Consider the following 144,179-nt stretch of genomic DNA (forward strand, 5'->3'; position numbering starts at 1 on the left):
CTCCCATTCCTCTTGGCTTAATGGCTCAATAGATGCGTTGATGAGGGCCAGGGTGGAGATGATGGCATCTTTTATTTCAAGCATTCGTTTCAACATATCAAATGTTGAGTTCCACCTGGTGGCACACTCTTGTTTGGGCCTCAGTTCAGGAATCCCCATTTGGCGCTGTGTGGACTTTAGCTTCTGTGCTGCTACTGTGCTTTTGTGGAAAAACTCCACAACAGCCTTCACCTTATCCACGGTTGTTTTGATCACCTTCAGAGCATCTCTAACCACCAGGTTTAGTGTATGCGCCAGACATGGGTGATGGGTCCACTTCAAAACTTTTATGGCTTTGGTGATGTTTGCAGCATTATCACTCACACAGCACACCACTTTGTCCTCTACTTGCCACTATTTTGCCACTCTTAGTAGCTCCACTGCCAAGTTTTCTGCAGTGTGTCTGTCGGTGAACTCGAAGCAGTCCAGAAGGCAAGATGTCATCTTGTAATCTTCAATAAAGTGGCAAGTGACAGACATGAAAGAGCAGGTTGTTCTGGAGGTCCAGCAGTCAGTTGTCAGGCAAACTGATGGAGCTTTTGTCACCCTTTCTTGCCATAATGCACGTTCTGTGTCATATAGTTTTGGGATCATTGTTTGGGAAAGTGTTTTTCTACTGGGTAGAGTGTATGTGGGATTTAGGGCTTTGACAAAGTTTTTCATTCCTTTGTCCTCCACAATGGAAAAGGGTTGAAAATCAGAAGCTACCATTTTAGCCAACTCATCATCAATACTGTGCTGTTTGGCTGGGGTCATCAGTTTAGGTAAAAGTTTAGGTAAAAACTGACTTATTTTGCTTTGAGTTGCAGTAGGAGAGGTTATACTTGCACGCATGGGGATGGCAGTAGACGTTACAGCAGCTGTTGTTCTGGTATGAGACACACCAGGATCAGTAGATGGTGAGCTGGCTTGCCCTCTCTCCTCTAACTGCACTGTAGGATGGACAGTTATTGTATGTCTATGCAGGTTTGTGGTGGAACCTGCTCTTATAGTGACCTTCGTTTTGCAGTGAAGGCACTCTGCTTTCTTGTTCCCAATATCTTTAAACTGCAGCCAGATGCTGCTTCGCTTTCTAGTGTCACTCATAGTTAAACGACACGACAATGCAAGACGCACACACGCTCCTCAGTCCGCTCTGTCTCTCTCTTCACTTGCAGTGGAGTCAAGTGGTGTGTCTGCCCCGCCCCCTCTCTGTTTACACATCCTTAATTCTCACGTGAATGCCGCATGCTGGTCGCCATGCTGGCCAATCATAACAGACCTCTGTGAAAGTGAAACCTAAGCAGCGAATGGGCAAAAAACTGGGAGCCGGCTCTCACTCGATGCGAGCCGGCTCTTCTGATTCACTACAAAGAGCCGGCTCTCAGAGCCGATGCTTGTGCGCATGACCCATCACTAAGCGGTAGGGGGGCGGAGAGAGAGGTTGAATATAACACCCTTCTGTAGCGTTCCCTCTCTTCTCCTAATCTCGGATTTCGTTTTTTTTTCTTCCGTTTATTACTTTTCAGGCAGTTTATTACTTTTCAGGCAGCAGAGCATCGCATGCAGGCAGACGGAGTGGCTGAGTCCTGCGCTGTCAGAGGGGAAGACTGGAGTGGTTGTCTCTCGCTACTACGCTCTCTCTATTTCTCTCTCTTGCCTGTGTTCTGCCTGCTTCCATCAGAATAACAGTCCTGCAGCTCTGGATTATCTGTCTAAAACACAGAATTACACTTTCACACACACACACACACACACACACCTGGGAAATCTCTGGACACCGTAAACAGAAGGAGAGAGGCTTCTGTTTCCCTTCGCGGACGACCTCTTCTCTCCTGTAAGTACAACTGCAGCTGCTGTCTCTCTTTTTTTCCATCTCTCACTCTGCATCTCTCATTATGTATCTCTCACGTTCTCTGTATCTCTTTCTCTCTGTATCTTTCATACATATCTGTTTTACCGTTTGCAAATGAAAGCACTTTGTATCTAGTCCCCACATTTGAAGGTGTCATAGGTATTTGGACAGATTCACTTATGTATTAAAGTAGTCAAAGGTTTTGTTGTATTAGTTCCCATATTCCTAGCACGCAATGACTACATCAAGCTTGTGACTCTACAAAGTTGTTGGATGCATTTTCAGTTTGTTTTGGCTGTGTTTCAGATTATGTTGTGCCCAACAGAAGTGAATGGTAAATTGTTTCATTTTGGAGTAACTTTGATTGTTAATAAGAAAATAATATGTTTCTGAACACCTCTGCGTTAATGTGGATGCTACCATGATTATGGATAATCATGAATGAATCGTGAATATTGATGAGTGAGAAAATGACACAGGCACAAAGATCATGGTGTGCTAACCCCCCCCCCCCCCCCCACCCGATTATGGATAATCATGAATGAATCGTGAATATTGATGAGTGAGAAAATGACACAGGCACAAAGATCATGGTGTGCTAACCCCCCCCCCCCCCCCCCCCCCCCCCCCCACCCCCCCTACTGCTGCTGTGTGTCATGTGCTCCTCTGAGGCCCTGGAAGAGACAGCAGATCAGATGTGCTGCTGATAACATCAGGCATCTAAATTCACAAAACCCTCACATGGGGTCCACTTTACTCCAGTAGGACAATCACTCAGTCATTTATTCCTGAAAGCTACAGTGTTTTCACAGAAACCATCCGCCTAATGTCTTCTACCATGAGAAAAGTGTCTTATTCCGCTGAGGTGTTTTTCCTCTAAATCCAGACACATAGTTGTTGATAGTCAGAGCTTCTAGCCTTCTATCTTTCTAGTCTTGTTCAGCGACTTCTAATGAATTCTGAGGCGACAAATTGTCGACAATGATCTTTGCAGTGACACATCTTCATCTCTGGCACTCTTGTACAATAACAATGTTTGAAAATAAGGATTTATTTCCGCTAATTGTCTCTTTGTCTTGTTCTGGTGTTTTTCCTCTGAGTTTGAGACCTCTGCCTGCTGGTCTGGTAGACTCTGTATTCTGATCTGTCTGGCTGTTCTGAGGCAGTCTGATGAGGTGATTTTAGATAATTGCCAGCTTGTTTCTCCAGAGACACTAGGCTAAAGCTAGCTGTTTAATAGCTAATTAAAGACACTGTCTCACTCTGAGAGTGAAGATGGAATCACTGAGAAAGAAACAGAGAGCTTAAAGGTGTGTGTGTGAGTGTGTACAGATGTAGAATCTTAATTTGATCACCCTGTTGCAGAACTTTCATGCAATACAGGAAATGTTAAACATGTAGTGTATTTGAGCTTTAAAAAGGCTTCTGAAGTTTGACATTTCAGACTTGATTTTCCCTTACGAAAAATGTATCAACCCCTAAAAAAATATCCATCTACACTGAGTGTACAAAATATTAAGAACACTTCCTTGACGTGTCAAGTTGGCTGGATGTCCTTTGGGTGGGGGACCATTCTTGATACACATGGGAAACTATTGAGCATGAAAAACCCAGCAGCGTTGCAGTTCTTGACACTCAAACCGGTGAGACTGGCAGCTACTACCATACCCCGTTCAAAGGCACTTAAATATTTTGTCTTGCCCATTCTCCCTCTGAATGGCACACATACACAATCCATGTCTCAATTGTCTCAAGGCTTAACAATGATTATTTAACCTGTCTCCTCCCCTTCATGTACACTGATTGAAGTGGATTTAACAAGTGACATCAATAAGGGATAATAGCTTTCACCTTGATTCACCTGGTCAGTTTATGTCATGGAAAGTGTTGCCAGTTATTCTGCGCTCTGGCACACTCAGACTAGAGTGCTCTGAAATCGGAGTAGATAGCCAGAGTGAATTTACGAACACACCCTTAGATTGACGCACGGGTGCGTTAATAGACTCTTAAGGATTAGACATGTTGTACTTTTCTTAAATGTAGTTATGTAATTGACTAAAACAAGCAGACAACAAGAAAATTGCATTTGAAAAACGTCAAGTATTTGTTGTGAGCCAATGGGGTAACCTAGGTAACCACAGGTTGTTTTCCCCACAGGTGGGTGTGGCCGCGATGTTCTATCAAATACCGACTGGGACTATCGCAATTATGCATCACCTAATCAACATAGAACCTCCCTTTTTTTTCAGACCTTCATCAGTGTGTTGTGTGGAAGCTCTGTGGCAGCAGACTGTCAGCAGGGCAGAGGGAGACAGACAGACAACTATTAATAACTCTATAAAGAGAACTGCCTTTATCAGGACTATGTATGTATCATGTCGTTACATTACCATAAAATAAAGGTTAAATAAAATAATATAAATTACACTGCCATGACGTCTGAAGGACTAGACTAGTGCACATGTTATTTCCTCAAGTTTCGAATTGTAGTTATATCATCAAAAAATAAATAGTAAGCTTATACAAATGTAAATGCATTTTTTAAATGAAATTAATTACATATTAAATTACATATTTACACTTGTGTTAATCCCTTTGTGGCCTTGTCTTCATTCAGCTTTGACTTAACTATACTGAACAAAAATATAAACGCAACATGCAACAATTTCAAAGATATTACTTACTGTAGTTCCAGTTCTTATAAGGAAATCAGTCAATTTAAATAAATAAATTAGGCCCTAATCTATGGATTTCACATGACTGGGCAGGGGTGCCTTGGAGGGCATAGGCCCACCCACTTGGCAGCGAGGCCCACCCACTGGGGAGCCAGGCCCAGCCAATCAGAATGAGTTCTTCCCCCAAAAAGGGCTTTATTACAGACAAAAATACTACTCAGCACCCATGGGATCTTTTATTTCAGCTCATGAAACATTGGACCAACACTTTACATGTTGCGTTTATATTTTGTTCAGTAAATATTCAGATCCTCTTTTTTGTTGCAGCCACATTTCTCCACCACATAACTTTTTAGAAAACAAAGACAAGCACAAGAGACAACCAATTATAAGCCATTATCAATCATCTGCTAACAGAGGTCACATACACAGAAAAAACATTTGATAAACAATGTTAATCTTACCAAAAATGGCCTCCAGTCTTATGTCGAGGGCCTCCTTGGTAACAGGTCAAAATAGGTAAGTAGAATAGATAAGTATACCAATATGAACATACTGTACATTTGCATACAAACACACATACTTATTAGCTAGCATGACAAAAACATAGGCTACAAAGCTACATTTCAATGGGGATAGCAAACAGCTAGGCTAAACACTAGACTGTTTTGGTTAGCAATCTTTTTGATCTGATAAAAAGTTATTTAAACAGGTTAACAACGACATGATAGTATTGGGAAAACATAAAGGAAAGTTAAGCTTACAGATGGTGCCAGCAAAAGGGCTATGGAAGAGAGGATGACAAACGACGGAAGATGATTTCATTCGGTATTGTCAAAAACAGTAGCTAGCTAACAACAACTATCTACTTCCTGTTTTGTCTTCTTCTGCTGTAGTGACTACTTATTTACTACCAACATCAAGTATTAAAATCAATACCTGATTACTATTGACAAGCCTGTGTGTAGTAAAGCTGTAGTGTTTTTACTACTTATTTACAACCAACATCAAGTAGTTAAAATCTCTACCTGATTACTACTGGAAACACTACTGTTTTCCTACTGAGCACAAAACTATATTTGTGTATCCTGAGTAGTGCACTACACAATCCCTACAAGTCTCTACATAGTCACTACTGCACAAATATGTTTTGTGTAGTAATTCAGTAGTACTTTTTCACGAGGTAGGAGAGAGATACAACACTGTGGAAGGGAGAGCGAGAAGACATCTGTTCTTGAGAAAATACTTTTGTTTTAGGCTGAGGAGACTTTGAGAGTCTTTGATAGTTTGGCAGTAGCTTCTGTTTGTGTCTTTAGTTGACACAATGTAAAAGCCCTTGTTCCTTGGTAAAGATACACTGTCTCACAGAGACGATAAGACACATTCCTCTGTGCCTCATGTCGAAGGGGTCTGCTTGTTGCTGACAGCTTACTATTAGTCGTCTTAGCCTTAGCCCTGAGACCTGTAGTGGCGGTCACTCCTCAACCATGATATGAGTAGTGGTGATTTTCTGCTCTCTGAGGCACGGACGTATGGGCGAAAGGTCAGCAGTCAGCGTCAACCTTCTCTGGCCTCTATACACGCAGGCACACACCCACACACACCCACACACACACACACACACACACACACACACACACACACACACACACACACACACACACACACACACACACACACACACACACACACACACACACACACACACACACACACACACACACACACACACACACACACACAGTGTGAGGGTATTGATTGTGATAGAGCTGGGGGACAGACAGCAATGAGTAATTTGAGAGTACTCTGAAATCAGGGCCAGATGAAGCCGTCAATAGAGCCAATACATCACCACTCAGATGTCCGGGACATCATGATATCACTGCAACCACTCAACAAGTCAGGCTGGTGACATCATCAATGACATCATCAGTACTATTTAGAGGGCCTGGCTCATGAATACTTTATGAAATATAATAATTCAGCTTGCTTAAGGCATTCCCAGCCCATTGTTATATTTTGGTCATTCTTGAATTGCAGTGGCATGTGGGCATAGTTCATTTTTCTTGATTAAAAAAATGTGTTTCTCATTGTAAATCAACTAATATGGCTGCTTAATGACTTTAAATACTTTTTACCATTATGATAACATTGTGCCACCAGTAGGAGTAGTAACACCAATGACATATTTAAGGTAATTGAGGAACGTCAAAACTCAAGTTTAAGTTTAGGCATTAATTCCAACTGGTTAAGGAACGGGTTAAAGAGATTCTCTGGTACTGTTCTATACTTTTTAGCCAGTAGTTCTGAAAGTAGCACTAACGAGCCAAACGTGGTCCCTGAAAATTGCGTAATATGTCATATATGTGTATATATGTGCATCATGTCATTGTTCTCTCTCTTGCTCTGCTGTGTGTGCATCTTGCTAGCTATCACTCAAATGGCGAGGGTCTGAAGCTCTTGGCTAGAAATCGAATCGCTAGGGGGCAGGCCCACATGGGGGAATATTTAGGGATAATGGCAAAACCAAACAAAAAACGAGGGATTTCGTGGCTAATTGAGGTAAGATAGTAATTCTGATCATGTATGAACTACACATTGACACATCCAGCCCAAAGCGGGAGGTTTCAAAAATACTTTGTATTCACCAAAGTTCCAGAGCATGTCTTTAAGGTTTGGGATAGGGTTCAAACAGAAAAAATGTAAATGAGCGCCTAGCACTGGGATTGAACCCGCGATCCTCGGAGCTGTAGCTCGCGGTTTAAGCCACTCCTCTGTTCCCATCCACAACATCCTAGCAAGCGGCGAGTCTACTACATGGCAATAAGCGCTCACGTTGCCCCTAGTGGACAGTATTGAAGGCATCTCCCGACATACTGGGGACCTGGACAAATATTTAATACTGGCTGACAAATATTTAATACTGGCTGATTTAATACTGGCTGATAAAACATATATTTATTAAAACAAGGTATTTTAATAGCCCTCTTTGTTTAAATGGATCTATATAATATATTAAATAATTTTGTTTACTTTCTTGCATTGAAAAGAATAGATAGATATATCTAAATTACAAAAACATGTCACGAGAACTCTAATCATCACTCCTGGGACAAGCCAATTTGCTTGCCCTAATTACTTTAAACAATGCATAGACATACAGTTTTGTAGTATAAATGACTTATATTATGTTTTATCATTGATAAACAGTTCAATATAAACAAAACATGTATTATGTGTAACTATTTGCCACCACATTTCAAGAATTACCCATTTACAAGGCTCTGACTTGTTATAACTGAAATCCTGCCTTGAATTAAAACGTTCTGTATTTGACGGGCTAAGCAACTAATCTCGATTGTGAAGCTCCTTTCACTTGAACTAATAGTGATTTGTATTGTATGGGGGAACTTGCTGATGTGTAGCACCCAGTTTTGTGCAGTTCAGGAGAACGAAGAGAAAAATGATATTATGCGGAATATGATGGAGACCTCAGACCTAGGAGGAAACTGACTTAGAGTAATAGCAGTGATTGCTGTAGTTGGAATTCAAGCACACTGCTGAACACACGCACATACGTACACACACACGTACAAACACACACACCACAACATCGTACCCAAGGTTTAACTAGGCAGTACCCTTTAAGACCTGGTAGAGTAATTTAATTCATTCCATCTACACAAACAGCCTTCAGCTAGGCCTAATCTAGCCTTTCTGTGTGTGTGTGTGTGTGTGTGTGTGTGTGTGTGCAGTGGCGTAGGACGCATGGCAAAATGTTTAGAAAGATAGGAAATTAGCTTTAAAACTGCAAACCTTTCTCTCAGCCTCATGGCAAAATGTGTAGAATAGCATGAAATTATTTCATGCTATCATGTGTTGAGTGATTGGATTTACCTGTGTTATCCTGTTATTGCATTAGTGTGTGTACTTACTCTATGTTAGTGAGTTAGTGTAGTGACTTAGGGTGTATGATGGTAGGGCTGTAGGGTTAAGTGTAATTTTTAAACAGTATACACTGAGTGTACAAAACATTAAGAACACCTTCCTAATATTGAGTTGCATCCCCCCCTTTTGCCCTCAGAACAGCCTCAATTCATCAGGGCATGGACTCTACAAGGTGTCGAAAGTGTTCCACAGGGAACCTGGCCCATGTTGACTCCAATGCTTCCTACATAGACACATGCATACAAACACACGATAACATACGCACTATACACACATGTACACATGGATTTTGTGTTATAGATATGCGGTAGTAGAGTAGAGGCCTGAGGGCACACACTTAATATGTTGTGAAATCTGTTATGGATGTATTGTAATGTTTTTAAAATGTATAACTACCTTAATTTTGCTGGACCCCAGGAAGAGTAGCTGCTGCCTTGGCAGCCTTGGCAGCAGCTAATGGGGATCCATAATAAATACAAATACAAATACAGTTGTGTCAAGTTGGCTGTATGTCCTTTGGGTGGTGGACCATTCTTGATACAAACGGGAAACTGTTGAGTGTGAAAAACCCAGCAGAGTTGCAGTTCTTGACACAAACCGGTGTGCCTGGCACCTACTACCATAGCCCGTTCAAAGGCACTTAAATATTTTGTCTTGCCCATTCTTTTGAATGGCACACATACACAATCCATGCCTCAATTGTCTCAATGCTTAAAAATCAGTGCATCAGGATACAGAGTGAGATATTGTTTTTCCTTTTCCAGCTCAGTATATACAGTATTTTTTCAGTTTCATAATCACTGTGCAATTTAAAGGCATGTGCTGTTTAATTTTTAAGACATTGAGCCCAAGTCTTTCATGAATATATCAGAAATATATACTTTTTTTCCTCTCCAACTACTTTTTCAATATTTTTATACCCATAAACTCAGTCCATTTTCTAACTAAGAATGAGGGATGAGTCTGAAGATGGAGATGAGGCTGGGGAGCCTAAGTTCATGTGAGTCTGCTCTGCCTAACCTCACTTATCAAGGTGCTGCAGCTGGTCCCTTTCTCAGTGGGGCCCCATCAAACACATCACCCTTTGCAGCAGAACTTCATGTCATTGACCAGTATGCCCACAGCACAAGTCCCCTCATCCCGGTTATAGGCTTGTACAGAATCCTCCCATGGCCTTCAAACACAACATAGCTGGACACGTCCCTGAAAGTGCCCATAGGCCCACATCCAGATCTTCCGTGGCCAGTCAGCAGGTAGGGGAAGGAAACACAGAGGAGAGGCGCAGGCCCGTGCACCCCCATGAGTACTGACTTCAATAGGGAGGGCCGCTTCTATGAAGGTGATGGTTCGAAGACCAAGCTGGCTACGTTCGAGGGGAAGGAGGATTGGGGGTCGTTCATAATTCATTTTGAACGTCTAGCACGGAAATACTACTGGAACTCAGAAGAGAAACATGACAGGCTGAGTGGTCATGCCATCCGTTTTGTGTGCTCCCTCCCAGAGTACGTTAGGGAGGACTACGACCAGCTGGTCGCACACCTGCTGACCAGGTTTGGTCAGAAGGAACCACCAACGACTGTGAGGAGGAAGCTGGGGGAGTTTAGGCAGGGGATGGAAACATCTGCTGAGTTTGCGGAGGAGGTCAACCGCCTGGTTTCTCTTGCCTATCCTGAGGTTGGCTTGGTGCTTCAGGTTCAGCTTGCCACTGACGCTTTCCTTAAAGGACTTAAAAACCAAAAGGTGGCATACGAGGTGATAAACCGTGACCCTGGGACCCTGGCTCAAGCGCAGCAACTTGTGGAGGTGCATGAGCACAACTTCAAGGCAACTGTTGGCCGTGACAGCGACTCAAGGCACAGGGCTTAATGCCTATCGTGGTCCAACTCAGAAGAACAACCAGTGACATACAGGGTTCAAGGGCCCACATATGTCACACAGGAACAGTTTGATCCTAAGTTTGAGTCTCTACTGGAATAAATGAAACAGCTGCGGGTGGACCTGAGAAGCCTCAAACAACAACCTGCACCCCCTAAGTTTGTCATGTCCGGCCCCAACAGCTACCCAGAGCTGTCTACATGTCCGGTCCCCAAGCCCCAAAAAAGATGCCAATGCCACCTGCTTCCAGTGTGGGGAGGAGGGGCATTTCAGAAGACAATGCTCAAGGTCTCCTAGCCCCAATCCATCCAGAACTCCAGACAGCCACCCAACTCCAGACCTCACCACCATGAACAAGTCCCAAGTCTAGGGTGAGCTGCTAGCCGAGGCCCAAGCCTTCAGATCCCAGTCTAAGTACAGTTGAAGTCGGAAGTTTACATACACCTTAGCCAAATACATTTAAAACTCAGTTTTTCACAATTCCTGACATTTAATCCTGGTAAAAATTCCCGTCTTTGGTCAGTTAGGATCACCACTTTATTTTAAGAATGTGAAATGTCAGAATAATAATAGAGAGAATGATTTATTTAAGCTTTTATTTCTTTCATCACATTCCCAGCGGGTCAGAAGTTTACATACACTCAGTTAGTATTTGGTAGCATTGCCTTTAAATTGTTTAACTTGGGTCAAACGCTTCGGGTAGCCTTCCACAAGCTGGGTGAAGTTGGGTGAATTTTGGCCCATTCCTCCTGACAGAGCTGGTGTAACTGAGTCAGGTCTATAGGCCTCCTTGCTCGCACACGCTTTTTCAGTTCTGCCCACACATTTTCTATAGGATTGAGGTCAGGGCATTGTGATGGCCACTCCAATACCTTTACTTTGTTGTCCTTAAGCCATTTTGCCACAACTTTGGAAGTATGCTTGGGGTCGTTGTCCATTTGGAAGACCCATTTGCGACCAAGCTTTAACTTCCTGACTGATGTCTTGAGATGTTGCTTCAATATATCCACATAATTTTCCTTCCTCATAATGCCATCTATTTTGTGAAGTGCACCAGTCCCTCCTGCAGCAAAGCACCCCCACAGCATGATGCTGCCAACCCCGTGCTTCACGGTTGTGATGGTGTTCTTCGGCTTGCAAGCACCCCCTTTTTCCTCCAAACATAACGATGGTCATTACGGCCAAACAGTTCTATTTTTGTTTCATCAGACCAGAGGACATTTCTCCAAAAAGTACGATCTTTGCCCACATGTGCAGTTGCAAACCGTAGTCTGGCTTTTTTATGGCGGTTTTGGAGCAGTGGCTTCTTCCTTGCTGAGCGGCCTTTCAGGTTATGTCGATATAGGACTTGTTTTACTGTGGATATAGATACTTTTGTACCTGTTTCCTCCAGCATCTTCACAAGGTCCTTTGCTGTTGTTCTGAGATTGATTTGCACTTTTCGCACCAAAGTACGTTCATCTCTAGGAGACAGAACGCATCTCCTTCCTGAGCGGTATGACGGCCGCGTGGTCCCAGGGTGTTTATACTTGCGTACTATTGTTTGTACAGATGAACATGTTACCTTCATGTGTTTGGAAATTGCTCCCAAGGATGAACCAGACTTGTGGAGGTCTACAATTGTTTTTCTGAGGTCTTGGCTGATTTCTTTTGATTTTCCCATGATGTCAAGCAAAGAGGCACCGAGTTTGATGGTAGGCCTTGAAATACATCCACAGGTACACCTCAAATGGACTCAAATGATGTCAATTAGCCTATCAGAAGCTTCTAAAGCCATGACATAATTTTCTGGAATTTTCCAAGCTGTTTAAAGGCACAGTCAATTTAGTGTATGTAAACTTCTGACCCACTGGAATTGTGATACAGCGAATTATAAGTGAAATAATCTGTCTGTAAACAATTGTTGGAAAAATTACTTGTGTCATGCACAAAGTAGATGTCCTAACCGACTTGCCAAAACGATAGTTTGTTAACAAGAAATTTGTGGAGTGGTTGAAAAACGAGTTTTAATGACTCCAACCTAAGTGTATGTAAACTTCCAACTTCAACTGTAAATTGGGTCACTATAAACGCCATCGTGGACATCGGTGCAGTAGCCACCTTCATCTCGAAGCAAACCTGCAAGCTGCTCCCCATCCAAAGCAATGCATGTCTCTCCAAAGCCAGCCTTTGCAATGCAGAGTCAGGAAAAGAGATGTCAGCCATCAGTGGGCTCAAGGTGAGGTTCAATATTGGGCTCAAAGAAATGGACTGGGATGTGTACGTGGCCCCAATCAACGGAGCCTGACTTGTCTTCATTGATGGAGAGGCAGTCCCGGTGCAGATCGTGGGGGGAGCAGGCCCAGACTACAGTCGTGGTCAAAAGTTTTGAGAATGACACAAGTATTGGTCTTCACAAAGTTTGCTGCTTCAGTGTTTTTAGATATTTTTGTCAGATGTTATTATGGTATACTGAAGTACAATTACAAGCATTCCATAAGTGTCAAAGGCTTTTATTGACAATTACATTAAGTTTATGCAAAGAGTCAATATTTGCAGTGTTGACCCTTCTTTTTCAAGACCTCTGCAATCCGCCCTGGCATGCTGTCAATTAACTTCTGGCCCACATCCTGACTGATGGCAGCCCATTCTTGCATAATCAATGCTTGGAGTTTGTCAGAAGTTGTGGGTTTTTGTTTGTCCACCCACCTCTTGAGGATTGACCACAAGTTCTCAATGGGATTAAGGTCTGGGGAGTTTCCTGGTCATGGACCCAAAATGTCGATGTTTTGTTCCCCGAGCCACTTAGTTATCACTTTTGCCTTATGGCAAGGTGCTCCATCATGCAGGAAAATGCATTGTTCGTCACCAAACTGTTCTTGGATGGTTGGGAGTAGTTGCTCTCGGAGGATGTGTTGGTACCATTCTTTATTTATGGCTGTGTTCTTAGGCAAAATTGTGAGTGAGCCCACTCCCTTGGCTGAGAAGCAACCCCACACATGAATGGTCTCAGGATGCTTTACTGTTGGCATGACACAGGACTGATGGTAGCGCTCACCTTGTCTTCTCTGGACAAGCTTTTTTCCAGATGCCCCAAACAATCGTAAAGGGGATTCATCAGAGAAAATGACTTTACCCCAGTCCTCAGCAGTCCAATCCCTGTACCTTTTGCAGAATATCAGTCTGTCCCTGATGTTTTTCCTGGAGAGAAGTGGCTTCCTTGCTGCCCTTCTTGACACCAGGCCATCCTACAAAAGTATTTGCCTCACTGGGCGTGCAGATGCACTCACACCTGCCTGCTGCCATTCCTGAGCAAGCTCTGCACTGGTGGTGCCCCGATCCCGCAGCTGAATCAACTTTAGGAGACAGTCCTGGTGCTTGTTGGACTTTCTTGGGCGCCCTGAAGCCTTCTTCACAACAATTGAACCTCTCTCCTTGAAGTTCTTGTTGATCCGATAAATGGTTGATTTAGGTGCAATCTTAGTAGCAGCAATATCCTTGCCTTGTGAATCCCTTTTTGTGCAAAGCAATGATGACGGCACGTGTTTCCTTGCAGGTAACCATGGTTAATAGAGGAATAACAATGATTTCAAGCACCACCCTCCTTTTAAAGCTTCCAGTCTGTTATTCTACCTCAATCAGCATGACAGAGTGATCTCCAGCCTTGTCCTCGTCAACACTCTCACCTGTGTTAACGAGAGAATCACTGACATGATGTCAGCTGGTCGTTTTGTGGCAGGGCTGAAATGCAGTGGAAATGTTTTTGGGGGATTAAGTTCATTTTCATGGCAAAGAGGGACTTGCAATTAATGGCAATTCATCTGATCACTCTTCATAACATTCTGGAGTATATGCAAATTGCCATCATAAAAACTGAGGCAGCAGACTTTGTGAAAATTAATATTTGCGTCATTCTCAAAACTTTTGACCACGACTGTACTCTGTCGCTAGAGTCACACTGGAGACAGACACCATCATCCCTTCTGAGTATGAGTGCTTAATCTGGGGAACGGTTGACTCTCCCAAGCCTGGTGTTCCCGCCATCTGAGAGCCAGTGAACATTGCAGAGGATGTCTCATCTGGAACCACAAGTTCCTATGAGAGTTTGCAACCTCAGCAACAAAAACTGCACTTCCTAAAGGCGTGTGTCTTGGAATTCTGATTGAGGTCTATCCTGAACCCCCCAAACTCCAGCCTCAGACCAGCTTAACATGCCGTGAAACATACATGGAGTAAGGAGGAAAGAACTCCCCCTCACAAACAGAAACAGAGCCCATCCCCCAGGCCAGCATCGGGAGAGTGCAAACCCTCAGTGTACTGGACCTTCCAGAGCATCTTCAATCCCTCTACGCCTCCTCCAATGAGGGCCTGAGCACAGAGCAACAGGAATGGCTTACTACTTTGTTGATGCAGTTTAAAAGCCTATTTGCCTCCAGTGACACAGATCTGGGCCATTCTCTGCAGTCACCCACGCCACTGACACAGGCACCAGCTGACCTGTATGTCAACCTGCCCACCGGACACTGTTGGGGTTCCAAGGAGAAGAGGAGAAACACCTTCAAGCTGCAATCTAGGGTGATCTCACGTTCAACCTGTGGTGTTGGTGTGCAAAAAATATGTAGGGATGAGGTGGTGCATGGACTATAGGCAGATGAACAGTCTGACAGTAAAGGATGCCTACCCCCTACCTAAAATTGAGGAGTGCTTGGACATTCTCGGAGGCACCAAGGTCTTCACAACGTTAGACCTTCAGTGTGGATACTGGCAGATCGAGGTTGATGAAAAGGATCACCCCAAAATTGTATTCGTCACCAAGTGTGGACTGTTTCGAGTACTCTAGAATGACTTTCAGATTGTGCAATGCTCCAAGCACTTTCCAGAAGGCAATGGATCTGGTGCTACATGGACTGCAGTGGTAGACACTCCTGATCTACCTCGACGACATCGTCATCTTGGGCCACAACATGCTATCTGCAAACTGGATGCAGCCCATGGACTTCGAGCAGCTAGCGAGGGAGCAAAGGGCAGACCCAGATCTTGCAGTGTTGCATCGCTGGAAAAAGACAGACATCCTACCTACCAAAGAACAAGTCATCCTTGAGAGCCCAGCATTGAAAAGTACTAGCTATGCTGGACACAAATAGAGTGATGCAATGGAGTCCTACTACAGATGGGAAGGATGGGTCAGAACCCTTCTTAGTGCTGCTGGTCCCTGTATCGCTACAAAAACAGACAATACAGGCATGTCATGACCCTCCTCAAAGTGGCCACCTAGGAGAAAGAAAAACTCTCCAGCGGCTCAGGCAACGATATCACTGGCATGGAATGGGTGGAGATGCCGCCTCTTCATCCAGAAATACTCCACCTGTCAAGCAAAGAAAACAACTAGTAATTCAACAAAGGCAAAACTACAGAACTAACAGGCAGGATCAACCATGGAGCGCTTACAGCTGGACGTCCTTGGCCCCCTTCCTGTATCTCAAGATGGAAACAAGTACATCATGGTAATCATTGATCACTTCACACACTTGGCCAGGTCGCAGTTGTAAATGAGAACTTGTTCTCAACTGGCTTACCTGGTTAAATAAAGGTGAAATAAAAATAAATAAAAAGTGTCGTGGCCTACCAACTCCCAGACAACAGTAGAGAGAGCACAGCAAAAGCCCTGGTCATGGAGTTCATTGCTCGCTTCGGAAGTCCCCTCGAACTCCACACAGATCAAGGAAGAAACTTCCAAAGCTTTCTGTTCCAGAAAGTGTGCTGCCTACTGCAGATAACAAAAACAAGAACCACACCTTACCATCCATCCTCAAATGGTAGAGCGCTTTAATTCACGCTCTTGCAGATGATCCGCTGCTATGTCGATGAGACTCAAAAGAGCTGGGACCAGCACTTACCCCTACTCACTGCTGTCTACCGCAGCGTCCCACGCTCTACAACGGGGTTCACACCCAACAAAATGATGCTGGGCAGAGAGGTGTATCAACTGCAGGACATCTGGCTTCACACAGCAGAACTGCAAAACAAGCAAAGAGACATAAAATAAAATCAAATCAAACTTTATTTGTCACATGCGCCGAATACAACAGGTGTAGAACTTTCTGTGAAATGCTTACTTACAAGCCCTTAACCAACAATGCATTTCAAGAAAGAGTTAAGAAAATATTTACCAAATAAACTAAAGTAAAAAATAATAAAAAGTAACACAATAAAATAACAATAACAAGGCTATATACAGGGGGTACCGATACCGAGTCAATGTGCGGGGGTACAGGTTAGTCTAGGTAATTTCTACATGTAGGTAGGGGTAAAGTGAGTATACATAGATAATAGACAGCGGGTAGCAGCAGTGTAAAAACAAATGGGGGGGTCAATATAAATAGTCCGGGTGACCATTTTATTAATTGTTCAGCAGTCTTATGGCTTGGGGATAGAAGCTGTTAAGGAGCCTTCTGGTCCTAGACTTGGCGCTCTGGTACCCCTTGCCGTGCAGTAGCAGAGAGAACAGTCTATGACTTGGGTGACTGGAGTCTTTCACAATTTTTTGGGCTTTCCTCTGACACTGCCTAGTATATACAGTGGGGAGAACAAGTATTTGATACACTGCCGATTTTGCAGGTTTTCCTACTTACAAAGCATGTAGAGGTCTGTAATTGTTATCATAGGTACACTTCAACTGTGAGAGACGGAATCTAAAACAAAAATCCAGAAAATCACATTGTATAATTTTTAAGTAATTAATTTGCATTTTATTGCATGACATAAGTATTTGATCACCTACCAACCAGTAAGAATTCCGGCTCTCACAGACCTGTTAGTTTTTCTTTAAGAAGCCCTCCTGTTCTCCACTCATTACCTGTATTAACTGCACCTGTTTGAACTCGTTACCTGTATAAAAGACACCTGTCCACACACTCAATAAAACAGACTCCAACCTCTCCACAATGGCCAAGACCAGAGAGCTGTGTAAGGACATCAAGGATAAAATTGTAGACCTGCACAAGGCTGGGATGGGCTACAGGACAATAGGCAAGCAGCTTGGTGAGAAGGCAACAACTGTTGGCACAATTATTAGAAAATGGAAGAAGTTCAAGATGACGGTCAATCACCCTCGGTCTGGGGCTCCATGCAAGATCTCATGTCGTGGGGCATCAATGATCATGAGGAAGGTGAGGGATCAGCCCAGAACTACACGACAGGACCTGGTCAATGACCTGAAGAGAGCTGGGATCACAGTCTCAAAGAAAACCATTAGTAACACACTACGCCGTCATGGATTAAAATCCTGCAGCGCACGCAAGGTCCCCCTGCTCAAGCCAGCGCATGTCCAGGCCTGTCTGAAGTTTGCCAATGACCATCTGGATGATCCAGAGGAGGAATGGGAGAAGGTCATGTGGTCTGATGAGACAGAAATATAGCTTTTTGGTCTAAACTCCACTCGCCGTGTTTGGAGGAAGAAGAAGGATGAGTACAACCCCAAGAACACCATCCCAACCGTGAAGCATGGAGGTGGAAACATCATTCTTTGGGGATGCTTTTCTGCAAAGGGGACAGGACGACTGCACCGTATTGAGGGGAGGATGGATGGGGCCATGTATCGCGAGATCTTGGCCAACAACCTCCTTCCCTCAGTAAGAGCATTGAAGATGGGTCGTGGCTGGGTCTTCCAGCATGACAACGACCCGAAACACACAGCCAGGGCAACTAAGGAGTGGCTCCGTAAGAAGCATCTCAAGGTCCTGGAGTGGCCTAGCCAGTCTCCAGACCTGAACCCAATAGAAAAGCTTTGGAGGGAGCTGAAAGTCTGTATTGCCCAGCGACAGCCCCGAAAACTGAAGGATCTGGAGAAGGTCTGTATGGAGGAGTGGGCCAAAATCCCTGCTGCAGTGTGTGCAAACCTGGTCAAGACCTACAGGAAATGTATGATCTCTGTAATTGCAAACAAAGGTTTCTGTACCAAATATTCAGTTCTGCTTTTCTGATGTATCAAATACTTAAGTCATGCAATAAAATGCAAATTAATTACTTAAAAATCATACAATGTGATTTTCTGGATTTTTGTTTTAGATTCCGTCTCTTACAGTTGAAGTGTACCTATGATACAAATTACAGACCTCTACATGCTTTGTAAGTAAGAAAACCTGCAAAATCGGCAGTGTATCAAATACTTGTTCTCCCCACTGTAGGTCCTGGATGGCAGGAAGCTTGGCCCCAGTGATGTACTGGGCCGTACGCGCTACCCTCTCTAGTGCCTTACGGTCAGATGCCAAGCATTTGCCAGACAAGGCGTTGATGCAACCGGTCAGAATGCTCTCAATGGTGCAGCTGTATAACTTTTTGAGGATCTGGGGACCCATGCCAAATCTTTTCAGTCTCCTGAGGGGGAAAAGGTGTTGCCATGCCCTCTTCACGACTGTCTTGGTGTGTTTGGACCATGATAGTTCGTTGGTGATGTGGACACCAAGGAACTTGAAACTCTCGACCCGCTCCACTACAGCCCAGTCGATGTTAATGGGGGATTGTTCGGCACGCCTTTTCCTGTAGTCTACGATCAGCTCCTTTGTCTTGCTCACATTGAGGGAGAGGTTGTTGTCCTGGCACCACACTGCCAGGTCTCTGACCTCCTCCCTATAGGCTGTCTCATCGTTGTCGGTGATCAGGCCTACCACTGTTGTGTCATCAGCAAACTTAATGATGGTGTTGGAGTCGTGTTTGGCCACACAGTCGTAGGTGAACAGGGAGTACAGGAGGGGACTAAGCATGCACCCCTGAGGGGCCCCAGTGTTGAGGATCAGCGTGGCAGACGTGTTGTTGCCTACCCTTACCACCTGGGGGCGGCCTGTCAGGAAGTCCAGGATCCAGTTGCAGAGGGTGTTGTTTAGTCCCAGGGTCCTTAGCTTAGTGATGAGCTTTGTGGGCACTATGGTGTTGATCGCTGAGCTGTAGTCAATGAACAGCATTCTCACATAGGTGTTCCTTTTGTCCAGGTGGGAAAGGTCAGTGTGGAGTGCGACTGAGATTGCGTAATCTGTGGAGCTGTTGGGGCGGTATGCGAATTGGAGTGGGTCTAGGGTATCCGGGATGATGCTGTTGATGTGAGCCATGACCAGCCTTTCAAAGCACTTCATGGCTACTGATGTGAGTGCTACAGGGCGGTAATCATTTAGGCAGGTTACCTTCGCTTTATTGGGCACAGGGACCATGGTGGTCTGATTGAAAGATGTAGGTTTAAAGGTCTTGCTCACATCGGCTACCGAGAGCGTTATCACACAGTCGTCCGGAACAGCTGGTGCTCTCATGCATGCTTCAGTGTTGCTTGCCTCGAAGCGAGCATAAAAGGCATTTAGCTCGTCTGGTAGGCTCGCGTCACTGGGCAGCTTGTGGCTGGGTTTCCCTTTGTAGTCCGTAATAGTTTTCAAGCCCTGCCACATCCGACAAGCGTCAGAGCCGGTGTAGTAGGATTCAATCTTAATCCTGTATTGACGCTTTGCCTGTTTGATGGTTCGTCTGAGGTTATAGCGGAATTTCTTATAAGCGTCCGGATTAGTGTCCTGCTCCTTGAAAGCGGCACCTCTAGCCTTTAGCTCGATGCGGATGTTGCCTGTAATCCATGGCTTCTACAGTGAGGGAAAAAAGTATTTGATCCCCTGCTGATTTTGTACGTTTTCCCACTGACAAAGAAATGATCAGTCTATAATTTTAATGGTAGGTTTATTTGAACAGTGAGAGACAGAATAACAACAACAAAATCCAGAAAAACACATGTATAAAATGTTATAAATTGATTTGCATTTTAATGAGGGAAATAAGTATTTGACCCCCTCTCAATCAGAAAGATTTCTGGCTCCCAGGTGTCTTTTATACAGGTAACAAGCTGAGATTAGGAGCACACTCTTAAAGGGAGTGTTCCTAATCTCAGCTTGTTACCTGTATAAAAGACACCTGTCCACAGAAGCAATCAATCAATCAGATTCCAAACTCTCCACCATGGCCAAGACCAAAGAGCTCTCCAAGGATGTCAGGGACAAGATTGTAGACCTACACAAGGTATGAATGGGCTACAAGACCATCGCCAAGCAGCTTGGTGAGAAGGTGACAACAGTTGGTGCGATCATTCGCAAATGGAAGAAACACAAAATAACTGTCAATCTCCCTCGGCCTGGGGCTCCATGCAAGATCTCACCTTGTGGAGTTGCAATGATCATGAGAACGGTGAGGAATCAGCCCAGAACTACACGGGAGGATCTTGTCAATGATCTCAAGGCAGCTGGGACCATAGTCACCAAGAAAACAATTGGTAACACACTACGCCGTGAAGGACTGAAATCCTGCAGCGCCGGCAAGGTCCCCCTGCTCAAGAAAGCACATATACAGGGCCGTCTGAAGTTTGCCAATGAACATCTGAATGATTCAGAGGAGAACTGGGTGAAAGTGTTGTGGTCAGATGAGACCAAAATGGAGCTCTTTGGCATCAACTCAACTCGCCGTGTTTGGAGGAGGAGGAATGCTGCCTATGAACCCAAGAACACCATCCCCACGTCAAACATGGAGGTGGTAACATTATGCTTTGGAGGTGTTTTTCTGCTAAGGGGACAGGACAACTTCACCGCATCAAAGGGACGATGGACGGGGCTATGTACCGTCAAATCTTGGGTGAGTACCTCCTTCCCTCAGCCAGGGCATTGAAAATGGGTTGTGGATGGGTATTCCAGCATGACAATGACCCAAAACACACGGCCAAGGCAACAAAGGAGTGGGTCAAGAAGAAGCACATTAAGGTCCTGGAGTGGCCTAGCCAGTCTCCAGACCTTAATACCATAGCAAATCTGTGGAGGGAGCTGAAGGTTCGAGTTGCCAAACGTCAGCCTCGAAACATTAATGACTTGGAGAGATCTGCAAAGAGGAGTGGAACAAAATCCCTGAGATGTGTGCAAACCTGGTGGCCAACTACAAGAAACGTCTGACCTCTGTGATTGCCAACAAGGGTTTTGCCACCAAGTACTAAGTCATGTTTTGCAGAGGGGTCAAATACTTATTTCCCTCATTAAAATGCAAATCAATTCATAAAATATTTGACTTGCATTTTTCTGGATTTTGTTGTTTTTATTCTGTCTCTCACTGTTCAAATAAACCTACCATTAAAATTATAGACTGATCATGTCTTTGTCAGTGGGCAAACGTACAAAATCAGCAGGTGATCAAAAACTTTTTTCCCCTCACTGTAGTTGGGATATGTACGTACGGTCACTGTGGGGACGACGTTGTCGATGCACTTATTGATGAAGCCGATGACTGAGGTGGTATACTCCTCAATGCCATTGGATGAATCCCGGAACATATTCCAGTCTGTGATAGCAAAACAGTCCTGTAGTGTAGCTTCTGCGTCATCTGACCACTTCCATATTGAGCGAGTCACTGGTAATTCCTGCTTTAGTTTTTGCTTGTAAGCAGGAATCAGGAGGATAGAATTATGGTCAGATTTGCCAAATGGAGGACGAGGGAGAGGTTTGTATGCGTCTCTGTGTGGAGTAAAGGTGGTCTTGAGTTTTTTTCCCTCTGGTTGCACATGTGACATGCTGGTAGAAATTAGGTCAAACGGATTTAAGTTTGCCTGCATACCTACCTTTGTGGACGACCTTCCAACACAGCTGAAGGAGACCCATCAAGCTGCCCGGCTGCATCTTCACGCAGCACAGGTCCGGCAGAAGAAAGCGTATGACCTACGTGCTAAGGAGAAAACCTACCAACTGGGGGACTTGGTGTACATGTGGGACAGCACCTAAATGAAAGGACTAAGCCCTATGCTGCAAGCACCATGGAAAGGCCCCTTTGTCATCAGTGCATGTTTTGGACCAGTCCTGTACGAGATCAGTGACTCCAACATGACCGCCTGTCTCCATACAATGGGTAGGTGATCCCAGGATGGATTAAATGACTCAGACATCAGGTCACCATACAACAGCGGAGTAACTCAACTGAACCTATACAAAGCCTGGACACCCCTGACAACCAAGGCCCAAGTACCACAGCTGTGGAACAGAGTGAAAATGACTGTGAGGAGGGACAAGTTTCAAAAGGAAAAAAGCTCTGACTGGCTGCACGCCGTCGCCGCATGCTGAAGAAAACACAAACACCATCAGCCAGGAAGAAAACACAAAGAGGGCGAGTAGTGCACTTGCCAGCTCGTTATCAGGACTGACACATTGAAAAAAACGAGCAAACAAGCAAATATGGACTGTAGTTGCTCACGTTTTCCAGTGAAAGGGAACTGTTACTGTCATTCTTAAAAGTGAAGTTGTGAAAAGGACATTAACACTCACCTTCAGTTAAGGTACTTACTTGTTCAGTTAAAAAAATACAAAAAAATAAAGAGAAAATATATACTTACCTTGTTTGCTGTTACTACTGATGACACTCAAATGTTTTAAATGCATTTAACTTTGCATTTAACTTTTACCAGTATGTTTGTTCAGAGTGGAGAAAATTGTTTTTTATTGTGGGTGCCCAAGGGACTCGGCACTGTTGGAGGGGGGTGGTGTTGTAAGTGGAGATCCCGCCTACATAGTTACTGTATGAGTGATTACCAGCCAATCACGTGAGAGTTATTCAGTTATATTTGTTGCGCGCTGGTTTAAGCGTCGGAATTTCACTTGACGTATTACCCCAGCACGGAACCAAGCTAGTTCTCGTGTTGGAGCTAGTCGGTCTAGTGCATTGTATTATTTACAAGTTGGTAATAAAACGCCCAAAGAGAGAAGGTTGTTGTGGCCTTCTTTCCACGCCTCCAAGCAACAAGGAGTTGACAGGGGTCCAGGATCATTGATCGAACTACAGTACAGTAGCTAGCTACCATTAGCCAACAACTGTGGTAAAGCAACAGGAGACGGCTGGTCAACACCACGGAGCACACACAACAATATATAGGCTATGCGCAGCACATTCAATTAAATGAATCATTTATTGTTTTGTCGACGGGGGGATCCGCTAATACATGACTATTAAAGGCCCAGTGATTCTTTCCCCCTACTTCCTGCGGCTATGACAGTACATGATGTAAATAACATTTATCTTAACCATAACATGACCTCAGCAGTGGATTAAATATGTCCTGATTCTCCACTCTTCCTTTAGATATCTAGCTCACTGAGACACCTTCCAAAGGTTATGTGTAGAGACAAAACAGACATTATCCTTCAATAACTGTTATAGTTTCAGTCAACTCGTCTTCTGGGTAGGTGTGTTTACTGTAAGTACAGACAGAGGGAAATGGCCAGCCTGCTCTGCTTTCTGTATATATCCCAAAAACACCTGCGTGAGTGAGTACAGTACATAGTAATTGCCACTGCAGTCATACACTCTGCAGCACACTTAGTTCAACACAGCCAAGGTCGACATCTGATGTTCCAGGTACAATCACATCACATGCACCTGCATAAGCACATTAACAAGCATACACACACACACTCATGCTAACACACACTTCTACAATATACACTTGCAAACACTGAGTGCACACAAAGACTTTGTAATTACAAGCACAATATGACTATAACCAAAAAGAAAATGACAAACAAGATAAGAATGTGTAACATAAATGTCCTATTACATAAAGCTGCATGGCCAAGCCTGGAACACAATGGAGCACTCTAATGTTGACCCAGCAGAGTGAAATATTTGTTTTTCACTTAGGCCCATGGTGTACAGTCAGCCTTCTGTTCAGAGAGAGCGACGGCGAGACAGATGCACACACCAGACACACACACACACACACACACACACCAGACACACACACACACACACACCAGACACACACACACACACCAGACACACACACACACACCAGAGAGAGAGAGGGGGAGACAGAGAGGGGGGACAAGAGAGAGACCAAAGAAAGGAGCATTTGTTGTCTTACGAAGCATCTCTCTGCTGCTGGCGAGAAAAATACAAAAGGTTATCTTTATTATTGTCTCACCACAGATGAGGAGAGAGGGATGGATGGAGGAGGGGAGGAGGAAGAGAGCGGGGGGAAATTCCCACCATGCATGGTGCGTCTCTTGAGTCCATGAGACGTGTGATTGTAATGTTGAACACATGACAACAGTCCCTATGGAACATGACCGGAGGAGAAGTCCTTCACCACTGTACTGTACTGATATTATCTGCAGTCACTCACACACAATTACCACAAAAAATGTCACTGAAGAAAATCAGTGCTTCCAATTCTATCTGTTTTCTTTGTGCATAATGGATTGTTTTGTGTCTTGAGAGTAGGTTGTCTTTTATTCTCTTGCACCTGGAAATAACAAACTTTGCACTGGACCGGTCAACAGCTGTATGTGTGTTTGGATGTGAGTTTGCTCGTGCGTGTACGTGCTTGTGTGCATTGGTGCATATGTGCTTCTTTTCTCTGGTACAAGGGGGACAGATGTTCAATGTTCCTGTGTGTGCCGTCTGTCTGCAGTCCTGTGGGGACATTCTCTGTAGGAGAATGTTGCGTATGTGTGTAGAGACAGAGAGTGTATGTGTTGTTAAGTGTGTATTTGTAGACAACGAGTTTGTGTGGATGAAAGAGCGTGTATGTGCAATGTGTGTGTGTGTGTGTTTATTTGTGTGTGTTTTGGAGAGCTACCGCTGGTTACACAGGCAGCGCTTGAATGAGCAGTCTTTCGGTGCATGTGAACTGTTGGGGCGAGAGGTAATGTGACCACAGGCCCAGAGTTGGCCTCACTACTGAGCAGTAACAAAGTCTGCACAGTACAAAGACACACACTCATTCATTGTTCTTCCTTAAATCCATTTATAAAAAATAAACCAGTGCTCAATCTTTCTTTCTCTTCCTCTCACATCCCCCTCTCCTCACATCAAGTTACATTCTTACTGCATGCTCATCTGCTTTCCACATCTTCTTTTTAAAGTCCTCTTTCTCATCGTTGAATTCCTAGAATGGACAAAATCCATCAAACCATGTGAATGGCAACCCAAAATGTATTCAGGATTGTGATGCATATTTGCCATGGTACTTTGAACGTCTATTTCAATGTTCTCATCCTTTCTTTTTCCATTGAAATCTCTGTGTATCTGTCTGTTTGTGACTGCTGTCTCCTCTCTGGTGACCTGCCAGGTTCAGAGGTCTGATTGGAAAATCACACTGGTCAGATTAGACTGCTTCCCACTGTAATGGCTTTTCCTACCACTGAGCCCAGACACACATTTCAGCCTATTCCAGGCTATTTCAGGTGGCTTCGGGATATTTTTGTGGGCTGGAGAGTGTGTGTGTGTGTGTCATGTTCCTGATGTGCACTGACCTGCATAAACCCATGAAGCCAAAGTGAACAACCAACACATCATCTACCTCAGTAGGCCGTATTCTAGAGAGAAGCTTAGTCCAGGACATTGGTTGATTTATACAGACATTTGGGTTGTGGATTTACAGTATGTGACAGGAGTTATTATGGAAGTCCTTTTTGCTAGAAATACTATTTGAACAATAGTAAGATGGATCATTATGATTAATTCAATCAATTTAAGACAGAAGTGATAAAAAACACAACAAGCAGCTAATAGCCTCGACTTTCCCTTTCTAACTCTTCTAATGCCTCCTAAGAACTTTACAGGAGAGAGTACTGCTGGAACGGATCAGAGACATTATTGAGACAGTTAACAACTATTAGTGCTCTCTTGTGTGTGTGTGTGTGTGTGTGTGTGTGTGTGTGTGTGTGTGTGTGTGTGTGTGTGTGTGTGTGTGTTTGTGTGTGTGAGAGTGAGTGAGTGAGTGAGTGAGTGAGTGAGTGAGTGAGTGAGTGAGTGAGTGAGTGAGTGAGTGAGTGAGTGAGTGAGTGAGAGAGAGATCAGGGTAGCACCATTAAGGCAGGACTGAGCCTTGCTGGCACCCCTACATGACCAGATGCCCTTTGATAGTGTGTGTGTTAATCGTCTCATTATCTCTCGCTGTGTGTGTGTGTGTGTGGGGGGGGGGATTGTGTTCCCAATCAAACATAGAACACACTCATACCTTATTTTTCTTATCTTCTCTGCTCTCTGTATCTTCTGGTCTTCTGTAGTTGTGTAACCTGCATTGCCCCCCCCCCCCCCCCCCCATACACACACATACAGTCATTCTGTACATATACTGAGCCTGACGGCATGTTCTTTGACAGTGTTAACGCCATCCTATTGGCTGAGAGCATAGAGCTCCCAGAATGCACCCTGCTCCAAACAGAGGGATCTGTTGTCTGTAAACAAGATACATGGAGCACACCACCATCGGTAACACTTCCCTGACAAAACACACACACACTTACTCTGTGCTCAGGAACACTTCGTATGCTGATGACTCAACACTATACACGTCAGCTACCACAGCAAGTGAAATTACTGCATCATTTAACAAAGATAACAAAGAGCTGCAGTCAGTTTTAGAATGGCTGGCAAGAAATAAGCTAGTCCTAAATATTTCAAAAACCAAAAGCATTGTATTTGGGACATATCATTCACTAAACCCTAAACCTCAACTAAATCGTGTAATGACTAATATGGAAATTGAGCAAGTTGAGGAGACTAAACTGCTTGGTGTAACCCTGGATTGCAAACTGTCATAGTCAAAACATATTGATGCAACGGTAGCTAAGATGGGGAGAGGTCTCTCCGTAATAAAGCGCTGCTCAGCTTTCCTGACATCACTATCAACAAACAAGTTGACAGATTTGTCACACCTGGATTACTGCCCAGTCATATGGTCAAGTGCCACAAAAAGAGACATAAGCAAACTACAGTTGGCCCAGAACAGAGAAGCATGGCTGGCCCTTAAATGTACACGGAGAGCTAACATCAATAACATGCATGTCAATCTCTCCTGGGTCAAAGTAGAGGAGAGAATGACTGCATCGCTACTTGTCTTTCTGAGAGGTATTGACGTGTTGAAAGCACCAAGCTGTCTGTTTAAACGACTACAGCTCAGACACCCATGCATACCCCACAAGACATGCCACCAGGGGTCTCTTCACAGTCCCCAAGTCCAAAACAGACTATAGGAAACTCACAGTACTACATAGAGCCATGACTACATAGAACTCTATGCCACATCAAGTAACTCATGCAAGCAGTAAAATCAGATTTTAAAACATAAATATTAAACTACACTTTATGGAACAGCATAGACTGTGAAGAGACACACACACACACACACACAGGCACACACACACACACGCGTATACGCACACACATGCGAACACACGCACTCTACACACACATACATTGTAATATTGTTATATTGCTGTATTATGGATTTTGAATTGTAGATATGTTGTGGTAGAGTAGTGTGTAATAATGTGTTGTGTGATTTTGTATGTAATTGCCTTAATATTTTTTGGACCCCAGGAAGAGTAGCTGCTGCCTTGGCAGGAACTAATGGGGATCCGTAAAAAATACAAAATACTTCCTTTACGACACACACAATTAAGCTGCTTTTGAGAGTTGAAAAGAGAAAAAAAGGAGGAGAGCAGAGAGGAAAAGGCAAAGCGAGAGGTTTCACTCTCGCCCAAATCTTTCCAGAAAAAGCCAAATGCGTTTCTATGGGCTTATTTTGGATCTAAGTTTGTCGCCTGTCTTGCCGCCTTTGGTACAACGACTTCCATTGTTAGGGCGGAGACATGAGCATCTCGTCATTATATATAGATCTCTGAGGAGAGCAATGAATAGAAAGGACATGGAACTATCAATCTATTGTCTCTCCCATCCTTTGAGGGGAAAGATTTAATGCAACACCAAGTTTCCTGGTTGATATAACAACTTGTGATACAAGATTCATTAATGTATGTAAAACTCATAAGCTGCATGTGGGACAGAGAACAAGGACACGCCATGTGTTATTGGTGTCACGGGTTAGTGACAGAGGGTCGGTGTGCCAAGATAGATTGGGGGCCACTGTTGCTAATCTTAGGAGGGGTACGTGAGGGACTGGCCTGGATAGGGTGACACATGATACCAAGTATGTGGATGCTATTGTAGTGGATGAGTGACACTCAATAATGGTTGGCAACTGTGTGGGACAGAAGTAGATCAGAAGGGCATTATATAAACTGAGAGATTTTGTATGGAAATCATTCATATGACAAGAGGCTACGTCCATACCACCTGTCATTGAATCCAGTACTGAAATAAATATGAATCAAATCTCCAGCTGAGTGTCGACTGCTCTCTTGCATCCTGAACTTCTCAATACCAGAAACTCATCATAACAGATTGGCGTCTAAACGAACAGGATGCAGTTTATAGCCGAACTAACAGGTAAGCAGACTTTCATTTTTGGGATTATGTCAAATTCTGCTTATCTTTGGTAAAGCTAAGCTGTAACGAACGTTTAAAAAATCAATATTTTTAAGGGGGACGATGAGTGGTGTTGAGATATGCAAGGGATGTAAGGAGAAGGATAAAATTAGACAATAATAGGGTGCTATTATTCTAAGCAGGGTTTGTTCAGAGTAAAGACCAAAAACAACAGAGGAGAAGGAGAGTGGGTTTAACATGATTGGGTTTGAGGCCCTTAATGTTTAACAGCATTATGAATAATTGGGTTTGAGGCCCTTAATGTTTAACAGCATTATAAATGATTGGGTTTGAGGCCCTTAATGTTTAACAGCATTATAAATGATTGGGTTTGAGGCCCTTAACGTTTAACAGCATTATACATGATTGGGTTTGAGGCCCATAATGTTTGAAAGCATTATAAATGATTGGGTTTGAGGCCCTTAATGTTTAAAAGCATTATAAATTATTGGATTAAAGGCCCTTGATGTGTACAAATTAAGGAGGGTTAATCCTCTGAGAGGTAGAGTACTGTGGTGAAGAGAGAATTAGTCCTGTGTGAATTACTCCAAATGGTCAGGAAAGAGAGAGAGAACAATAAATCATACTGCATAAAGACTCAGAGCAGATACAAGTGAGCCTGTTGAATCATAGCACCAAAGACAAAATAGGCAAACAAAATTTTAAGGTTCACACCATTCTAGGCCAAACTGTTGTACCGGCGTACAACAGCCAATCTAAGTTATCAACTGATTTTCTCATGTTTTTATATCGAGAGAGTGGGACAAGAGTCCACCATTGAGTGAGAATGGAGAAAGATCGGTTCAAATACAACATTTCTCATGTTGTGGCTTCCCGTTGCGACGATCACAAAGATCCATCTGCTAGCCCCGGCCCGCTAGCACACGCAATTCAACAGCCGTGCTTCCTGATCGCCTGTGCTGTAGCACCAATTCGAACATTGCTGTTCACTGGACCTTATGATCACTCAGCTGCACAGCTGATGCCTGCTGGACTGTTCCTTTACACGGTACCCTGTCCTGTTTTATCTGTTTAGCCTCAGCCCAAACTTTCATCGCCATTGCCAGTTGTTGTCTTAGCTCTCTCGAATAACACCTGTGATTGCTTTATGCCTCTCTCCCATGTCAATATGCCTTGCCTATTGCTGTTCCAGTTAGTTCTTATTATACAATTTCACTGTAGAGCCCCAAGTCCCTCTCAAACTGCCTCAAATAGCTCCTTTGTTCCACCTCCATACACGTGGAGACCGGCTCAATCGGTGCTCATTGTTACCCAACGCTTAGGTTTACCTCCACTGTACTCATATCCTTCCATATCCTTGTCTGTACATAATGCCCTGAATCTATTCTACAATGCCCGGAAATCTGCACCTTTTCTTCTCTGTACCCAACGCACTAGAAGACCAGTTCTGCTCTTAAACACTAGTAAAACTAAATACATGCTCTTCAATCGAACGCTGCTGGTACCCGCAAACCCGACTAGAATTTATTACCTTACCTCCATAACTTGCTACATTTGCACACACTGTATATATATATTTTCTGTTGAATTTTTGACTTTATGTTTTGTTTTACCCCATATGTAACTCAGTGTTTTTTTTTTTATATCGCACTGCTTTGCTTTATCTTGGCCAGGTCGCAGTTGTAAATGAGAACTTGTTCTCAACTAGTTTGCCTGGTTAAATAAAGGTGAAATAAATAAAATTAAAAATTAAAATAATGGGGTGTAGAGATGGTGGTGACTCGATGAGACATTGAAGTTGGGACATTGTCATGGGCAATTCATTTTGAACTATGAAGCTGTCTGAAGAACATAATGAAGAGACACCAGAAGATTTACGTGCCGGAGAAAGAAGGGGTTGGATAAAAAATGTGGATTTATCTAAATTTGCTAATTTGGGTAGGAGGTATATACACTGCTAAATTAATAGTACTAGGAATGCATTGAGATGATGATCTGTAATTATTATCAGGATGAGGAAAGTCATAATAGAAGTATGGATATTTATACTGTATGTTAATATAAGTGTACATTCTGACAGTTGTAATGGGTGATAAAGTTGAGGGTTTTAACTTTGATTGATAAGGGCAAGTGAATCAATAAGAATTGTCATTCTAAATTTGGTTAAGTAATTTGGTTTTGGTTATAAGTGATAAGATGACTGAGTGATTAAGGTAAATCATTAGTATATATTAGTAACTAACTATTTTCAGCATGAAGGGTATTCCTTGTACAATTGAGATAACTGTCTTCTATAGATATTATGGTTAAAACAGCGATACATTATGGTAATGTCTTAGGATACACTTATATGATTTATTTCGAGTAGACATTTTTGAATCTTACTGTTTGAAATGTTAATGTGAGGATTGTGACTGAAATCAGGAATACAGTGGGGAAAAAAAGTATTTAGTCAGCCACCAATTGTGCAAGTTCTCCCACTTAAAAAGATGAGAGAGGCCTGTAATTTTCATCATAGGTACACGTCAACTATGAGAGACAAAAAGAGAAAAAAAAATCCAGAAAATCACATTGTAGGATTTTTAATGAATTTATTGGCAAATGATGGTGGAAAATAAGTATTTGGTCAATAACAAAAGTTTCTCAATACTTTGTTATATACCCTTTGTTGGCAATGACACAGGTCAAACGTTTCTGTAAGTCTTCACAAGGTTTTCACACACTGTTGCTGATATTTTGGCCCATTCCTCCATGCAGATCTCCTCTAGAGCAGTAATGTTTTGGGGCTGTCGCTGGGCAACACAGACTTTCAACTCCCTCCAAAGATTTTCTATGGGGTTGAGATCTGGAGACTGGCTAGGCCACTCCAGGACTTTGAAATGCTTCTTACGAAGCCACTCCTTCGTTGCCCGGGCGGTGTGTTTGGGATCATTGTCATGCTGAAAGACCCAGCCACGTTTCATCTTCAATGCCCTTGCTGATGGAAGGAGGTTTTCACTCAAAATCTCACGATACATGGCCCCATTCATTCTTTCCTTTACACGGATCAGTCGTCCTGGTCCCTTTGCAGAAAAACAGCCCCAAAGCATGATGTTTCCACCCCCATGCTTCACAGTAGGTATGGTGTTCTTTGGATGCAACTCAGCATTCTTTGTCCTCCAAACATGACGAGTTGAGTTTTTACCAAAAAAGATATATTTTGGTTTCATCTGACCATATGACATTCTCCCAATCCTCTTCTGGATCATCCAAATGCACTTCAGACGGGCCTGGACATGTACTGGCTTAAGCAGGGGGACACGTCTGGCACTGCAGGATTTGAGTCCCTGGCGGCGTAGTGTGTTACTGATGGTAGGCTTTGTTACTTTGGTCCCAGCTCTCTGCAGGTCATTCACTAGGTCCCCCCGTGTGGTTCTGGGATTTTTGCTCACCGTTCTTGTGATCATTTTGACCCCACGGGGTGAGATCTTGCATGGAGCCCCAGATCGAGGGAGATTATCAGTGGTCTTGTATGTCTTCCATTTCCTAATAATTGCTCCCACAGTTGATTTCTTCAAACCAAGCTGCTTACCTATTGCAGATTCAGTCTTCCCAGCCTGGTGCAGGTCTACAATTTTGTTTCTGGTGTCCTTTGACAGCTCTTTGGTCTTGGCCATTGTGGAGTTTGGAGTGTGACTGTTTGAGGTTGTGGACAGGTGTCTTTTATACTGATAACAAGTTCAAACAGGTGCCATTAATACAGGTAACGAGTGGAGGACAGAGGAGCCTCTTAAAGAAGAAGTTACAGGTCTGTGAGAGCCAGAAATCTTGCTTGTTTGTAGGTGACCAAATACTTATTTTCCACCATAATTTGCAAATAAATTCATTAAAAATCCTACAATGGGATTTTCTGGATTTTTCTTTCTCAATTTGTCTGTCATAGTTGACGTGTACCTATGATGAAAATAACAGGCCTCTCTCATCTTTTTAAGTGGGAGAACTTGCACAATTGGTGGCTGACTAAATACTTTTTTTCCCCACTGTATGTTGATTATTAAGTTACCGTATTCACATATTAGTCACTATATACATTTGAAGTATTGAGTGGTAGTGATAGGGATGTTTAGAGTGGTACATATCTCTGATGCTAGGAAAGAACTCAATTGGTTCCTATCATGGGGTTTGGTATTTGTGACATAGGAATGTTTATGCTATTTTCATCTGATCTGACCTTTGGTTGAATTCCTCAATCTTAACTAGTCCAAGACTGTACTGATTTAACAGGGACTGAAACCAGAGTGTTATCCTGGGTATCTCTCCTCAGACATATTATCAGAACAGAGTCAGGGTTGAACAGAGTTGAAGATGGTACCTATTAACAGTCTTGGATTTTCAAGCAATTGGGTCTGAGATGTCACTCATTGGACAATATGCAATTGAGAATTGCATAGCATTGGATGCTATTATAGTAGATAAAGGTGGAATGTATGCGATTATAGGGGGAGATGCATGTTGTACATAATTGCCATCAGAATGAGGAAGGTCTGTCACGATCGTCGATAAGAGATGAGGACCAAGGCGCAGCGTTGCAGACGAACATACTCTTTATTAGCGATAAAACGACAAACTAAACAAAACGATAACGTGACAGTTCACGGTCTAACACAAACCAACTAGAAACAAGATCCCACAACCACTGTGGGCAAACAGCCTGTTTAAATGTGGTTCCCAATCAGAGACAACCAGCCACAGCTGACACTCGTTGCCTCTGATTGAGAACCACACTGGCCAACATAGAAATGGAATACATAGATCTACACACCCTGGCTCAACATAACAGTGTCCCCAGAGCCAGGGCGTGACAGTACCCCCCCCTAAAGGCGCGGGCTCCGACCGCGCCAACTAAATACCACAGGGGAGGGACCGGGTGGGCACTCCGCCTTGGCGGCGGATCCGGCTCCGGGCCTGATCCCCACTCCCTCTCCAACCCCCCAAAGTACCCCTGGTCCGGTCTGGCCCCGCTGGCCGGAGCTGGACTGCACACTGATGGAGCGGATTGCTCTAGCTCCGGCGTAACGCATCTGACCGGTGCCGGACCAGGCACCAGTGGAACAGGCACGGGCCGTGCCGGACTGACGACACCCACCACTGGCTTGGTTTGGAGAACAGGCACGGGCCGTGCTGGACTGACGACGCACACCACTGGCTTGGTGTGAGGAACAGGAGCGGGCCGAACCGGGCTGGCGACGCGCACCATTGGCTTGGTGCAGGAAGCAGGAGCGGGCCGGACCGGGCTGACGATGCGCACCCCTGGCTTGGTGCGTGGAGCAGGAACGGACCGGACCGGGCTGACGATGCGCACCCCTGGCTTAGTGCGTGGAGCAGCAACGGGCCGGACCGGGCTAACGATACGCACCCCTGGCTTGGTGCGTGGAGCAGGAACGGGCTGGACCGGGCTGACGACTCGCACCCCTGGCTTGGTGCGAGTGGCAGGAACAGGCCGGACCGGGCTGGCGACGCGCACCATAGGCTTGGTGCGGGGAGCAGGAGCGGGCCGGACCGGGCTGGAGACTCGCACCATTGGCCTGGTGCGGGGAGCAGGAACAGGCCGGACCGTACTGGGGACACACACCACTGGCCCTACGCAGGGATCTAGAATGGGCCGGACCGGACTGGTAACACACCCCAGTACCTCTCGCCGTGCCTCTACACCTTCCATCCCCTCTTCGACCAGTGGCCCCCGTAACCTGGTGGCCTCCTCTGCCAACCCGCTGGGCCGCTCTGTCGCGGTCTCCTGCTGGCCCGTCGTCCACGGCGTTAGCCCCCCCCTAAAAATTTTCTGGGCGTCTCTCCTACCCGTGGACCAGGTCTCCATGTCCTTCGCCAGACTTTCGCCCTTCTGCTTCCAAGTCCGGCCCTTCTCTTCCTCACCCGGCTTGACCCAGTCGAGGTGGCGAAGGAGATCTGCTAGAGATCTCCCTGGCGATGGCTCCTGGACACGCTGCTTGGTCCAGTCTTGGTGGGATCTTCTGTCACGATCGTCGGTAAGAGATGAGGACCAAGGCGCAGCGTTGCAGACGAACATACTCTTTATTAGCGATAAAACGACAAACTAAACAAAACGATAACGTGACAGTTCACGGTCTAACACAAACCAACTAGAAACAAGATCCCACAACCACTGTGGGCAAACAGCCTGTTTAAATGTGGTTCCCAATCAGAGACAACCAGCCACAGCTGACACTCGTTGCCTCTGATTGAGAACCACACTGGCCAACATAGAAATGGAATACATAGATCTACACACCCTGGCTCAACATAACAGTGTCCCCAGAGCCAGGGCGTGACAGTACCCCCCCCTAAAGGCGCGGGCTCCGACCGCGCCAACTAAATACCACAGGGGAGGGACCGGGTGGGCACTCCGCCTTGGCGGCGGATCCGGCTCCGGGCCTGATCCCCACTCCCTCTCCAACCCCCCAAAGTACCCCTGGTCCGGTCTGGCCCCGCTGGCCGGAGCTGGACTGCACACTGATGGAGCGGATTGCTCTAGCTCCGGCGTAACGCATCTGACCGGTGCCGGACCAGGCACCAGTGGAACAGGCACGGGCCGTGCCGGACTGACGACACCCACCACTGGCTTGGTTTGGAGAACAGGCACGGGCCGTGCTGGACTGACGACGCACACCACTGGCTTGGTGTGAGGAACAGGAGCGGGCCGAACCGGGCTGGCGACGCGCACCATTGGCTTGGTGCGGGAAGCAGGAGCGGGCCGGACCGGGCTGACGATGCGCACCCCTGGCTTGGTGCGTGGAGCAGGAACGGACCGGACCGGGCTGACGATGCGCACCCCTGGCTTAGTGCGTGGAGCAGCAACGGGCCGGACCGGGCTAACGATACGCACCCCTGGCTTGGTGCGTGGAGCAGGAACGGGCTGGACCGGGCTGACGACTCGCACCCCTGGCTTGGTGCGAGTGGCAGGAACAGGCCGGACCGGGCTGGCGACGCGCACCATAGGCTTGGTGCGGGGAGCAGGAGCGGGCCGGACCGGGCTGGAGACTCGCACCATTGGCCTGGTGCGGGGAGCAGGAACAGGCCGGACCGTACTGGGGACACACACCACTGGCCCTACGCAGGGATCTGGAATGGGCCGGACCGGACTGGTAACACACCCCAGTACCTCTCGCCGTGCCTCTACACCTTCCATCCCCTCTTCGACCAGTGGCCCCCGTAACCTGGCGGCCTCCTCTGCCAACCCGCTGGGCCGCTCTGTCGCGGTCTCCTGCTGGCCCGTCGTCCACGGCGTTAGCCCCCCCCTAAAAATTTTCTGGGCGTCTCTCCTACCCGTGGACCAGGTCTCCATGTCCTTCGCCAGACTTTCGCCCTTCTGCTTCCAAGTCCGGCCCTTCTCTTCCTCACCCGGCTTGACCCAGTCGAGGAGGCGAAGGAGATCTGCTAGAGATCTCCCTGGCGATGGCTCCTGGACACGCTGCTTGGTCCAGTCTTGGTGGGATCTTCTGTCACGATCGTCGGTAAGAGATGAGGACCAAGGCGCAGCGTTGCAGACGAACATACTCTTTATTAGCGATAAAACGACAAACTAAACAAAACGATAACGTGACAGTTCACGGTCTAACACAAACCAACTAGAAACAAGATCCCACAACCACTGTGGGCAAACAGCCTGTTTAAATGTGGTTCCCAATCAGAGACAACCAGCCACAGCTGACACTCGTTGCCTCTGATTGAGAACCACACTGGAACCACACTGGCCAACATAGAAATGGAATACATAGATCTACACACCCTGGCTGGTTGAAGTCTTTTCAAGGTTTTTAGTGATATTTCAATAGGAACATGGATGGCAAGACTGAAGTTATTTTTATTGGGATATATTCATTTGAATATATTATAATTTCCATTTCCATTCCATTCTATTGTAACTTACAAATTGTCATGAATCAAGGTATTTTCTGGAATGATGTCAAGAGGTTAGGAATTAATTTGTATGTTTTGTTTGTTTGGTTCAATTAATGTTATATTAATGGAATTCTCCTTGCAACAACAAATAGAAAGAAAATGAGGAATTGATATAACGACTTGTGATACAAGATTAATTAATGTATGTAAAACTCATAAGCTGCAGGTGGGACAGAGGACAAGGACACGCCATGTGTTATTGATGTTGCGGGTTAGTGTCAGAGAGTCGGTGTGCCAAGATAGATTGGGGGCCACTGTTGCTAATCTTAGGAGGGGTACGTGAGGGACTGTCCTGGATAGGGTGACACATGATACCAAGTATGTGGATGCTATTGTAGTGGATGAGTGACACTCAATAATGGTTGGCAACTGTGTGAGACAGAAGTAGATCGGAAGGGCATTATATAAATTGAGAGATTTTGTATGGAAGTCATTCATATGACAAGAGGCTACATCCGTACCACCTGTCATTGAATCCAGTACTGAAATAAATATGAATCAAATCTCCAGCTGAGTGTCGACTGCTCTCTTGCATCCTGAACTTCTCAGTACCAGAAACTCATCATAACACTGGTCATCTGCCTAACAGATGTTGCTTTTAAAGGGGAAATCACCAGTTGCTACATCAATTTTTATAAATTAATGGCATGTACCCATTGATTCTTAAAGAATATAACTTATAAATGCCTCATGAGCTTAGTTAAACTGTTGTACCCCATCAGAACCCAAAATATAAGCTTGTTTTAATCCAATGTTTGTAAACAAAGTAAATGTAAACAAATACTATATAGCCTCAAAACATGGTCAAAACTATAATGTTGATATCATGGATGGTCAGTCCTTGCATCCATTGCTCTGTATGAGAGTGGTTACATTTCTCCAGGCCCATCCCTCAGCTTTTTACCAAAACAGGGGCAGGGAGAATACTATATTGTTTCTACTGCTGATTGTCACTTTAAAGGGAAGTGTGCGTCTTCAGGTTCCAATAACAGAAATATTGAATAAGCAATGACTCAGACGAATTGTACATTTTTCAGTGGCGCCAACTGGTAAGATGCAGAGGTCCTGTGTTCAAGCCTCAGTGTGAGCCAAATTAGGAGGACACGGTACACCCTAAGCAAGCAGCGTGATGTCCGTTACACACACACAGGCACACACAAGCATGCATGGACATGTGTACGACTGCGGAACATAGTTCTGCCTACTCTCAGGTCTTACAATAATTACATCACACACACAGTCTGACAGGAGACTAATTAGAGAGTAGGAGACCATAGCAACCAACCTGCACTGCTGCTCGGTGAGAGAGAGTGAGAGAGAGAGAACGATGTAATGAGTGGGGGGAGAGGGTTATATGGTTATGTGATGTATTGACACTGCAGTGTCTGGGCCGTGCCAGAGAGGTGACTGTATTGATTAAATGCTCTCCTGCTGTTTCTCTGCTTCATTATTCCATCCATCAGTGATCCGAGGTTAGCATCATTAACAGCCAGGGAGCACCACACACAGAGACTGCCTCTCTGTCTCTCTGTTCCTGACCTCAACCAAAGACCACAACCCAATCACTAACTGGAGCTGTTCTGTTTGGTGTGCCATGGGAGGGCATGCCGTTAGGTTAGAGAACATTGGTTCAGCAGAGGGTAGTTACATATTCACTTTCCTCTGTTCAGACAGTCTGATCGTTATGCTCTTTCACCCCAGGTGTTATGGTTAGTGGTTCAAATTGTATAATGTGGTTGTAGCCTGTAGAGTGGGACATGGTGTTGTTTGAGTAACTTTGCCTTGGATCTGAAAACTTGTGTTAGCTCCCAGGGCTTTGACTTTTACCTCAGTGGGCTTGCATGGTCTGGAGTGATACACAGCAAAAAACAGGGTTCGATACCCAGTCATTTACATACATGTATGCCTTGTCTGACCGTCTCTCTCTCTCTCTCTCTCTCTCTCTCTCTCTCTCTCTCTCTCTCTCTCTCTCTCTCTCTCTCTCTCTCTCTCTCTCTCTCTCTCTCTCTCTCTCTCTCTCTCTCTCTCTCGCTCTCTCTTGCTCTCTCTTGCTCTCTCAGGTACTGGTCCTCAGCGCCATGAACAAGATGAAGAACTTTAAGCGACGTTTCTCTCTGTCCGTCCCTCGCACCGAGACCATCGAGGAGAACGAGTTCACTGAGCAAATCAACCAGCTGAACATCCAACACACTCAGGGTAAGACCTCTAACACTGCCTTGCACTGCCCAATACTGCCTTGCACTGCCCAACACTGCCTGTCCAACACTGTCCAATGATGCACAGCAAATCCTCTCCTCTATCCTCCTTGTCTCCAGTGGGTCTTGCTGTTATGAGCGTTGCTAATGAATGACAGCATATTGGGACTATATTTAGAAACAGGAAGCTCAAAGTCCTGATCCCAGATCTTACATTACATTATACTACTTCCTCCTCCATCCCTCCCTGCATTTATTTATTCATCCCTTTATTAATGGATCAGGCCATTCTTAAATCAGTTTGTAATCAAACAAACCACCAGCCCAGTCATCTCTGTACCAGCCCCACTCTGTCCCTACAGCCTGTACAGCACAAATTTCCAGCTAAGGGAAGGCTGCAGTTTGATGAGGTTATGACACACATTTACACAAGCTCTGAGTGGAGAGATAGAGGAGAGGAGGAGGAGAAAGAGAGGTGTGTGTGAGAGAGGACAGGAGAGTGAGAGAGAGAGAAAGAGAGGGAGAGAGAGAGAGAGACAAAGAGAGAGAGGGGCGGAATAGTGAGAGGGGGTGCTGGGAGCTGAGGCTGATGGGGATTAGCAGTGTTCAAGACACATTTATACAAGCCCATCTCCCTCGCTGTGGGCCACTGTGTCAGAGTAACAACCATCCTTTCATCTGGCACTAGTCTGCCCTGCAACGGTGAAAGAAAACCTTTTAACCATTGTGTTCTGGTGTTCATGGTGTTCTTTAGGCTCTCTGTCAATCCAGACATTCTACCCTTCACAACCCCTTCTTCCACCACGGCCTCTTTCAGACAATAACTGAACAAAGATTTCATGAAATAATCATTGATTTCCGCCACAGTGAATCAGGGCGATGCTGTCCAACTTTCTGTCCATGTTTGGAGAGTGACGGACTTGGCTGACATTTTTCCCAGGATTAACCACATTCCCTGGACATTACCTAACATTCCTTTCAACTCCTAATGAGGTTGGGATACAACATCAGCAACACAACCTTTCCTAGACTCTCAAAGAATGAATTGTATCTTGATGTGAAAAAAACAATCAAATTCCCTGACACTGAAATACCAGAACACACAACAAGCTTGTCACATGCATCAGAGCAGCTGTCTTTACAGTGGTCATGTATTTATTGTTTCTAATAGATATTTATTGCAAACAAAAAGAGAAACACAATCAGCTCACAGATCAGAATGACTATATATAGGTGTGTCACGGATCCCCCCGGTACTGCTGCTCATTCCGTTCACCAGCTCCGGAGGTCTACGTCACCGGCTTTCTAGGCGTCACTGACATGGATTATTACCACCAACCCCGGACTGTGTTGTCTCATTACGCACACTTGGTTCCCATTCCCCCTGATTAGTATGTGTATATATGTGCCCTCTGTTCCCCGTTGTTCTTGTCGATTATTGTCCCATGTCCGTTGGTCTCGTAAGTACCGGCGATAGTGCTCTTGTTGTTTACGGGTCTCGTCCCGTGTATTGTGTAGAGGTTACACCTCGCTCTTTGTTTGGGTTACATCCCGGTGTGATATATATATACTGTACGTGTTTGTGTTGGGTGGAGTAAATAAAATCCCTAATATGAATTCCTGCGCCTGTCTTCTATTCATTATACAACGTGACAAGGTGTATATCCTTAAGGCAGCTTTATCAACATAATATCCCCTTCAGTCGCCTGTCTCAGTAGGTAAGCAGCTGTGTCATACTTTAAAAAACGAAAAAGTCAATAAGTCACGCTTGAGTGAGGCTGATGAATTCATTATCATACCTTACAGGCTAACACACACTCACACGTGTGTATCAGGGAGGCCACCCGTCCGCCTGCCAGTCTAATCTTTAAGTCAATCTAATACAGCAACCTAGTTTATATCCAGCGCAGCTTCACTATATGAAATCATCATTTTGATACGCTAACAAGTGTACTGATGGAAAGATGAATGTAATTAAATAAGTTAGATCATCACATCAAACACTGTCATACTAAATTTGACCAGGGCCAGTGAGAGAAGAATGCATGCCCCATCGGTAGAAAACATCGTAGTAGCCTACAACCATAAGCTTCATTAGAAATGCCACTCTGAGAGGACAACAGTCAGCAGACAGCTCCTGTCTTGAGTTAGAGTTTCCTACCTGGCCATGTAAGAGCCTTTCAGTCTGCCCTTTAATACATTATTCACTTCATCATATGTCCTATATAATCTCCCATTTTAGATAGGATAGGACTAGAACACACATTATTTTAAAGATACACATAGGTTGATGTCTCTGTACCCTCTCATCATAAAGAACAATTTTATTGTGAACACTGCTTTCCTCCCCCTGAACCTGCACACAAACAAAAACACAACTACAAACAAACTGGCTCACACTCAATCTCTCTCCTTCTTTGGGGACATGGCCTTACATAAAGACAGGTATTGACATCTTGTGGTCCACTTATTGGATTGTCCTTTTCCAAACAAGCTGTCTTATATCTTTGTGTTTGTTTGTTTGTTTGTGTGTTTGTGTTTGTGTGTGTGTGTGTGTGTGTGTGTGTGTGTGTGTGTGTGTGTGTGTGTGTGTGTGTGTGCACGTGTCTCGCATGCCCTGACCCCAGTTACAAGCAGACAGATCAAAGGGTTGCTGTAACTGTGATATTTAAATGACGAGCCAGCTCCCTTTCTTTCTTCCCCTCTCTCTCTCTATCGTTCTGTGCCCACTCATAGCAGGAATATTAATCAAACTAAGATGTCATGATAGCTATCATTCTCACCATTCATCTATCACTGCTTCATTCCATCCAATTCCCTCTCTCTCGCCTTCATTGATCTCTCTATCTCTATTCCATCTCTCTATCGCTCTTTTGCCCTATTTATTTTTGTCACCTTATTTTTCTAACACTGTTAAGTGAGCTGGTTAGGTACTTGCCTCCTGCCTATGAATAATTACCTTTTAGTTAAACTCAAATCTACCATCTAAATCTCCATCATCATCATTTGTGTGTATGTACACCAGAAATGGTATCTGTGTTTGCAGACACAAGTGTGTGTGTGTGTGTCTGTGTGTAGGAGTAGCCAGGACTGTTGAATATCTACTAATAAAAGGAAGGCTGTGGGTGCAGGAATAAATATTAATGGCTGAGCTATCTGTCAGAGCGAGAAGGAGACAAGAGAAGGAAACAGAGAAAGAGAGGGGGGGGAGAGAGAGAAGGAGACAGAGAGAGAGGAGAGGGGGGCGGAGAGAGAGGATATTTCTCTCTGTTTAGCCCTATCCTCACATGCTTTTGTTAGCAATCAGTGTCCCCATGGAAACAAAGAGTTAAAGAGCTCACTGCAGACTACATCAAACAGGCCAGGAGGCAAACGGCTGAACACATACACACGAACGTGCAGAGGCACACACACACACACTAGCAACGGTCATCGAAATTGTTAAAAGATTTTTAAAACAATCCTAATAAATGCAACAGTTGGACAATGATACTCATTTGTACATTTTTATTTTTAGTCATTTAGCAGACACTCTTTTCCAGGCGACTTACAGTAGTGAATGCATACATTTTCATACCGTTTTCGTACTGGTCCCCCATGGGAATTGAACCCACAACCCTGGCATTGCAAACGCCATGCTCTACCGACTGAGCCACATGGGACTACATTTGTTTATGTTTATAATCCATCAGCTATTGACTGAAATATAGCACATAAGACATTTTACTGGCACAGACAAATAATGAATGGAGTTCAGGGATTTTAGTGAGAATTCAGGTATTCAATTTATTGTCAAATTGCACAATAAAAAAGTTTTGCACTTATATATTTGATGTTTTTTTTTTGTACGAGGTATTTTTTGATGTTTTGTGTTAAAATAAGGAAAATTATATGTGCCTCATTTGTATTGGCATATATGAAAACATTAACATAAAGGGGAGGAACAGAGCTACAACCACCAAACACTTGCTCTATCTAGGTTGCCTCATTAATTACTGTTGTTGTCATGTTCTCTTGCATAATTCAACAAGTGTGTCAATAGCAGGATACCCTCGGATTAAACATCAATACGCTTGGCTCTAGATTACACCTATCTATACAAACTTTACATTGTTTGCGAGATCAGACATAATATCACTATAATCCGAGTGTTGATTTTCGGAACTTGCTTTCATTTCAGCGCATCTAATTTGTAAACATTTCAACTGTATTAAATCATTACTTTTTTCAATTCCACAAAAAATGAACACCCATCAAAACAAAGGTATCTATCTTCTCTTTCTTGTGATGTAAGTGTCGAGACGGTGCGTTAAATCCCATACAAAGCATGAGCATTCTTATAGATTCAATGGAAAGCCAATGTATTCCATTGAGCCCATTTCAGCCATTACCGGGGGCTGTGTTTGACAGGTCATTACAAACATTTCTGCGGTCGTAACGTTAACGGGGAAAAAATACAGAGTCGCAGGAGTAAAATGAAAGCAATCAATCCAGCGAGATTTAAGTGACAAGTGGATTTTGCACCCCTCAAACACAGGAAATAAATGGCTGAAAAAGACAGATCCTCAAGTGGGCGGGGCATGCGCGTTGCTACACACACACACACATCAAATCACTATACACACATAGGCGCACACACGTATCCACATTCACACATATACACATAGGTGTCAGTCGGTGTGTGGTGGAAGAGACACATATCCACTCCAAACACACCCAACAGCAGCGAGACCAACAATCCATTCACACACAGGATCAAACCAGGGCTGAAACACTCCACCATGAGCTGTTCAAAGATCTGACACAGTTACACATGCACACACTTCCACACTGTATAGCTGATGCAGCCTTGTGTAGTGTCCAGACTGAAAGAGTGCTGTATTGTTGATTCGTAAAGAGTAATTGTCCACTCAATCTGCTGTGTACAACACTGAAGAGGATAGATTGTTAAAGCAAGCCTGTGTGTGTGTGTGTGTGTGTGTGTGTGTGTGTGTGTGTGTGTGTGTGTGTGTGTGTGTGAGGCTACAATAAGTATTTATCAGTATCTGTGTTACGTTTTCTATAACACTAAAGTGTATGTTGTCTATCTCTCTGTCTAACCTGCAGCACTGACTCCAGACAGCCTGACCCTGCCGTCGCTACACCCTGAGGCCAGTCCCAGTCCAGTGAGCCCTGAGCCAGCCACGCCCGGAGCACAGTCCCCCTCCCAGCTCCAGTACCGCAGCAAAGCACCACACCGACGCTTCTCTATGGAGGTGAAACAGGGAGGGAGAGTTAAGATTTTCATATTGACAGGCCAATTAGTATAGTATAGCTCAAAACACCAATCTGAAAGGAACTGCTATACTGAGAGAGACACTAAGTAAATATAGCCTCCTGTACAAATTAGATAACACTTTACTTGAAGGGGGTATACATAAGGCATTCATAAAACCATTATGAAACCAGTCATAACACCATTATGACATCATAAGAGCTACTGACTGGGTTCCTCTCCTCCCTCTCCAAGCTGAGTGGCCTTAACATCCTCTCAGCCTCAGAACAGCAGTAGCTGCTACACAGCCCACAGGGAATTACAAGCCATCGTCTGAATTTTCTTTCTTTACCGTCTCTCGCTTTCTTTCTTCTTCTTCTTCTTTTTTGGTTCCACTAAACCCAGCCATGCCAGATACCTTTAGTGAGAGAATTCAGCTGTCTTACTTTTCAACAAAAATAACTGCAAACACATATGTTTGTGCACGCAGAAATGAGCACACACACACACACCCTGGGGAAATTCACATACACACAAAAACTTTATTTTAGATAGTTCCAGACATGTATTACAGGGGGAAGTGTGAGATAGAAAGTCACTCACAGGAGAAACTGTGTCAGAGGGTGAGAGACTGGGAGAAGAGATTAATTTAAAAGAGGTTTGATAAATCTCGCCCTACATTCAAACAGGTCTCCATTCATACAGAATAGACCCACAGAGAGAAGATTACATTCTCAAACCAATGCTTGTCTAATCATCCCTAGCTTTAAATAGCCACAATCTCTCCTCACCTGTACACTGTGATAACCTTTGTCTGGCGATGAACGTTCTGGTGCAATGTGTCATTAATCATGTGAGAATATTGCCCATTTATGATGTGTGTATATTGACAAATAATGATTGATTATGTGTGAGTATTGCATATTGATGACTGATTATTGATTATCTGCAGGACGTGAGTAAGCGTATGTCTCTGCCCATGGACATCCGCCTGCCTCCAGAGTTCCTCAAGAAGCTGCAGATGGAGAGGGAGATGGAGAGTGAGAACAACTCTCCTCCCTGCAAACCCCTCAGCCGCATGTCCCGACGGGCTTCACTGGTTAGTACCCCATACCTCGTACCCCTATACCTCATACCCCTATACCCTAATACACCCATACCCTAAATCAAACCCCTCAGACGCATGTCCCTACGGGCTTCACTGGTCAGTATCACATACCCGTACCCCTATATACCGTAATACACCCATACATCAATACCCATGGACATCCGCCTGCCTCCAGAGTTCCTCAAGAAGCTGCAGATGGAGAGGGAGATGGCGAGTGAGAACAACTCTCCTCCCTGCAAACTCCTCAGACGCATGTCCTGACGGGCATCACTGGTCAGTACCCTGTACCCCCCATACCCCAATAGCCTAATATACCCATACCCCAATACCCAGTAGACTACCCCCTATACCCAATATCACAGTATCCCAATACCATGATCCCTAAACCATATGGTCATAACCATACATATATCAATTTACCAGTCATAACCCTACAGCACAGTTACCCTACACATAACTAACCAATATCCCAATACTGTAATAATACCCTATTGACCTAACTATAGTAGGCTACCTTATGTGTTTTTCCATGCAGTCTGACATTGGCTTTGGAAAGCTGGAGACGTACGTGAAACTTGGCAAACTGGGAGAGGTAAGTGTGTGTCGCTATGGTTATGCTCTTTCAGATGCAGTTCAAGGCACACATCCAGCTGATTTAATAGGTGCAGGATACAGAGAATAGCATGTGAAAAGAAAGGAGAAACTTGAAAGTAAAGGTGTGTGGGTATTCCCAGTGTGTGGGTATTCACCTTCCCTTTTACCTCATCTAGCTCCCTTAAGAAAGTCTAACAGGAGACAAGTGAGTCAACACAGTCTCTGGGGACCTACTGGGTTTCACCAATCTACAATAGCTGGATAGGTGTAAGCAATCCCCCTACTTAGTTTCCTTCATATTTCTTACACCTATTCAGTCCTGCCAGATCTGTGAAGGGGAGTGAACATGGGCAGCATCAGGGTGGGAGCAGTGTTCTGGAATGTTTTGCAGTCTAGGTCATCTCAAACCAGAGGGGGGAGTTAAGACATGTGTTTACAGTAAACTAACAGAACCAATGAATGGTCAACCATGACTGCTCCTCCACATAACAAGGTGGTCCTCTTTAAATACCTTACATCCTGCAATGAAACAAGCCAGTGTTTCAAGAGAGAGACAGCAATGACATAAAGCAAATTAACCTTATTCTTAATAGGTTAGGGTTTGGGTTATGGTTAGGGGTAAGGTTATGGGGAAGGGTTAGGCTCAGTAGTTAAAAGGGTCAGGGTTAGACATTTGGCATAGCCAGAAAGTGACGATCATTATATGTGAGAAAGAAAACTGACTGATGTGATTGACTATTCCTTCCTGTTTCCTATTTCCTGTTTCAATTACTTCCTGTTCCTGTGTAGGGTACGTATGCCACCGTTTTTAAGGGTCGGAGCAAACTGACAGAGAACCTGGTGGCGCTGAAAGAGATTAGGCTAGAACATGAGGAGGGAGCACCCTGTACAGCTATCAGAGAAGGTAACACACAGCACCCTATAGAACCATCAAACCTCTCTCCTAACCTCTGCTCACCCCTCCTCACACCACACATACCCAAAAAAGTGTTCCAACAGGGCTGAGATTTACTACAGTAGCTCAGTGGTCCCCCCAAATAAATACATACAAATGTAAGAAACTCAGTCCGGCTTTCTACTTACTCTAGAAAGTTGGAATAGTAGAATGCACAAGGTGCAATTTTTTAATTGGGTAGTGCATCATCATGTCAGTCACTGCATACTTTAGAGAGCTATTTATAACTTGTCAGAAATGTCCAGCTCAACTAGCCCATGTCAGCTAATGTTTTTTAGCTAGGTTTTTTAGCCCATAGAATTTGATATAATGTTTGAGTTACTCAAATATCACATGAACACACATAAGACATGGCAAAATGTGTAGAATTGCAGAAAATAAGCTTTAAACATGCAACATTTTCGCTCTGCCAACAAGAGGGGTGTGAACAGTTTGTGTCAGGAACAGTGCTTGTGCCCATAGAAATGGGCGTGACGCCACCCAGTGGAGCTAAAATGTCATTACCATGTCCTCCATGCAGCCAGAGCTGCATCCAACCATTTTCTCTGTGTCTCTGCAGTGTCTCTACTGAAGAACCTAAAACACAGCAACATTGTCACACTGCATGACATCATACACACAGAACGCTCCCTCACTCTGGTCTTTGAGTACCTGGTGAGTAGTTCAAACATCTTTCAAATACTTTATGAGCAGTTTAATAACCAGTGTTATATCTGCTTTTTTATATAGCTTCATGTTCATGTTAAAGTTCTGAAATAGTGTGTGTGTTTGTGTTTGTCTGTGTGTCTCTCAGGACAGTGATCTGAAACAGTACCTGGACAACTGTGGAAACCTGATGAGCATGAACAATGTCAAGGTTAGTCCCCCAGAGCCATACAGCAGGTTTTCCTACTTACAAAGCATGTAGAGGTCTGTAATTTTTATCATAGGTACACTTCAACTGTGAGAGACAGAATCTAAAACAAAAATCCAGAAAATCACATTGTATGATTTTTAAGTAATTAATTAGCATTTTATTGCATGACATAAGTATTTGATCACCTACCAACCAGTAAGAATTCCGGCTCTCACAGACCTGTTAGTTTTTCTTTAAGAAGCCCTCCTGTTCTCCACTCATTACCTGTATTAACTGCACCTGTTTGAACTCGTTACCTGTATAAAAGACATCTGTCCACACACTCAATCAAACAGACTCCAACCTCTCCACAATGGCCAAGACCAGAGAGCTGTGTAAGGACATCAGGGATAAAATTGTAGACCTGCACAAGGCTGGGATGAGCTACAGGACAATAGGCAAGCAGCTTGGTGAGAAGGCAACAATTGTTGGTGCAATTATTAGAAAATGGAAGAAGTTCAAGATGACGGTCAACCACCCTCGGTCTGGGGCTCCATGCAAGATCTCACCTCGTGGGGCATCAATGATCATGAGGAAGGTGAGGGATCAGCCCAGAACTACACGGCAGGACCTGGTCAATGACCTGAAGAGACCTGGGACCACAGTCTCAAAGAAAACCATTAGTAACACACTATGCCGTCATGGATTAAAATCCTGCAGCGCACGCAAGGTCCCCCTGCTCAAGCCAGCGCATGTCCAGGCCCGTCTGAAGTTTGCCAATGACCATCTGGATGATCCAGAGAAGGAATGGGAGAAGGTCATGTGGTCTGATGAGACAAAAATTGAGCTTTTTGGTCTAAACTCCACTCGCCGTGTTTGGAGGAAGAAGAAGGATGAGTACAACCCCAAGAACACCATCTCAACCGTGAAGCATGGAAGTGGAAACATCATTCTTTGGGGATGCTTTTCTGCAAAGGGGACAGGACGACTGCACCGTATTGAGGGGAGGATGGATGGGTCCATGTATTGCGAGATCTTGGCCAACAACCTCCTTCCCTCAGTAAGAGCATTGAAGATGGGTCGTGGCTGGGTCTTCCAGCATGACAACGACCCGAAACACACAGCCAGGGCAACTAAGGAGTGGCTCCGTAAGAAGCATCTCAAGGTCCTGGAGTGGCCTAGCCAGTCTCCAGACCTGAACCCAATAGAAAATCTTTGGAGGGAGCTGAAAGTCCGTTTTGCCCAGCGACAGCCCCGAAACCTGAAGGATCTGAAGAAGGTCTGTATGGAGGAGTGGGCCAAAATCCCTGCTGCAGTGTGTGCAAACCTGGTCAAGACCTACAGGAAACGTATGATCTCTGTAATTGCAAACAAAGGTTTCTGTACCAAATATTAAGTTCTGCTTTTCTGATGTATCAAATACTTATGTCATGCAATAAAATGCAAATTAATTACTTAAAAATCATACAATGTGATTTTCTGGATTTTTGTTTTAGATTCCGTCTCTCACAGTTGAAGTGTACCTATGATAACAATTACAGACCTCTACATGCTTTGTAAGTAGGAAAACCTGCAAAATCGGCAGTGTATCAAATACTTGTTCTCCCCACTGTATATATATAGAGTTCGGCCACCTTTTAGAATGGACGCCATGTTGCTGCCATTGAGCATTCCATTTATCCATTCATGACAAGTATTTGGATTCTAATTTTAGAAGTTCAGTAACATAGCATTGTTTAAAATTAAGAAAAAATCCATGAATTGCTATTGGTCAATACTGCCCATGGGGAGCTAACATGGTTGCCGTATGGAATTATTTGATTGTACTGTGTCATGTAAATGCATCATAATGCAGAACCCTCAATGTCCTAACTCTCGAAATATATGGCTCTGGTCACCCCTACTGAACACAGTTCATCATCATCATCTTCTCTTCTTCTCTCTCTCTCTGTCTCTGTAGATCTTTATGTTCCAGTTGTTACGTGGTCTGTCCTACTGCCATAAGAGGAAGATCCTTCACAGAGACCTCAAACCTCAGAACCTGCTCATCAACGACAAGGGAGAGCTCAAACTAGCTGACTTTGGTATGACATGCACACACGCACATACATCAGATAGTCTCCCCATAAAGATAGATACACAGACATTGGTAACTTAGCAACAGGTCTCCCTCTATATTATCCCTAACCTTTTCAACACCCATCCTGCATGTAGATAGTAGACCAGATCAGTAGATAATATTCCCTCTCGGAGATCCAGCTCATGACTGTTTGTTTGATTGGTCAGGTCTGGCACGGGCCAAGTCTGTGCCCACTAAGACCTACTCCAACGAGGTGGTGACTCTATGGTACCGCCCCCCTGAAGTACTTCTGGGTACCACAGAGTACTCTACACCCATCGACATGTGGTGAGTAGTACACTACACACACACACACACAGACACACACGCACACACCTCCATTCTGACTCACAGAGACAGAGGCATTTTAGCAAACCTCCTCTACGTGTCTGTCACATTGATTAACCTTCATTAACAACAGTGGAAACCTAAATGAGGGAAACCATGTTTTGATTAGATGTGTTGTCCACACTATACATCATCACAGCAACATACAGTGCCTTGCAAAAGTATTCTTCCCAGTTGGCATTTTTCCTATTTTGTTGCATTACAACCTGTAATTTAAATTTATTTTTATTTGGATAATGTACATACACAAAACAGTCCAAATTGGTGAAGTGAAATGAAAAAGATTACTTAACGGAAAAGTGGTGCGTGCATATGTATTCACCCCCTTTGCTATGAAGCCCCTAAATAAGATCTGGTGCAACCAATTACCTTCAGAAGTCACATAATTAGTTGTGTCCACCTGTGTGCAATCTAAGTGTCACATGATCTGTCACATGATCTCAGTATATATACACCTGTTCTGAAAGGCCCCAGAGTCTGCAACACCACTAAGCAAGGGGCACCACCAAGCAAGCGGCACCATGAAGACCAAGGAGCTCTCCAAACAGATCAGGGACAAAGTTGTAGGGGTTGGGTTATAAAAAAATATCTGAAACTTTGAACATCCCACGGAACACCACTAAATCCATTATTAAAAAATTGAAAGAATATGGCACCACAACAAAGCTGCCAAGAGAGGGCCGCCCACCAAAACTCACGGACCAGGCAAGGAGGGCATTAATCAGAGAGGCAACAAAGAGACCAAAGATAACCCTGAAGGAGCTGCAAAGCTCCACAGCGGAGATTGGAGTATCTGTCCATAGGACCACTTTAAGCCGTACACTCCACAGAGCTGGGCTTTACGGAAGAGTGGCCAGAAAAAAAGCCATTGCTTAAAGAAAAAAATAAGCAAACACGTTTGGTGTTCGCCAAAAGGCATGTGGGAGACTCCCCAAACATATGGAGGAAGGTACTCTGGTCAGATGAGACTAAAATTGAGCTTTTTGGCCATCAAGGAAAACGCTATGTCTGGCGCAAACCCAACACCTCTCATCACCCCGAGAACACCAAACGAGATGTTTTTCATCGGCAGGGACTGGGAAACTGGTCAGAATTGAAGGAATGATGGATGGCGCTAAATACAGGGACATTCTTGAGGGAAACCTGTTTCAGTCTTCCAGATATTTGAGACTGGGATGGAGGTTCACCTTCCAGCAGGACAATGACCCTAAGCATACTGCTAAAGCAACACTCGAGTGGTTTAAGGGGAAACATTTAAATGTCTTGGAATGGCCTAGTCAAAGCCCAGACCTCAATCCAATTGAGAATCTGTGGTATGACTTAAAAACTGCTGTACACCAGCGGAACCCATCCAACTTGAAGGAGCTGGAGCAGTTTTGCCTTGAAGAATGGGCAAAAATCCCAGTGGCTAGATGTGCCAAGCTTATAGAGACATACCCCCAAGAGACTTGCAGCTGTAATTGCTGCAAAAGGTGGCTGTACAAAGTATTGACTTTGGGGGGGGTGAATAGTTATGCATGCTCAAGTTTTCAATTTTTTGTCTTCTTTCTTGTTTGTTTCACAATAAAAAGTATTTTGCATCTTCAAAGTGGTAGGCATGTTGTGTAAATTAAATGATACAAACCCCCAAAAATCAATTTTAATTCCAGGTTGTAAGGCAACAAAATCGGAAAAATGCTAAGGGGGTGAATACTTTCGCAAGCCACTGTAGCTAAGCTGTTCCTTCACTTAACTCGCATGTAAGCCTTCACGCCTGATATAAGCAATCACCATGGTGATCATTTCTGCATCACATTCATTTACCTTGAATCTCCAAAGGCTGTTATCCAGCAACACAATACAGAAACTTTCAACTAATTTGCAACACATTATTTTCATCAGTGGATGGGTCTCCATCGGAGCAGAGACCCCTAGTGATAAACAAAGGAAATCATTGTACTCTATTACACCCTGGCTCGTACACAGGCCTGCTCTTTGATTTGTGTGTGTGTCTCTGTTCTACTGACAAACCTCCCGCTATATGTCAAATCAAATCAAATGTTATTTGTCACATGCTGTGTAGACTAAAAGTGAAATGTTTACCCGTGTGTGTGTGTGTGTGTGTGTGTGTGTGTGTGTGTGTGTGTGTGTGTGTGTGTGTGTGTGTGTGTGTGTGTGTGTGTGTGTGTGTGTGTGTGTGTGTGCATGATGGTCTGGACAATGTGATGTGAGTCCATAAGAGTGTGAGTGTGTGTGCGGCTCCAGGGGTTTGTTATTTCCATACACACTGTGAGGCATTACCACCTCCTTTCAGGCATTAGTCTCCAAAGATCACGTTGGACGTGTTCCAGAGCATCAATACTGTGATGTATCATGGGTCAATTGTGACTGACTGATCTACAAATAATCTGCTATGTCGAACACGCCCTTTCACTTTTCATTTCAATCCTGTGTGTCTGTGCTTCCTGTGTGTGTGGTAAAGGGGCGTGGGCTGTATTCTATTTGAGATGGCGACGGGTCGTCCCATGTTCCCCGGCTCCTCAGTGAAGGAGGAGCTGCACTTAGTCTTCAGACTCATTGGTAATTCTACTCTTTCATTTATAGCACAGGGGGCAATCTTGCTGGGGTAACTAGATACAACCCCCCATACAGACATAGAATATGAAGCATTTACATTAACCTCTCCCCTCTCTCTCTCTCTCTCTCTCTCTCTCTTTCTCAGGTACCCCAAAAGAGGACAGCTGGCCAGGTATCTCCAATAATGATGAGTTCAGATCCTACATGTTCCCTGAGTACAGACCTCAGCCACTCATCAACCACGTGCCTAGGTAACACAACCACAGCATTACTGCAATAAGACCACTCACCAACCACTAGCTCAGGTAACACAAACCACAACCCAGTAACATAACCACAGTCTACTGTCCTCTCCAGGCTGGATACTGAGGGGATTGACATGCTAACTGCTCTACTCCTGGTAAGAAACACATCCACACCAACCTGTAACCACTAGTGTTAACCTCTTAAGGATCTGACCCTTTTTTTTTCCATTTTAGCCTAAAATGACATACCCAAATCTAACTGCCTGTAGCTCAGGACCTGAAGCAAGGATATGCATATTCTTGATACCATTTTAAAGGAAACACTTTGAAGTTTGTGGAAATGTGAAATTAATGTAGGAGAATATAACACATTAGATCTTGTAAAAAATATATAAATGTTTTGTTTTTTTGTTCCATCATCTTTGAAATGCAAGCGAAAGGCCACAATATAATATAACAGTTTAGGTGCAATTTAGATTTTGGCCACTAGATGGTATTAGTGTGTGTGCAAAGTTTCAGATTGATCCAGTGAAGCGTTGCAATACTGGACTATTATGTATCAAGTCTGGCCAAATGTGCCGAATTCATCAATTGATACATTTTCAAGTACATAACTATAGAGAACATACAAAAATTATATGGTAATACCAAATGTAAGTTTACACACTCCCAGGAATGTCATACATGATGGATCATTAGCTTATACACTAACTTTCACACATCTAGATGGCCGGGCGGGGTGGGTGTGGAGCCAGAGACAGCAGGGGTTCAAACTGTAGAACCCAGTTCCTACATTTAAATATAAAAATTGATTTTATCAAACAAAACTATGCTACATTTTATCTCTGGGACCTTAGGATGACAACTCAGAGCAAGATTACTGAATATAAGTACATTATTTACCTTCAGAGGTGAATGTATCAAACCAGTTGCCGTGATAAGTTTTTTGTTGTTGTGCACTCTCCTCAAACAATAGCATGGTATGTTTCCACTGTAATAGCTACTGTAAATTGGACAGTGCAGTTAGATTAACAAGAATTTAAGCTTTCTGCCCATATAAGACATGTTTATGTCCTGGAAGGATTGCTGTTACTTACAACAGTCATGCTAATTACATTAGCGCACGTTAGCTCAACCGTCTCGTATATACGAGACACCGATCCCGTAGAGGTTAAATACCAAACCTTTATTCTGGTGTTGTGTGTATTTCCCTGTGTTATTTCAGTATGACACTAGGACCAGAGTCTCAGCTGAAGCATCTCTTAGACACCCCTACTTCCTCAGTCTGGGAGAGAACATCCACAGCCTCGCAGACAGTAAGACACACACGAAATGTATTTGACTTCAATCATGTGGTGAGGATGATGTATTAAGTGGCAATTTATGTGTTGTGCTTTATGCTCTCTCTCTCTCTCTCTCTCTCTCTCTCTCTCTCTCTCTCTCTGTCTCTCTCTGTTCTCTCTCACTCCCTCTCTCTCTCTCATTGTTCTCTCTCACTCCTTCTCACTTTCTTTCTCTCTCTCTCTCTCTCTCACCACCACCCCCCTCTCTAGCCTCATCAGTGTTTTCCCTCAGAGAAATTAAACTGCAGAAAGACCCAGGCCACCGCAGCTCAGTGTTCCAGCCTCCAGGTACAATACAACAAATACAGTGTATATATATATATATATATATATATATATATATATATATATATATATATATATATATATATATATATATATTTTTTTTTTTTTTTTTACCTTTATTTACTAATCCCATAAACCATCAAATAACACAAAAAACAACTACTGCAAATAAACCATGAAACATGTTCAGTTCATTCATGTGATCCAGGCTCTGTCGTAGCTGGCCGTGACCGGGAGACCCATGGGGCGGCGCACAATTGGCCCAGCGTCGTCCAGGGTAGGGGAGGGAATGGCCAGCAGGGATGTAGCTCAGTTGGTAGAGCATGGCGTTTGCAACGCCAGGGTTGTGGGTTCGATTCCCACGGGGGGCCAGTATGAAAAAAAAAAATATATATAAAAAAATAAAAATGTATGCACTCACTAACTGTAAGTCGCTCTGGATAAGAGCGTCTGCTAAATGACTAAAATGTAAATGTAAATGTAATCCTCCTGTTCTCTTTACCAAATCCAGGTCGGGGGAAGAACAGAAGGCAGAGCATATTCTAAAGGAAGACCAGCCGAAGGAGTGCAGACAGGGAGAGAAAGCCTCAAGGAGGAATCGGCTTTGAAGACAAACGCACTCCAATCCCTCATACAAACAGAAATACAAATGCAAACACAAACATCCAGGTTACATCAGTCTAACCTCAAAGGTCTTTCCTGGTTAAATAAAGGTTAAAGTTAAATTTACACAAACACACACACATCTAACCCTCTCCCTCCACACAACAGAGGATGGATACAGACAGGGTTTCTGAGAATGAACTAGCACTGCACCTCAAACGGCTTGGAGCCGAGGTCCTTCTATATGAGCATTCTACTCTCATGATTCTGGGGACTGACTAGGAACTATCTCCCATTCTCTTACCCAATCCCCTTCACACTCAGTCCCCTGCAGACACTCAAGCTAACCAATCACTCTGCATGTTTCACTGATCTCCACTTCTCGCTTTCCCTTCCTCCTCTCCTTCTGTTCATGTCCCCTTGTAATAAAATAACACAGAGTTAGCACCTTGCAACACAACCACCATCTGAGACCAAAACTCTAAATCCAAACTAAATCTGAACAGTTGGGGAAGAGTCCATTTCCGACAAACCTGCCTCTACATAACCACCCCATGATTTCACCTAGTGGGGATTTCATTAAAATCAGTATTACAGTACATTTCTCACGTTTTTGAAATTGCCTTAGTAAAATGTGCTAGAGATTTCTTTCTTCAAAATATGATATATAGAAACCTACAGTATGTGTTGTGGGCATTTACTTTGCATTAGTGAATAACACAAGTTTAGTGATCGTATCTCTGAGTCTCCTATTTGCACAAACCTGAAGTCACATCTGAAGAGTGTTCCTGGACTGGCCCTAGATTAAGATGAAGAATGATTAGACAAAGACCATTACATAATGAACCTGGAATTGCATATTGGAACCGACTATTCCAATTGGTTTATTCACTTCCATTCACTGGAACACAAATTCTGATTTCCCCCACTTCTCTCTGAAGTGTGCACTTGTTCCCTCCCCCTGGGAAATGGGCTTGGGAATTCCATTTTGCTCCCAGAGCAGATATAGGCTACTTCCTGAATAATCTGGACATGTACGACATCACTGTCTAATCTGTCCTCATCTCATGTCCTCTCCCCTACCTCTCACCTAACCTCCTCTCACCTACCTCTCTCCTAACCTAGGGTGCATCTAGTCTTGAGGGGCTTCCTCTTCTCCTCTCATTCATATAAACTGTTATAAAAAGACAGGGTCACTGAAAAGCAATTTTGGGTAAGCCTACTGGGAATCAAGCTGCTTACACCTCTGTGTGTCCAGCACATTCACATCTGATGAAGGAAAGGGAACAAGGAGAGGGAGCCACTATAGACTACTCAGATGCTGTTCTCTCTACCCCACACTGGAGACAAAGCCAATAATCTTATAGAGCTAACTTTCCTTGTCTCCTTTACTTCCTCACCACCAAACTGAAAAAATGGACAGGTAAAAGCAATATGGTGGACACTTATCCAGTCCTATCAGTGGCCATGACGGAAATAAGGTAAGGAAGGGAAGCCAAAAGCATTGGGACCCACTGGGAGAGATGGCGATCTGTGTGTTACACATTTAAACTTCCCCTCTGTTTATTTTAGCAACCTCTGGGGCAGAAGTATTAGCCTACTGTATATGTTTTGCTGTGGTAAATTAAGATATTTTAAATACTGTACTGTAATGAAAATAAATAATATATATGTACTTTAAAGGCCCAGTGCAGTCACATTTTTAAAAAAAAATTATGATAATGCCCTTTTAGTATAAGAGCTGTTTGAAAATACTACCTGTTTACTGTCCGGCGGTAAATAAGTTAATAGACCAATTAGAAAGAGCGTTCCAATCCTCTCTGCCAATAACAGCTAGTTTTCAGTTTTCCCCTCACTCAGACCACTCCCATACAGTCTTAGCAAAATTCTTGCTTGAGAAATTGCTCTTTGCTAAGAAGCTATCTGGTTATTTAGATATTTGTTTCTTTTTTACCATTTTAATTGACAACAATCACAGTAAAGTACTTAATTGTAACCCAGAAATGATTTGATATTGAGATAGAAACTGCTGCATTGGACCTTTAAGAGATGTTTTTCTTCTTTCTCAGTGAATTTTATGCCAGATGATACAAGACATGACTGTATTAAATGACTGTAGATGATGTCTAAATGTTTTATAAAAGATATAAAGTATATTTAGATTTTGTATAAAATGTGATATTCAATATTTTGTGTGATTTGTCTACTGCGCTATTATTAAAACTAGAAACTGAATGTATTGTGACTGCCAAGAAGCCAAAAGTGATCAAATAATAAATAACTGATAAATGAATAAATTACATCACTCTGTAGCACAATGACCGGCTCTCATTCAGTACTTATACTGAAATTAAATAGAAAGCAAGAAAATGTAAAGTGTTCAATAGGTGTCACACTTCCAAATCTGGCCTTTCATACTACCTTGGACATCTAATCATCCATATTTTGTCACTCATGATCCGCTGTATGATATTGACCATAACCTATTTATTAATATCATGAATCTCGTGCTCATAATGAGATTGAGGAAGACCGACAGGAGGCGCAACACAGACCAAATAGACCTATTCAATGGACAGATCCAGAAAATGGAAAACCCTCCATTAAAATGCATTACACGGAAAATAACGACAATGGCACTTCACATAACATAGATTATAGCTTAACAGGAAAATCTAGCCTTGGAAGATGCCCTTCTCTCCTACCGAGCAGCACTGTTGAGTTCAGTGATGGACATCAGTCTCCAGGGGAAAGGGGAGGGCACTGCGAGTTTGACAGGTCTATCAGTGTGACGTGACTGGGAGGCAAACAACAGTTTATTAACTCAACCTACCAACCATATGCAGGCATCCCAACTTCGCCAGCCAACTATAAATAACTTCAGGGGTTTTGTTGTCGGTGCACGTCGAGGTCTCCTTATAACCTTCGTCTCAATTAAATTAGATGGTTTCCCTCTCTTAAACAGCTCCAGTGCTTGTCACGGCGACTACGAGATGATGTTTGTAGATGATCTGGTCTGGGCTTTGTTCAAGCGCCACTGGCGGCACACACTGACCTACTGGAGCGTGTTCTTCAGTTTCGGGCTCTGTATCGCGTTCCTGGGGCCGACCATCCTGGACCTGAGGTGTCAGACCCAGTCCACTCTGCAGGAGATCACCTGGGTCTTCTTCGCCCAACAATTCTTCCTCATGCTGGGGAGCGCCCTAGGGGGACTCTTCAAGAAGACGTGAGTGTCAGATGTCTGGCTACTGGTGTGGCCAATGTGTGTCAGGGTTGGGGTAAATTTAGTTTCAAGTGATTTTGAAACTACAACCTGGGATTTGTTTTTCAGCAACAGCAATTAACAGCAGCCCCTCCACTTGTTTTGGTGTGCAGCTGAGGGATTGAGGAGATGTAACCTTTCTAATTCATTGACAGTGCCCTAGATGCAAAGGACTGACAGTCATAACATCCACATGGTAGACTAGTTTTAAACATCATAAGTTTTGAAACTATATATTTGTGTCCTTTAAGTTCCTGTTATTTGTGAACAAAGGATGGAGTAATAACGCTTTATATTGTGGTTTATGATATAGGGTAAGACAGTTGTGCTAAGCTCTTGAGGCATATTTTAGCAGGGGTGCAAATTTCACATGTCCCCCCCACATTCTGAAATTGCATTTTTGTCCCCACCAGTTTTGTCATTGGAATGGGATACAAAACGAGGCGACGGTGTGCTTTAGAACCATGCGGACGCCTCCGAGCGGTCGGATAGGCTGTTTGGAGTGTTTATCTGACTGAGAAAAAATAAAAATAATGATTGTCCCCCCACTTCTAAAGCCAAAGTTGCGCCCCTGTATATTAGCAATATTATTCAAGAACCAATGGGTATATCATGAATTGAAATGACAATGACCATAGTCGGGTTAGCTGACAGCGTCACTAAAACGACATGCACGTTTCAATAACCAGGTTTCCATCCAACATTTTTATGTGTGTAAAGTACCAACCTGGTTTCATATTATTCTGTACCTAAATCCGAGACACTGCATTAAGTATGATACAGTATCTTACATTTGGTATGGTTACATAAGACAGATGGCTACTTAAGGCAAAATCAAAAGTAGGGTGGTTGGGTAGGCGTATAACATGAAGGTCCAGCAACCCAAAGGTAGCAAGTTTAAATCTCATCACGGACAACTTTAGCATTTTAGCAACTTTTCAACTACTTACTACTTTTTAGCTACTTTGCAACTACTTAACATGTTAGATAACCCTTCTCCTAACCATTTAGCTAACTCTTCACCTAACCTTAACCCTTTTAGCTAACCTTTCACCTAACCTTAACCCTTTTAGCTAACCATTCCCCTAACCTCAACCCTTTTAGCTAACCTTTCCCCTAACCTTAACTCCTAACCCCTAGCCTAGCTAACGTTAGCGAGCTAGCTAACATTAGCCACCTAGCTAGAATTCCTAATATATCATACATTTTGCAAATTCGTAACATATCATACGGAATAGGTGATGGACAGCCATACATTTTTTAAAAAAACATACGAAATGTAATGTATCATACTTAATGGATTGTCTCAGATAGAAGTGCAGAATAATACAAAATGCTCGGAGACCAGGTTGTGCAACCAACCACATGTCTGATAAAAAATGTCATGACAGGCCTGATGCAAATTTGTCTGTAAACTTTCCAAATGTCAACAAAGCAAAATACGCTATAAAGGTGCTGGGATCTTTTGGGGTCTGTAAAAAAACTCATTTATGCACAAATATTGATATAATAACCATCATATCGAAGTAGACTTGGAGTCACGCAATGATATGGTGTGTGGTCCTCCCTCTACAACTCTGGAAACCAAGCAGTTTATTAGGCTACAGATGAAATATGTTATGATGAACTTCACAGGGTGGTGAACGTGCACAGTGATCTTGATGCTCCTTTCCAATAAATATCAAGGGTCTTATTCTGGTGACATGATGATCGATGCCTGACTGCCATTTGACAAATAAAAATATCCACAATAATCTCATCATGTAGACTAGCATACCTAGCACGTGCCAAGACCAGAGAAGGCACATTTGCTATTTAATGCAACATATTTGTGACAAAACTATCGGTAGAGTTGAAAATGTGATGGAAACACTTGAAAACTTAAGCGAAAAATAAAATGTTGTGTGCACTACATCATCACGCACAAATTTTTATCCGCAACAAGTCAGTTTGGTGGAAATGCACCACGGGTGGAAAAATTTGCATATTTTCTTTATGCAGATTTTCGAATATTTGCATGAAAATCTGTTGCCAATTGGATGGAAACCTAGCTAATGAGTAAGACATGAGGATTCCAAAGAAATTGACAAAAGTCACCCACGGACCCCCCACACCCCACGCCAATCCCAACAACGAGTATACATTATCAGTTCTCTATGTTTGACGAGTGGTATGGAGCTGCGGCTCGGACTATTGTTTCCTCATCCTATGTAATGCATTCCCAGTGAATTTGGTGATGGTTCTTTCCCGTGTTCAGAGAAATTAGTCATTGAAGTTGTTAGGTTTATGTCTTATCCTACATCCTGGTATTACCAGGTTCTGACCCCTAGATGGTGCTGTTCCTGCTCGTCTTTTTTTTTTAAGAACCCCCCCCCCCCCCCCCCTCAATGTTAAAGGGATAGTTCACCCAAATTATTAAATTACATTTTGGTTTCCTTACCCTGTAAGCAGTCTGTGGACAAGGTATGACAGCAACCTGTGCTTTGGTTTTGTTTACCTGGCCACTGTTTCAAATGCTAACTTTTTAGCATTTGTGGCGCAAGTCCAATGCAAGTCAGTGGTACCTATATTAGCATTTTGTGTTCAAATCATCCTAAAGTATCTTGTAACTCAATTATGTTACTTGAGATGATTTGGATATGAAGCGTGAAAATGCAAATCTAGGTACCATTGACTTGCATTGGATTTGTGTGACAAATGCAAAAAAGGTAACAGCAGCCAGGTAAACAAACCAAAGCATGGGTTGTTGTCATACCTTGTCCAATGAGATATAAATGTTTTTTATGTTGAATAAATGACTGTGAAAATGTGTATATCAGAATCTAGACATACTGCATATTTGAGAGAACACTATAAGGAGTATAATGACACCAACATATTATCTGTGTCATGTACAGTTCACAGATCATAGGGTCTTACAGGAGGCATGTATAGGTCTAAAAAGGGCCTAAAATTGCCAATTTCATCATGATTTTCTCAAAACAGGTTTGTGACACGTTAAAAGCATGTTAAACAACTTTCCTCCCAATTAAGTTTCTATGTGAGAATTGCCAGAGCAATCTGAGATAACAAAAAAATGTCTGCTGCTGTGGAATTGCCCAAGTCAAGAATATACAGTTATACCACAGACTTGACAGACCAGACAAGGCTTAAAGTGCTTTGCTTTTGTTTAAAACTGTGATACTCCTTGGCAGAAACAGGAAGGGAGAGAGAGTGAGAGCGATGGGAAGAGAGAGAGATTGAGAGGTAGGGAGAGTGAGAGAGAGAAAAAGAGAGATGGACGTATTCTGGTGTTATCTGCAACTTGCCGTGTTTATTAGGGACCCAGTCTAATGGAATGTTAGTTCTCAAACCAGCTCAGAGCGAGGGAGTGGGAAGTTGGCGGAATGGAGGTAGAGATAAGGCGGGGCTCGCTGTACACTAGGTGCCTCAGGGGGTCTGATAAACTCTGACAAACAGGGTAAATACGACCGTAGCACTAATCAATGGGGATTGGGTCAAGGTGACATTCCTGCTACAATACTGCCCATGCTAGTAGAGCTGGAGAAACAGCCCCTCAGCTACCCTACCTACCTGGAGCTGCCTCTAGCCATGGGTTAAGACCAGAGAGGGGAGAGCTAAGCAGGCCAGATGTGACTGGAAGTGGAGCGAGAGGGCCAGCAAGGGGGCTCAATTACCTTAAACAGAGGGAGCTATAAATTGTTGTTAACTGTTTTAATTTCTCTCTTTACCAAAGCCACTGTTACCCAAAAGAGTGCTCTAATATCTGTCCCCCTCCCTCCTCTTTCCAGGCTCCGCTGCGCCCTCTCAGCTCTCTTCGTCTCTAGTCTTGTCATCTCTGTGGTTTTTGCCATAATCCCACTATGCCACCATGTGCTGATGCTTGCCGTTGCCATGGCAATATCTGGCACGGCAATGGGGGTGATTGACACCATCGCCAACCAGCAGCTGGTGAAGCTCTACCAGAAAGATTCAGCAGTGTTCCTACAGGTCAGAGAGAGAGGGAGGGAGGAGGGAGTAAGGGAGGGGGAAGGAGGAGGGATGGAGGGGAGGAGAAAGTGAGAGGGGTCAGGGGTATTTTAATCACAAATTGCACAAAAATGATTCTCCCCTCCCATCTCCTCCTCAGGTCCTGCATTTATTCACAGGGCTCGGTGCGTTGGTGAGTCCCCTGGTAGCAGACCCGTTCCTGTCTGAGGAGAGTTGTGTTCTGGGGGGGAACATGACAGCCAACTCCTCCACTGACCTCCATCACCTTCGCAGCTCCCTGGCAGGCAAAGGGACAACCCCCCTGCACAACGTATCCAACCACTACCACCTCCACACAGAGGGCATCATCACCACCAACATCTCCTACGCATTCTGGATCATGTCTTTTATCAATGTAAGTGTATAAGCACTTTGTTAGCAGTTAGATTGTGGTGTTGTAGCTGTGGTTGATACAGTAGCTGCAGGTTAGCAGTAGTGGCTGGTTGATTTGAATAACAAAACAAAAGGGAGATTGTACCACAGGGCAAGCTTCCTCGAGATCACTGAGAAAGATGGCCCTTTTGCATAGACAGTAACCAGGGAGTCACAGAGAGATTTTGTATTTTATTTTTTCAATTGTGTATGTTCTTTCTCTAGCTGCCTGTGCCTTTAGCAGTGTATTTGTTGATGTACCGTGAGCGGCTGTTCCCCTGCTCCAACCAGAGCCCTCGTCTGCTGGACAAGGAGAAAAACTCAGAGAAGAACCAACAGGACCACAACATCCAGGGTAAGACACCTCTCACCCAACCCAGGGTAAGTCTAACAATAGTCCCCTCACACCTCACAGGGTAAGACACCTCACACATTCACCCAACCCAATGTAAGACCCCCCTAAAATATCCACAACAGCTGCCAGGGTGGAACCCCATAGACACTACAGCCCAAACTTCTCACCAACTAAAACATCACTAGTGCGGGGCTTGAATAAAAGCTTGAACACTCTGTAGCTGTCCAGGCCTGGGGTTGAAGAACCCTGAACTAAACATGTCATTCTGTACTATAAATCCAGGTCGCGGGGGTTTGCTTGGCTGCTGTAACTATGGTGATGTGAAGGATCGCCCCGCCTCCTACTTCCTCCTTTACATTCTGGGCGGAGCCGTGCTCTTCATCACCGATGGCATCATTGTGAGACTGAACTTTGCCACACACACACCCACATAGACACGACTGCTCACTGTCAACCTACTAATTCCTGTTGTTTGTTTAACCCAGGGTTCCTACACAGGATTCATCTACACCTACGCAGTGTCTCCTCCACTCTCTCTGCCTCACAAGATGGCTGGCTATCTGACCAGTGTGTTCTGGGCATCTGTTACTACGGGCAGACTGGCATCTATATATCTGTCATACAGATACACACAACAACGACTAATCAATGTCAGCCTGGTACAGACACACACTTGGTTTTTACATACTAGTAGCGTGTGAGTGTTGAAGTGAGAAGTGAAACTGCCTAAGATGACGCGTCTGAGAAACAGACATTATTGGAGATGATCAGATATTTGAGATTGGTGTGTTTTAAAACAGTCAGGTGGCTGCATGGATGTCTTTTGCACACTTGTACAACACACACACATACAATGTGAAGAGCACGAAACCCAGTTTGAATTCAAATAAAGAATTCAAATAAAGTTATAAATATATGCATTAGAATGTTACAGCAAAACCAAGCATTTACAGGTAGATTACAGGTGGTAAATATGCTGATGTCCTCCTTACAACTTTATTTAGTGAGAAGGGCATGGACATATGATAACTATGCCAAAATAAATAATCTTACCTCTCTCCTGCTCTCCCTCTCTTTCTCTCGGTCTCTCTGTGTTTCAGGTGGGGGTGATAGTGGTGCAGTGTCTGCTGTTGATCCTGTACTCCAGCCATGTGTTCATCTTCATGGGAACGTGTATGTTAGGCCTCTTCATCAGCAGTGTGTTCCCCTGCATGGTGGCCCTCACAGAAGATATGGTCAACTATAAAGGTACAAACACACACAGTAAGAATGCTTGTATTTGAGTTGATATAGATAGTCTCCTCTCCCTCCCTCAGGTTGTGTCACTACTGTCCTGGTGACCAGTGCTGGGACAGGAGAGATGGTGCTGCAGCTTCTCACAGGACAGGTAAGGAACACAGGAGGGTGTGTGTGTGTGTGTGTGTGTGTGTGTGTGTGTGTGTGTGTGACTGCTTTATATGAATAGACTGTGTTTACTGTAGGTGTAATGTGTTTCTCACTTCAGTTGATCCACAGTAAAGGCAGTTATAGTTTCCTGTTGGTTGGTATGATCTCATCCTGCATCGGATTCACTGTGTTCCTCGGCCTACTCTACATTCAACACCTACACAGGAGCTCCCAAGCAGGTAGACACACACACACAGGTTATGAGGAAACTATTTTAGTAAACTTAAACTGTCTTATTTATTTATCCACAGCCAAACGTGCTAGTAAGGAAATCGCCATGACGGAGAAGCCTTTGAGCGAGTGATGGAGAGAGGCCATGAGGATGAAACAAGGGACAGAGAGATGAAGACAGAGTAAAGGGAAAGCACAGCGATGACCCAACTGTTTAAAATGCCTGGAGGAGAGGCAGCAACTACTGGAATTCAACCAGACTTTCTCCTCAACACCCAGAGACAATCAAGTTCAACCCAAAGACAATCCCTTGTTACCCAGTATCCACCCTCAGATCAAACACAAACTTAGACGGATTATTCAGATTTAGCTGGCTATAGATACTTACAATAATCTATCCACTCAGAAATCGTCTGTTTGGAATTATGAATTTAAGATTTATTTTTGTATGTTAGAACTGGGAAATGTTATGTGTTATGCAGTAGCTGTCTGACTGACTGTGGCATTCATAAAGCAGGAGTTGGAGAGTAGATGTTAACTTTGCTTGTTTGTGTCTTGATAAAGCATTGCTTGTTCATGTCTTTGTCTTTCTAAATGCTGTCTGACCATGACAGTGTAAAGCCATGAACAGGCTGAGACTAAAGCCTCCTCCATTTACATTTTACATTACATTTTAGTCATTTAGCAGACGCTCTTATCCAGAGTGACTTACAGTTAGTGATTACATATTTTTTTTATACTGGCCCCCCGTGGGAATCGAACCCACAACCCTGGCGTTGCAAACGCCATGCTCTATCAACTGAGCTACATCCCTGCCGGCCATTCCCTCCCCTACCCTAGACGACGCTGGGCCAATTGTGCGCCGCCCATGAGTCTCCCGGTCGTGGCCGGCTGCGACAGAGCCTGGATTCGAACCAGGATCTCTAGTGGCACAGTTAGCACTGCGATGCAGTGCCTTAGACCACTGCGCCACTCAGGAGTCATGCTGCTTATATAAACTCACGTCAGCTGGTATCCTGCTGGATCCGTGACTGCTCCCAGTGTCTTATAAAGAGCTTTAATGTAGACAATGACCCGTGTGACTCAGGTGGAGCAATGACATGAGGACAGATGGTGTTGCTGTGTGAGCAAGGTGTGGGGGTTAGGTTACCTCACAGGGCTGGCCCTAGACAAAAACAAAAAGTGTATGAATTTTTTGGGGAACTCCATCAGGGTCTCAACGTACTGTTGAGTTAGATTAGTAGAATGGTGCACTTTTGAGATTTGGTTGTGCATCAGCAGTTTCTCTTATGTCAGTCACTCAATTAGCCAACCAAGTCTTGCTTAGGGCCCACAAAAGGCTAGGGCCGGCCCTGTTACCTCAAATACTAGTCTTGTGGCTGCATCCTTCCAAATCTCTTGTTGATTTATGAGAAGCTTAGCCTTCCAGGGCTAAGCAAACACAGACAGGGTGACTAGAGATATTTGTTTTATTTTATAGTCTCTTGTGTTATAAACACTTCCTACTTCTCAAACATACACACACGGCTGTGCCACTCCAAGACAAGTAGCTTGTAAACATATAAAAAGCATTTTGAACTAATACAATTTACAGAAGTGAACAAAACAAGAACAGAAGTGTAGAAGCAAACGGTCAGTTTGTGTCATTTAACCTATAAGGGGGGGGGGCCTCAATGTGAATGTGGGCGTGCTCGGCCCTCTGTTTCCTGTAGTCCACGATCAGCTAATTTGTCTTGCTCAGGTTGAGGGAGTGGTTGTGGTCTTGCCATCACACTGCCAGGTCTCTGACCTCCTCCCTATAGGCTGTCTCATCGTTGTCGGTGATCAAGCCTACCACCGTCGTGTCGTCTGCAAACTTAATGATGGTGTTGGAGGCTGGCGCGGCTACGCAGTTGTGGGTGAAGAGGGAGTACAGGAGGGGCCCCTGTGTTGAGGGTCAGCGAGGCGGATGTATTGTTGCCTACCCTCACCACCTGCGGGCAGCCCGTCAGGAAGTCCAAGATCTAGTTGCAGAGGGAGGTGTTCAGTCCCAGGGTCTTTAGCTCAGTGATGAGCTTGGAGGGCACTATGGTGTTAAACGCTGAGCTGTAATGAATGAACAGCATTCTTACATAGGTCTTTTGTCCAGGTGGGAAAGGGCAGTTGTGGAGTGCAAAAGATATTGCATCATATGTGGATCTGTTGGGGTAGTATGTGAATAGGAGTGGTCCAGGGTTTCTGGGATGATGGTGTTGATGTGAGCTATGACCAGCCTTTCAAAGCATTTCATGGCTACAGATGTGAGTGTGTAGTATCTGAGGAATTTATGACTTTGCAAATGGTTTCAAATTGTTTTAGAGGATGTTGACTCAGCTTAAAGGGAGCATCTGGGGAGTAGTTCTATAGGGGCACCATAAAGCTCAGGAAGTCTGTTAGGTGGCCTCCTGGGATTGGTTGGTAGGGAAAAACCACCCATATTATATTACATATGGCATAGGATATAAATACCATGTTTTGAACAAAGGAGGACAGAATAATCATATTTGAGATGGGGCGATTATTCTCCAGATATCTGCAGGTATCTGTAAATCGATGCTGTAACCCTTTGTTATGAATAAACCTTTATGATGAAAATACAGCGTCAGCGGTTCTCCTTGGTCTCACAGCATAATTAGCAACATTTTCTCGACACAACAAAATGGCGACGAGGAATTTGGGACGGTATTGCGTTTTTTTCTCAGCGTTTCATTCATGGGCGCCGAGCTGACTTTCGCTCCGGAGTCCGGCAGATAAGGGTGAGTTTTGTCACCACTTTGGGCTCTGGTTAGTTCGTGTGTCTGTGTGTGTACGTTGAATGAATGCACCGTTAAGAACTTGCGTGTGTGCTTTGCTGATTTGCTGTGGGATAGGAGTCCGTTCTAAATTTGTTTGCGCTGGTAAACAACGCAAAAAGGGGGGAGTGTCTATAACTATTGAAGAATAGAAGGAATAAGGCCAGGAACTACGGTAAATGTGTACAAATTAGAGCCATTGCGAATCTATGTTAGCCCTCTTAATGAGGCGATCACTAGGATGGGCCGAAAATCCTAAAAACACGTTAGGTGTATTTAGGTGAGTCCAGGAGACTTGAGGCTGTGGTATATATATTCGGTTGCAAGTTACCGCTCAACATGTGGTTGACGAATTATATGATTGATGTGACCGCTCATTGAATTTCCGCGGACCTCGTGGTAGCACAAATTTAGAACAAAGGAATTATACGGCGCAATGGAGGTAACATGCTACATGATACATGATACATGCTGCATGCTACCTTAGAGGTCAATATGAATGGATTAAGCCTCTTAAACTGTGTAGAATAGTGTAGGATTTGTGTCCTATGGTTTGTGAGCTCTGTTAAGTGTTATTGTTTGTCTATGAGGGGTAAAAGAGAGGAAGTACAGCGGGACTGTTAACTTTCTGTTGTCTGGATTGGAGAGAGCTGGGAGAGAGCTCCATCCACTGTGAAATCGTATTGGTGTATGGACTACGCATGCGCGTGATTTTATGACTTTAGAGTTACGTAGGGGTAAATGTGCCACTCCCCTGCCTACACTGAGCTGCGGGGAGACGCAGACGAACGAAGAGAGAGAAGATTTGGAGACTAATAGTGTATTCTGTTTGTTAAATAGGCTGTTGTTTAATGATGAAACTGTTTTCTTGAGACCTATCGAATTGATAAACTAGAGATATGTGACGGATAAAATAAAATATATTTTTAAAAAAATGTTATTGAGCTATTTATACTATTCCTGAGTTAATTCTTAGCGCGAATGTGACTAGAGAAATATTGAATGGTTGAAATAACTCAGTGTGTGCATAAAATACTAAAGTCTTGTCTGTTTCTTTGTTATTCTGTCATATGAGAGACGATAAGAGGAAGGAGGAGAGAGAGAGAGAGAGAGAGAGAGAGAGAGAGAGAGAGAGAGAGAGAGAGAGAGAGAGAGAGAGAGAGAGAGAGAGAGAGAGAGAGAGGAGAGAGAGAGAGAGAGAGAGAGAGAGAGAGAGAGAGAGAGAGAGAGAGAGGAGAGAGAGAGAGAGAGAGAGAGGAGAGAGAGAGAGAGAGAGAGAGAGAGAGAGAGAGAGAGAGAGAGAGAGAGACGAGAGAGAGAGAGAGAGAGAGAGAGAGAGAGAGAGAGAGAGAAGAGAGAGAGATGAGAGAGAGAGAGAAGAGAGAGAGAGAGGAGAGAGAGAGCGCGGAAGTGCATCACGCGACAGGGTGTGGACGCGACAGAGTCTGCTGCAACAGGATCCAGTCAAATCAAGGCCAGTACTGTTCTATTTACAAAACGTACCTTCCCATACAGGATATTTTGTGTGCCTAGCATAATTGATGTTATGACAATTTGACAAGGAATTGGCAAAAGACTGATCAATTGATGAAAATAAGAATTGCATATTGGAGTTTTTGTGCATGAGTGGGTTTGATTAGAGTTGAGTGGGGGAATCGAGTACTGACATTATTCTGTAAAATTAAGGTAATTGGGTGCTTATTAAGCAATTGGTTTGTGAGTACTGTAGTGTTGCAGGATTATATGTCTTTATTTTTTGGATTGCTCTGAAGTTGACTACTTTCATTTAATTTCTTGATTGGATGTGGTAAGATTGCCACTAATCAATAATTTGGTAAAATAAAATGAAAAAATAAATAAATTGATGAATAAATAAATTGATTAATTAATTAATTTGGGGGGGGGGGGGAAGAAGAAAAAAAAGGGAACTATAAGCTATATAGTCTAAAATAAAAATAATTCACAATAAAGGAATATAAAAAAATTGTTGTTACAATGGGGAAAAAGGACATCAGAACTATGAAAGTAAATACACCTGTTGATATAGTTGAAAATAGTAAACCTTGCAATACCATTAACTAAAGGTTATCTGGAAAAGGGAATAAACGTTGGCCTGACATTGAACAACCATAGCTAGTGGAAGGGAATCTTAACCCTGACGTCATCAACATGATGAAAGTGATTGAATAATAGAGAGAGGACAAGCAGAAACGACCATAAAGATGAATCCAAAACTCCAAAAGTAGGAAGAAAACCGAGATGTCTGGAAACTAAGGGTGGAATAAGGTTCAGGAAGATGGAACTTGAAGATGAAGAAGAAGAAGATGATGATGATGATCAGAGTGATTGAGAAGAGATCATGGGTGGATATGACCCTGTGATCAGACGGAGGTTGGCCAGAGCGGAAAGAAGGGGTGATGGATGTTTGAAGAAGAAGAATACAAGTTATTCCAGTTCTGATGAAAGCGAAGATGAAGACAGCGATAAAGATTTGGAGATTAAAGGTGCTTCATATTCAAGAGGATTTTATTCTACAATGATTAGCAAAGAAGAAATAGAAAGAGATATAGACTGATGCGTATTATGCCTGGATAAGGGGAATAATTTAGAAGAGACAAAGAGAACTGGAAGAACAACTCAAGAAGCTGAAGATACAGAAGAGAAGAGGAAAAAACTGCTGAGAAAAGGATCCCAAGAATTGGAGAAGTATACATTGAGGCCAAGGAAAAAGGGCACCAGTAAGAAGATGATGGAAGATGATATTTCGAGGACAGAGCCTAGAACTAGAAAGAACAGGACCAAGAAACTCTCAGAAAAATTGATGAAATACAACTCGGGGAGAAGAAGAAGGAGAAGAAAAGCTTTGGTTATGAAGAATCAGTGTGCACCAAATCAACAATCACTGCCACAGCTTCAACTGAACAAGGTGAAATGCAATTGTACTAGCCACAACTAGTGGTACAAGTTGTTTCATATCCATAGATAGTTTCTGGAAAGAAAGAATTTCAGAGGAAGATACAGGAGCAAGTGAAGATCATCTGGAGGACAGGTGAACCCTTATAGGGACAAGGAGCAAGGATTCTAGGGGTGCCCAGAAGATCGGAAAGGGGGGTGTCAGCTGGTAGCACCAGTTAGGGGAAAAAGATCCAACAATTGAGGTGAAAATAAACAATGGACTATGGGAAGTGATGGTGGATAGTGGAACTGCTTTTATCTGTGTTCGGCCTGAAGAGGCTACACATCTCACTATGTAAAATCAACTAATTAGGATAGGGATTCGAGGGAGTGAAACAGTTGATTACTCTTAAGGAACCAATTGATCTCTGCTATAAAAAAAAAAAAATTACAATACCCATACTGGTATCAGAACATATACCGATTGCATTGTTGGGAAGAGATGCATTGTGTAAGTTGAACTGTACAATAAGATGTACACCAGACGGCTGTCTGGTAGAAGTGCCAAAGGAAAATGTTTACCAATGGTTGATGATGACAGAGATGGATTTGTCTACAGTATTCTGGATGGGAAATCTCAGTGAAGATTTTGAGGAGGAAGACCTCCTTGGAAGAATGAGTATCATTTGAAAGATGAAGCAATTCAAGGGATTGAACCAGAAATGGAAGGACTTTCAAAAGCAGGTGTTTTGAAGACAATAGAAAAAATCGTTAGAGTAGGAATCAATTGTTGTTTTGGGGAGAAACCATGAGGGGTTGATAGTAGCGCCTCTGGACCTATTAGGTCTGATGATTTAGGAAGCTAGGGGTTAGCTAATGTTGAAAGAAGGCTAAGGTTAGGAGAAAGATTACAAAGGAGTATGGTTTTTGGGAATCATATTTGCTTGAAAGGGTTGATTATATCATAGGAAGGAGGACAATCTGTCTGAAAAATAATGTTTACAGGGGGTGACTGTTATTCTTGGTTACATTCCTACACCAAGAGGTGAATAAGATGTCAAACTAGGCTAAAAGATGCTCAATTGTTTGCCAAGTCTGTGTGTAAAGAAGTCATAAGCAGGTGGGGATTACCCGATCACATGTCCTAAAATTAGTGGGAAAGGATTTTGTGAATAAATCAGTGAAATGGTTTTTCTAAAATTAGTGGGAAAGGAATTTGTGGATAAATCAGTGAAATGGTTTTTGAAAAAGTTAGGAGAAAAGTCAGATTTAAAAAGTTAAGAAAACTAGAGTTGAAGGAACTCTAGGACAGTCAGCTAAGCTTCAATGTTAGTAGTAAGAGAGAGAGAGAACAGTGGTGAAGGGAAATTTAGAGTTCAGTGGGAAGATAGATATGGTAGGAGTTTAGATCTGTTAGGAGCAGTTGCATTGAGAAAGTATGCGTTGCTGAATGATAAGAGAAGATTGAGGGTGATTGTAGTATCTATGTTTACAATTCCCAGCAGGAAGATCAAGGTGATTATAAGTGTATTTTTTATAATCAACATTTTGAAAGTGAGGGAGGTGGGACTGAGAGTTAATGTAGTGACACTAGTGGTGATAGATGGAAATACAAGTAAAGAGTTCAAAGCCTTAGGGAAAATAGATGAATCAACAACAATGACATCAACACTTCAGCATATTATAACAGCAATTTAACTCTTTCAACATTGACAGTTATTAAAGCTATAAATATATCACATTTGATTACAAGGGAGCCAATCGCTCCAGCACCAATTTTAGAGGAAAAGACTGTCATTAGGGTTAGGATGGGTGATACAGCTCATCTTCCTTGTAGATGTGAGAGAAGGAATGTGTAGAGGTGAGATTCCTCTCATGTGGAGAGATAATTATGGAGAAGAAGTGTTGTTATCAGGACCAGAAGTAGAAGCTGTGCCCCCTAGTCAAAGGAAGTATATTTTGTACAACGATATGAAGTGGAAGAGGGTTATGAGTGATTGCTGACTTATTTTGAGTAATGTTACATGGAAAGATCAGGGAGAATTTATGTGTACTTATCTAGTGCAAGCATTAAAATTTGTTCCGGTTAAGAATTATTGGTTAAAAGGCTATGTAACTCGTAAGGTGACGCTCATGATGGAAGATTTGAAGTCTGTTGAAGCTTCCACAGTCACCAAGGGAGTTCAAGAGAAGTATATTACAGTAGCCACTCCAACAGTAAATACTACACAGAGGATATCTGTAACTTTTCCACTGGAAATAGTTAAGGGTGTTAATAAATCAACTAAAGCAACTATTTTAATAGTAACTTTGAAAGAGGTTAATGGTACGACGGCAATAACAAATGTAGGAAATATGACACAGACACCAACAACAACTTTTCTGAAACTAAAGGATGTAGCAAGTGACTCAGGAGTTTATGATACGGATGGAGAGTGCTGTCAATGGTAGTAAGGATAGTGTTGAGATAGGAGAGCAGATGGTAGTAGAGAATGATGCAGATTCATCTGAAATAGTGCAGGATACTATCATGGAGGTACAGGATGAGTTCTTTGATTTTAATGAAAGACAAGAAGATATATTTGATCAGTACCGCTCGTTAGGGAAGAGAGAAACTAAATGGAAGGCATATGGATTTAATTCTTCTGTTTGGAAATTAAAGATGGATGGGCAGGTAGGAATCTTTAGTTCAAGGAGTTACCTCATTCTGTAAGATCGGTGAGGAATCTTGAGGGTAAATGTCTGTTGAGAATTTCAGCATAAAGAAAATGGGGTTGAATCTTAGAAGGTAGCTAAACTTCTATCAAGTATGTGTAAATCTTATGTTTTATAAGGGATGTTGTATCAGCAGCAATCATTAAGAGAGAAAATAATGTAGTTGTCGAAACATTTGTTTAGGCCTAGGTTTAAGTGTTATTGGTTAAATGAATTACCCTATGTGAATTTGTTAGATAGGAAGGAAAATCAGTTAATAGCGCTTCATGAAGCATTGGAGGTGAAACCAGTGAGGGCTAAAAGCTGTTTTTGTTCTAATTAAACATATGATGGAAAGGGGATGTTTAGGGGAATATCAGATTGTGATGATTATATGATGATTTGGGGTAAGCATGAACATAAGGTTAGTAATGAGAAATATAATGTAACTTTTGAGGTTTCATTTAGTAAGGAGAGAAGTTTTTGCATAGTAATGTGACTATTGGGGGATTTTAGAAACATCTGGGGTTTGTGGTGAGAGAATATATTCTTACCCTATGGATGGATAGGATGTTGTTACATGTTGATGTTGAAGCTTCCATATGAGGTTTTAAAATTAAAAGAGGGGTAGCAAGGGGAAAGAGATAAATCTGATTCTGAAAGAGAGAAGTTTCATAGTCTGGGAAGCCTACCATTGGAGGATAAGTCTAGGAGAGTAGTAGGGATTTTTCCATGGTATGGTGTAAAATTTTGAGAAGATCATATAGATAATATTACCTATAATTTGAAGGGTTTTGCAAATGAAACGATAAGAGGGTTTAACCTTCTGTCAAGACTCAAAGGAGTATTGATAGATAGATATCAATTTTGAATATCTGATAATTTTTCAGAGGTTTAAATATTAGTGTGATTTTAGTATTTTGTTATGAATCAAAGGGGGGAAATAGAATGTGATTCATTTTATATATCATTTTTATATTTTTAGTTGATATTGATGTTTTAATTTGAATGTGTTGTTTTGCAAAAGATACTGTTTGGTCTTTTCTTTTCTTCCAGAAGCATATGGGGGAATATGTAGAGGAGATTCAAATACTCAAACAAGGACAATATGAAGGGACAAAATGAAAGGAGAATATGAATGGACTGGAGGAAGTGGAACAAGGAAGGTGTGGAAATGTTCCGATTCCATCATCGACGTTGCATTGGAAGTCGACACTGCTGAGGAGATGAAGTGTAGTGGACTACATTCCAGTGTCTGCAATGATATATAGACATATTTGCATGTGTAATACATAATTTGTGTCATATTCTTTCTGTATTAATTTTTGTAGAATGATATTTGCTGTTATTGGGTACATGTGGGCATCTCAGATGTTTTTGTTTATTTCGTGAATGCTTAGGGATATTGGGTCTAGGCAGGGATAGAGAGAATCCACAGGAGGGTCCGATGGGTCGACCAGCCTGAGTGTGGACGTTTTGGATTGTATTTTGTTTGCTGAGGCTTTCATGTGTATTCAAATTGCATCATAGGTTAAGATGCATTGATAAAGATTTATGAATTGATCTGGAGTACTTAAGTGGTTGCCTGGGGCAGAGGGGCCTTGAGAGAATTTTACTGTCTTGATTGATGGAGGGATATTTGGAAAGAAAGCTGCCAGACAGGTTTTTCGCTCTCACACTCCATAGAGATTTGTTCATATTTCATAGAAATGTATTCACACTCCATAAAGATTTGTTCATATTTCATAGAAATGTATTTACACTCCATAGAAAAATGTGTTTTTGGTTTATTGTTAAAAATACTCAATAAGAGAGATTGTTACTTGTCATAATCCTATTCTTTTTGTTTTCGAGACTTAATTTGTCTCGAAGGGGGGAATATGTAGTATCTGAGGAATTTATGACTTTGCTAATGGTTTCAAATTGTTTTAGAGGATGTTGACTCAGCAGGGAGCATCTGGGGAGTAGTTCTATAGGGGCACCATAAAGCTGAGGAAGTCTGTTAGGTGGCCTCCTGGGATTGGTTGGTAGGGAAAAACCACCCATATTATATTACATAGGGCATAGGATATAAATACCATGTTTTGAACAAAGGAGGACAGAATAATCATATTTGAGATGGGGCGATTATTCTCCAGATATCTGCAGGTATCTGTAAATCGACGCTGTAACCCTTTGTTATGAATAAACCTTTATGATGAAAATACAGCGTCAGCGGTTCTCCTTGGTCTCACAGCATAATTAGCAACGTTTTCTCGACACAACAAGTGCTACGGAACGGTAGGCAGATTACCTTAGCTTTCTTGGGCACAGGGACTATGGTGGTCTGCTTGAAACGTAGGTATTACAGACTGGGTCGGAGAGATACTTGGCAGCTGGTCTGCGTGTGCTCTGAGTACAGTTGAAGTCGGAAGTTTACATACACCTTAGCCAAATACATTTAAACTCAGTTTTTCACAATTCCTGACATTTAATCCTAGTAAAGATTCCATGTCTTAGGTCAGTTAGGATCACCACTTTATTTTAAGAATGTGAAATGTCAGAATAATAGTAGAGAGAATGATTTATTTCAGCTTTTATTTCTTTCATCACATTCCCAGTGGGTCAGAAGTTTACATACACTCAATTAGTGTTTAGTAGCATTGCCTTTAAATTGTTTAACTTGGGTCAAACTTTTCGGGTAGCCTTCCACAAGCTTCCCACAACAAGTTGGGTGAATTTTGGCCCATTCCTCCTGACAGAGCTGGTGTAACGGAGTCAGGTTTGTAGGCCTCCTTGCTCGCACACGCTTTTTCAATTCTGCCCACACATTTTCTATAGGATTGTGATGGCCACTCCAATACCTTGACTTTGTTGTCCTTAAGCCATTTTGCCACAACTTTGGAAGTATGCTTGGGGTCATTGACCATTTGGAAGATCCATTTGCGACCAAGCTTTAACTTCCTGACTGATGTCTTGATATATTGCTTCAATATATCCACATAATTTTCCTTCCTCATGATGCCATCTATTTTGTGAAGTGCACCAGTTCCTCCTGCAGCAAAGAACCCCCACAGCATGATGCTGCCACCCCCGTGCTTCACAGTTGGGATGGTGTTCTTTGGCTTGCAAGCAACCCCCTTTTTCCTCCAAACATAACGATGGTCATTATGGCCAAACAGTTCTATTTTTGTTTCATCAGACCAGAGGACATTTCTCCAAAAAGTACGATCTTTGTCCCAATGTGCAGTTGCAAACCGTAGTCTGGCTTTTTTTCTGGCGGTTTTGGAGCGGCCTTTCAGGTTATGTCGATATAGGACTTGTTTTACTGTGGATATAGATACTTTTGTACCTGTTTCCTCCAGCATCTTCACAAGGTCCTTTGCTGTTGTTCTGGGATTGATTTGCACTTTTTGCACCAAAGTACGTTCATCTCTAGGAGACAGAACGTGTCTCCTTCCTGAGCGGTATGATGGCTGTGTGGCCCCATGGTGTTTATACTTGCGTACTATTGTTTGTACAGATGAACGTGGTACCTTCAGGCGTTTGGAAATTGCTTCCAATGATGAACCAGACTTGTGGATTTCTTTTCATTTTCCCATGATGTCCAGCAAAGAGGCACTGAGTTTGAAGGTAGGCCTTGAAATACATCCACAGGTACACCTCCAATTGACTCAAATGATGTCAATTAGCCTATCAGAAGCTCCTAAAGCCATGACATCATTTTCTGTAATTTTCCAAGCTGTTTAAAGGCACAGTCAACTTAGTGTATGTAAACTTCTGACCCACTGGAATTGTGATACAGTGAATTATAAGTGAAATAATCTGTCTGTAAACAATTGTTGGAAAAATTACTTGTGTCATGCACAAAGTAGATGTCCTAACCGACTTGCCAAAACTATAGTTTGTTAACAAGAAATGTGTGGAGTGGTTGAAAAACGAGTTTTAATGACTCCAACCTAAGTGTATGTAAACTTCCGACTTCAACTGTACGTGTCCTGGTAATCCGTCTGGCCCTGTGAATGTTAACCTGTCTTACTCACATCGGCTACGGAGAGCGTAATCACACAGTCGTCCAGAAAAGCTGGTGCTGTGTTAATTGCCTCGAAGTGAGTATAGAAGGCATTTAGCTTGTTTGGTTGGCTCGCGTCTCTGGGCAGCTCACGACTGGGTTTCCCTTTGTAACCCCTGATAGTTTGCAAGCCCTGCCACATCCGACGAGCGTCAGAGCCGGTGTAGTAGGATTCGATCTTAGTCCTTTATTGACGCTTTGCCTGTTTGATGGTTCGTTGGAGGGCGAAGTGGGATTTCTTATAACCACTCCTTGAAAGCAGTAGCTCTAGCCTTTAGCTCAGTGCAGATGTTGCCTGTGTGGCTGGACGTCTGGTTGGGATATGTACGTACAGTTACTGTGGGTACGACATCATCGATGTACTTATTAATGAAGCTGGTGACGGATGTGGTAAACTCCTCAATGCCATCGGATGAATCCCGGAACATATGCATGTGTGTGTGTTCCAGTCTGTGCTAGCAAAACAGTCCTGTAGCTTAGCATTCGCTTCATCTGACCACTTTCATATTGAGCGTGTCACTGATACTTCCTGTTTGAGTTTTTGCTTTTATGCAGGAATCAGGAGGATAGCGTTATGGTCAGATTTGCCAAATGGAGCTTTGTATGCGTCTCTGTGTAAAGGTGATCTAGAGTTTTTTTTTCCCTGTAGTTGCACAGTTGTAGAAATGAGGTCAAACAGATTTCAGTTTTCCTGCGTTAAAATCCCAAGCCACTAGGAGCATTTTCTTGTTTGCTTATGGCCCTATACAGCTCGTTGAGTGTAGTCTTAATGCCAGCATCGGTTTGTGTTGTTAAATAGACAGCTACGAAAGATATAGATGAAAACTCTCTTGGTAAAAAAGTGTAGTCTACAGCTTATCGATGAGTTACTCTATCTCAGGCGAGCAAAACCTTGAGACTTCCTTAATATTCGCACACCAGCTGCTGTTGACAAAGAGACACACCCCACCCCCCTGATTTTACCAGAGGCTGCTGTTCTGTATTGCCGATATACGGAAAACCCAGCAAATTATATATTATCCATGTTCTTGTTCAGCCACGACTCTGTGAAACATAGGATATTACCGTTTTTAATGTCCCGTTTATAGGATACTCTCGAATGGAGCTCATCCAGTTTACTCTCCAGTGATTGCATGTTTGCCAGTGGAATAGAGGGCAAAGGCAGATTATCCACTCGTCAGGTATCCCACTCGCCGGCCTCTTCTTACAAATGACGGGGATTTGGGCCTGGTCCGGGGAGAGCAGTATGTCCTTCACATTGAAGAATACATTCTCGTCCAGATCGAGGTGAGTACTTGCTGTTCTGATGTCCAGAAGATATTTCATAGGAAACAATGGTGGAAACATTACGTACCAATAAAGTTAAAATCAATGCTAAAAAACACACAAAATAGCACAATTAAATCAGGAACCCGTAAAACGGCAGCTATCCCCTCCAGCGCCATCCATTTTTAATATTGTTTAACATACAGCATGTCAATGTTCTAAGAAGAGTGCCCCAAAGGACACTGTTAAGGTCCTAACGTATTTGCAAGACAACTACCGGTATTCTTAAGTTACGGTCCACATGTTTCTCTCAAAACCCTGTATTTCCTCTTATCTCTTTCTCTCCCTCAGACTACAGTCGTGGTCAACATTTCTGAGAATGACACAAATATAAATTTTCACAAAGTCTGCTGCCTCAGTTTTATGATGGTAATTTGCATATACTCCAGAATGTCATGAAGAGTGATCAGATTAATTGGAATTAATTGCAAAGTCCCTATGTGCCATGAAAATGAACTTAATCCCCCAAAAACATTTCCACTACATTTCAGCCCTGCCACAAAAGGACCAGCTGACATCATGTCAGTGATTCTCTCGTTAACACAGGTGAGAGCGTTGACGAGGACAAGGCTGGAGATCACTCTGTCATGCTGATTGAGTTAGAATAACAGACTGGAAGCTTTAAAAGGAGGGTGGTGCTTGAAATCATTGTTCTTCCTCTGTTAACCATGGTTATCTGCAAGAAAACATGTGCCGTCGTCATTGCTTTGCACAAAAAGGGCTTCAAAGGCAAGAATATTGCTGCTAGTAAGATTGCACCTTAATCAACCATTTATCGGATCATCAAGAACTTCAAGGAGAGAGGTTCAATTGTGAAGAAGGTGTCAGGGCGCCCAAGAAAGTCCAGCAAGCACCAGGACCGTCTCCTAAAGTTGATTCAGCTGCGGGATCGGGGCACCACCAGTGCAGAGCTTGCTCAGGAATGGCAGCAGGCAGGTGTGAGTGCATCTGCACGCATAGTGAGGCGAAGACATTTGGAGGATGTCCTGGTGTAAAGAAGGGCAGCAAAGAAGCAACTTCTCTCCAGGAAAAATATCAGGGACAGACTGATATTCTGCAAAAGGTACAGGGATTGGACTGCTGAGGACTGGGGTAAAGTCATTTTCTCTGATGAATCCCCTTTCCGATTGTTTGGGGCATCCGGAAAACACCTTGTCCGGAGAAGACAAGGTGAGCGCTACCATCAGTCCTGTGTCATGCCAACAGTAAAGCAACCTGAGACCATTCATGTGTGGGGTTGCTTCTCAGCCAAGGGAGTGGGCTCACTCACAATTTTGCCTAAGAACACAGCCATGAATAAAGAATGGTACCAACACATCCTCCGAGAGCAACTTCTCCCAACCATCCAAGAACAGTTTGGTGACGAACAATGCCTTTTCCAGCATGATGGAGCACCTTGCCATAAGGAAAAAGTGATAACTAAGTGGCTCGGGGAACAAAACATCGACATTTTGGGTCCATGGCCAGGAAACTCCCCAGACCTTAATGCCATTGAGAACTTGTGGTCGATCATCAAGAGGTGGGTGGACAAACAAAAACCCACATATTCTGACAAACCCCAAGCATTGATTATGCAAGAATTGGCTGCCATCAGTCAGGATGTGGCCCAGAAGTTAATTGACAGCATGCCAGGGCGGATTGCAGAGGTCTTGAAAAAGAAGGGTTAACACTGCAAATATTGACTCTTTGCATAAACGTAATGTAATTGTCAATAAAAGCCTTTGACACTTATGGAATGCTTGTAATTACACTTCAGTATACCATAGTAACATCTGACAAAAATATCTCATAACACTGAAGCAGCGAACTTTGTGAAGACCAATACTTGTGTCATTCTCAAAACTTTTGACCACGACTGTATACAGTGGGGAAAAAAGGATTTAGTCAGCCACCAATTGTGCAAGTTCTCCCACTTAAAAAGATGAGAGAGGCCTGTAATTTTCATCATAGGTACACGTCAACTATGACAGACAAAATGAGAAGAAAAAAATCCAGAAAATCACATTGTTGGATTTTTAATGAATTTATTTGCAAATTATGGTGGAAAATAAGTATTTGGTCACCTACAAACAAGCAAGATTTCTGGCTCTCACAGACCTGTAACTTCTTCTTTAAGAGGCTCCTCTGTCCTCCACTCGTTACCTGTATTAATGGCACCTGTTTGAACTTGTTATCAGTATAAAAGACACCTGCCCACAACCTCAAACAGTCACACTCCAAACTCCACTATGGCCAAGACCAAAGAGCTGTCAAAGGACACCAGAAACAAAATTGTAGACCTGCACCAGGCTGGGAAGACTGAATCTGCAATAGGTAAGCAGCTTGGTTTGAAGAAATCAACTGTGGGAGCAATTGTTAGGAAATGGAAGACATACAAGACCACTGATAATCTCCCTCGATCTGGGGCTCCACGCAAGATCTCACCCCGTGGGGTCAAAATGATCACAAGAACGGTGAGCAAAAATCCCAGAACCACACGGGGGGACTTAGTGAATGACCTGCAGAGAGCTGGGACCAAAGTCTACCATCAGTAACACACTACGCCGCCAGGGACTCAAATCCTGCAGTGCCAGACGTGTCCCCCTGCTTAAGCCAGTACATGTCCAGGCCCGTCTGAAGTTTGCTAGAGTGCATTTGGATGATCCAGAAGAGGATTGGGAGAATGTCATATGGTCAGATGAAACCAAAATAGAACTTTTTGGTAAACACTCAACTCGTCGTGTTTGGAGGACAAAGAATGCTGAGTTGCATCCAAAGAACACCATACCTACTGTGAAGCATGGGGGTGGAAACATCATGCTTTGGGGCTGTTCTTCTGCAAAGGGACCAGGACGACTGATCCGTGTAAAGGAAAAAATGAATGGGGCCATGTATCGTGAGATTTTGAGTGAAAACCTCCTTCCATCAGCAAGGGCATTGAAGATGAAACATGGCTGGGTCTTTCAGCATGACAATGATCCCAAACACACCGCCCGGGCAACGAAGGAGTGGCTTCGTAAGACGCATTTCAAGGTCCTGGAGTTGCCTAGCCAGTCTCCAGATCTCAACCCCATAGAAAATCTTTGGAGGGAGTTGAAAGTCTGTGTTGCCCAGCGACAGCCCCAAAACATCATTGCTCTAGAGGAGATCTGCATGGAGGAATGGGCCAAAATACCAGCAACAGTGTGTGAAAACCTTGTGAAGACTTACAGAAAACGTTTGACCTGTGTCATTGCCAACAAAGGGTATATAACAAAGTATTGAGAAACTTTTGTTATTGACCAAAAAATGAAAATTACAGGCCTCTCTCATCTTTTTAAGTGGGAGAACTTGCACAATTGGTGGCTGACTAAATACTTTTTTTCCCCACTGTATCTCTCTGTCTGTCTGTATGTCCATCGGTCTCTCTCTCTCTTCCTCTCTCAGAGCTCAGGGGACACAGAGAGCTTAGTGAACTGGCAAGCAGCCTGTTGAGAACCAGCTGAGCTTCAGTCTCAAGCCTGCAGAGGACACTGGGTAAAATAAACTATGTTTACACTGTGCAGGCCTTGGTCAGATGCATTTAGGGAATGTGCCACCACTTACAGGCAAGGCTGTCATGACACTCCAACTTAACAGAAACTGCGCCTTCACTTCTAAATGCATTTCAGCCATGTAGTATGATTTGATACATTTAGTAGGTACCCCCATCCCATCATCGACCCTCCACTCCACCGTCTAAACCTCTCTCTCTCCCCCATCCTACCCTCTACCTCTCCCTTACTCCATGTTCATCCCCTCTCTTTCTCCTCTCCCCCACCCTACCTGCTACTTCGCTCCCACTCCTTCAACCTCTTTCTCTCCTTTCTCCTACCTTACCATCTACCTCTCCCCCACCTCTTGTTTCTATCCCAGCGCAAAGCGGTAACTGCGAGCTGCAGTTTTCCAGCTGTGTTGCATGTGTAAAATGTCCAGTGTTTATCCATAAATGTGTTCTGTACCTTTGTTTGTAACCAATGCTATTTTCCCTTCTTTCTCACAGTGTTGTATGGCAGCCCCATGCCCAGGATGATGGCGTGTCATATGGCTATGCCCAGGTCTATGGGCAGTGTTAATTTCTTAAACATAATAGTGACTAAAATATTTGTCAAACATCTATTTTTCAGTGGCAATTGAGGAGACTATAACTGACTAAATAGATCCAGAAAAACCTATAAATAAACGAAAATTATTTTTCCTTTCTGTTCACTAAAACTGGAGGAGACTAAATTATCTGTGACTAAAATCTGACTACTGAGTGGACTGGACAAGAGTTTTTGGAGCGATTGAGAGCTTTTCAGTAATAAGCACAATTATTATTTGCAGCACAGATGCGCAACGCAGTTCTGTTCAGCAGTGGGAAGGAAGCGCCAAACCTGGCACACACAGCCTACATCAGCTGGTGAGCTGCTGGGAAGCAATCGATGAGCGTGAGCAGACAGGGTCCGCCTCCGCCTCCTATTATAAACATCGCTTAGGTGACTCTCTTACTTCCCCGTAGCTAACCAGTCACCAGCAGCCTGGTTAAGAAACACAAGTTGCTTTAAGAAATTAAAAACAATAGCAGCATTGTTGTTTTACTCTTAAACTTAATCTAGCTATGTTTCTGTCCCTTGAGTGTAGAAACGTTTTAGAATTTGTAGTCTCTATCAACCCTCGCACTTTCCCCACTGCTTGTCATAGCCAGGTTCTGTAGCCAACGAACTAGCCAACTCTACCTCTTTTCCTCTGAGATTCTAGCCATAATACCGGCGCTACTTTTTTTTCTTTCTGTCGTGCATTGGTGGGCCGCATTTTACATTCACAAAGCATATCGCGGGCCGTTCTAAAACTAGGCTATTTGCAGACCGCACCTCATAAGCTAGCTACAGCTAACAACAATGTTGTGCATTCAGCAGGCTCTATTCATGGTATTTCTATCTGCAACATTCAAGAACATTTTACAACTGAGCGCGGCCCTGGTAACATTACCAGTAGCCTATATGCAAACATTTTGTGGCACAGAAAGAAAGGAAAATTGATAGCAAACAATTTATTAACTAAATCCCTCTTGCCACTACACTATATCTTCATTTTGAGTTAATGTGGACCAAGTGACTCAGATTTGAGCACTTGGACCAGGATTTGAGCACTGTGACTTCAGCCATAGGGACATGTAACTCAACTCGTGACTCGATAATTGTTGACTCTGATTTGGACTCGGACACAAGGGACTTGGGACTCGATTCGAACTCGAGGTTTAGTGACTCGACTACATCACTGGGCGAAACAGTTATTAGCTCCCGTTCTACTTTTGGACATCAATGTGGCTGCGGTGTCTGTGGAACGTTGATAACAATGGCAATGACCTAGTTACTCCACAATACTAGCCTGTTTGATAGAGAGAAAAGAAGGAAGCTTGTACAGAATAAAAACATTCCAAAACATGCGTCCTGTTTGCAACAAGGCACTAAAGCAGGGTTCTTCAATTCCGGTCCTGGAGGGCCGAAACACTTCTGTTTTTTATTTCTACCTGGTAGTTAATTGCACTCACCTGGTGTCCCAGGTCTGAATTAGCCCCTGATTAGAAGGAGAGGATGAAAAACAGAGGTGTTTCGGCCCTACAGGACAGGAACTGAAGAACCCTGCACTAAAGTAACACTGCACAAAATGTGCCAAAACAATTAACTTTCTGTCTTGAATACAAAGGGCAAATCCAATACAACACATTACTGAGTACCACTCTTCATATTTTCAAGCATAGTGGTGGCTGCATCATGTTATGGGTATGCATGTAATTGTTAAGGACTGTGGAGTTTTCCAGGCTAAAAAGAAACGGAATGGAGCTAAGCACAGGCAAAATTTTAGAGGAAAACCTGGTTCAGTCTGATTTCCACCAGACACTGGGAGATGAATTCACCTTTCAGCAGGACAATAATCAAAAAACCAAGTCCAAATCTACACTTGAGTTGCTTACCAAGAAGACAGTGAATGTTCCTGAGTGGCCGGGTTACAGTTTTGACTTAAATCTGTTTGAAAATCTATGGCAAGACTTGAAAATAGTTGTCTAGCAATGATCAACAAACAATTTGACAGAGCTTGAAGAATTTTGAAAAGTCGTCCGGCCAGTTGGCCGGTCAGATAGAACCAGACGGCCGGCTAGATAGGTCCAGTCGACCGGCCAGATTGGACCGGTCGGCCAGATAGTACCAGTCGGCTGGCCAGATGGGAACGGTCGGATGGCCAAATGGGACCAGTCAGCTGGCCATATAGAACCAGTTGGCCGGGCCAGTCTGCCAGATGGGTCGGGTCGGCCGGCCAGATGGGACCGGTCGGACGGACAGATGGGACCAGTCAGCTGGCCATATAGAACCAGTTGGCCGGCCCAGTCTGCCAGATGGGACCGGTCGGTCGGACCATTCCACCGGCCTGAAAGGACCAGTCGACCGGCCAGATGGAACCAGTCGGCTGGCCAGTTAGGTCAGGTGGGAAAAGTCGGCCGGACCAGTTGCCCGGCCTGAAAGGACCAGTCGGCCGGCCAGAATGTGCCGGCCGGCCGGCCAGCCAGATGGGACCGGTCGGCCGGCCTGCCAGATAGGTCAAGTAGGCTGGACCAGTTAACCGGCCTGAAAGGATCAGCCAACCGATAGGTCCAGATAAGGTCCAGTTGGCCAGCCATATAGGGCCAGATGGCTGGCCAGATAGTACCAGTTGACCGGTTTGATGGGACCGGTCGGCTTGCCAGATAGGACCAGTTTGCCGGCCGGCCAGATAGGGCCGGTTGGACTTCCAGATGTGACCAGTCGGTCGGCCATATTGGACCAGTCGGCCGGACGGCCAGATAGGACTAGTCGACCGATAGGTCCAGAGCGGGTCCAGTTGGCTGGCCAGATAGGTCCAGTCAGCCGGCAAGATGGGAACGGTCGGCCGGCCAGATGAGACTGGTCGGACGGCCAGATGGGACCAGTCAGCTGACCATATAGGACCAGTCGGCCGGACCAGTCAGCCGGCCAGATAGTACCGGTCGGCCGGCCAGATGGGTCCGGTCAGCCGGCCAGATGGGTCCGGTCGGACGGACAGATGGGACCGGTCGGCCGGCCAGCCAGATAGGACAAGTAGGCCGGACCAGTTGACCGGCCTGAAAGGACCAGCCGACCGATAGGTCCAGATAGGGACCAGTTGGCCAGCCAAATAGGACCAGTTTGCCGGCCAGCCAGATAGGACCGGTCGGACTTCAGATGTGACCAGTCGGCCGGCCATATTGGACCAGTCGGCCAGATAGGACTAGTCGACCGATAGGTCCAGAGAGGGTCCAGTTGGCTGGCCAGATAGGTCCAGTCAGCCGGCAAGATGGGAAAAAAATCAACTTTCTATGAACAGACAAATTCAAATGTATTGAATTAGATATGAGATTCACATTTCCATCGAAGGGGAACGTGTGTACACATGGGTGTTGTTGCGCCATACCAATGCCATCTTCTCCATCACATCATGAAAGGTCATGTTGATGTTAATTTGTCTCTCCCTCTCCTCTGACTCTTCCTTTCTCCTGTCTCTCTCTTTTTCCTATGTTTCTCTCTCTCTCGCTCTCCCTTTCTCCTCTGACCAGAAAGGATCAGTCAGCCAGATAGGAACAGTCAGCCGGCCAGATAGGACCGGTCGGCCTGCTGGCCAGATAGGACCGGCCGGCCTGCTGGCCAGATAGGGCCCGTCGGCCTACTGGTCAAATAGTGCCAGTCGGCCAGCCAGTTTGGACCAGTCAGCCGGCCGGCCAGATAGTAGTCGGCCAGCAAGATAGGACCGGTCGGCCGGCCAGGTTGGACCGGTTGGACCCGTCGACCTGCTGGCCAGATAGGACCCGTCGGCCTGCTGGCCAGATAGTGCCAGTTTGGAGATAACGTGCGCTAATGTGATTAGCATGACTGTTGTAAGTAACAGCAAACTTTCCAGGACATAGACATGTCTTATATGGGCAGAAAGCTTAAATTATTGTTAATCTAACTGCACTGTCCAATTTACAGTAGCTATAATTGTTTGAGGAGATTGTACAACAACAACAAAAATTATCACGCAACTGGTTTGATACATTTAACTCTGAAGGTAAATAATGTACTTACATTCAGTAATCTTGCTCTGATTTGTCATCCTAAGGGTCCCAGAGATAAATTTAGCATAGTTTTACATTTACCTTACATTTTCGTCATTTAGCAGACGCTCTTATCCAGAGCGACTTACAAATTGGTGCATTCACCTTATGATATCTAAAATATTTTTATTTTTTTATTTTTTTGGGGGGGGGGGGGAGTGGGGTAGGGGGAGGGTAGAAGGATTACTTTTATCCTATCCCAGGTATTCCTTAAAGAGGTGGGATTTCAAGTGTCTCCGGAAGGTGGTGAGTGACTCCGCTGTCCTGGCATTGTGAGGGAGCTTGTTCCACCATTGGGGTGCCAGAGCAGCGAATAGTTTTGACTGGGCTGAGCGGGAACTGTACTTCCGCAGAGGTAGGGGGGCCAGCAGGCCAGAGGTGGATGAATGCAATGCCCTCGTTTGGGTGTAGGGACTGATCAGAGCCTGAAGGTACAGAGGTGCCGTTCCCCTCACAGCTCCGTAGGAAAGCACCATGGTCTTGTAGCAGATGTGGGCTTCAACTGGAAGCCAGTGGAGTGTGCGGAGGAGCGGGGTGACGTGAGAGAACTTGGGAAGGTTGAACACCAGACGGGCTGCAGCGTTCTGGATGAGTTGTAGGGGTTTAATGGCACAGGCAGGGAGCCCAGCCAACAGCGAGTTGCAGTAATCCAGATGGGAGATGACAAGTGCCTGGATTAGGACCTGTGGCGCTTCCTGTGTAAGGTAGGGTCGTACTCTGCGAATGTTGTAGAGCATGAACCTACAGGATCGGGTCACCGCTTTGATGTTAGCGGAGAACGACAGGGTGTTGTCCAGGGTCACGCCAAGGTTCTTTGCACTCTGGGAGGAGGACACAACGGAGTTGTCAACCGTGATGGCGAGATCATGGAGCAGGCAGTCCTTCCCCGGGAGGAAGAGCAGCTCCGTCTTGCCGAGGTTCAGCTTGAGGTGGTGATCCATCATCCACACTGATATGTCTGCCAGACATGCAGAGATGCGATTCGCCACCTGGTTATCAGAAGGGGGAAAGGAGAAGATGAATTGTGTGTCGTCTGCGTAGCAATGATAGGAGAGACCATGTGAGGATATGACAGAGCCAAGTGACTTGGTGTATAGAGAGAATAGGAGAGGGCCTAGAACTGAGCCCTGGGGGACACCAGTGGTGAGAGCACGTGGTGCGGAGACAGATTCTCGCCACACCACCATGAGAGCAGAGGAGAGAGAGTTAGCTTTAGCAGTGCGGAGAGCCTCCGTGACACAGAGAAGAGCAGTCTCAGTTGAATGACCAGTCTTGAAACCTGACTGGTTTGGATCAAGAAGGTAATTCTGAGAGAGATAGCAAGAGAGTTGGCTAAAGACGGCACGCTCAAGAGTTTTGGAGAGAAAAGAAAGAAGGGATACTGGTCTGTAGTTGTTGACATCGGAGGGATCGAGTGTAGGTTTTTTGAGAAGGGGTGCAACTCTCGCTCTCTTGAAGACGGAAGGGACATAGCCAGTGGTCAAGGATGAGTTGATGAGCGAGGTGAGGTAAGGGAGAAGGTCTCCGGAAATGGTCTGGAGAAGAGAGGAGGGGATAGGGTCAAGCGGGCAGGTTGTTGGGCGGCCGGCCATCACAAGTCGCAAGATTTCATCTGGAGAGAGAGGGGAGAAAGAAGTCAAAGCATAGGGTAGGGCAGTGTGAGCAGGACCATTTGACTTAGTAAATGAGGATCGGATGTTGTCAACCTTCTTTTCAAAATGGTTGACAAAGTCATCCACAGAGAGGGAGGAGGGAGGGGGAGGAGGATTCAGCAGGGAGGAGTTGTTTGATAAAATCCATTTTTATATTAAAATGTAGGAACTGGGTTCTACAGTTTGAACCCCTGCTGTCTCTGGCTCCACACCCACCCTGCCCGGGCATATAGATGTGTGAAAGTGAGTGTATATCCTTAAGAGGTTAATCGCACCCCTCAGCCACTCTCAGCCCATCCCACCTATCACCATAGACCACCCTCGTTTGGTTTCCATGTGCCATTTACTTTTCAATGTAATGTTTTACATATATTTTTTACCTTTCTAATCATATAGTATCCACAGATTGTGAGCTAAAGATAAAAACCTTTCCTACAAGTATTATTATATTATTGATTGACTGACTATGGCTTTCCAAATCGCCCAACATGATAGCTGCATATGTGACATAACTCCACTGTTTCTATTCATACTATCATTAATAAATATAATACACATTTTAAACATTTTTGCCATAAATAATGTTTTTTTATTAATCAGTATATTTGAGTTTAACCATAACATTTGTTGTAATATTTGTTCTATCTTTTCTGAAGGATAAAACTGAAATTGTAACCAGCTTTGTATTGCTTGTTTAAGAAAGGGCGATACTTTAAACAGAATTTCATTTTCAATTAGTCGGAAATGAGAAGTTGTAATCTGTATAAAGGCAAAAATGCCATTTTTGAACAAAGGATGAGCCTTTCTTAACAATCTACTGGAGAACCATTTTGGGTTTATGTATATCTTATGTACAGTGGGGAAAAAACGTATTTAGTCAGCCACCAATTGTGCAAGTTCTCCCACTTAAAAAGATGAGAGAGGCCTGTAATTTTCATCATAGGTACACGTCAACTATGACAGACAAAATGAGGGAAAAAAATCCAGAAAATCACATTGTAGGATTTTTAATTAATTTATTTGCAAATTATGGTGGAAAATAAGTATTTGGTCACCTACAAACAAGCAAGATTTCTGGCTCTCACAGACCTGTAACTTCTTCTTTAAGAGGCTCCTCTGTCCTCCACTCGTTACCTGTATTAATTGCACCTGTTTGAACTTGTCAGTATAAAAGACACCTGTCCACAACCTCAAACAGTCACACTCCAAACTCCACTATGGCCAAGACCAAAGAGCTGTCAAACACCCTGTCGTTCTCCGCCAACATCAAGGCGGTGACCCGCTCCTGCAGGTTCATGCTCTACAACATTCGGAGAGTACGACCCTGCCTTACACAGGAAGCGGCACAGGTCCTAATCCAGGCACTTGTCATCTCCCGTCTGGACTACTGCAACTCGCTGTTGGCTGGCCTCCCTGCCTGTGCCATTAAACCCCTACAACTCATCCAGAATGCCGCAGCCCGTCTGGTGTTCAACCTTCCCAAGTTCTCTCACGTCACCCCCCTCCTCCGCACACTCCACTGGCTTCCAGTTGAAGCTCGCATCCGCTACAAGACCATGGTGCTTGCCTATGGAGCAGTGAGGGGAACGGCACCTCTGTACCTTCGGGCTCTGATCAGTCCCTACACCCAAACGAGGGCATTGCGTTCATCCACCTCTGGCCTGCTGGCTCCCCTTCCTCTGCGGAAGCATAGTTCCCACTCAGCCCAGTCAAAACTGTTCGCTGCTCTGGCACCCCAATGGTGGAACAAGCTCCCTCACGACGCCAGGACAGCGGAGTCACTCACCACCTTCCGGAGACATTTGAAACCCCACCTCTTTAAGGAATACCTGGGATAGGATAAAGTAATCCTTCTACCCCCCCCCCCCCCCCCCAAAAAAAAATTGTAAAGTGGTTATCCCACTGGCTATAGGGTGAACGCACCAATTGGTGAGTCGCTCTGGATAAGAGCGTCTGCTAAATGACGTAAATGTGCCCTTGAGCAAGGCACTTAACCCTAATTGCCCCTGTAAGTCGCTCTGGATAAGAGCGTCTGCTAAATGACTAAAATGTAAATGTAAATGTAAAGGACACCAGAAACATAATTGTAGACCTGCACCAGGCTGGGAAGACTGAATCTGCAATAGGTAAGCAGCTTGGTTTGAAGAAATCAACTGTGGGAGCAATTATTAGGAAATGGAAGACATACAAGACCACTGATAATCTCCCTCGATCTGGGGCTCCACGCAAGATCTCACCCCGTAGGGTCAAAATGATCACAAGAACGGTGAGCAAAAATCCCAGAACCACACAGGGGGACCTAGTGAATGACCTGCAGAGAGCTGGGACCAAAGTAACAAAGACTACCATCAGTAACACACTACGCCGCAAGGGACTCAAATCCTGCAGTTCCAGACGTGTCCCCCTGCTTAAGCCAGTACATGTCCAGGCCCGTCTGAAGTTTGCTAGAGTGCATTTGGATGATCCAGAAGAGGATTGGGAGAATGTCATATGGTCAGATGAAACCAAAATAGAACTTTTTGGTAAAAACTCAACTCGTCGTGTTTGGAGGACAAAGAGTTCTGAGTTGCATCCAAAGAACACCATACCTACTGTGAAGCATGGGGGTGGAAACGTCATGCTTTGGGGCTGTTTTTCTGCAAAGGGACCAGGACGACTGATCCGTGTAAAGGAAAGAATGAATGGGGCCATGTATCGTGAGATTTTGAGTGAAAACCTCCTTCCATCAGCAAGGGCATTGAAGATGAAACGTGGCTGGGTCTTTCAGCATGACAATGATCCCAAACACACCGCCCGGGCAACGAAGGAGTGGCTTCGTAAGAAGCATTTCAAGGTCCTGGAGTGGCCTAGCCAGTCTCCAGATCTCAACCCCATAGAAAATCTTTGGAGGGAGTTGAAAGTCTGTGTTGCCCAGCGACAGCCCCAAAACATCACTGCTCTAGAGGAGATCTGCATGGAGGAATGGGCCAAAATAGCAGCAACAGTGTGTGAAAACTTTGTGAAGACTTACAGAAAACGTTTGACCTGTGTCATTGCCAACAAAGGGTATATAACAAAGTAATGAGACACTTTTGTTATTGACCAAATACTTATTTTCCACCATAATTTGCAAATAAATTCATTAAAAATCCTACAATGTGATTTTCTGGAGAAAAAAATGCTCAATTTGTCTGTCATAGTTGACGTGTACCTATGATGAAAATTACAGGCCTCTCTCATCTTTTTAAGTGGGAGAACTTGCACAATTGGTGGCTGACTAAAAACTTTTTTTCCCCACTGTATATTAAAAAAAAAACTCTTTCTGACTACTGTATCAAGTTAATAAATCTAACTCTTTAGTTAAGAGAAAATACACATCTGTTACAAGGCCAAACTAAACAAAGGGACTCTGCTTCATTTAAAGTCATGCATTTTACACACACTTCCTTAGAACATAAACATTTAAGATTCAAACCTTAGATTTGCATTATAAAGTACTTTGTGCATAGATTTGCTGTTGATTGAGAAATAGAAATGTACAGAATATTAATTTACAGCTATAATTAGGTCAATATAGCTTTTTCAAAGAACACTGGGAAAAAGTCAAATTTAAAACAGAAAAGCGATGCTGTAAAATCCGATACTACAGGCACCCCATTGTTCTAAGTGCCAACATTAAGACACACACAACTACATAGACAATATTAACAATATCAAAATACTTAACAAAGACATGGATTTAAGTTTCACTCCTTAAGGCTTCGATGCTCCTTCCAGGCTCTGTCGCCGCCGGCCGCGACCGGGAGACTCATGGGCGGCGCACAATTGGGCCAGCGTCGTCCAGGGTAGGGGAGGGAATGGCCGGCAGGGATGTAGCTCAGTTGATAGAGCATGGCGTTTGCAACGCCAGGGTTGTGGGTTCGATTCCCACGGGGGGCCAGTATAAAAAAAATATGTATTCACTAACTGTAAGTCGCTCTGGATAAGAGCGTCTGCTAAATGACTAAAATGTAAATGTAATGTAAATGATGCTCAAATAGTCAGTAGAAATCTGTGTAAAATCCACAGACATCAGCATTAAAAACAGACTACAGAACAGCATGGAGCCTCGCATCTGGCCATGTAACAAAAACACAGATTACAATTCAGAATGTTAGGGTGATGGGTGATAGGGGAGGAGTAGATGGAATTAATTGAAAATACATGTCAGCTGAAGTTCACATCACTATTTTCTCTGTCATATGATTGTATGACACCTCATAAGCATATAAAATAGACACAAAGAGAGGGATTAAGACAGTTTTGATGGTGTACTGATAAATCATACACATGTGTACTGTACATGTTTTAGTTCTTGTGAAAAATTGAGATTAGCAGAATCTCCCTAGAAATGATTTGTGGTACATTAAAACTTAATGATGTTCCTCATTCACAGGACTTGCAAATGTGGGTGAAGATATTCCATATTTAGGATGACTGTCATTCAAATCATAATACCTAAGCAAATCTGTTGGTAGAGCATGGCGCTTGCAACGCCAGGGTTGTGGGTTCGATTCCCACGGGGGGGCCAGTATGACTGTAAATCGCTCTGGATAAGAGCGTCTGCTAAATGACTAACATGAATCATACAAACCAAAATGTAAATGTTAAGTCACATTACAATGTCATGAGAATAAGTAACAAAACATTATTGTGACAGGCTTTGTGAACACCCTGTGTGGGTATTCTGACAGTAGCCTGCTTCTACCTTCAACTGTGCCACATCATTGCCATTCCCAAACAGTCTTAGCAAGGTGACATGTTTGCAAAGCAGAAACACTGGCACCACCCAGGCTATTCACTGGCCATGTCAAGGCAAGGGTCATTTTACCCACACCTGGGAGAAGAAAGACATAAGACAGACGAGTAAAGGACCGGTAGAAATCTATAATACTTACATTATGTATTCAATTCACTTTATAAACCAAATACGGTTAGTGCTCTGTTGAAGTTGCCTCCCAGGGAGAGCGTATAGGCACTGGAGACCAGGGCAGAGGGGAGTAGGATACGGTGGAGAGAGGAGGGATGGTTGTTCCTCCTCTTCATGTTTGGCTTGGGCTTGGGGTTAAGGCACCACATTAGCATGACTGAGTCTTATGGAGCAACGCTGCAGGTTAGAGGGACAACCTGCCATCCAACACTAGCGCCAGCGAAAGTACTCCTCACTTATCAATTCTATCTTCGGAGTCAAGATGTGATTTTCCTTCACACATTTAATGTTTTCCTTATGGCTTTACATCAACAGAAGTGCACAGCCTTAGGGTTAGTTTAGGGTGAGGATCCTTATTTGCTCAATCTCCACAAGGTTAGTGGCTATTTGTCAAAGGAGGTGATAATAAATCGGTCCATTGTCCTACCTGAGGCCACAGGTTTGTTTAGATTTAGTTTGTAGGTTAGGGTTTGGAATATGGTTAAGGCTAGGTTTAAGGTTGGGGTAAAGGTAAGGGTTATGGCTTCTCATAAATTGACCCACAGAGGGATAGGGGCTTTTTCACACAAATTCAAGCATTACAAACCCATAGGTCACATATGCCTGTTTGTCTCTAGTATAAATGGTGGGTGTGAGGTGGTTTGGTTCTGTTCTGATGTGGCCTCCCTACTGGTCTGAGGGTATTACAGTAAGGAATTAATCTATTATGGAAACAGTTACACACTTCAGAGAGCAGGGACATGTTTCTGACAGACCTCACACTGCTTCATATATACTAGCATGAAGTTCACATCACTATTTTCTCTGTCATTTTCTCTGTCAGTTTACGTGAGGGTAAACTTTCAGATGAGGGTTATGGTAAGGGTAGAGTTGGTGTTGGCAAGCGGAGAGGTCAGTTGAAGCATTTCCCATCTGAGGGAGTCTCCAACTTTATTTTGTTGCATGAGAGCTAATCATTTTTTTCCTGCAACTCTTCTGCAGATCTTTAGTGTACAAGAGTACTGTTTTCTGTCAATATACCTGGTAAAATAATGTTAAATAAAAAACTCTAGGGCCCCTATAAAACCAAAACATTTTCCCCAAATTCGGTTTCATATTTTCCCAAATTCCGTTTTCTCAGTTACATTTTTCCTGGTTTTAGATTATTTTGTTTGTCACTCAAAATTACACTTGTTCATAGAGAAACAACGAAATAGGATGTTCTGAATCCATGCAACGCTTAAATCACAGCAGAAGACAATTTGTTTTAGGTCTGGAAGAATTTAGATTTGAGTGTAATTCCCCTTTTTTAATTGCGCATCTGGCCCTTTAATTGCGCATCTAGTGTGCCGGCTAATGTGCCAGTCTAGCGAGGGTTCTGTAGTGCTGCTGCTCATTTCATAGCAAACTTTGCAAATAACAATTAATCGATACAAATGCTATACTTACTCATGATATACTTCTGCCAGGTAAGCCTATTTTGCAGTTAACATTTAACTGAGAAGGTTTTGGGGAAAGTATTTCTGTCAACCCACAAGACGGTTATCACATCAACTGCCTACTAGTGATGGACATTCCGAGTCTTTTCTGTGAGCCGGATCATTTGGCGCCGTTCACCTGAAATAGCCGTTAATTTAGCTCCCAAACGACTCTTCGCTCAGTAATGCTTAGAAATTGACCTAAAACCATCATTTAAATCCTAAAACGTTGCTTATCAGATTGTGAAATGTGAGTTCCATTTATTTTTTTTGACTATATTATTAGATGGCCTGCCCCCCGCAAAAAGTAAGACTTAATGACGCTCTCTCCTCATTATATTGTTCCTGCACTGAGGACCCATCACTACTGGCTACACACGGAGTAATAGACAAACGCCCGTACCACACAGACAGAAAAGGAGCAATATTGCTGGAAATTAATTGGCAGATATTGTGTTAGGTTTGGCTTTTTAAGCCAATAGTGGCTAACCAGGGGTGGGATAATGTCAATGCATGTACTTTCAGAATTGTTTGGCGAGCTACTCATATGTGGTCTGCGAGCTACTGGTAGCTAGTGATCGACCTGTTGGAGACCCCTGGTTTAAAACATACAACAAATAACAGGAAAATGATCCATAAAAACATCTAAAAACTGAGTTGGAATTGACAACACAGCATCAAACAGAATAGAACAAGGAAATAAGATGAAGGTTCACATATTACATTTTTTTTTTTTAAATCTGTAATCCCATTGGTCTCAGAGTGGAGACACAATTGGCTGTTCCAGGTAGAGATGCTCATTTTATGACTGCTCAGCATCCAATCCGTGAACTTTGCAGCACCCGTTACCATGGCAATTCTAAAAAGTCTGGCTAAGCCCTCTTTAGGGGAGCTGTCGTCCCCCCCCCCCCCCCCCCCATGTCTTGTGTCTGTTTGGGGGGTGCGGGGGGAGCAGAAGTAGGGCATCTGAGTGTCTGGGGGCTCCACAGGTTCCAAGGGTAAGGTCTCTTATGTCTTATGAGGGTCTGGGGTGAGGGGTCCGGGGGTGTTGGTCCCATCCAGGCTGTGTGTGGGTATATGGAAATGAGGGGTGAGCACCGAGGGGAACTGGAAGAGAACACATAAGAGAACACATGAGAACACAGTACCGCTTCAAATAAAGAGCAGAATTTGGGTCCATAGAATAGAGGACAGAAACAGAAGACACAGTATGGAGTAGAAACACAGGGTGTTTCTCAATATGCATACTACCGTGCTCTACACTCATGCTCCTCCTTCGTTCTCCGAGGACGTTCTCGAGTGAGGAGAATGCATAAAAATTAACATTTTGAGAAGCACTGCGCACTCCCCTGCTACTGCATTACCTTTGACCAATACAGACGAAACAAGATAACTACATAAAGCAAATGCAAGCATGTAACTTCATAATTATCAGCCAGCTATTTGTGAAACGTATTAATCTAGCCAGCCAGCTAGTTTTACATGTAAAAAACGACCTAAAACGAATGTTGTAATGAAAGGTAATGTAGATAGCCAACGTTAACTACCAATTCTGTCAGTTAGCCTGCGGTCTACGCACACTACAGTGGATATTCTAGGCAGTTAAACATGCCAAAATTAACACAGTACGTATTTATTTTTAATGTATCAAGGCAACACGAGATGTGGTTGGGCAACTTTTCATTCTGAAGTCGGAGTTAATTTTCTCTCACTTCAGCTCAAAACCAGCCGCCATTGTTTTCAAGAAATATTGAGTCGTTTTTTACTTGGCTCGTCTTATTACGCCAACAATCCTGGGAATATTTCAATTGAAGCTTGAATCGATTAATACTTAGAAATGTGTACAAACAAAGTATGCATATGAGAACAGCCATCCGTGCTCCTTTCGTATACTTTGATTTGGACTCGTACGCCGATTACCGTTCCATGCTCGGAGCACAGTAGTATGCATATTGAGAAATACCCACTGAAACACAGAACAGGCTAGAGCAGGAACTGACAGAGAGGACAAGGACAGAAAGAGGAATAAGAGAAAGACAATGAAGTGCAGTGGAGATTGAAGGGTTCCCTGAGACATGGATGAGTGGGATAGAGTGATGAGAGAGGGGGTGTGTTCTGACCTGGAACAGGGTGTGTGCTCCCTGCTGGCGCCGGGTGGCAGGGCTGAGGGGAGCCACCGGGCTGAGCGTGCTCCAGAAGTGGATGTTAGATAGAAGGGGACTGGGGGTCAGCAACAGAGTGGGTGTCTGTAAATACACACACAAAACACACAAGGAGCTAGTCAGCAACAGATTTGGACACATAAATAGTCATTTGGGAATATCTCAAATTATGGCACAAAATTGTTCTCAAAACTGGAATTCCAGCTTTAAGTGCAAGTATTCGTGCAGACTTGATAAAGACCAGAAGAAAAAAGATGTGCTCTTCTGTATCCATAATGGAGGCTTTGATGGTTTCCCAGCAGGCCAAGGCAAAGTCAACCCAGAGGAGAAGCTGGCCTGGGGCTGGCTCAAACAGTGCTGTCTCATGACCAAAGTAACACAGATGTTAAACTATAGAGGGAGAATCTGAGAGAATAATGAGACCATTGTCAGGTCGATCTAATCTTACAATCACAACAGGAACACATGGTCATGTGGTCAAACAGTCAACATCCCATTGACAGGCCAAATGAATGAAAATAGTAATTGTCATGGTAACTCTGTTCAGACTGGGAGAATGGGTGTTCAATAAAACTACAACACTGCTGCCATCTGCTGGGGGAAAATTAGCAATGAACTGTGTTTACATTTCACTTAGCCTCGTCCCGAATTGTAAATGTCTCTTCTCCTAATCAAGAACACATCTCAAACAATAATTCTGAGTGAGTGTGGAGTGTATAAGATTGCGTAAAAATGAACGTGTGTGTGTCTCACCTGTAGCAGTGCTGGTGTGAGAGAGGCGGTAGGTAGGGAGGGGCTGTAGAGGTTCATAGGTGAGAGGTCAGAGGTGGTGACCACCAGTGTAGGAGTGGACAGCTCCAGGACTTTAGGAGGCTTGCGGGCCTTGCCCCCTGTGATATGGGCACTTACACACAACGGAGACAAACTCATCTCCCTATTCCCTCCCTTGTCCCTGTTCTCTACACACGCCTCACCACCTGACACTTGGCCAGAACTCTGCACCTGAGAGATGGGGAGGGGAAAGCAGTTGAATCACAGAAAGCAAAAACAGGAATGCTAAATCCATCTTCATGTTGAGTAATCTGCATCTCTGTGGACTGTAAGGAGATGGTCTCCATGTCGCAGTAGGTTGTGTGTGTGTGTGTGTTTTCCTTACCCCCTGTATCTGCGTCTCTGTGGGCTGGGAGGAGATGGACTCGATGTCGCTGTCAATCACAAGCTCCTGGGTGGAATCAGGCACCATAGTGGGGGAGGGGCTCCGAGAGGGCAACTCTGATAGGCTGAAACTATTCAGGATTCTAGGACTCGAGGATTCCATGGGCTTGGCTTGCTCAAACGCACACACAGCCTGAGGCAGGAGGACGGAGTGTGTCATCACGACATCACCCATGGGAGGCGGGACTTGGAGAGAGCACAATGGCGGATTAGGTGTTTCTATGGTAACCAGAGGAGGGGGAGGGCTTCTCTTGGGAGGGGTGGTCCCAAACTTGATAACTGACGGCGACAGCATTGGCTGCTGAGAGGGCGGGTCTTGAGCCTGGGTATTGGACTTCCTGTCGGCCATCTTGTCTGCAGGGTTCTCCATCTTGATGGACTTGAAGAGCTGGCGTCCATTTTGCAGCGACGTGAGGGTGAAGGAGGTGTACAGGCCAGAGTGGATGTAGTCATTACGGCTGGACGGCTTAGTACTGGACCCCTGTGTTGCTGTCATACCTTCACCCCTGTCCCCACGTTCACCATCTTGGGAGGTGTTGTCCCCCCTCTCGGACAGCGGCAGGCTACCCCCTGCACCCCCCTCCCCCTCCAGCCGAGCAGAGGCATCCCCTTTCAGGATGTCTGGGTAGGAGACGAAACGGTACACAAACTTCTGCCCGTTCACCTTCTTAATTATGTTCTAGAAGAGAGTAGGGGAGAGCGAGAAATGTTACGCTATGTGGAAAAAGATGTACACAAGACAGACACTCTACTCTCTCTTTCCTCTCCTCCCCCCTCTCCCTCTTCCAAAAACAGCCCACAGAGTAACCACTGCGTGGGACTGTTCCATTCTTCCTGTCTGTCCCAAACTAAACACAGCTCACCACCCCACCCACTGACAGAGGCAGGCTGTCTTTAGGCTAAACCACAGGCAGAGTGGACAAGACACACAGCAACACATGAACCCAGCAGTACTCTTGAGAGACTGGGTGGTGTGGTGACATCACAGGAGGGCATAACAGAAACTTCCCTGGCCATAGCTCTACCCAGCCCAGCATTAAACTAAACCCTGCACTCATTTTCAACAAGTCTCATCAAGGGGCTCCTTGTCAAAGTTAATGCGTTGTGTGGGAGTGTGTGTGTGTGTACCTTGTCATAGTATTAGTATTCTGCTGAGTTTGTTGTAATTCATGCTGTGTGTGTGTGTGTGTGTGTATGTGTGTGTGTGTGTGTAGGGCCCTATAAAATCTGTGATGCGGAGAACGCGGATGGGATCACGGAATCCAGACAAAATGGAATTCAACAATATAAAAAAAATGTATTGAACTTATTTCAAAATGTATTAACTTGCCCAAGATTATCATAGGACAAAATTCATCAGTGATTGTTACTTTCCTTCAACTCTCTGAAGAGGTAACGCGGGAATGCCCGTCTTGGTGCACGTTTGTCTCCCACTTCGTGTATTCTGATAGATGGGAAGGCTTTCCAAAAAACCTTCTCAATTAAATGTTAACTACAAAGTAGCCTATGCCTACCTGGCAGAATTATATCATGATTATTTTCATCATTCCAGTGGGTATTTGTTTAGCAAACTCTGCAATCACATGTGCACTACATAAACAGCGCTAGCCAAACAAGTCTCTTACATTTACATTTTTGTCATTTAGCAGACGCTCTTATCCAGAGCGACTTACAGTAATGAGTGCATACATTTTCATACTGGTCCCCTGTGGGAATCGAACCCACAACCCTGGCGTTGCAAGCACCATGCTCTACCAACTGAGCCACACGGTGTGCATTTGCTGGTGTGCACTTGAATTAAAGGGTATCTATACAAATAAAAAAAATGAAAACGTCTTAGGTTTTTCCCAGACCTCAAAAGTGGTCTGCTGATGTTGTTTAAGCATTGTTGTGGACTTAGAACATCCTATTTTCTTTTTTCTACTAAAAACGGATTTTGAGAGCGAAAACCTGAAGAAATCTTGGACAAATCAGAAACCCTGAAAAACAAAAACGGAGAAAACAGAATTTGGGGAAAAAACTAAATGGAATTGGGCAAAAAAGACTACAGATTTTATAGGGGTCTATGCATGCATGTGTGTGTACCTTGTCGTAGTAGTATCTCAGGGCTCTGCTGAGCTTGTCATAGTTCATGCTGGGTTTGTTCTTCCTGGTGCCCCACAGCTTGGCTACCTCCTCCGCCTGCAGCAGCTTGAACTCGCCCTCCTCATTGGTCCAGCAGATCAGCTGATCATTGGTGGGGTCCAATAGGAGCTGGAGAAGGAACTGCCACAGGGTCACGGAGCTGTCCATGCTCCCCGCTACAGAGAGAGAGAGAAAGGGGATGACAGACCAGACATGCAGTGTCACCAAAAGGCAGTGATTCAATGCTAAAGTCAACCTGAGCATGTAAAAATAAAGTTAATAATTTCCAAATGTTGGAGTTCAGACATTATTTTACCAGTTAAAGCAGGAATTGCATGATTTTTTTATATTACAGTGTAGGAGGCCAAATCTCAAATAAGGCTTTCAGTCAATCATATTTCATTGCTTTTAGAAACTGCTTGTTTTTCCACTCACACCTTCCCCCAGTGTTAGTGAGGAAGATGAGATGTTAATGAAGCAATACAGAGCAAATTGAGTGCCTTGTTTTGTTTGCATGTTCTACAGTCTTGTAAATATAGGGGGCTGACTGGGACAGGCAATGTATAATCCATAAAGTTTTTTAGAAAAACTTTTGTAAAACATGCACCTTACATTGGATTATTTAAACTTTCTCTGTAAAGCTAACTTTCATAAAGGTTTTATATGGTCAATAAATGGGTCCTTTCTTTTCATTGTCAAAACCCTTTTTCAGCATGATGATATCCGTAACAATCGATAACAGTTGTGAATGTGATTAATATTGATTTATCAAATCGTAGCTTCAGAGACTTGTGCATTCACCAGATTTTGTGTGCTTGTTCCAAGATGTATCCTTTAGACTTTTACTGAAGCAATTTTTGATATCTCGAAAATTGTGTTCTAGGTAAGATTATCTTGAAAAATATATGCTGAAATGCATTTCTCATACATGACAGTACTGTATTTTAGATAATCTATGAATAGTTTAAAATGAAAGCCCTTCAAAATATACTGACTTCATCCGGTGTCCAGAAAAGTGGATTGGCAGTATAGGCACATGCATATGGTCTCATTTGCATATTTGGTTACAATATTTCAGAAAAATTGCAATACCCAAAAATATGATATTTTTGTGTCTACATTCACCTGGTAGGGGCTAATTTTGATATATATATATATATATATATATATAAAGATTAAAAAAATACCTTTCAGGGTGTGGTGCCTGGCCTTGTATACTTTTCAGGTTACCTGTAATTACGCAATCCTAAGGCACTATGCCTTTTGCTGACATTTTTTAAACATTCCAAATGCTAACAAATGTGTTGTGGCAGATTTTTATCAAGAAATCTTTCAGATTTGAATGTCTATTTCAGACTCCGTAACATCCATAATGGTCTCTAAAGTAATAATGGAAATGACAATATTAAAAATATTTGTTTTTGTGTTCAGCCAAGCATTTCCTTCAAAATGACTGTTTTGACCCGAGACTTACAACCTCAGACGTTTGCTTTTATGTTCAATCTCCCCAAAAAGCTTGTTCATGTCATGTACCATCCATAACGCTTCTTATTTTCTTTATTTCTTCAACATGCCACTATTTAACAGTCTGCTTTTTGAGGTATACACTCCCCCCACGGGGTACCATAGACACACACATTAAAAGTTTAATTTAGCCTATATTTTAATTCTGTGAGACATTAAAGTTGTGATTTTGCATGCAATTGTAATGTCCATAATGCTGGAATCGCCCTTATCAAACTGGTGAACTGCTCCTACTCATAGCGTTGTAAAGTCCCCCATTCAGAATCTACAGCCTCAGTCAACAAGCCTAGAGTATCTGCCTTTTTCTGCACTCAACAATGCTAAGGCAAAAAATAAGACTGGCACTATAAGATGTCAATTTCAGTTGCAGCATTTGCTAATCTTGATTACCTAATAATGAGTTATTGTTTGGAATTCAAGCCTCCTGAGTGGTGCAGTGGTCTAAGGAACTGCATCGCAGCGCTAGCTGTGCCACTAGAGATCCTGGCTCGAATCCAGGCTCGGGAGACCCATGGGGCGGCGCATAACTGGCCCTGCGTCGTCCAGGGTAGGGGAGGGAATGGCCGGCAGGGATGTAGCTCAGTTGGTAGAGCATGGCGTTTGCAACGCCAGGGTTGTGGGTTCAATTCCCACGGGGGGCCAGTATGAAAAATAAAATAATGTATGCACTCACTAACTGTAAGTCGCTCTGGATAAGAGTGTCTGCTAAATGACTAAAATGTAAGATGATTTGATGATCAGCCCAGCTCCTTGGTCAGGCATATCGTCATGAAGAAAATATGTTTTAAAAACCTTTTCACCTGGTCTGTAGAAATGCTGTACATTCATTCATAAGGCCGTGAGAGAGACAGAAACATATTTCTAAATTGTAAAGCTGCAGGGGACATTGGTGTTGTTTGGACTAGAGGGGGTGCAGGGGAAAAAACTGCCTTTCATATAACTCTGAATAACCCCCATCATGCAACACTTCATGGACAACAACAAAGGAGCAGGGAGCTTCGTGCTATATAACTCGGCAGTGAGAGAACACACACAGAGGGGCTCAGAGGAGAGCTCTGCTGTATGAGCCTGGCGTATGGAGGAAATAAGGCAGATTTTACTCCAGTCCAGGCCCATTAAATGGCTAGGTGGAGCCCACACCTATCCTGTCCCTTTAGATCTTTAAATACAACAAGGATAGGGCCATAAACAAGACTTGGGTTGTTTTCAAACTGAGGAACAGCATTCGTTTTTAAAATGACAAAAGGTAAATAGGCTAGTAAAGCTAAAAACTGACTTCAGTTGGTTGAGTATGAATGCTAAACAAGAAAATTACACTAAATGTAGCTCAGTTGGTAGAGCATGGCACTTACAACGCCAGGGTTGTGGGTTCGTTTCCCACGGGGGGCCAGTATGAAAATGTATGCTCTGGATAAGAGCGTCTGCTAAATGACTAAAATGTAAATGTAAATAAATACCCTAAACATCAAAGTAAGCTATTAAGCCTTACATACAGTTGAATTCGGAAGTTTACATACACTTAGGTTGGAGCCATTAAAACTAGTTTTTCAACCACTCCACAAATTTCTTGTTAACAAACTATAGTTTTGGCAAGTCGGTTAGGACATCTACTTTGTGCATGACACAAGTAATTTTTGTAACAATTGTTTACAGACAGATTATTTCACTTATAATTCACTGTATCACAATTCCAGTGGGTCAGAAGTTTACATACACTAAAGTTGACTGTGCCTTTAAACAGCTTGGAAAATTCCAAAAAAGGATGTCATGGCTTTAGAAGCTTCTGATAGGCTAATTGACATCATTTGAGTCAATTGGAGGTGTACCTGTGGATGTATTTCAAGGCCTACCTTCAAACTCAGTGCCTCTTTGCTTGACATCATGGGAAAATCAAAAGAAATCAGCCAAAAAATTGTAGACCTCCACAAGTCTGGTTCATCCTTGGGAGCAATTTCCAAACGCCTGAAGGTACCACGGTCATCTGTACAAACAATAGTACGCAAGTATAAACACCATGGGACTACGCAGCTCCAAAATCGCCATAAAAAAAGGCAGTTTACAGTTTGCAAATGCATATGGGGACAAAGATCGTACTTTTTGGAGAAATGTCCACTGGTCTGATGAAACAAAAATAGAACTGTTTGGCCATTATGACCATCCTTATGTTTGGAGGAAAAAGGGGAAGGCTTGCAAGCCGAAGAACACCATCCCAACCGTGAAGCCCGGGGGTGGCAGCATCATTACATTTTACATTTTAGTCATTTAGTAGACGCTCTTATCCAGAGCGACTTACAGTTAGTGAGTGCATACATTTTTCATACTGGCCCCCCGTGGGAATCGAACCCACAACCCTGGCGTTGCAAACGCCATGCTCTACCAACTGAGCTACATCCCTGCCGGCCATTCCCTCCCCTACCCTGGACGACGCTGGGCCTATTGTGCGCCGCCCCATGCTGTGGGGGTGCTTTGCTGCAGGAGGGACTGGTGCACTTCACAAAATAGATGGAATCATGAGGAAGGAAAATTATGTGGATATATTGAAGCAACATCTCAAGACATCAGTCAGGAAGTTAAAGCTTGGTCGCAAATGGATCTTCCAAATGGACAATGACCCCAAGCATACTTCCAAAGTTGTGGCAAAATGGCTTAAGGACAACAAAGTCAAGGTATTGGAGCGGCCATCACAAAGCCCTGACCACAATCCTATAGAAAATGTGTGGGCAGAACTGAAAAAGCGTGTGCGAGCACGGAGGCCTACAAACCTGACTCAGTTACACCAGCTCTGTCAGGAGGAATTGGCCAAAATTCACCCAACTTATTGTGGAAGGCTACCCGAAACGTTTGACCCAAGTTAAACAATTTAAAGGCAGTGCTACCAAATATTAAATTGAGTGTATGTAAACTTCTGACCCACTGGGAATGTGATGAAAGAAATAAAAGCTGAAATACATCATTCTCGCTACTATTATTCTGACATTTCACATTCTTAAAATAAAGTGGTGATCCTAACTGACCTAAGACAGGGAATTTTTACTAGGATCAAATGTCAGGAATTGTGAATAGCTCTTATACAAAGCATGCCATGACTATGAAAATAATATATTCTGAATGAGGGGAGGATGGACAAAAATCCACTGCTTTTTTTTGTGGCTTTTAATCTTCAATAGCTTATATGAATTAATTAATTCTACATGGATATCTAAAACACACTCCATACTGAAATCAAACATATTTGGGTCAGTATCAATGCGTGATGTCATGTCCGTAAAACAGCCTGCACACGCATCTCTCCAAGCTGACAATGGGAGGTGTCACTACTGGCCTATGAGGACAATAATATTTTACCTAAACCTAAATAGGCTGGACCATCCCTTTAAGGTTTATTGTTATTGATAATTTTTTGGTGGAGTGAACTACACCTGCTGAAATTTTGCGTGAAAGGAGTGTAATAGGGGCGGTGCATTACAGAGATGAGCGGCTGTCAGTGCTGAGCGATTACCCATAATTATTCCCCCCCCCCCCTCGATTATTAAACAACTAATTGACCAACGTCGGTTCAATTACTTGAATTCCATTTAGTAGGCATGACAAATGTATTTTTAAGATTTCAGTTATCTAATCTAAATCAATAAATCAAAGCATGTTTTGGGGCTCATTCTGTAGTCATGGCACGCTTTGTGTAAAAGCTATTGAAGATTGAAAGCTGAAAAAATACTAATACAATTCTAATAAAATACAAAAAGCTGTGTATTTATGTCCATCCTCCCCCGATTCAGAATATACAGTATATTCTGAAAGTATTCAGACCCCTTCCCTTTTTCCACGTTTTGTTACGTTACAGCCTTATTCTAAACTTGATTAAATATATATACACTGCTCAAAAAAATAAAGGGAACACTAAAATAACACATCCTAGATCTGAATGAATGAAATAATCTTATTAAATACTTTTTTCTTTACATAGTTGAATGTGCTGACAACAAAATCACACAAAAATTATCAATGGAAATCAAATGTATCAACCCATGGAGGTCTGGATTTGGAGTCACCCTCAAAATTAAAGTGGTAAACCACACTACAGGCTTATCCAACTTTGATGTAATGTCCTTAAAACAAGTCAAAATTAGGCTCAGTAGTGTGTGTGGCCTCCACGTGCCTGTATGACCTCCCTACAACGCCTGGGCATGCTCCTGATGAGGTGGCGGATGGTCTCCTGAGGGATCTCCTCCCAGACCTGGACTAAAGCATCCGCCAACTCCTGGACAGGTTGTGGTGCAACGTGGCGTTGGTGGATGGAGCGAGACATGATGTCCCAGATGTGCTCGATTGGATTCAGATCTGGGGAACGGACGGGCCAGTCCATAGCATCAATGCCTTCCTCTTGCAGGAACTGCTGACACACTCCAGCCACATGAGGTCTAGCATTGTCTTGCATTAGGAGGAACCCAGGGCCAACCGCACCAGCATATGGTCTCACAAGGGGTCTGAGGATCTCATCTCGGTACCTAATGGCAGTCAGGCTACCTCTGGCGAGCACATGGAGGGCTGTGCGGCCCCCCAAAGAAATGCCACCCCACACCATGACTGACCCACCGCCAAACCGGTCATGCTGGAGGATGTTGCAGGCAGCAGAACATTCTCCACGGCGTCTCCAGACTCTGTCACGTCTGTCACGTGCTCAGCGTGAACCTGCTTTCATCTGTGAAGAGTACAGGGCGCCAGTGGCGAATTTGCCAATCTTGGTGTTCTCTGGCAAATGCCAAACGTCCTGCACGGTGTTGGGCTGTAAGCACAACCCCCACCTGTGGACGTCGGGCCCTCATACCACCCTCATGGAGCCTGTTTCTGACCGTTTGAGCAGACACATGCACATTTGTGGCCTGCTGGAGGTCATTTTGCAGGGCTCTGGCAGTGCTCCTCCTGCTCCTCCTTGCACAAAGGCGGAGGTAGCAGTCCAGCTGCTGGGTTGTTGCCCTCCTACGGCCTCCTCCACGTCTCCTGATGTACTGGTCTGTCTCCTGGTAGCGCCTCCATGCTCTGGACACTACGCTGACAGACACAGCAAACCTTCTTGCCACAGCTCGCATTGATGTGCCATCCTGGATGAGCTGCAGTACTTGAGCCACTTGTGTGGGTTGTAGACTCCGTCTCATGCTACCACTAGAATGAAAGCACCGCCAGCATTCAAAAGTGACCAAAACATCAGCCAGGAAGCATAGGAACTGAGAAGTGGTCTGTGGTCACAACCTGCAAAACCAGTCCTTTATTGGGTGTGTCTTGCTAATTGCCTATAATTTCCACCTGTTGTCTATTCCATTTGCACAACAGCATGTGAAATGTATTGTCAATCAGTGTTGCTTCCTAAGTGGACAGTTTGATTTCACAGAAGTGTGATTGACTTTGAGTTACATTGTGTTGTTTAAGTGTTCCCTTTATTTTTTTGAGCAGTATATATATATATATATATATATATATATATATATTTATATACATTTTTTTCCCCCATCAATTTACAAACAATTCCCCATAATGACAAAGTGAAAACAGGTTTTAAAGAAATGTTTGCAAATGTATTAAAAATAAAAGAACAGAAATACCCTATTTACATAAGTATTCAGACCCTTTGCTATGAGACTCAGAATTGAGCTCAGGTGCACCCTGTTTCCATTGATCATCCTTGAGATGTTTCTACAACTTGATTGGAGTCCACCTGTGGTAAATTCAATTGATTGGACATGATTTGGAAAGGCACACACCTGTTTATATAAGCTCCCACATTTGACAGTGCATGTCAGAGCAAAAACTAAGCCATGAGGTCGAAGGAATTGTCCGTAGAGCTCCGAGACAGGATTGTGTTGAGGCACAGATCTAGGGTACCACTTTTTTTTTGCAGCATTGAAGGTCCCCAAGAACACAGAGGCCTCCATCATTCTTAAATGGAAGAAGTTTGGAACCACCACCACTTATGGTAGAGTGACCAGACGGAAGCCACTCCTCAGTAAAAGGCACATGACAGCCTGCTTGGAGTTTGCCAAAAGACACCGAAAGACTCTCTGACCATGAGAAACAAGATTCTCTGGTCTGATGAAACCAAGATTGAAATCTTTAGCCTGAATGCCAAGTGCCACGTCTGGAGGAAACCTGACACCATCCCTACGGTGAAGCATGGTGGTGGCAGCAGCATCATGCTGTGGGGATGTTTTTTAGCGGCAAGGACTGGGAGACTAGTCAGGATCAAGGGAAAGATTAACGGAGCAAAGTACAGAGAGATTCTTGAAAAAAAACCTGCTCCAGAGCGCTCCTGACCTCAGACTGGGGCGAAGGTTCACCTTCCAACAGGACAATGACCCTAAACACACAGCCAAGACAATGCAGGAGTGGCTTCGGGACAAGCCTCTGAATGTCCTTGAGTGGCCCAGCCAGAGCCCGGACTTGAACCCGATCAAACATCTCTGTAGAGACTTGAAAATAGCTGTGCAGTGATGCTCCCCATCCAACCTTGACAGAGCTTGAGAGGATCTGCAGAGAAGATTGGGAGAAACTCCTCAAATACAGGTGTGCCAAGCTTGTAGCGTCATACCCAAGAAGACTCGAGGCTGTAATTGTTGCCAAAGGTGCTTCAACAAAGTACTGAGTAAAGGGTCTGAATACTTATGTAAATGTGATATTTCCGTTTTTTATTTTTTATAAATTTGCATGAATTCCTAAAAAACAGTTTTTGCTTTGTTATTATGGTGTATTGTGTGTAGATTGAGTGGGGGGGGAACAATTTAATCAATTTTAGAATAAGGCTGTAACATAGCAAAATGTGGAAAAAGTCAAGGGGTCTGAATACTTTCCGAATGCACTATATAAAACGAATTTTACCTCAGTTTGATGTGGTACATCTGACTGATTGCTCTCTGCACTCTCTCTCTCTCTGCATAGGAAAAATTGGTTTGAAAGAGTCAAGCAGGTCTCATATGGTTGTGTATTGAACACTGCCTACCTAACGTGTGTGTTTGTGCGTGTGTAAGAGGCTTAGATGAAAAGTAAATCTGCCTTGACTCATCCAGCCCAGCTGGGACAGGGACACACCCCCTACTCACAATCTGTCTGTGTAAAAGGGGTCAAAACGGGACCAACTGGCTCCAAGTGCTGCCGCCAAGAGACAAGATTATATATATGATCAGAGTTTATCAGATTATGTAACGACGACACGGCACTCACACACACAGCTAGGACCCACAGAACAAAGAGTGAGATGTCACTTGCAATATAGGTTAATGTGATGTTTTAGTTGTCGTTTGTCCATCAAAACAATATATCGTATAACAAAAAGCACTACGAAGATATGGTGTTCAAATGTGATAGTAGCTAAAATGTCAACAACTAAATTAACTAGCTTGAAATTCAGTGAAATGGCCATGTTGTAGCCAACAGCTAGCTAGGTAACGTTAACCAACGCTAACTAGCTATCTAGTTGCACGAAAACAGCCACTTGTTAGCTAGCCTAACGCTGAGATTTTGGACGTAACAATGCATTTACCCAGATTGCAATTAGCTAACTAGAATTTATTGTCCTACCCTTTGTCACCTAGCTAGCTGGTTTACAGCATAGTAACTAGCTAACTTATCTAGCGTTAGTTACGGTACGTCGGTAGCTTACCTTGCTAGTATAGCTCGTTTAAAAATTGAGCCGCCCAGAAGTGTGGATAAAAGCTCCAAAACATGACAGAAAACGAGCTTGCTATCTTCAGCAAGCAGAGTAGCAAATGGGTAACTACGTCCTTTAAGTAAAAACTATAAATTGCCGTATACGTTTTTGGCGATAAAACTACAGTGCGAATATTTAACAACAGGAAATTAAAACCATGTTGAGATCACTTCCTTTTTTGTTTGCGTTCCATATGCGCGTTGTTTTCTGTCACCGCCGTGGCTACTGTGGTTTGAAGTGTCGTCACGCCAACCAATTTTACTTTCATCTAGTTATGTTTCTGTCTTGACAAAAAACACACATATATATATATATATATATATATTCAACGATGCTGCAAGCTAAAATAATAAGTTCACTGTCGCTGTTGACCCCAAATCATATTGTGTAGGCCTACATTATAATGTCATTTCGCAAGTTACAATTTAAAAGGCAAGTTTGCTAAGAAATTAGCGATTCGCTATTGTCATGCCTCTGATGCTCGCCTCGCATGAAGCATTCATGCGTGGGAGACGTGGAGTGTGAGAAATGTTGCTGCAACCACCCACCTCTGACGGCTATCCTAAAACAACTAGAAGCATATTTAGAGCTTATAGAATGTGTTGTCTGTCAATATGTTTTTTCCAGGTGTAAATTTGATTTATGTCACATATTCTGCTTTTGACATTACTGTTCAGAGCAGTACTAACAAATCAGAGAAGTCAAAATAAAATCAGGACAACCTGCTCAACAAATACCCCATCTGACCACCCGGTGGCAGCCTTGCACAAAATAGAGATTTTAATCAGGTTTTCAAAGGGCAAAGAATGTCCAGAGACAGAGTACCCAGTGTCTACTGTCGAGATGGATTGTATGCTGCCCCTATAGATCATGCTCAGAAACCTATGGATCTTATGAAATATGGGGACAGAACAGCCCTCCTTTTCTGTACAGTGGAGGCATCTGGGGTGTGGTATTGGAGAGTCATACCTCTATTGATCAGATGATTCAGTGGCAGTGGTGAACTGAAATTCAGCTATTTCCACACAGTGGATATTTTTCATGATTACAATGATCTATGCCCCAAACAAAGTATATTGTCTGCTCATAACAAGCATAATGTAAATAAAGGAAACTTGTATGAGACACACAGGCTAGTAGTAATATAATACCAACCTGTGTAAGTAATGTGATACTGTAGTAATGTTATGGTTAGTGTACGTCTGTAAGTGTGTTTTACCTGTACAGTTCACCGTATTGAGGGCACTAGGAGAGTAGACAGAGGTTTTCAATGAAAGATAAAATGCAGGCTACACACATGACACTGGTTCAGGCACTGGACAGAAAACACACACTAGAGTGAACAATTGCTAAAGATTGGTGAAACCATTGAATCACTGTTTGGAGTATATCAAATCTGTGGACAAATTGTTCACCTTTTCAAATTCTAAGAGGGTTGTGGAGAGCTATAGATGGACTGTAGATTTTTACTAAGATGGGTCTAGAACTCACACAGAGTAGAAATAGCTGTTAGGCACAGATCTAGGATCAGTTGGGCTACCATCTCTCTCCAATCTAAACCTCAACCATTACAGGGGGAAATACTAACCTGTGAACTGAAGCATGAAGTCACCTGTGGCTGCAAACAACAGAGTGTGATGAGACTATATTTTATATATACATATATACATATACTGTATTTTACCATTCATAGACCAGTATCTGGTGATAACCCTTCTGCAATCTTCATGTGAAATCCAGGACAATCTGAAGAACACCCCCACAACATTAATGAAAAGATACCATAGACTACGTTCATTCAGCTTGCCTGACGATTTAAACTGAATTCTTCTGCTTGGTGCTCTATCATTCACTGCATACTTCACTCTGAGACTGCCATCGTTGAAGTCGTTTGAGGGGACGTCAAAATGAGGGGTGTTGTACAAAACAAAGTAATCAGCAATTGGATCGTCTCTAACCAATCAGAGTAAAGCCAATGACACATTTTCAAGATGCTGCTTTACCCACGTGTGTTCTGGCTCTGGCCCAACCCATTGGTTTCTGGGAGCAATCAGAACAGTTAGAATGTGTTTGCATTCTAGAAATGGTCAGGGAGTCAAATGCAGACTCATTGCAGAGAAGAAACGGTTTGTGGGCGCAGCGTTTGGCCGAAGCAATGAGTCTGGGTAGCCAGGCAATCATTCAGCACCATCTAGGGATGGTTTAGTGTTTTGCCATTACTCCACTCTCCTTTATTAAAGTGACAGGCTGTCAGATGCTGTACCAGTCATGCAGAGGTTAAGATTGCATCTCAATGGTTGAAAGAGGCTTATTCTACTAGTCTCCTTTCTTTCATCTGCTCTGAAATGAAAGAACTGGGCAATAGAATATACATTTTCAGAGGGCATCCACCATGTTGCTTGTTATCTATCTTATGCAGAAGAAGAAGAGGAGTGTCACACCCTGACATTGAGATCTCTAGTTGAGTTGGTCAGGGTGTGAAATCTAATTTATATATTTCTATGTTGGCCGGGTGTGGTTCCCAAACAGAGGCAGCTGTCGGTCGTTGTCTCTGATTGGGGATCATACTTAGGCAGCCATGTTGCCTACCTTAGTTGTGGGATCTTGTTTCTGTTGGGTTTGTTTGATGGGTAGCCTCTTGAACGTCACGGTGTGTTGGATTTTGTTATTTTGTCTGTGTTTATTAAAATAAACGACTATGTACGCATACAACGCTGCACCTTGGTCCGATCCTTTACACAACGAATGTGACAAGGAGACAAGGAGAGGAAGCCACTTCAAGTTGTTCCGATGTCATCTATGGCTCTCAATGGAATGTGTGCAACACCCTGACCCACAGCCACAGGTCCAATAATTGTGAATCTTTGTTCTAGAACTACAGGGCAATTCCATGGTAAGGAATTATGCTGAGACTCTTTTCACTTTAAAATGTATGCCAAACAAATCATTGATTTCAAAGTTTAACAAACCGTACATCTCTATGCACAACAATTTAAAATATGTATTTTTAACAAAAACACATTTACTTGAAGAACTGTGCAGATTCAAAGTTTGGTATCAGAATTACGGTAAAATCTCCCTCAGTTTTTTATCCCAACCACATAACATTTTCCAAAAACTCTTATATATTTGCTCTGAATTAAGATTCAAAGATGTAGAAAGAATGGGGTGTCAGCTATGACATGACACCTTGAGCTTGAAAAAATCTATTTTGGTTATTAAACTACAGTAAGTTAAGTGGATTTACACCCGGTAACATAATTATGGTGACGGAATTACGTCATGGGTCCCTGATTAGTACTACACAGAAATGCATAATTATGGATATGAATGGCATTCTCTTCATGGTGACGTATCCTAAATAAGTACACAAATGTAGAAATATGCAATATCCTCCTCTGCATATTTGGGTATTATTCTACACACTGGATATTAATGTAGGGAGCTCCGCCCCAAAAAACAAGACCACATTTACTGTACTGAACTATCCTCTACTTTTCTTTACTGTACTGTACTCTAATGTGCTGTCCAAACTTTGAAACATAGACATCTATGATTGGTTCAGATTTGGTCCTGGACATCTATGTTAGGGCCAAATCAAGGCCGGTCTGGACCAGACCAAAATCAACATCTGTGGAAGTTGAACTCAAGGACTGACCAAAGTTGTAATACTTTTCGAAGTCCATGGACGTCCGGTGTCGGTCGGTGCTCAGTGGGTGAGGATGCTGGTTATTGTAAATGGGAAGAGAGGGGGATCATGGGGAAGTGTAATTAAGAGCCGGGAGAGGTGACATTAACTTGAGAGCGAGAAGGGGGCAAAGAGAGAGAGGGAAAGAGAGGGAGGGGTTGTCCAGACTGTTTTCACACTTTGACCACCAGACCACAGAAAGAGAAAGAAAACAGTTATGAGCTGAACATAACTGTACTGTGTACCAGTGGAATGGAGGACAGTAACAGGTGACCCAGTACTGTGGTTTGTAACTACTATGCTTTTCCATTGTAGCCAATTCAATTGCAGTAATTCTGTTACAGATACACAACCAAAAGTACATGGACACCTGCTTGTCGAACATCTCATTCCAAAATCATGGGCATCAATATGGAGGTGGTCCCCCCTTTGCTGCTATAACAGCCTCCACTCTTCTGGGAAGGCTTTCCACTAGATGTTGGAACATTGCTGCAGGGACTTGCTTCCATTCAGCTACAAGAGCATTAGTGAGGTTGGGCACTGATGTTGGGCGATTAGGCCTGGCTCGCAGTCAGCGTTCCAATTAATCCCAAAGGTGTTTGATGGGGTTGAGGTCAGGGATCTATGCAGGCCAGTCAAGTTTTTCCACACCGATCTCAACAAACCATTTCTGTATGGACCTCGCTTTGTGCACGGGGGCATTGTCATGCTGAAACAGGAAAGGGCCTTCCCCAAACTTTTGCCACAAAGTTGGAAGCACAGAATCATCTAGAATATCATTGTATGCTGTAGCGTTAAGATTTCCCTTCATTGGAACTAAGGGGCCTAGCCCGAACCATGAAAAATAGCCCCAGACCATTATTCCTCCTCCACCAAACTTTACAGTTGGCACTATGCATTGGGGCAGGTGGTGTTCTCCTGGCATCCGCCAAACCCAGATTCGTCCGTCGGACTGCCAGATCGTGAAGCGTGATTCATCACTCCAGAGAACGCGTTTCCACTGCACCAGAGTCCAATGGCGGTGAGCTTTACACCACTTCAGCCAACGCTTGGCATTGCGCATGTTGATCTTATGCTTGTGTGCGGCTCTACAGCCATGGAAACCCATTTCATGAAGCTCCAGACGAACAGTTCTTGTGCTGACATTGCTTCCAGAGGCAGTTTGGAGTTCGGTAGTGAATGTTGCAACCAAGGACACGCGTTTCAGCACTCGGCGGTCCCATTCTGTGAGCTTGTGTGGCCTACCACTTCCCTGCTGAGCCGTTGTTGCTCCTAGACGTTTCCACTTCACAATAACAGCACTTACAGTTGACCGGGGCAGCTCTAGCAGGGCAGACATTTGAAAACGGACTTGTTGGAAAGGTGGCATCCTATGACGGTGCCATGTTGAAAGTCACTAAGCTCTTCAGTAAGGCCATTCTACTGCAAATGTTTGTCTATGGAGATTGCATAACTGTGTGCTCGATTTTATACACCTGTCAGCAACGGGTTTGGCTGAAATAACCGAATCCACTAATTTGAAGGGGTGTCCACATACTTTTGTATATACTGTATAGTGTAGATTAGATTTGGTAAGAGCATTACGAGTTTTAATCACTTAATAATTCATTGAAAACACTAACTGATTGGTAGGTATACCTTTACTTGTTAATTCTGTGAACTTTCATTATCGTCCCTCATGAGGAACAGAACATTTAAAATAATGTTTTTTAACCCTTATTTTACCAGGTAAGGAGAGGAATGAGCCAATCGGAAGCTGGGGATGATTAGGTGGCCATGATGGTATGAGGGCCAGATTGGGAATTTAGCCAGGACACCGAGGTTAACACCCCTACTCTTACGATAAGTGCCATGGGATCTTTAGTGACCACAGAGAGTCAGGGCACCAATTAACGTCCCATCCTACACAGGGCAATGCCTAATCACTGCCCTGGGGCATTGGGATAATTTTTTTAGACCAGAGGAAAAAGTGCCTCCTGCTGGCCCTCCAACACCACTTCCAGCAGCATCTGGTCTCCCATCCAGGACCAACCCTACTTAGCTTCAGAGGCAAGCTAGCTGTGGGATGCAGGGTGGTATGCTGCTGGCTTAAAGGACCATGCAGCCATTTTTATCTCAATATCAAATCATTTCTGGGTAAGAATTAAGTAAGTACCTTACTGTGATTGTTTTCGATTAAAATTGTAAAAACGAAACAAATAGCTTCTTAGCAGAGAGCCTTTTCTCAAGCAAGAATTTAGCTAAGGCTGTCTGGGAGTGGTCTGAATGGGAAGGGGAAAACTGAACATGTGCTGTTATTGGCAGAGAGCTTTGGAACTCTCTTTCTTATTAGTCTATTAAAGGGGAATTTCACCCTGGCTCTGCAATGGCATATAGTCATAACTATGTTAACAACATTACGTTTTTATCATAAACATCACAATTATCCAAACCACAAGCTAGAACTCGCACATTTTAATTTCACTGCTAGAATCGTGAAGTTTCGACTCCCTGTGTGTTTGTCTGCTCATAGTCCGGCAATCATAGTGAATGCTGATACCGCCTGCTAGGTAGAGGGGGCGTGGCCACAAACTGGAATAATAGCATTGTTTACTTTGAACGACCAACACAGGCTCCATTGAAAACTGGCTGCCAGTACTAGAGCGTGGGGCGGGTTGGATGAGGATGGGAAAAGGTGGCGAGTAGTGTGGACGAAATTGAGAAAAAGTTGGTGAAGCAAAAGCTGTGCTGGAATGCAAACAATATGGGTGTCAGTTCTGATGGTATGGAGCGGGAAGATGACGGTCAAGGACCGGAATGGTCGGTAGTGGAAAGACATAGGAAGAAGAGAGATCATGATACAGAAAGCAGTGGAGCATCTAGTAAAGAAAGCATAAAGAGGGCCAAGGTAGGAAGCAAGAGTAGTGATGTGTTGGAGTGGAAAGTGGTGATAGTGTTTGAGACCACAGGGCCTCACTTACACCCTATCTGACTAACTAATGCCGTAGAGAAAGACGTAGGTGAAGTGAAATTAGCTCGGTTCATTGGAAATGGTAGATTGTTCTCATCAACGGGGCTGTAGTAGAGCAGGTTGAGAGCTTCAAGTTCCTTGGTGTCCACATCACCAACAAACTATCATGGTCCAAACACACCAAGACAGTCGTGAAGAGGGCACGACAAAGCCTATTCCCCCTCAGGAGACTGAAAAGATTTGGCATGGGTCCTCAGATCCTCAAAAAGTTATACAGCTGCACCATCATGAGCATCCTGACTGGTTGCATCACCACCTGGTATGGCAACTGCTCGGCCTCCGACCGCAAGAGGGTAGTGCGTACGGCCCAGTACATCACTGGGGCCAAGCTTCCTGCCATCCAGGACCTCTATACCAGGCGGTGTCAAAGTCCCTAAAAATTGCCAAAGACTCCAGCCACCCTAGTCATAGACTGTTCTCTCTGCTAACGCACGGCAAGCGGTACCGGTGCACCAAGTCTAGGTCCAACAGGCTTCTTAACAGCTTCCAACCCCAAGCATTAAGACTCCTGAACAGCTAATCAAATGGCTACCCAGACTATTTGCATTGTTGTCCCCCCCCTTTTTACACTGCTGCTACCCTCTGTTTATTATCTATATATAGTCACTTTACCGCTACCCACATGTACATATTACCTCAATTACCCCGACTAACCTGTGCCCCCGCACATTGACTCTGTATCGGTACCCCCTGTATATAGCCTCGCTACTGTTATTTTACTGCTGCTCTTTAAGTGGTGGTGTCCCATCCTTTCAAGTTGTTGGTCTGAGGTAGGACTAAATAGATTTAAATAGTTGAGTAGGGTGGTATTATTTTATTATTATTATTTTATTTTTTGTGAGTGAAGTGTTAGATGGTAGGGTATTATATATTTTCAAGCAAAATATATGGGAGTTGTATTCCAGTCTAGTAGGTGGCGGTAATGCAACATTTATTGGATGCCAATAGCCGATAAACCTCATCGAAGAAGAACGACCACCACAGTAATCTCAGATCTTCTCTAGGCAATAGTTTTTTTTACGTTTTGTTTTTCTCTAATGTTTGTCATCATGCCCTTGTGGTGTTATGTGCCTGGCTGTGCTAATTACAAACAAGCGCGAAAATGTGTTACCTTTCAACTTAACTTACCAGAGATTCACCCCGATTCTGCTAGTGCCGGTTTGCGATACATTTTTACATTTTAGTCATTTAGCAGACGCTTTTATCCAGAGCAACTTACAGTTAGTGAGTGCATACATTATTTTATTTTTTTCATACTGGCCCCCCGTGGGAAATGAACCCACAACCCTGGCGTTGCAAACGCCATGCTCTACCAACTGAGCTACATCCCTGCCGGCCATTCCCTCCCCTACCCTGGACAACGCCGGGCCAATTGTGCGCCGCCCCATGGGTCTCCCGGTGGCGGCCGCCTACGACAAAGCCTGGATCTCTAGTGGCACAGCTAGCACTGCGATGCAGTGCCTTATACCACTGCGCCACTCGGGAGTCAATAGTGATAGTGAGAAGTTATGCGATACCATCGAATGTTTTCCTTCACGACAAAAGGGAAGATTCTCAATTAGAGGTAACCTAATAGCTAGCCTAGTTGGACTAGCTGGGTAAGTTATCTATCTAACGTTACAGTCCTGTATTGAACTCTGAAAACCATCAGTTAAATCATAAGTTAGCTTTCTTTTGGTATACACACTGTCAATCAATTTCCCTTATGCCATGGTAGTCACTGCTAGACTGGTATTATAGCAACATTCAGCAGAGTAACGTTAAACTGACGTCGACAGGTCATCTAGCTAATGTTACTCATATTTGCTATCTCAATTTGGTAGACATCTATTCCACCCTTGTCTGGAAAACCCTCCGTTACTAAAAATAGAATTGTCGATATAGCTAACTCACACTGTGTTGTTGGTAGCAATGATGTGTATAAATCGTCTATAGTTGGTTCTCAGCCAGTGTTAGCTGGCTAGCAATCTTGCTGCCAATTTAGTGACGCTAGTTAGCTAACAGCAAGCTGACAATATTGAAATGCAATGTTAGGTATGCTTAGCTACCCAGTCTTATATAGATCAATACAATTATTGGGGTGGTTAAGTTGTGTATTGTTCTGTATTTTGTTGTAGGTGGTACAGCAGCTGATTCCACCAACATGCACTTCCAACCCCTAGCTCTGCACAAGGTGAAAAATATACACAAGATATTTACAAGCTGATGGCTAAGATAGCTCAATTTACACTAATCATGGTATAAACATGAATTGGTTAGTGTTTGTATGGTTCGTGTTATGGGGTTACAGGTGGTTAGAAGTAGCCTGAGGACCACAGAGTACCTTCCAGACCATGTAATCAATGTAGTCTACCCTTCTCTTTTTACCTTTTTCTTTTTGTAAAACTCAGGTTATCTGTAGTCATTCCACGGTGCCTTGCTGAAAAATACCCCAAAGCGTAGACATTTTGGGTACACAAGCATGAGGGAGCGGACACACCTTGCGGTTATGGAGCACAACAAGACTGTGGGACAGAAACCAGCAAGGGACACTGAAAGGTATAAAATCAAGACTACAACACTAATGACACAACGACCTCATTCTTCTCTCTGCAGATTCTCAAAACACAATACAAAGACATGTCTACAAAAATCCCCTGCAAATGGCTACTATTGTCAAGAATGATCTGTCAAAGTCATTGGGCTGGGGGAGGTTTACAGACAGGACATTGAGATGAGGAAGGGGTTTTTGGTTGTGCAGGGTTGTGCTTAGACAGTAAATGTATTGTTGTGTATGAGAGCGATTGAGGTGCCATTTCTCCTCAATCTCCCTCATACACAACAATTCATACTGTGTAAGAACTGCCTTCATAAGACTTTTCACACCTTCTTTAGCCCACACAGCCCATTCACTTTGTTGACTGATCTTTCGTCTCAAAAGCCGCTACCAATTTCCCCTCATTGTCCCTAAACAATACTCAAGCCCCCTCAACCTCTGGACCTCGAAGCCAGTTCCACTGCATTTTTTCATTGTTCCCCTCTATTCAGGCACTGATTTAGACCTGGGACACCAGGTGTGTGGAATGAATGATCAGGTAGAACAGATAACCAGCAGGCTCCGGGCCTCGTAGGGTTAGATTTGAGTACCCCTGCTCTAGTCGGTCCCATTCGGTTGATACCTTTACCAACAAAGGTGTGTTAACCTATGTCCCTTCCACAAAAAGTGTAAAATGCTAACACCACAACAATGCCTTTCCAGGAGACGTGCAGTACCAGCAAATCTTCTGCAAGAGGACCAAACAGTTGGTGTTTAAGAAGCCCTACACCACATTCGGCAGAGTCTTATCCTGCTGGCCGTTCACTGCAGACAGAAGCCCATCGCCATAAGCACAAAGAGTCTCAACTTCCCCAACCCACCATGCCGAACACAATTGCCAGTGTACCGGAACCGGTTAAAGAACTAAGGCCGCGTTTACACAGGAAGCCCAATTCTGATACTTTTGACCGATCAGTTCTGGAAGTTTTTATTTAACCAGGAAAAGCCCATTGAGACCTAGAGTCTCTTTTTCATAAGAGACCTGGTCAAGAAGGCAGCAACAATCAATACATTAGAATAAAAAAATACAACAATACAATACAACATGATCCAGCCTAAAAAAGCATTTACACTCCTCTGTAACAGTCTCCCATCAAAATTTGTAATTAATTCAGTGGCACTAACATATCTAGATGAGGCATGGATCGTAGACTATTCCATGCCTCTGGTGCACAAGAGGAGACGGCAGTCTTGCCTAATACTGTAAATGTCCTGGGGACTATTAAGACCAATTAGTGGAAAAAATATCAGAATTTGGCTGCCTGTGTAAATGCAGCCAGTGTGGCTTAGCATAAGACCATGTAGAACACACAGGAGGCTGCTGACGGGAACGGAGCGAATGGAATGGCATCAAACACATGGAAACCATGTGTTTGATGTATTTGATACCATTTCACTAATTCCGCTCCAGCCATTACCACGAGTCCGTCCTCCCCAATTAAAGTGCCACCAACCTCCTGTTGTAGATTTTAGAACACAATAAAATAAATATGGATATTTTCTATCAATCTTTAAAATGTGTCTGCCCTTATGGATTCACAGAATATATTTATATAAGCTGTACAGGGTTCTGTAGCATCAAACAGATGCTAGACATTCAGATGTTTGTTTATCAAATTCTAAAATACAGGGAAGTGTACATTATTTAATGCTAACTCAAGAGAACTGGGTATTCAACAATAATGTTATATGGCAAAAGTAGGATGCAAAAAAGGTATACTGAACAAAAATATAAATGTAACATGCAACAATTTCAAAGAGTTTACTGAGTTACAGTTCATATGAGGAAATCAGTCAATTAGGCCCTAATATATGGATTTCACATGACTGGGAATACAGATGCATCTGTTGGTCACAGATACCTTTAAAAAATGGGCTTCACAATGGGCCTCAGGATCTCATCACGGTATTTATGTGCATTCAAATTGCCATCGATAAAATGCAATTGTGTTCATTGTCTGTAGCTTATGCCTGTCCATACCATATTGCCACCGCCACCATGGGGCACTCTTTCCACAACGTTGACATCAGCAAACCGTTCGCCCACACGACGCCATACACGTGGTCTGCGGTTATGAGGCTGGTTGGACATACTGCCAAATTCTCTAAAACGATGTTGGAGGCGGCTTATGGTAGAGAAATGAACATTACATTCTCTGGCAACAGCTCTGGTGGACATTCCTGCAGTCAGCATGCCAATTGCACGCTCCCTCAAAACTTGAGACATCTATGGCATTGTGTTGTATGACAAAACTGTACATTTTAGAGTGGCCTTTTATTGTCCCCAGCAAAAGGGGCATCTGTGTAATGATCATGCTGTTTATTCTGCTTCTTGATATGCCACACCTGTCAGGTGGATATATTATCATGGCAAAGGAGAAATGGTCACTAACAGTAATGTAAACCAACTTGTGCACCAAATTTGAGAGAAATTAGCTTTTTGTGCATATTGAACATTTCCGGGATCTTTTATTTCAGCTCATGAAACATGGGACCAACACTTTACATGTTGCGTTTATATTTTTGTTTAGTGTAGTTAATTGTGTCCGATTGTCTCAGGTGTAGAGACACACAAGTGCAGAGAACTGTAGCTACTGATTGTTACACCAGATAATTTGATTTACCCAAAGATTTTTGCTGACATCTTGTCTATTTTAAGTCTTCTCTCATTGATCGAGACAGGTGGGTGTCCACCCCAAAGTGCTGCATGTCATGATGACAGAGACCTGTCTCGATCAATGAGTGAGAAGACTTGAAATAGACACAATGGCGGCACACATATTGTTGGATGACTTTATGGAGAAAAAAAGGTATGCAATACTTGTTATTTACATCTGTTTGGAATCCTTTCTTGTGTCATGACTAATTCTGTGAGATTGAAATTCAACCATGGTCATAATCATAACCAATGTCAACACTAGCTAGCTAGTCAAATTAGTTACAGTTGCTGAAGTTAGACATGTTTGCAAACAAGCTACAAATGCTACAATGCTACAAATGCATGAATTTTGCAGTTCGTTCCAGTCATTGGCAGCAGAGAACTGGAAGGAATGGCGGCCAAAGGAGGTGTTGGCTTTGGGGATGACCAGTGAGATATACCTGCTGGAGCGCATACTACGGGTGGGTGTTGCTACGGTGACCAATGAGCTAAGATAAGGCAGGGATTTCCCTAGCAGTGATATATAGATGACCTGAAGCCAGTGAGTTTGGTGACGAATATGTAGTGAGGACCAGCCTCTGTTCGCGGACAGGTCACTGGTGGGTAGTATATGGGGCTTTGGTGACAAAACGGATGGCACTGTGATAGACTACATCCAATTTGCTGAATAGAGTGTTGGAGGCTATTTTGTAAATGACATCGCCAAAGTCAAGGATCGGTAGGATAGTCAGTTTAACGAGGGCATGTTTGGCAGCATGAGTGAAGGAGGCTTTGTTTGCGAAATAAGAAGCCGATTCTAGATTTAACTTTGGATTGGAGATGCTTAATGTGAGTCTGGAAGGATAGTTTACAGTCTAACCAGACACCTAGGTATTTGTAGTTGTCCACATACTCTAGGTCAGACCCGCCGAGAGTAGTGATTCTAGTCGGGTGGGCGGGTGCCAGCAGCGTTCGATTGAAGAGCATGCCTTTAGTGTTGTATGGCATTGAAGCTCGTTTGGAGGTTTGTTAACACAGTGTCCAATGAAGGGCCAGATTTATAAAAAATGGTGTCGTCTGCGTAGAGGTGGATCTGAGAGTCACCAGCAGCAAGAGCGACATCATTGATATACACAGAGAATAGAGTCGGCCTGAGAATTGAACCCTGTGGCACCCCCATAGAGACTGCCATAGGTCCAGACAACAGGCCCTCCGATTTGACACATTGAACAGTACTGTCTATTATCGATCGCGGTTATAATATCGTTTAGGACCTTGAGCGTGGCTGAGGTGCACCCATGACCAGCTCGGAAACTGGATTGCATAGCGGCGAAGGTACGGTGGGATTCGAAATGGTCGGTGATCTGTTTGTTAACTTGGCTTTCAAAAACTTTCGAAAGGCAGGGCAGGATGGATATAGGTCTGTAACAGTTTGGATCTAGAGTGTCACCCCATTTGAAGAGGGGGATGACCGCGGCAGCTTTCCAATCTCTGGGGATCTCAGACGTTACGAAAGAGAGGTTGAACAGGCTAGTAATAGGGGTTGCGACAATTTCGGCTGCTAATTTTAGAAAGAAAGGGTCCAGATTGTCTAGCCCAGATGATTTGTAGGGGTCCAGATTTTTCAGCTCTTTCAGAACATCAGCTGTCTGAATTTGTGTGAAGGAGAAGCGGTGGGGGCATGGGCAAGTTGCAGCGGAGGGTGCAGAGCTGGTGGCCGGGGTAGTGGTAGCCAGGTGGAAAGCATGGCCAGCCGTAGCGACATGCTTGTTGAAATTCTCGATTATTGTAGATTTATCGGTGGTGATAGTGTTTCCTAGCCTCAGTGCAGTGGACAGCTGGGAGGAGGTGCTCTTATTCTCCATGGACTTTATAGTGTCCCAAACCTTTTTGGAATTAGTGCTACAGGATGCACATTTCTGTTAGGAAAGCAAAGGCTAGCTTTTTCAAACTGCTTGTGTATATTGGTTCCTAACTTCCCTGAAAAGTTGCATATCGCGGGGGCTATTCGATGCTAATGCAGTACGCCACAGGATGTTTTTGTGCTGGTCAAGGGCAGTCAAGTCTGAGGAGAACCAGGGGCTATATCTGTTCTTAGTTCTGAATTTTTTGAATGGGGCATGCTTATTTAAGATTGAGAGGAAAGCACTTTTAAAGAACAACCAGGTATCCTCTACTGACGGAATGAGATCGATATCCGTCCAGGATACCTGGGCCAGGTCAATTAGGAAGGCCTGCTCGCTAAAGTGTTTTAGGGAGCGTTTGACAGTGACGAGGGGTGGTCGTTTGACCGCGGACCCGTTACAGACGCAGGCAATAAGGCAGCGGAGGTGTATTTAGAGGGTAAATTAGTCAGGATCATATCTATGAGGGTGCCCATGTTTACGGATTTAGGGTTGTACCTGGTAGGTTCCTTGATAATTTGTGTGAGATTGAGGGCATCTAGTTTGGATTGTAGGATGGCCGGGGTGTTAAGCATATCCCAGTTTAGGTCACCAAGCAGTACGAACTCTGAGGATAGATGAGGGGCAATCAATTCACATATGGTGTCCAGGGCACAGCTGGGGGCTGAGGGGGGTCTGTAGCAAGCGGCAACAGTGAGAGACTTATTTCTGGAAAGGTGGATTTTTAGAAGTAGGAGCTCATGTTTGGGCACAGACCTGGATAGTATGATACAGCTCTGCAGGCTATCTCTACAGTAGATTGCAACTCCACCCCCTTTGGCAGTTCTATCTAGATGGAAAATATTGTAGTTGGGGATGGACATTTCTGAATTTTTGGTGGCCTTCCTAAACCAGGATTCAGACACTGCTAGAACATCAGGGTTGACGGAGTGTGCTAACGCAGTGAATAACTAAAACTTAGGAAGGAAGCTTCTGATGTTAACATGCAAAAACCCAAGGCTTTTACGGTTACAGAAGTCAACAAATGATAGCGCCTGGGGAGTAGGAGTGATACTGGGGGCTGCAGGTCCTGGGTTAACCTCTACATCACCAGAGGAACAGAGGAGGACTAGAATAAGGATACGGCTAAAGGCTTTAAGAACTGGTCTTCTAGTGCGTTGGGTACAGAGAATGAAAGGTGCAGATTTCCGGGCATTGTAGAATAGATTCAGGGCATTATGTACAGACAAGGATATGAGTACAGTGGAGGTAAACCTAAGCGTTGGGTAACAATGAAAGAGAGAGCATCACTGGAGGCACCGATTGAGCCGGTCTCCACGTGTATGGGGGGTGGAACAAAGGAGCTATTTGAGGCAGTTTGAGAGGGACGTGGGGCTCTACAGTGAAATTGTATAATAAGAACTAACTGGAACAGCAATAGGCAAGGCATATTGACATGGGAGAGAGGCATAAAGCAATCACAGGTGTTATTCGAGAGAGCTAAGACAACAACTGTTAATGGCAGGGTACCGTGTAAAGGCACAGTCCAGCAGGCATCAGCTGTGCAGCTGAGTGATCATAAGTGAACAGCAATGTGAGTCCGAGAGCAGTTCGAATTGGTGCTACAGCACAGGCGATCAGGAAGCACGGCTGTTGAATTGCGTGTGCTAGCGGGCCGGGGCTAGCAGATGGATCTTCGTGGTCGTCGCAACGGGAAGCCTGTTGAAACCACAGACGATTACGTCGGCAGACCAGTCGTGATGGATCGGCAGGGCTCCGTGTCGACACTAGGAGGTCCCGTCCGGTTGACAGAGAGGTAGATAGCCGGGAGATGGGCCTGACTCGAGGCTAGCTCAAGGCTGATTAACCAACCACAACATCCATTCGGTTGCAGCTAGCTAGTTGCGATGATCTGGTGTTAAAGGTTCAGTGATTCCGGCAGAAAATCTGATATGTTCTAGGTCGATAACGAGCTGTGCAGACTGGCCGATAATAGTCCAGGCTAGAGCTGGCTGGTAGGTAGTGCAGGCCACGGACAATGATGAAAAAAACAGCTAACGGTGGCTAATAGCAAGTAGCTAGTTAGCTGGCTACTCCCGTCCGGTAGACAGAGAGGTAGATAGCCGGGATATGGGCCTGGCTCGAGGCTAGCTCAAAGCTAACTGGTGCTTGCTTCGGGGGCAGTGGTGATTAGCCAACAGCAACATCCATTCGGTTGTGGCTAGCTGGTTGCGATCCGGTGTTAAGGTTCAGTTATTCCGGCAGAAAATCTGATGTTCTGGGTGAAAACCGCTAACGGTGGCTAATAGCAAGTAGCTAGTTAGCTGGCTAGCTAGTTTCAACTGGAGATTCTAGATAAAGGGTAAGTAAATAATAGAATCCATTCCACATTGAGTGAGGCGGGTTGCAGGAAATTATATTTAGTAGAAGGATGAAAAGTGTGATAGGGGAAATATATACAACAAAAAAGAAAAAACTGGCTATTTACACGGACACACAACAGAGTACACGACTGCACTGCTACGCCATCTTGGATATTCATGTCATGAATATGCATAGCCATCTCAAGACAACTCTGATATAAAGTGCTTTTTCACAAAGTTGCTGTGATATCACGTGCAGGGGCACAACTTTCACTGGGGATGAGGGGGACATGACCCCACCACATTCTGAAATTGCATTTTGTCCCACCCCCAGGTTTATCATAGCACTGTGATCCAAAAAACTGCATCTGTGTGCTTTAGGACCACGCAGACGCCTCAGAGAGCTCGGGTAGGCTGTTTGTCGGTATCAGCCGGCTGGATTTAGGACAGCGCGGACACCACAGAGCGTGCGAACTGAGGCAGCTATTGTCTGTATGTGTTGTGCTTTTTCTCAGAGTTGTAAAAGCAAGCAGAGCAAAAACTAGCTACTCTTTATTTGACTGATGTAGCTGGCAAGATAACTGCTGTTTATCTAATGTGTTACATGTTTCATTCCCTCTCGACTGAAGTTCTGTCTGAAGTGAATGAACTAGCTTGCTAGCTAGTAGCTACCACAGCCAGTTCAGCTCTAGCCTCTAGCTATCTGTCAGGTAGCAGTATCTAGTGTGTATGGAAATGTTTTGTAGCCTTGGTTTTGTCCTGTTTCAACAGAAGTAAATCAACTTAGCTAGTTTTAGCCAGTTGATGTACCATTAGAGCTAGCCAAAAGTTGGCTAACGTTAGCTAGCTAGCTCACTAACTTTAGCTATTATTTTTGCCTCAATCACACTAGACCAGAATCAAACGATGAAACCAGCGGCCAAACGATTGAAGACCGATAGTCTGATGTTTTTTGACAGAGAAATGTGAGTTTTTATTAGAGTCAGTAAAGCAATGTAACGTTATTGATCTGCCAGTTTCCCTAGCTAATTCTCTACTTTTCACACTGACACGGTAGGTATAAACAGCTGTACAGGCTTCACTGTCATGGTGCACAGTCAGTACAGAACACTATGCTCATCATGTCTAAGCAGGATCAGATGGTGACAGGTGCCCAACCAGGGTCAGACAGCCAGGGAAGACCAGTCTACGCAGCTCAGGTGAATTTTGCAGTGTATTATAACAACCAGTGAATGGATACAAAGTTCCATCTTGAGTTGATGGGTAGGCTACAGTCTGGGATCTGGGAATAATTTCATTTCAATTATTGAAGCATTATATTGTAATGACCCAGCTGGGTCATAAAGTAAAAGAGAGACGGGCACCAGGTTTACAGGCAGAACACAGGTTTATTCCTGAATGGGCTATTGTTCAGGCCACAGCCCACGCCGCTAAACCTCGAACATACACAAATATAACATGTCAAATCAAGGGTCCCGAACAGAAGAGAGAGAGATGAGACCGTAACCCCTATTTAAGCATTCCAAAACCCCGCGGGATTACCCATCATACCCCCCCAACCTTTCCATCTGTCCTGGCATATTTAACCCCTGCTAGCACCCATGAGAACGATAACACACCCATGAACACAGAACACAATACAGGGTCGTTACAATATTATCCAATAATATAATCAATGTATAAATGTACACCAAGGTAATTCTTTGTCATGCCTCATCTGAGCAGGATCAGATGGTGACAGGGGTCTCAGCAGGGTCAGGCAACCAGGGAAGACCAGTCTGTGATGGAGCTGAGGTGAACTTTTGCAGGTGCAACACTATTCTCTCTGTGCAGCAAACACTGGATAAGCCAGAAGCTTCAAAGATTGAAACTATTTTAAGGCAGTCTGACAAAAGTTGATTTCCAAACTGTATCAAGGGTTGATAGGCTTTTCCCAATGACACAAAACATGTAAAACAAAAATGTGAGGAAGACCTGGGAGACTATTGATGATCAAATCAAATGTTATTGGGGGGGGGTCGGGTCGGGTCTGGGTAGCCATTTGATTAGATGTTCAGGAGTCTTATGGCTTGGTGGTAGGAGCTGTTTAGAAGCCTCTTGGACCTAGATTTGGCGCTCCAGTACCGCTTGCCATGCGGTAGCAGAGAGAACAGTCTATGACTAGGTTGGCTGGAGTCTTTGACAATTTTTAGGTCCTTGCTCTGACACCGCCTGGTATAGAGGTCCTGGATGGCAGGAAGCTTGGCTCCAGTGATGTACTGGGCCGTACGCACTACCCTCTGAATGGATACAGATATGTTTGAATGCCCAATCATGTTCATAAAATCTCCGACATAAATTAGTGCAGTTTAAGACCATCCATAGAGCGTACTATTTGCCTGTGAAACTGAATATCATGGACTCAGAAATGTAATTCCTCTGCTGAATGCGTAAAACACAACAGGGGACATATTTGCATATGTTATGTATGCTCTTGTGAAGGCTGGCTGAATTCTGGCGAAGAGTATGTTCTTTTATCGCAGCATGCCTACAGGTTTTCCCTTCTCCCTATTTGTGTTTGCTTGGAAATGTTGATACTGGAGACTTATCAGAAGAAACTGTGTAACCTAGCATTTATAGCGGCTAAGAAATGCATTGCCATTAATTGGAAGGTTGGTTATCCTCCAATGTCACAATGGATAGCAGAAATGTCAAGTTATGTATCACTAGATTTGATTTATTACAAGATTAAAGGTATACTGTGCAACTTTCATAAGGTCTGGATCACAGGCGGTTGGTGACACCTTAATTGGGGAGGACGGGCTCATGGTAATGGCTGGAGTGGAATAGGTGGAATGGTATCAAATACATGGTTTCCATGTGTTTGATGCCATTCCATTTACTCCATTACAGCCATTATGAGCCGTCCTCCCCTCAGCAGCATCCACTGGTCTGGATGCCTTATATAGAATACTGTACAACAAAAAGAGTCTGTTTTGAAAACACGCCCACGCCAGGGGAGATGCCTATTTAGGCAATCCCTAGCTGCTGGGCTGCTCGGTCATGGCCTTGGGGGTCTGCCATTTGTTGTCACTCTGGCCTTGGCCTAATACACCTGAATCCAATAATGAATGTTTCACTAAGATCCTAAAGCTGAGTGGGGTGTGCTGAGTTGGGGCGCTGCAGTGCGGTGGACCCCTAGGGGCAGGATGGGGCAATCCAGCTATTTTGTGTGCAAGTAAAAAGAGCTCAACAGTACTATTAGGCCTATATGATTTACAGTGCCCTCTGTAATTATTGGGACAGTGAAGCATTTTTTATTATTTTGGCTCTATACTCCAAGTTTGGATTTGAAATCAAACAATGACAATGAAGTTGAAGTGCAGACTGTCAGCTTTAATTTGAGGGGGTATTTTTATCAATATCGGGTGAACCGTTTTAGAGATTAGAACACTTTTTGTACATAGTTCCCCCATTTTAGGAGATTAAACGTTTTGGGACAAATTCACTTGCATGTGTATTTAAAGTAGTAAAAAGTTAAATATTTGGTCCCACATTCATAGCACGCAATGATTACATCTAGTTTGAGACTCTACAAATTTGTTGGATGCATTTGCTGTTTGTTTTGGTTGTGTTTCAGATTATTTTGTGCCCAATAGAAAATAATGGTAAATAATGTATTGTGTCATTTTGTAGTCACGTTTATTGTAAATAAAAATGTTTCTAAACACTTCTACATAAATGTGGATGCTACCATGATTACGGATAATCCTGACTGAATCGTGAATGATAATCAGTGAGAAAGTTAGACACACAAATATCATACCCCCAAGACATGTTAACCTCTAACCATTACAATAACAGGGGAGGTTAGCATTTTTTTATGGGGTATGATATTTGTGCGTCTATAACTTTCTCACTCAACATTATTCATGATTAATTCAGGATTGTCTATACAGTGCCTTTAGAAAGTATTCAGACTCTAAAATGGATTAAATTGTTTTTTCCCCCTCATCAATCTACACACAATACACCATAATGACAACGCAAAAACAGGTTTGTAGAAAATTTTGCAAATTTATAAAAACAAAAATATATATATCACATTTACATAAGTATTCAGACCCTTTACTCAGTACTTTGTTGAAGCGCCTTTGGCAGCGATTACAGCATCGAGTCTTCTTGGCTATGACGCTACAAGCTTGGAACATCTGTATTTGGGGAGTTTCTCCCATTCTTCTCTGCAGATCCTCTCAAGCACTGTCAGGATGGATGGGGAGCGTTGCTGCACAGCTATTTTCAGGTCTCTCCAGAGATGTTCGATCGGATTCAAGTCCGGGCTCTGGCTGGGCCACTCAAGGACATCCAGAGACTTGTCCCAAAGCCACTCCTGTGTTGTCTTAGCTGTGTGCTTAGGGTTGTTGTCCTGTTGGAAGGTGAACCTTTGCCCCAGTCTGAGGTCCTGAGCGCTCAGGAGCAGGTTTTCATCAAGGATCTCTCAGTACTTTTCTCCGTTCATCTTTTCCTCGATGCTGACTAGTCTCCCAGACCCTGCCGCTCAAAAACATCCCCACATTAAGATGCTGCCACCACCATGCTTCACCATAGGGATGGTGCCAGGTTTCCTCCAGATGTGACGCTTGGCATTCAGGCCAAAGAGAGCTGTCATGTGCCTTTTACTGAGGAGTGGCTTCCGTCTGGCCCCTTTACCATAAAGGCCTGATTGGTGGAGTGCTGCAGAGATGGTTGTCCTTCTGGGAGGTTCTCCCATCTCCACAGAGGAACTCTAGAGCTCTGTCAGAGTGACCATTGGGTTCTTGGTCACCTCCCTGACCAAGGCCCTTTTCCCCCGATTACTCAGTTTGACCGGGCGGCCAGCTCTAGGAAGAGTCTTGGTGGTTCCAAACTTCTTCCATTCGATGCCTCGACATAATCCTGTCTCGGAGAGCTACAGACAATTATTTCGACCTCATGGCTTGGTTTTTGCTCTGACATGCACTGTCAATTGTGGGACCTTATATAGAGTGGTGTGTGCCTTTCCAAATCAAGTCCAATCAATTGAATTTACCACAGGTGGACTCCAAGTTGTAGAAACATCTCAAGGATGATCAATGGAAACAGGATGCACCTGAGCTCAATTTCGATAGCAAAGGGTCTGAATACTTATGTAAATAGGGTATTTCTGTTTTTTATTTTTTATAAATCAGGAAAAATGTCTAAACCTTTTCGCTTTGTCATTATGGGGTATTGTGTGTAGATTGCTGAGGATTGTTTTTTAAAATCCATTTTAGAATAAGGCTGTAACAAAATGTGGAAAAGGTCAAGGGGTCTGAATACTTTCCAAAGGCACTGTAATCATGGTAGCATCCACATTCATGTAGAAGTGTTTCGAAACATATTATATTCTTTACAATAGAAATGACCCCAAAAAGGTCATATTAGATTGTGTAGAAATGCAGGAAATTAACTTTAGATGCCCAAGAAAAGTCTGAGGGAGGACCACCAAACCCCCCGCCAGGTTATGTCCCCCCCCCCACTTTTAAAACCAAAGTTGCGCCTCTGGTCACGTGTCCTACTTATATCAGTACACTTGTAACAACCTAAGCATTACGAAACTTCTATTTGAGCAAATAAGCCATTCAATTTCTTGTTGACCAAATTCGACACTCTTATTGACCACCATACAAAAACTCCTCGCTTGGTTAGCAAAAGAAACGAAACAACGGCACCTGCTAGAGAAGACAGACTTTTGGCCAAGTTGGGACTCTCGCTTTGCCTCTTCCTCTCTGACCCCCTTTGAATCAGCTATTGTTTTCTTGAAGTAGAAAAGCATGCTAACATTTAAAAATGATATGCTACTTGTCCTTATATCCCAAAAGAATATTGCACAACTAGCTACATTTGTTTTGATATCTTTATGCTGTACATTTATTTTGGGATTCCACCCTCTAAACATAATTTAGCTAATGACATGCGGTTGGAGGAGTCTCTCATTTCATACAAGCACATTTTCGCCCACTTTCCATCTCCTCATCAACTCTCCTCAACTTTCTTTGACCTATTCCCAAAAAGGCCAGAGAGGATGGAGAGAGGACGCAGGAGTTGAGCAAATCCAATTGAGAAAAGCCCTAGGGTGAGGGATGGAGGCTTACAGCTACCCAGTCGTCTCAGGTTTGTAAAGGGGAGTGAAAAAGGGCAGGGGATGCTATAAAATAAAAAAATTAAATGCAACCCAGACTTTAAGACATTCCCTCAGTCCCAGAACAACTCAGCTCCACACAGAGCCAGACATTCCAGTCTTACAGGCAGGCTGGCTTCTGAGGAGCACAGGGAGAATTCCTCTCTCTAGCATTCCTTCACCCTGTAACAGCGAAATCAATGTTAGAAATATGCCATCATTCGCAGTAATGGAGCCTACGGCATTCTCTTCCCAGGCAGAGACTTGTAGGAACGGCCTACCGCTGTGGTTGCGGTGCCACCACTTACCCACTACCACAATCCTCACCGTTGTTTGGCAAAAAGAAAAAGAAACAATTTTACAATCTTTGGATCTTTCCCATGAACGCATGGATCATTTTGTGTCTTGAAATCCACAAAACATAAGCCATGATGACTCAAATAACGACGAGGATGCTTCAATTTTCTTATCCTTTATTCTCATACATAGGAAAATAGCTTTTCTGGTATTTGAAAAAATAGAACCTGTATTTCAGCAGACATACAGTACAGTTGAGTGTGTGTGTATACTTCGGATGATATAGTTATTGGGAGAGAGAAACCCATAGTTAAAGGTAAGGCAGGAAGGGGAACACACAACAGGACTGAATCAGAGGGACTAGACCAGCCATGGACACACAGCTGGGTCAGACTTCTGAGTGGGATTGTGTGGTCGTGATCTATTCGAACTAGTCATGCTCAAAGAACAACAAACTGTTTAAGAGGCCATGTGATGGTGATGATAATTGCCAGCGATGCTGTTGATGAAGGGCGGTGGTATGTTGGAGTGCTCAATTCTGAGTTTACCCATCCAAGGGCAACGCGTTTTAACCAAAAGTTCTGAACCACTGTGATGGGTGGCAAATGTGAGTACAGTTCTCTCAAGGGATGTTGGCCAAGACTCTGCTACCCTGAAAAGTCCATAGTTCTCTATATGATTTACTAAGTGCAGTAGCCTGTTGAAAAATTACCTTTTACCATCTTAAACCCAAACCCATAGATACAGCTTACATACCATAACAGAGCCCTCCAGTCCTTGGTATAGCATTTATCCATGCTAAACCCCCTCCTGCTGAAATACCTGCTAACATACAGTAAGTGCACTTGAGAACAGAGGGCTCATCTTGATGTTAACTCAATGTTAGTGGGTCTCATAATTAATTCCTGTCTGGCTGACCTGATAACCCCTCAATAACATTCTACAGGTTCACCAAGCTACGCTACATGAGAGAATCAAGCACAGACACCACTGGATAGCTTAATATACTGACTGGGGGTTGTCTCTGGATAGGAGCTTCTACATGTTCTGTAAATGTGATATTTGACGGATAAAGATCAGCTGCTCTTTTCAGGTACAGTTGGCTACTATACTGTAAATGATTAGCTTTGCTTGCTGGCCTAACCTACTAACCTATACTACTGTAAATTACTAAGCAGTTCCTTACAAAATCGGTTACTTTGCATTGTAAAGCCAATGTATAAAACACAGTATACACAACTAGCTTTAGCCAAGTCACTTTTGTCATTTCAACACTGATTTCAAAGACATAGAAAGAAAGTAAAATAGCTGATAGGTTCTACATCATACAATGTGTGAGCAGTTCGCACAAAAAGGTGACTGAAAAGTCAAATAGGACTTTTGGTTTGGCTTCTTCTTTTTTACTCATACCAGTCGTTTAAGAGCATGGACCAGGACGGCTGCGGTGTCTGCTGGTTTTCACTCAGTCACTCTTACCCTTCAATCAGCATCTGATGCAAACCTGGGAAACCAGGTGGGTGTGAGTGGACTCTTAACTAACCAGTTATTACATAATGGAACAGAGCAGCACCATGGTGAAAACCAACAGACTAGTCTGCAGCCCCGAGGTCTTTTGTGGAGTGGGAGGAGGCACGAGGTCAGGGAAGCAGTGGTAAAAGCACTGGATTGGCCCTTGTAGGGTCAGGTAGGGATGTGATTGGGACAGAGGTTTAGTACTGTGGGGAGCAGGAGGGGATATGTAAGAGATTTAGACTCATCACCTGTTCTCTGAGAGAATCTCTAAACTCACATATCAACACAGTACTTCCAACTGGGCTAATAGCACAGATTATAGGCTAGAATGAGCTGGGTTATTTACGGTGCATTGACCTCTAAAACCGTCTTGAAAAGGGAGTAACTCATGAAGCAGATTCACAGAACAATAGAATATGTAGAATAGAATGTGTGAGTGACCGTGTAGGGTTTTAAACTCAAATTACATTTAAAACACTGTTATACAGTGAGCAACTGCCTGTCACATATTTGTCATCTGCTCAGGGTAACGAGGTGTGTGTATATGTATGTGTATGGCGGGGGGGGGGGAGCAAGATGCAATTTAGCCTAAAGGCCTGAAATCCGCTTTAAAGGAGAAGTTCACTTTATTTGAACCAAATCTGTATGTAAATAGCATGTTATAGAAGTGCCCAGACAGTTTTGTGCAATCTCAGTTGTTTTTGAGAAACTTACACCACCAGCGATATACTTCCTCATGCTCGTTCAGCAGTTGCAGGGTTGCAAATTAAACATGAACAAAAGCTCCAAAAACACCCAAATCCGTCATTTTAGAAACTGCAACGCTCTCAGTATAGTGATGCAGGTCTTTTAGATGTTTTAGACATGAAATTGTGTAATTGCGAACTTTATCCACAACGTTATATTCCATTTTGTGCGACTCGTGCGATAATTCTCTGTGTAACCCACAATACTTTTCCATGTACGCATGTGCGTGCTACACGGAGAAGCAGCACAGCTGGATCAGGGAAACCGCTTGAGTCGCACAAAATTGAATATAACGTTGCGGATAAAGTTTGGAATGACACAATTTCATGTGTCTGGGCACTTTTACAACATGCCATTTACATTCAAAATACAGATTTGGTTCAAATAAAGTGAACTTCTTCTTTAAGCTGAACAATCGCATCCCTGAGATGGCCGTTACCTGTTAGTTCACTGTGTAGCACCAGGACAAGCCCTCATCTGCTCCGGCTGAATCAGATTCAGAGCCCTACTCCAGGGTTTCCCAAACTCGGTCCTGGGGCCCCCTCTGGGTGCACGTTTTGGTTTTTACCCTAGCACTACACAGCTGATTCAAATAACCAACTCATCATCAAGCTTTGATTATTTGAATCAGCTGTGTAGTGCTAGGGCAAAAACCAAAACGTGCACCAATGGGGGGCCCCAGGACCAAGTTTGGGAAACCATGCCCTACTCTACGTTCTGGCCCAGGTCTGCTTCTGTAGCACCAGAGTCCTGATGAGGACTCAAGACTCCCTGGCGTGGCCTCCCTGGGGCAGGGCTGGGTGGATGAGTCTGATGAGTCTGTCAGCCCGAGGTCAGGTTGAGATTGGACTGAGCTAGGTTGGGCTGGGCAGGCACAGCCAGGGTAAAGGTAGGGGACCAGGCTGCTCTGAATTCTGGATGCAGGTTCTTATAATTCTGCCATCCTGGTCAAGGGCTGCAACAGGTTTAAGGGTGAGTGAGAGTGGAATCAGGATCCCGACTGGGCTGGCTGGGTCAGACGGTAGTTCTGATGTTTTTGCCAGGCCGGGGGCTGCGGTGCACCTTGGTGTGTTTGGAGAGGTGGTCGCTGCGGGCAAACTTCTTCTCACACAGAGAGCACTCGTAGGGCTTGACCCCAGAGTGGGAGCGCCGGTGACGAGACAGCTCATCAGAACGAGAGAACCTACAGAGATAGAGGAGCACAGGTCAACACCCAAACACCCTGAGAAAAGTCCTGAGATAAAACACATTGGTGTTTTGATCATTTCTTTTAATTCTAATTGTTTCTAAGTTAAACAGCCAAGTGTGTCAGGAGGCCGGTTATTCCCACTGTTTGATAGCCCGCAGACTAGTGCTCAGACTCAACTCTGGAGGTAAATAGGAACACTAAATGGTGGGTCAAACAGTATTTACAATATACACAGTGTACAAAACATTAGGAACACCTTCCTAATATTGAGTTGCAGCCCTTATGTCCTGAGAACAGCCTCAATTCATCGGGGCATGGACTCCACAAGGTGTCGAAAGCATTCCACAGGGTTGCTGGCCCATGTTGACTCCAATCCTTCCCACAGTTGTGTCAAGTTGGCTGGATGTCCTTTGGGTGGTGGACCATTCTTGATACACACAGGAAACTGTTGAGCATGAAAAATCCAGCATTGTTGCAGTTCTTGACACACTCAAACTGGTGCACCTGGCACCTACTAAAATACCCCGTTCAAAAGCCACATAAATCTTTTGTATTGCCCATTCACCCTCAATGGCACACATACACAATCCATGTCTCAAGGCTTAAAAATCCTTCTTTAACCCGTCTCCTCCCCTTCATCTACACTGATTGAAGTGGATATAACAATTTACATCAATAAGGGATCATAGCTTTCACCTGGATTAACCTGGTCAGTCTATGTAATGGTAAGACCAGGTGTTCCTAATGTTTTGTACAGTGTACAAACAACATATCCTCTAACTACCTCAATAACCCGAACCCCAATCCTTTCCTTAGGGAGCTCACTGCAGTTGCTTATTGGGATATTAGAAACTGTGAGTGTTGTAATATCTCATATTTGCGGAGCCTCTATATTGTTACTGTCTTATACCAGCTCTATTCCCTACCTCCGCAGACAGATTTTTTTTTCTTCTTTATGTTAAATTTACAGTGGAATACTGTGTCAATATCCTAACAAGGGGTATAGAGCATATTTTCTACTGTCATCATTATACCCACTTCATTTTGAACCAGTCATTACAGGCTTTTCTTTCTTCTCTCAGTTGTATTATCCTATCACGTTAATGACTAGGCTATATGATAATGAACTAAACAAACCTAAGCTTCCTGTGTTTTCTGCATGTTGACTAGCATTGTTATGATATAACCCACCTCCAGCCACAGTCAGGCCAGCTGCAGGTGTAGGGCTTCTCTCCTGTGTGTCTGCGGAAGTGGGCCTTCAGATGGCTGCTCTTGGTGTACATCTTCTCACAGCCTGGATGAGAACACTTGTGCACCCTCAGCGTCTCTATAGGAGGGTGTCTGTTCACCCTATGGGGGGCCACAGCTTTCACCACAGCCCCTCCACTGTGACCCCCAACCACCGTTGCCCCAACAAGCCCCCCAGCAATCCTCACAGTGATCGGTAGAGGGGCAATCTTCACGTACTTCTGGTCTGGAGCTCCGGCGTCCATGCTGGCTACGTTGAGAAGGGTGGCTGGGGCGGAGGGCACCTGTGAGGCAAGCAGGGTAAAGTTCTGCCCTCCGTGGAGCCCCAAGACCAGGTGGGCCAATCTCAGCCCGCTGGACGCCCCAGGAGGAGAGCCTGTCTGGGGGAGAGGCTGTGCCAGCGGCAGCGACTGGACCTGGAGTAACAAGGGTGCTCCCAGGAGCACTGAGGGGGTGGAGGGGGACGGGGAGGGGCATGGGGCTGCTGGGCTGTGAGGGATGTTGGGGGTTTGTGGGGTGGGGGGTGACAGGGCAGCGCTGGTCCCTGGGTCACTTTGTCCCCCTGGGGAGGAGAGAGGATGTTCCATGGAGCTGGAAGGGGAGGGAGCGGGCTCCTCAATGGGTTCACTAGAGAAGAGAACCCCCTCTCTCACCAGCTCCATCTTCTCCCTGAGGAATTCCTCAATGTCCTCAAGGGTGGGAGAGAAGGGCGAAGGCAGGCGGGGGCTGAAGTTAGGCAGCCTGGGGTCCTGCAGCATGTCTTCTTCTCGCTCCTCTCTATCCCGCTCTGTGGGGGTCAAATAAAGTCGGAGCAGGCCCCCTTCATCATCCTCCTCCTCCTCCTCTCCAGGGCTGAAGCTGAGCCGAGCACCCATGTCCCCGGCATCTGGGCTGTAACCGGAGGCAAAGCTACCCCCCTCGCTCCTCCCCTCACTGCCCTCTCCCTCCTCAAGCTCCAAGGAGACCAGGCTAGCACTGTCCCTAAAGAGGTCATTATCAGGGACCAGCGCTCTGCTGCTTAACGACACCATTGAAACAGTCCATATACAGTCCAAATAAACAGGAGATGAGCAGGTACCACACTTCTCACTACACCTGCACAGAAAATGTGAGGGATACCACAGTTAAAAATGTGAATAGTTAAACATGAATAAGAACGTAATATTTAATACTGAAACGCAGTTTAGGAAGGTTGCACCTAGCCGTATTTGTAGGAACAATGGAAATGTGGAATGGTCCAATGGAAATGCGAGTGCAAGGTGAGAGGATGTGTCATAGCCAAGGTGGTGTGTGAAAACAGCAGGGTGCAACTTTGCGAAACTGTGCACTGTAACAGAGCTAGGTAATAATAGGCTAACTGAAAGCTGACAATCAACAAATTATTAGGCCAAACATCTCATCCGAATGGGATCAAGGCCTAAACGCATGTACTGAAACAGAGCAAATATATCTGTCATCAAATGAAAAATAAACCTATCAGTGTTATTTAATATAATTAATTCGACCATCATAACAATGCAGCAACAAGCGGGATAATTAAATGGATACATTGTGCATAATGACGCGTCCAGCGTAAACACTGCCCACATGACGCCCGTATGTGTCTCGGGCGCAAAACAACATGGTGCAGAACTGTAACAAGTGCGTAATTACACGAAAGTGAATAATGTTATACAATCGATACGTTCTTCGAAGTCAGCAAACACTATTATTTAAAACTTCAACTGCTTTTAAACTCAGCGCATGGGCAGGCGAGGCGCATGGCAAGCCACCTGACTACAACAGCCAGACAGGAATTCACGAGTCTCAAACTCGAAGCGTTCTATAAATACAAATCTAAGCATCCAGCGCAAAAGAAAAGAGCAACTACCACTAGTAATGGCGAACTTACCGTCTATAATCATGAAATATATTAAGCGCTTTCGAAATGCACCGTCCTCGAAGTTTTTCTCCGTCGTGTTATTGTTGCAGAGAGAGATCCCGTCACTGCCAAGGTTCCATGTTGGCATTTTTTATGCGCCCATCACATGACTGCATTTCTGTACGCTCAGAGGCAAGGATCCAATTCCGGCGGTCTGGTTGGCTAAAGTTACGGAGGCTCGCCCTAAAACAAGGGATTTAATTGGTTTCCGCTTGATGGACGCTGTTTTTCCCCCAATATTTTGGAAACGTCATTGATCTAGGCCTACTGTCCCTATGCCACCGGGAAAATTACAATTAAAGCCACCACAGTTATGTATCCAGTGTTCTCAAAATGATATCACACATACAACGTAGCTCATTTAGAAACCATGTCAGTCATGAACTGAACAAGATGGCAGAGCATTGAACTGCAGCAGGTGGTACAATGGACATTTTGTTTAATTAAAGCCTATGCATTGCTTAATTAGGATTAAGAATGATAGCCTTTTTCATGGTTAACAAAATGTTGGGGTGTCTGTCAGCCCTTTGGAGAGCACATGTATAAACACTAGACTCAGACTGGTCTCATAGACTAGACGTAACATAGTTAATGTAAATCCGGGATACTCAAATTATTATGATATGTTAGGTTTGGTATGGTTACATAAGATAGAAGGTTACTTAAGGCAAAAACGAAAGGAGAGTGGTTGGTCGGGGTGGGTGGGCGTATGACGCAAACATCTAGCAACCCTCGGGTTGGGTTGGGGCGTAATAAAGCGATTGACAAGCAAGCCAAAGGTTGCATGTTCGAATTTCATCACGGACAATTTTAGCTAATTAGCAACTTTGCAACTACTTACTACTTTTTCGCTACTTTGCAACTTAATTAGCTGTTAGCTAACCCTAACCTTAACCATTTTATCTAACCCGTCCTCTAACCCTAACCTTACCCTAATTCCTAGAGCTAGCTAACGTTAGCGTTAGCCACCTAGCTAACGTTAGCCACAACAAATTGGAATTCATAACATATCATACATTTAGAAAATTCGTGACATATTGTATGTTTTCAAATCACTAACATATTGTACGAATTGCAATTCATAAAATATGATACGAATTGTAAATCATAACATATCATACGAAGTGGATGATGGACATCAACAAATGAATACATACCATAGGAAACATAAATATCATATTAAATGGATTGTCACTGATTTATGTACAGAATATTACGAAATGCTTTGAGACCACATTCCAAGACTAGAGAGCCTACCTCCATTATCGTGTTTGGGAGTGTGGTAGCGATACAACGGGGACCTCTGCTGGGGATTCAGGATATTGGCCACAATGATCCAGAGTCAGCTGGGTTTTTAATCCCTTCATTGTGTTGGTGTGGATTTGGGTGGTGTAATCTGATTCCAGACAAGTCCTTATGAACAACTTCTGTATCAAACATAAAGGACAGTCAAACTCATATAATTTAGTTTACATATGAAAAATAATGTTTGATGTTTAAAATATTGTATTCAGGAAGGAGAAATAATGCTTGCATATAAAAATGAAATAATGTAAGGCACTACTACCTACTATCACCTTGTGTAACAACTGAACCTTTCCCTTGATACAATTACAAACGATTTAAAATCATAAAAAGCTATAAAACAAACCAATATATTATTTAAAAATATATGTTCCTCTTTTTTTTTTTTTACGTTTGCGCATTAGGTAAAAACACGTCCAAGACAAGAAAACATTGAATAACTACATGTTCAACATGATGACAATGTATTGTATTACATTCAAGTACATGGTTTAAAAGTAAGGCATGCAGCAGCCTACAACGGAAACTGATTTACCTGCACTGACTTCCCTGAGGAAAACAATGTTATACTTCATGCCCAATACAAACACACAATTTCACTCATTTCAAGTAATTATGATATCTTATCATAGTGTATAAAAACAGAAGATTTTTACACGTTGTGTTAAGACATAGAGGGACAAAGACATTCTCTAGTATCGTATTATCCAAAGCACAATTGGCACTGTTCATATGACTACCTAGTTATTTATGTCGGAAAGTATTCAGACCCCTTGACTTTTTCCACATTTTGTTACGTTACAGCCTTATTCTAAAGTCGATTAAAGAAATAAAACTCCTCAGCAATCTACACACAATACCCCATAATGACAAAGTGAAAACAGGTTTTTAGAAATGTTTGCTAATATATTACAAATAAAAAACAGAAATACCTTATTTACATAAGTATTCAGAACCTTTGCTATAATAATAAATAATAATATGCCATTTAGCAGACGCTTTTATCCAAAGCAACTTACAGTCATGCGTGCATACATTTTTGTGTATGGGTGGTCCCGGGGATCGAACCCACTACCTTGGCGTTACAAGCGCTGTGCTCTACCAGCTGAGACTCAAAATTGAGCTCAGGTGCATCCTGTTTCTATTGATCATCCTTGAGATGTTTCTACAACTTGATTGAAGTTTGGAACCACAAAGAGCTGGCCAAACTGAGCAATCGGGGGAGAAGGGCCTTGGTCAGGGAGGTGACCAAGAACCTGATGGTCACTCTGACAGAGCTCTAGAGTTCCTCTGTGGAGATGGGAGAACCTTCCAGAAGGACAACCATCTCTGCAGCACTCCACCAATCAGGCCTTCATGGTAGAGTGGCCAGACGAAATCCACTCCTCAGTGAAAGGCACATGACAGCCCACTTGGAGTTTGCCAAAAGGTACCTAAAGACTCTCAGACCATGAGAAATAAGATTCTCTGGTTTGATTAAACCAAGATTGAACTCTTTGGCCTGAATGCCAAGCGCCACGTCTGGAGGAAACCTGGCACCATCCCTACGGTGAAGCATAGTGGTGGCAGCATCATGCTGTGGTGATGTTTTTCAGCGGCAGGAACAGGGAGACTAGTCAGGATCGAGGGAAAGATGAACGGAGCAGTACAGTGAGATCCTTGATGAAAACCTGCTCCAGAGCACTCCGGACCTCAGACTGGGACAAATGTTCACCTTCCAATAGGACAACGACCCTAAGCCCACAGCCAAGACAACGCAGGAGTGGCTTTGGGACAAGTCTCTGGATGTCCTTGAGTGGCCCAGCCAGAGCCCGGACTTGAACCCGATCAAACATCTCTGGAAAGACCTGAAAATAGCTGTACAGCAACGTTCCCCATCCAACCTGACAGAGCTTGAGAGGATCTGCAGAGAAGAATGGGAGAAACTCCTCAAATACAGATGTGCCAAGCTTGTAGCGTCATACCCAAGAAGACTCGAAGCAATTTCTATTTATTTATAAATTAGCAAACATTTCTAAAAACCTGTTTTTGCTTTTTCATAATGGGGTATTGTGTGTAGATTGATGAGGAAAGAAAAACAATTTTATCAATTTTAGAATAAGGCTGTAACATAACAAAATGTGGAAAAAGTAAAGGGGTCTGAATACTTTCCGAAGGCACTGTATGTAACTATAACAATATGATTCTATTGCTGGAAGAGAAAAGTATGTGAAGAAAAAACGGTCTGAAATTTCTGTTTTTTTCACTGATATACAGTACCTATCTGATGTGGTTGAGGACGTACTTTGATTTCCTCAGAGATCAAAATTAAGAATGGGACACTATTGTATGACTGACTATCTTATTACTACCCACCCATAGTAACGCCTCTGGCAGTAGGAACCAGCAAGTCACAAACAGTGAACATTCCCTTTGCTATAAGTTACCAATGACTTACTAACACAGTGGTTCCCAACGTTTTTATGTGGTATTTAGAATGGTATGAGTGGACGTGTTGTGTATCTCATAGCTGGAATGTGGTGAACCTGGCTCTGACTCCTGCAGCTACATCCCGTCAGGATGAAAATGCCTTAACATCAGGGGTTGGAACCAAAATTATTTTCCAATCGTTTCGTTCTGAACAGAACAATATTTTTTTCCTACTCCGACCAGCAAAATAAAGTTCTGAACTGGTTCGAACCCCCAAAAATATTGGTTTATATTGTTCCTTTCTGTTCCTTTTATAACCTATGGAAATATACTTTTTTATTTAAACATTTGGATCGACATTAAATTACTTCTCCCATCAGAGCGGATAGAGCAGCTTGCTGTGGAGCGGGTTTGTATTTAATCTGTAGCCTATAGGAAAGTCGTTAAGAGCTAATTGTATTTTGCCGTAACAGCATGGTTTAATCATAATGAAAGACAAACATACACACTGCTGCCAGTCACAGTGTAGGGTGCGAGATGCATCTGACATTTTGAGGGTGTAGATAGCGAGAGAGGATGGAGGAAGCTTGCCTAAAAGCCCTGGGAATCTTGTTATGACATGCATTATCTGAATTAGGCCCACAGAATTACCCTTACAAAAAAATATTGCCGTTTTGAAACTGCAGTAAAAGTGCAATCGACTGTGGTATTTTGGATGCAGTAATTGCAGAATAACAGCAGTGTACTGCAGTTATACTGCACTCTAACTGCAACCTTTTTTCGTAAGGGTATACCTACGGAGGAGCGGCTTCTATGGAGGAACTTTTAATGTCTTTGAACTTCTGAGTTGGTTTATCCTTTAACACATTTTGGTTCTGGGAACGTACCCTGAAAGTTGTGAGACCGTTCCCTGAACGTTGCACCAATGTTACCTAAAGGTTCAAACAGATCGTTTTCTTAATGTTCTTTGAACGTTCTCTTTTGGTTGTATGAAGGTAGTGGGGAACGTTCTGGGAATGTTCTCTAAATGTTCTCTGACGGTTACCAATGTTCCCTAAAGGTTCCAAAGGATGGTTTTCTTAACGTTCTTTGAATGTTCTCTGAAGGTAGCGGGTAAAGTTCTGGGAACGTTCTCTGAAGGTTACAAAATTGGGAACACACACGCCCAGGATTACACAATTAAATATGAGCAATTAACACAAATATAATGTAAGTTATCCATTTGTTTTACAAAACGGGTTCGTAGAAATCTGCAATCTGATTGGCACACACACACACACACACACACACACACACACACACACACACACACACACACACACACACACACACACAAGCTGGCACAATTAAATATTAAACGTTAGTTCTTATATTTATTCTCGGAAGACATTAAAAAAAATAAGTATACTCGGTCATAGCTGACTTTGCATGTGCAAATTAAACTCATAGAATAAAAAGGAAAGTTTTAAGTCTTCCAAGACTTAAAAATAACTGATGTTGGCACAAGATGGAAGGAATGTTGGAACATCACTAACAAAATTACACTTAACAAAAATTTACACTTAATCCAGTATTAACTAATGTATAGAATTTATTATACAAGAGAAAAATCACAAATTGTACAGCACAACGGCAGAGTCATGTCTTAAGTGTAAAACTAACAATAATTCAATAATCCATGCCTTCTGTGAATGTCATAACTATCACAATGTACTATAAATGTACTTTTAATCCGTCTGTCTGCATATTTCAAGACATGGCATATGAGTGAGCAGTGAGATACCCGACGGGTTGGACGATACTTTTCTCATCAATCATCTTGAAAAAATGCACACTTAACTGGAAATCAACCAATCCTCCATCACTAACACAATGAAAAGGTCAAATACTTTATC

The 144,179-nt window shown here is 43.6% G+C and overlaps 4 protein-coding genes across 4 annotated transcripts; 2 read left to right on the forward strand and 2 right to left on the reverse strand.

The window, feature by feature from the left end:
- Positions 1 to 1,822: 1,822 nt before the first annotated feature.
- LOC311133801 (cyclin-dependent kinase 18-like) lies at positions 1,823 to 54,974 on the forward strand (the record flags this gene model as incomplete). The annotated part of the gene is made up of 16 exons (XM_084167373.1): positions 1,823 to 1,855; positions 38,652 to 38,787; positions 43,893 to 44,041; positions 44,993 to 45,139; positions 45,684 to 45,740; positions 46,532 to 46,646; positions 47,257 to 47,351; positions 47,491 to 47,553; positions 49,493 to 49,616; positions 49,819 to 49,939; positions 52,461 to 52,558; positions 52,701 to 52,806; positions 52,913 to 52,955; positions 54,026 to 54,116; positions 54,354 to 54,431; positions 54,940 to 54,974. Exons 2-16 carry the CDS (start codon positions 38,670 to 38,672, stop codon positions 54,972 to 54,974), a joined length of 1,440 nt encoding a protein of 479 aa, XP_084023499.1. The 5' UTR covers positions 1,823 to 1,855; positions 38,652 to 38,669.
- Positions 54,975 to 58,024: 3,050 nt separating this feature from the next.
- On the forward strand, positions 58,025 to 64,823 carry LOC311133986 (major facilitator superfamily domain-containing protein 4A-like; the record flags this gene model as incomplete). Its single annotated transcript, XM_084167609.1, has 10 exons — positions 58,025 to 58,257; positions 62,085 to 62,283; positions 62,423 to 62,677; positions 62,920 to 63,049; positions 63,332 to 63,447; positions 63,535 to 63,708; positions 64,150 to 64,297; positions 64,366 to 64,436; positions 64,554 to 64,674; positions 64,747 to 64,823. 10 exons carry the CDS (start codon positions 58,025 to 58,027, stop codon positions 64,797 to 64,799), a joined length of 1,500 nt encoding a protein of 499 aa, XP_084023735.1. The 3' UTR covers positions 64,800 to 64,823.
- Positions 64,824 to 92,495: 27,672 nt separating this feature from the next.
- LOC311133781 (ETS domain-containing protein Elk-4-like) lies at positions 92,496 to 109,533 on the reverse strand. The gene is made up of 6 exons (XM_084167339.1): positions 109,295 to 109,533; positions 100,084 to 100,298; positions 97,940 to 98,677; positions 97,537 to 97,785; positions 96,742 to 96,867; positions 92,496 to 95,728 (listed from the first exon to the last, which is right to left on the reverse strand). Exons 2-6 carry the CDS (start codon positions 100,288 to 100,290, stop codon positions 95,630 to 95,632), a joined length of 1,419 nt encoding a protein of 472 aa, XP_084023465.1. The 5' UTR covers positions 100,291 to 100,298; positions 109,295 to 109,533; the 3' UTR covers positions 92,496 to 95,629.
- Positions 109,534 to 134,840: 25,307 nt separating this feature from the next.
- On the reverse strand, positions 134,841 to 138,655 carry LOC311133665 (uncharacterized protein). The gene is made up of 3 exons (XM_084167198.1): positions 138,541 to 138,655; positions 136,593 to 137,744; positions 134,841 to 135,395 (listed from the first exon to the last, which is right to left on the reverse strand). Exons 2-3 carry the CDS (start codon positions 137,678 to 137,680, stop codon positions 135,227 to 135,229), a joined length of 1,257 nt encoding a protein of 418 aa, XP_084023324.1. The 5' UTR covers positions 137,681 to 137,744; positions 138,541 to 138,655; the 3' UTR covers positions 134,841 to 135,226.
- Positions 138,656 to 144,179: the final 5,524 nt, after the last annotated feature.

Source organism: Coregonus lavaretus (assembly GCF_964263955.1).
Source record: "Coregonus lavaretus genome assembly, chromosome: 8".
Classification (NCBI taxonomy): domain Eukaryota; kingdom Metazoa; phylum Chordata; class Actinopteri; order Salmoniformes; family Salmonidae; genus Coregonus; species Coregonus lavaretus.

What these genes read in the sequence shown, in the direction of transcription:
- LOC311133781 (XM_084167339.1), bottom strand. Translation starts at nt 100,290, where the DNA reads ATGGACAGCTCCGTGACCCTGTGGCAGTTCCTTCTCCAGCTCCTATTG. An exon ending in TGAGATACTACTACGACAAG is followed by an intron (nt 98,678 to 100,083) that starts GTACACACACAT and finishes ACTCTCTTCTAG; the next exon opens with AACATAATTAAGAAGGTGAA. An exon ending in CAGAGACGCAGATACAGGGG is followed by an intron (nt 97,786 to 97,939) that starts GTAAGGAAAACA and finishes CCCATCTCTCAG; the next exon opens with GTGCAGAGTTCTGGCCAAGT.
- LOC311133665 (XM_084167198.1), bottom strand. Translation starts at nt 137,680, where the DNA reads ATGGTGTCGTTAAGCAGCAGAGCGCTGGTCCCTGATAATGACCTCTTT. An exon ending in TGGCCTGACTGTGGCTGGAG is followed by an intron (nt 135,396 to 136,592) that starts GTGGGTTATATC and finishes CTATCTCTGTAG; the next exon opens with GTTCTCTCGTTCTGATGAGC.